Raw genomic sequence first — 144,179 nt, 5'->3', positions numbered from 1 at the left:
TGATTGGACACACGTGTACATTATTAGATACGAACGCACTCTCATAGATACTTGTTTATACGTATTCCTGCATTTCTAGGAATGTGTTTTTTGTGTAGAAAAAACCGATCAAGTCACAACTTTGAATTAAGTACTCGTCTTCGTAATTATAGTCTTTATTTCAATACACATGTGTTCAGATACAAATGATTGATAACAATTACATTGAAATGTCAATTAATAGAACACGTCTGTAAAATAATATGCATTACAGTGTAGACCTCGACACACTAATATCATAGTCCTGTTCGATGTTTTGAGTTATGTGTGACAGACTAATGTTATACACATAACACTATCCTTACAACTCTGGCGCATCATGTCACACAATCTCACAGTATTGTAGATGGCTCCAAGACATTTATGTATCCATACACTCGTAATAGTAGATCGGGCTGGCAACACGACATTAAAAACATACTCCTTCTTTGATGTTTAGGAAGCTCATATGATTAAGACGAAGTCGATGTAATGTGTTTTTACCGTTGTATCTGGAAGTCGATACGTGTCTGAATTGAATTTGTATCAATGACATGTTAAAAATATACTCTTTTAGAGACATAAAAGGATGTCTACAAGTGGCAGATATCATAGAGCACTGTTTTGATAGTTACTTCTGCTCAAATGCTAGAGACATAATGGATGATGTGGAAATATCTCGAGCTTCTCGTGAAATAATTTACCAGTTTCAACTCAAGACCAGAATAATGAGGAGGATGTCATTAACTTGTGTTCCATCAACCAGGATTTTAGGAATAACAACGTCCGATTCAGCTTATTACATTGAGCTTACAATGTCTGAAATCGAGATGTTATATCAGCACATGCAGCGTTAAATAAAACTTAAAGTGAGTGAGTGAGTTGGGTTTAACGTCGCTTTGAACAGTTTTCCAGTTATATCACGGCCTGTCAGCTTAAGTGTGAGCAATGACCGAAGTGATGCAGGTCTCAGACGTTTATCACTTTAGTGAAACCCACGAGCACGGGTATGGTGCTGACAAACCTACACGTAGAAACATAATGGCGACGAACCGGGATTCGTAACCACAATCATAAGTTTGTGACATGCCGAAGGGACATAACTCTGCGCAGCTAATTGCGGCGCCTTAGACAACTGGGCTATTCGTGCCCCTGCAACTGAAAAGCATACAGAAGTAAAAACAAATGTAAGGAGACAAAAACTCTGCCTGATTGTATTGTATTCCAGCATTGCGGGAAAATATTGCAGACAGACCTATCTTATCTCAGGAACTACAGACCCCAAACCGGACAACTCAAAATCAAATGCTAAAGTAGGAGTATAAGGTAAAGCAAGTGTAGTATAAAATAATACCAAACCCATCACACAATCCAAATAGGATGCATTGTCTCGTCTCAAATAGACCAAGTTTCAAGCTATCGTCTTTCTACAGCCATATATAACGTATCAAGAGCTTTAAAGGACTTTACTCAAATAACATGCTGCAATATTGCAAATGAAAAGTGTTAATAGGAAAATAAAGCAATCGCGCTTCCCAATTAGCACTATCCTTGTACTCATGTGCAGTTTGGTATATTTCAAAGAGTTGCAACTCCTCTGTGAATAATAGATCACTATAACCTGAACTAGAAGCAAGGACTACAGTATTCGACGTAATAAGCGCCCGGCTCTAATAAGCGCCCACAGCGTTATTTGCTAATATATTGGCTAGTGAACAATCCCAATTAGCACCTCTTCCGATTGATCAGTGTACACAAGACTTATTTATTCGCGGATAATGCCCACTCGAGAAAGTATGATGAAGTAAACTGGTCCTGAAGGTTTCGGTTTCGGGAGATGTTCAATGAATAGGGATTTCCAGTTATATCAAACATCTTTAGTTACGTTAGTATATTCTAACCTTATGTCACGTTTCTTTCAAAAGACAATTGTTTTGGGTCTAAAATATACCAAAAAGTGGTACCGAATTGGGAAGATAGTATTGCTCAGTGTTACAGTATATGTGTCACATTATCTGTTGCTGAACGAATTCACGAAGTTGGCTGGAAAAAACTCTCCTTAGTGAATGTGAGATTGTACGTAATTATTGTTTACTGTTTAATTTATTATTATGTTATTATATGTTGGTATGTCCGGCTTATAACCATTTACTTGTTAAATATCTTCCAACTTATTATTAATATCAGCAAAATATGTAAAAATTTATTAACTTGTTGAACTCTGTATTTTGCTTGATAAAGTCTTTAAAATAAGAAATATTATGAATGTATTGTGAAAGAAAAATAGAATCATGTTTGTGGCGCCGTATCATTATATTGTCCCATATTTTACACATGTTGTACTGTTGACCTTATGGTCATTTATACGGAATAAATGACTTGACTTGTTATTATCCGCACTGCATTAAAATCATTTTGGTGACTGATGAGTCATATTTGAAAGCTGATCAGTCAGTTTTTGAAAGCTTTAGTGATCCCTTGAATGTTGTAACACGGATGAAACAAGTTTTTAAACACTGATGTTCTTGGTACTTGATTATTTACATGCCGCCGCTGAATATCTGTAATATTGATTTTGTAACTTTAGAATGTTTTAACATAAAATAAAATTTTTAAATGTAGTTGTTTTAGTGACCAACTGTTTTTAATTTTCATACATTGGCTCTATTATCTACTAATCAGGCATCAACCCTCGACTCAGTCAAACTACTCTACTGTGTCACACTCTCTTTGGTAGAACCTCTTGCAGGTCACGTCACATCAGTTTGTATTAGGTCAATTTGTAAGTAAGCGACCATTGGTCGATACCGCCTCATCAAGACGATTGAAACAGGAACGGCAATCACTGCAACACTGACTAAAATTAGCATAACCTGTTACAACTATTTCAATGTGATGTTGCCTTTCCTGCCCGCACCATCTACAGTAGAAACATCTTTAAACCTCTGCTTGATCAGGACCACTTGACCCAATTTCCTCCGGCACACCTTCTTAAGAAAGCTGAATCTTATTCTACTCTGGCTGAAGCTTCTTGGTCAAATTGACTGGAACCCTAGACACGGAATAGCAACATTTAAGACAATCAAATTCCTATATTTCAATATTTCCCCAGACAAATGTTTGTTGTAGTTTTTCATGAAGATAGATCCTCCTACGTTCTTATCGCCGCTTATAACAATTATGGCTTGTGTGATTCTGAATAAGATGTGCTGGGACTGAGTTAGTTTTTAAAATAACGTTGAACTGAAACACACCGAAAAAACACAGTAAACGATTTATGATAGTTACAACACGGATCTTTGAAGAGAGACTTGAAAACCGACAAGCAAACAGCATACTAGAGAGAGAGAGAGAGAGAGAGACGCTAATAGCTGAAAGTTCTCTCCCACCTGAGGACATCCTTTTATGTTTTTTAAAGAGTATATTGTCAACATGTCATCAATACAAATTTGAAATAAAAAAATGTAAACCACTTACGTTAGATTTAATACCTAAAAGCCCGACTTCAAGAGTAAAACTACAGACATTATTAGCATACATGTTTGTGCACTGAGAGTGTCTTATTTACATTTGCAGAATATATATTCTTGATATATTATGGTAGCCTCGTATTGATAGCACACAGCGTTGTGTTTTGCAATAAGAACTCTAGATCTGATCCCAAATGCATCCCTTGTGATGAAAGATTCCCAGTTCCCAAAGAAATTGATCTGAATAAAAAAGTTTGAATGTGTGCTTACACGAAAACCTGGTGTACCCAATGATATTCTAAGGCGCCGCGATTCGCTGTACAGAGTTGCGTCCCTTGGGCACGCCAGAAACCTATGATTGTGGGTTCGAATCCAGGTTCGCCCCGATTATGTTTCTAGGTTTGTCAGCACCATACCCGTGCTCGTGGGTTTCACCGAAGTGGTAAACGTCTGAGACCTGCATCACCTCGGTCTTTCCTCCCACATTAAGCTGACACGCCGTGATATAACTGGAATACTGTTAAAAGCGGCGTTAAACCTAACTCACTCACTCACTCAGTGATCCATATAATTTTCACCGCCATTTTTCCTTTTGAGCTCGGTGGAGTCTGTTTCCCAGGAAGATGGAGATTGTCGTTTTACATTTATCTGATAATCATTCTTTCACAGGCACACGAAATCATTCATATTTCATAGCATGTTATACACATGTGCTTATGATGTAGTCGAAATCGTCCAATGGACTGCTTTAGCAGATATTTCTTACGAGTCTTAAATAGTTTTGTAGAGTATATGTTTATTGTAGTGAGTGAGTTTAGTTTTACACCGCTTTTAGCAATATCACGGCGAGGGACACCAGAAATGGGCTTCACAATTTGTACGCATGTCGAGAATCGAACCCGGGTCTTCGGCGTGACGAACACACGCCTTAACCACTAGGCTCCACGACCGCCGCCGTTTATTGTAGTAAATGAATAAACTGTTTATATAGATGCCTAGATAGTTCTTACTTTGCAATTGATACATTCAGTTTGGTTTCTATTTACTGAACACCGTTACTGTGCATGCTTTTTTGTGAATGTATAAAGTATTTTCGTCACTATTAAGCTGAAATATTTCCGATGTGACGTTATATGTAAACCCATGGCTTGATGCTACACGACAGCTACTATTCCTTCAAAGGATTGCCGATCTTGCTCCAGGGGTAACGACTTTGGTCACGTGCACAAGACGTTGGCCTTCGGCTAGAAGTTCCTTGGTCTTAAACCAGCCCGTAAATTAACTGATTAAGGTAACAAGTAGGATCGGCCAAATTAGTAGTCCGGCCAAATTGATTCCAGTCTTTCAAAATCCGATATGTTTGTCCGCTGACCTTTTGGCGAACACCTGGTGTCATCCCTAATTTCCAATGATTCATTTTCCCTTTACGCCCGCCCAATGAATTGAGTGAAGCGGTACGTAGATCTGAATTACGGAATCACAAACAACAGCCTTCAAAGAAATATGACACTGTATATGCTCAGTATATGATAATACTTCACTCGGACATATGACAGACATTGGAAGCATATAGGCACGGCAACTTGATGAGCTAACATGAGGTTGACACCCAAGAAGAAAACTAAGCAAGCTTTGCAAAGCTTTCGTTTTACACAGCACGTCACCTTTACGACGTCACATAGTACAATTTGACGCTAAATTCTACGCTCTATGTTGTCTCCAAAACTTAAAATACATTCGCTTTGTAGGTTTCTCTCGTGTTTTCTGCACGAAAATGTATTGCCACACATCTTTTAAATATTGTAATAACCGTAGTTATAATATTTCATAACCTCTGATTTGACTGACCAATCGGAATCGAGTAAATTCCAAATGCATGGTAGAATAATGGTCCTGAGTTTTTATTAAATTTAATTCAAACGCATGATATGCTCTAAAAATCGAGTGAGTTTAAACATTAATCACAGTACTTCCAGATTAAGCATATTTGATAATTTTGTGATTATTTTGTAAATCGTAACCATTCTAGTCATATAATCTGAATAAAATGCTTAACGTGTACATTGTCTCCTTGTATACCTGTGGATGGTTTTGAGAAATATAGATTTAGTCAAACAATAGTCCCAATAACAGCCTTACCCGCTGATTGATACAGGTGAAAGAGAGAGTATATTGTCAGTAGGTACATGTACCTCTAAATGTTAATTAACTAATGGACATAACATAATGCAGAGTTGTGATTCCAACAACATTCAAAGGCTAAATGAAGGACAGAAGAACCGAGAGAGAACTTGGCGCTTGTCTTTATCCTATTACGACGTCACACATATTGCGTCACAATAGACGTTGTGACGTTATAATATATGTGTGCGGTTTAGAACTAAACATTACAGGTTCGCTTCAATTTCTTGTGTTATATAAGTACAGTACACTACGTTTATAACGAACTCAAAGGAACCACTAATTTTAGTTCGTAATAACCGTAGTTCGTTATAGGCATATATACAGCATTTATACAACAAATGGTCGGGACTAAAAAATATGTTTGTTATATCGGTCAGTTCGTTATAGGCGTGTTCGTTATAAACGTACTTTACTGTAGTATAATGCAGAGGTACATTCATACAATATTGAAAGGATGTGTGACGATAAATTAAGGACAGAAAAAACAGTGCTTAAGAAAACATACAATTCCATGGACAACAACTTCTTGTTTATGTCCACCGAAACGTCGCTAAATGATATAAACCTGAAGTTGGTATCCATAAGATTGTATGTTTTCTCAGTTCCTCGTACTTATGGAATACCAAACAGTTAACTTGTATCCCAGCCCACGTCACACATTTCGCGACTGTTGCGATGCCACAATACATTTTTGCGGTTTAGAACTAAACCTTGCAGGGTTTCCTTCATGAACTATGCTTATAACGTAGTATGTATCTCTCCTATATGCAGTTTAAGTTCATTGTTGTAGCAAACAAAATCTGGAAGGAGGTCATAAGCGTTACCTTGAAAAACCGACAACTTACAAAACATTATTCATCCATTAGAGTTAGTGAGTGAGTGCGTTGGTTTTAAACAGTGTTTTAGTCATATCTTAGCTTGACGTTGGAGCTCGAAGTGATTCAGATGTGACTTGTACCATATGTTCTCGTGTTGTTGCAGATGAACAATTGACTTGCTTTTACATGTGTTTGTGACGTGTGCCACCGGCGGGGCAGGTTACGCTCACCTGGTATCATTACTGTTTGATAGTAATTCATAAACACAACGACTCTGCTTTATTCAGAGATTTCTATTGGATATGGAAAGGGTTTTATTTATATTAATAAGGCAGCTACCACTGCCCCCCGCTTCCACACACATAAACACATACAGTACTGTGTTTGTCGTTGTCATGTTAAATACGGGGTATGCCATAATTATTTATTGGTCACATATTGTAAAATGTATTTCCTTGCTTGATGAAAAGACGATGTAATTGGCTTCATTGTACAATCTGTGTCTGTAACGGTTAGTACTGTCATAACAGTCGACCCTTCATGCAACCCAGACATATAATAAACTCATTTTGCACTCGGAATTTTCATAACTTAATCCTGTTGAATGTTTCAATAACCATGAAAATCCGATTTATATCTCATTTTGCTCCCTTATAGGGGCATTCTCCAAGTTAACGTCAGTATTGATAAGCAATAACAAGCCCGAACTCTTTTACAACGATGGGCACGTAAATGTTAACTTGATTACCTGAGACGCGACAGCAATTCACCTTACCGGCAACTTCACGTGTACAGAACCTTTCAATATGAATCACTGAAACAAGCACTTCCTCCCCCAGACACTGAATAATATGTCAATGATTCCGATAGGTTATCTATTGCAATGGTCAGCAATGACACCCAAACAGTGGTAGATAATCAAGATAATCGTATTGTTATCCCTATTTCCACAAAATGTCGGAGGTTGTTTCGGGGAGGTTGTTTCGGGGAGGTTGACTGACTGGGGTAACTATCGTAACACGGCCATTCACTACCTTTCTGTGGATTTATCATTCCACTACATTTAGTGTCATTATTGCTAACGCGTTGGTTTTGATAAATCACAGAAGGCAGAAAGAGCTAAGCTCTACAAATATACAACGTCAACGCCAGAGAATAATCAGTCTCGACTATCCGTCGGAACAGATTCCATTTGGCGTATGAGGCAAAATAGAGGTGAACATATATGAACGGATAAGTGAAAATCAGTGATGACAGCTGGTGTTCGCGATAAGGGCAAGTATGTCCGGTAGCACCCGCCTCTCACACAATTTGTTAAAATAAAGTAAGTGTTTGTTTGTTGCCTGATAGTTCAATCCATGTACACAATCCATGTACACAATCCATAAGAACCGTGAAGATCCGGGGTAGAATACTTCTTCAGCAACCCATGCTTGCCGTTAAAAGCGACTAGAGGCGACTAACGGGATCGGGTGGTCAGGCTCGCTGACTTGGTTGATGCATGTCATCGTATCCCAATTGCGTGAGACCAGTGAAGATCCGGGGTAGAATAGGTCTTCAGCAACCCATGCTTGCCGTTAAAAGCGACTATGCTTGTCGTAAGAGGCGACTAACGGGATCGGGTGGTCAGGCTCGCTGACTTGGTCGATGCATGTCATCGATACCAATTGCGTGGATCGATGCTCATGATATTAATCACTGGAATGTCTAGTCCAGACTCGATTATTTACAGACCGCCATCATATAGCTGGAATATTGCTGAGCGCGGCGTTAAACACCAAACAAAAAAACAAAAAAAAACCACAATCCATAAAGATAGTTCAACCCGTGTACGAAGTTTGCTCGCTGATAAGTGGGTTGATTGTAGTTTTAGATACTTTTGAAATCCAGTTGAGCTCTGCAACGTCAATATTCTCTCATATATAAAATAACATCAGCTTCATGTAGATAAATACCAACACTTTGCCTTCAAGGTTCGCTTCTTGAGGGATATCCATGTCTACTTACAGTTTGTTTACGAAGCAGCTGTGCTACACACAGTCATTGCCTGTCATCTCCGCGACTACATTACATTGAGGTAAGAAACAGTGTTTGAGTATATAAAACGACATCCTTTTGTGTGGAAGAGCTACGAACATACATAGCCCTTAGGGATTCAGGCTTCTACACGGTACCCCCATGTACAGACATATAATCAGACCTGTATGATCTCATACTTTGGGTTAAGTGTTACATATAGGTCTGACATAACCGTAAATATTTGGCCACCGTTCTTTGCTCGTGGTTTCAGTTTGACTACACGATTATTACACGCCGATGTGACTATTTATTTGTTTGTTGTTTTACTCAACAATATTCCAGCTATATGACGGCGGTCTGTAAATAATCGAATTTGGACCAGACAGTCCAGGGATTGATCGCATGAGTATCGATCCACGCTATTGGGATACGATGACATGCATCAACTAAGGCAGCGAGCCTGCCGATGTGAGTGAGTGAGTGTGTGAGTAAGTATACTTTCATGGCGCTTTCGGCAACATTCCAGTCAGTCACATAGGGCTTCAGACATGGTGCCCATGTGAAGAATAGAACCCGGGACTTCAGCATGACGGGCGAACTCTTTAACTATTAAGCTACCCCACCGCCTATACATGCCGATGTGATATCCAATGAATAACGTTGTGACTTAAGGGGTACATAACATTCACTCGTTCTTAAATACTTGCGGCAATGCTTTGTGTAGATAATTAAGAATTTGAAATATGTTTATCTTTCGCCCCGATATATGTATGCAAATAAAACACCTTTAAGTTGGCAGGAATCACGGAGGAATGAGTAGTAGATGAGTTGATGCTACTAACAAACTTATGTCGCCGCAATTCGATGTGCAGATTTTGCGCCCCTTGCCAGAAACATGGGGTCTTGCGTTCGAATCCCAGATTCCCCCTGAATATGCGTTTTAGTTTGTCACCACTATAACTGTGCTCTCGCGTTTAGAAGTGGTAGAAGTCTAAGACCCGGATTATTTTGGGCTTTCCTCCTAGATCACGTTGACACGCCATGATATAACGAAAAACTCACTCATTCACTCACTCAAACATTCTTTACACCCATCCAACCACTCAAACAATCAAACACTCCCCCACTCTCTCCCTCAAACACTCATCCACCCACACACTTGGTACTGATGCTTGGACAAGGAAGATGTTTTTTTGCTGTGCGCCTGATCATCTTTCTGTGTTGTCAAAGAAGTAGACGTGTACTATATATAAAGCATTCTTCAAATTCCACTACCGTCCGCGGTCATCAATTATAACCGTAAGCTTAAGAGTTCTCGTGAGTACATTTCGACAATCCTAAAAAATATCAACCGCGAAGCTAACAAGTATTTAACTAAGAAAAGAAGCAAAGCCCCTTATCACTCAACAGCATGTCTTAGAGTCAATGGCACAAAAATAATTTTGTCAAGGACAATGACCCATGATCGATACAACAGTGTTCACGTCAGCCAAATGTTCTGATCAACACTTGCGCTGAGGAAAATTATGATCGCGTCAACCAGAGATTATTCCGATCTACACGTGTATCTACGGATACACCGTACTGTTAGCTTGAACAGAGGATCATGTTGTGTTTAAAACATATTACGATCACAGAGTAAATAGTTACTTTCATGTTTTATTCAACGAATAGAAATGAAAGATTGCCCGCGAATCCATTCACTACGAAGTTGTGTTTGTATCTTCCGCTTCCGCTGATGAAGGCAGGTGTCCTGATGGACAAAGCTAAGGTTATAAGTTGGAATACCCAGTTAAAAAGCCCAATATAGTTCAAACTCATTCGTTACACTCTTCTTAGATGTAGAAACTTGCCCCCAAAGTTCACTGCCTTGTCTTAGCGGTATTTCTTCTTGACATAACATGAAGTATATCTCGTGTGGAAACGAATCCTTGGTTCAACACGGCAAATGGTTCGTGTTTATTATAACGCTGATTAAGACACATGTCGGACACAGTTCGATCTTTCATATGTACTTCAAAGGGAACAGCTATATATTGTCAATGTAGCGCCCTGGCAATACAGAAGAAATAGGGAAGTATCTGTAATTAAGTCTCGAGGGATCACACGGTTTGCGGAAATCAGTTAGACAGCACCACTCAAAATGCTTCGCATTAAGAATATTTATAACTAAGTGACCAACCATTTGATATATTTGGGAGGATTGTCCCGGGATCTTGTTGGACACCAGACATGTTTCGAGCTACAGCTGCAGAACCAGATATATTTTCGATTAAAAGAATGTGCCTAAATTTTTCTTCTTCTTAAATACACCCTGCAACACACTGTATGTAACATAATAATGTTTTCAAGCATTTTAGAGGAAAATATATTTTCTTTACCCCGACCACCCCCGATTATCAAATGGTCGGCACCTAGGTGACATGCGTCCCAATCTGAGGATGGAGCGTCTGTCCATAGACCCGATGGTCGGTGGTTCGAATCCCATCCGTGCCATACCAAAACCACCATCAAAGAAGCACCTGCAACGCATGGAAAGATCAAGTGTAGAAAAGGCCTTCAGCAACCCATGCTTGCCGTAACAGGCGACTATGCTTGTCGTAAGAGGCGACTAACGGTATCTGGTGGTCAGGCTCGCAGATTTGGTGGATGCATGTCATCGTATCCCGATTGCTTTCACTTGTCACCGGATCGTAAACCAGCCTTGTCACGGTCCAGTGCACACAACTGATAATAAGAAACCTGTGAAGCTATCAACACAATGACACATTTTTATTATTTCTTTAGTCTTGTTTACTGACACCCTGGTCTCTGGAGCACAGCTCCGTGACAACAAACACACAGTGATGTATTGCAGACACCGATCTAATGTTTCATTTGTATTGTCATGGTAACCTGTAGGAATTCGACCCGTGAAGATCCGGCGTAGAATGGGCCTTCAGCAACCCATGCTTGCCGTAAAAGGCGACTATGCTTGTCGTAAGAGGCGACTAACGGCATTGGGTGGTCTGGCTCGCTGACTTGGGTAATACATGTCATCGATCCCAATTGCGAGGATCGATGCTCATGACATCAATCACTGGATTGACCGCCGTCATTAAAAAACCAACCAACCAACAGTAGGGATTCAGGGTAAGAATACGTCCTCAACATTATCCGCTTGTCGTAAATATTAAACGTCAACAGCAGAGAATAACGACTATCCACCGAAACAGATCCCATCAGGCGTAAAAGGCAAAATAGCGGTGAAAAGTAAGTTTATATGAATTGATCACTGAAATTCACCGTTGATACCAGATATTTTGAGAACTGACTTTTGAGGATCAGGGGGGCAGACTCAGATAATTGTGTGGCATTGTACTCCGATGGCATAGATCGTTGACCAGACTTTCACTCACTGGCTTGCCTGGTCCAGGTCCAAACTCACTGGAACAGCTGGAACCCTGTGATTGCGGCATTACACAACATTCACTGACTTACGCCATGTCACTGTACCTTATTGAAAAAGGCATTTAGCAATACAGTAAAGTACGGTTATAACGAACTCGAAGGGACTACTTTTTTTAGTTCGTTATAACCGTAGTTCGTTATAAGCATATATACAGCAAACTACAGCAAATAGTCGGGAAAAGTAAGTTCGTTATATCCGTCAGTTCGTTAGTAGCGTGTTCGTTATAACCGTAGTTTACTGTAAATACGTGGTTTACAGTGAACGTGCATAGGCCTCGACCTTCGCTCTGTTCAACATTCATCCTTCTTACACTACAGGGTATTTCTGTTACACGGTGTCTCCGTAGTTATGCAACTATTGTGTCTTCTTCTATTCACACACACGTCTCATCGTATCTAAAGGGAAGACATGGTGATTGATAATGGTTCTTGGAAGTCACTCTGAGTGTTAAGACTGATCACATGCAGTTCTTCAGAAGAATCATTCGCCAACTGTTCCCGGGCCGTTGAACCCAATTTCCTTTGACACACATTCTTAACAAAACTAAATCTTATTATTCAGGATCTTGCTTCCTGAGAAGCGCAAAGTCCTTCAAACATGAAACAACTTGAGCAATATCATTGTGTCTATTTGAAGTCTACACAATGAAAAATGACAGACTTTTTGAATTACCTGGCATAATTAACAACATTGTTTGAAAGCATTAGGAGGGCTTTTGTTTGGAATCTAACTGTTAATATCACTTGGGATATCAGACAAGTTTATATAGCAATCGCGAGTGTCTGAAACAGGCGTATATTATTAATAATTTCCTATTATTTTGGATACATACTGATTTCTTTAACGAATCTCTGCACTTGTACACAGCAGAGACAATTCAAAATAATCTACTTATACTTATAAAAAATCAGTAACTGCGCCGTCGCGTCACTGGATTGTCTGGACCATCACTTGATTGTCTGGTCAACACTCTATGGTTTACAGGCAGGACTGCTACTGTGCGGTGTCGGGCAATATCTCGCGAGATAATCGAAACAGATTATTCCTCTCTTGCGTCGACGTTGTATATATAAATATAGTTTTAAGGAAAGAAGCAATAAAAATACATTTTTGAACCTATTAACATCTGAAAGAACATGCGACATAAAACCGCTTTATGTAAAATATGTTGCGAACTGATATCTGGAAATCTGTGTGATCCACATGACGTAAATAATGTGTGAAATTGTGATAAACTGTATTTGAGCCACATGCAAGGCGTACCAATAATATAACATACTCTTTCACATCTCACATACATGTACACATGCACTTCTATCTTTAGATCATAATACAATATTTTCTTTTGTTGGTTCTTTTGACTTAGTTCAGAAACATTGATTTGTTTACCAACACCCTCCCCTTTTATGAGGACAAGGTTTGATTAACACGACTTTTATGTACACATTTGTATGGAAATCAATTATACCATTGTATGTTCCCAAGGAAGAATCCACAAGAAGGTAGCTCAATGGAACGGTATCAACAACGCTTGTGGTTCAAGTTCAACACGCTGTAGACGTGTTTGTCAAGGTAATGCGACCAGTGCACAGAGTTATGAATATTTCATGTACATGTAGACTTCTAGACACATTACAACAGGAAATAAACCAATTACTTGTTCGTAATGTCACATGGATGGTATCAACTGTCATTGCATCAAAGCATGGCTTAGTTTATTGGCGCAGGGCTGACAACCCTAACTAACACGTATACATAGTGCCGGTCGAGGATCTCTATGGCTATTAACAGGTTGTTGCTCTTAATGTAACGTGATGCACATGTACTCTACACAACGATGTAGAATTGTATTTGTATTATAATATTTAAAGACCTTGTGTCAGTTTAGCCAACACTGTCTACATAACCCCCTGAATTGAGATCATCTATGTCATTACAAGAGGGTTTGTCAAGTAACTATGCATAATTACATGCAAGAAGACCTTCATGAAGGTTCATGAAGAACTTGCTCTGTGTCCGAGTCGTAAGAATATCTGTTTTGACAGAGACATGGCTTATAACTGTTCATCCTGATGAAGACTAACTTGTCTGTTTGAAGAAGCACGTGCCACTGAGATTAGCAGAGATTTCGTATGATTATGAAAAGGGTTTTGTCGCTTTTTTGTACTGAAAGCAGAATTGAAAGGATGTCTTGGTAAACAATAACGTGAATAAACGAGACTCGACAAACGAAAGACATGACGATTTCATTATCAAACACGTATATGTTCCCCCAAGAAAGATTGGTCGACACACGTGTATGGTGGGACAAGTAGAGGCTAAAGCTCTGTACTACTTTGCTTACATTTAGGCAGATTTGTGACATCATACACACTCTCGTTGGTGTCAAAAAAGTGGTAAATGTCAACTAGGGGGCGTTACGTTTTCCTCCCAGTCTAGGCTCTAACATTGTCATAAAACTGAAATATTGTTCAAAGCATAAAAAACCAATGTCACTCATTATGTGTATGTTTACGTGTATGTGTTCTTGATGCTAAAGATGTAGTCGAATGTCACTCGTTATATGTATGTTTACGTGTATGTGTTCTTGATGCTAAAGATGGAGACGGAATCGTACAATGGACTCTGCGTTTACATAATGTAAAAGGTTGTGTTTTTTATTTATTTGTATGTACATATATGTATTATGTATATATACGTATATGTGTCATTGTCTTGTACACAAATATGCGTCGTTTATCTTGTTAACGTATATGCGTCGTTGCCATAATTGTGTCGTTTCGTTCTCATACGTAATTTTGATCTATGTCGTTTGTCATAAATGTGTAAAAGTGTCGATTAAATGCATATGTACGTGTACATATATCGTTTCGCTGGCTGTAAATATGTTTCACATTTCAGCCAATGTCATGATACATTCAATAAAGACAGATCTGATGCGATTGTTTGTGTTGTAACGTTATGCGTATTTAACACAATGAACAGTTGATGTGGCACATTTACATCTGTTAAGAAAAGAATGTATTTTGTTCTTGGTACATAATTACATTTTGTGCAATAAACAAGTAAATGGAATGCATCTTCAAATAAAGTAAAAGTGGAATGTCATCAGTTATTGACGTGTACACTTGGCGTTTTAGTTGTGTGGCGAAATTAAGATTTGCATAGAATCCTGAGCCGAGATTTATCATGGGAAACGTACTCTACATTTGTCATCCACTGAATTGGTTATTTTGATACCAGAACCACCAAGAGCTCTCGCATGTCATTTTTGAAGATCTGAGAACAGTTATTTGCTTAAAATCATGTACACAGTGAGTGAACCACTTTGTTTCCCCATGCATCATCTTGCGAATGCCAAATTTGAATAACGAAAAAAATTATATTAAAGACATAATAAGATAAGACAGACTATCGAATGCTGATGATGCTGAAATGTATAACTCACTATAAAACGAAGCAGTCCCTCACGTGATTGATGGGTAAACTTCATGTTATTCTCCTTTCTTTGGAGGCAAATTAAGCAGGAATAAAACATTCACTTGAACCAGCTGTCACACTCGAGTTTTCAGAACGTTCACTCGCCCGTAGGCATCCTTTTCCGGATGTGGTGTTGACAAAAAATGGCATGTTAGCATCTTCATCTGCCTAATAGGTTAAAAAATAATCTAAATGCATCATTTAAAAAAATACCTCAACGACAGCGATTGACTAAAACTAAAGGGTTAGTTTCAACAGTAGCTTCATAGATTAGGAGTACTTTACAATCATTACACATAATTTGTTATTTGCATTAGACAACACATTTGAATAGAATCCAATGTTTACTTTTGAAATATATCAGCACAGTGTTAGTTATTCTAAGCCTGTGGTTATATTTTTAGGTTCTTTATTCAAGTGTATTGTAGGCCATAGGCCCATGATACAAACGGAAAATGTACAATGGAAGTTCCAGGATCACATTTATGTATTTTACAATGATTGTCTAAGTAACATGGCTTTAACAATAAACAGAGATAGACTTTGTACAGTTGCTCGATGGACAGATGGCATCAGAATGTTGAACTTTTACCTTGTTGGAAATTCTAATATTTTTTGGTATAAACTCTGCCCTCAAGATCTGTAAACATTTGCATATTGGAATAAGATGGCACTCATCTTCAACATAATTGTATTTACATGCTTTGCGAACTCGTTCCACTATAGGTTCCATTTTGTGTCTACCAGATTCGATTCGAAGATAACGGGAACTACAGCGATCTGGCCAGAGCATGTCTAAATTTCTCTTATGCTATATAATACATGTATACATGTACACGCGCTATGTGTTACTTTCGTATTTCGGCCACATAAGCTGGCAGTATCATAGAGTTTATTCAGCCGTACATCTTCTTGCATCTGTATGCGTCGTCCTGGTCGATGTCCGACTTCTCCAATGTATTATTATGTCCCGCGTTTAACATCAAATCAGCTACATCACACCGAGTTACCTCAATGAGAGGAAAACGTAAATGGACGCTGATAGTAGATGTTTTTCACTTTGAATATATAACTGAAATACTGTTCAAAGCGGTGTTAGACCAAACACACTCCCAATTCCATATGGTCCACGTATAGTCACACTGCAAGGAAAACTGTGGGAAGCACGTGTTGGGAGGGGGAGCCACATTACATCTGTTCGTGGCCGGAAGTTGCTGGTTTGTTAACGTTGTGTTTTTGTTTTTGTACAGATTAACGTACGGTACCACACTAGTCCAGCTATATGACGTCGGTCTGTAAAAAGTCGAATCTGGACCAGACAATCCAGTGATTGACATCATGAGCATCGATCCACGCAATCGGGATGCGATGACATGTTTCAACCAAGTTAGCGAGCCTGACCACCCGACCACGTTAGTCGCCTCTTACGACCTGCAAGGGTTGCTGAAGATCAATTTTAACACGGGTCTGATAACGTTGTGAAGCTCAAAGTGAGCTATTTTCGTTCTGCAGTATGTCGTTTTGAAATCAAATCAATCAGTTCACATGGTTTGATCAGAGACGTCTAGAATAAATCACAGTCCCGGACTTGGAAGATCGTATAATGTTTAATGGGGTCAACTGTACCTGAACCTCCTCCTTCACTCACGACACATGAAGCCGATTGATCATGATTTGTTCACCTGTTTCGCGACCACCTGTAGTGGTAAGCTTATCGATATACTTTGTGAGTGTATCTTTTTGAATTTCATTATTTAAGAGATTTAGCAGAGATGTTTTATAATCATGAAATGAGTTTTGTCGCTGATATTTAGATGTTGTTGTCTTTGATACCCCCAAACACTCATGTGTCTTGCACATATGCGAAACAGAAAACCAGCGTACTCCATTAAATCGATGAGGTATCAAATTACAACAACAACAATGATGATGATGATGATGATGATGATAATAATAATGATAATAATAATAATAATAATAATAATAATAATAATAATAAAACCCCGACAAACCCATTTCCAAATCCAATACAAATCTCTGCATAAAGAAGAATCGATTGTACGATTCCTACTGTATCATGAGCATGATTACAATGACATTCCCCGATTTGATGCCTTTGTACAGATCGTTGCTGATTCTCCCTTTCTGAGATTAAGGAGGCCCATTGGTAAAAACCTTGGCGTGTCACGTCGAAGAATCGAGTTTGATTTCCCCCAGGGTCGCAGTTTATGGAACCATTGTCTGTGTATCCCGTTGTGATATTGGAATATTCCTAAACGCAGCGTAAACTGAACTTAATTACCAAACATGAAAAAAGAAACATGGCAGTGCACATGGCAGTTCAATGGATACATGTTCGACATTTGTCTGAAAAAGTGAGTGAGTGAGTATGGTTGTACGCCGCTTTTGGCAATATTTGTGGAATATCACGGCGGGGGAGACCGGAAATGCGTTTCACACATTTTACCCATCTGGGGATTCGAACCCTGGTCTTCGGCGTGACGCGCGAACGCTTTTACCACTAGGTTACCCCGCCGCCCTTTTTCTGAAATAAATGTATATGAATGAAAGCAACAATATCATTTCAGTAATAAAAAGAAATCCAGAATCGTGATGCCATTGCATGTTCACCTGAAAAAACAAACTTGTAAGATTTACTAAGTCCTTGAATGTTGCAAACCTGATCAGAAAATTTAGCAACAGTCGTATGACACTGTATGAAATCTTCGTAGAAAGGGCATGCTCGATTGTACCTGAACAGTTGTGAAATGTAAACATCAAATTAAAGCTGTGGCTGCTGGAATATTGCTCGACATAGAGGGAAAGTTGAATACTTGTTGTATATATGCTGTATATATGCTTAGAACGATCTACGGTTATAACGAACTAAAATAAGTGGTCCCTTTGAGTTCGTTATAACCGTAGTTTACTGTATTGGAAATTTGAAGTCATCCCTCTTGTCATACAGTCTTGCCGATAGTTTGTGTTACATAAATCTTCGGGGGCACGGGTGGCCCAGTCGTCTAAGGCGCCGCGATTCGCTGTGTAGAGTTGCGTCCCTTGGGCACGCCAGAAACCTATGATTGTGGTTTCGAATCCCGGTTCGCCCCGATTATGTTTCTAGGTTTGTCAGCACCATACCTGTGCTCGTGGGTTTCACCGAAGTGGTAAACGTCTGAGACCTGCATCACTTCGGGCTTTCCTCCCACATTAAGCTGACACGCCGCGATATAACTGGAATACTGTTAAAAGCGGCGTTAAACCCAACTCACCCACCCACCCACATAAATCTTCATGCATCGATCTGAATGTGATACAGATAAGGCGGTCTAACTGCTTTGTTTTATGTCTCCCCAAGGCGGGTAAATCAATGGAAGCGAATTGGCTATTTGGCCAAAGTGTATAAGTCAGGATATAGTTTTCGAGTTTAATCACTTTGTCGCAACAGGGTCTGACACACATATTGTTCGTGGGCTCTTCTCGGGTAGTAAAGTAATACCCGAAAAAAAACATAATATAGAATTCCAATGACAAGAATTTTGTGGAGTAATATCGAGATACTTACACCTCTCTGAAATGAACACATTTTACAGAAAAAAACAGTTGTTAAATTATCGTTATGATATAATAAAAAGGAGCCCAGAGACTTTCTTCATTTTCAGATACTGCAGTAATCTAGACTTAACAAATATATTAGTCTTGCATGGGCTGTATTGGATATATTTGCTTCAGGGTCTGTATGACAGACTATATCGAGGCATAGAATTCAAGATTCAACCATGTCCCCCTATGCCCCGTATCCTTGATATGAGCAAAGCGTCAGTGAACAAAACTATACATACACTTTAACACTACTTTCTATTAGACAATCAAGCAATGCTGTTTCGAGATCCCATAATGTTGTTTTCATCACAATGTCCCACGGATGGACATCCTGAACCATCCCTAAGGACAGGCTAGGAAAGTCCGATGAAGAAACATCCGCCTGCACTGTGTCGAGTTTCGCACGTACACCAGAGATGCCTGCAGCAAAGACATGTTGTTGAATTGAGCCCGTTAAATTGTGTGTCGTCGCACTTCCATGGCATACTTCCAGGATTTTGTCCCTTTTATATACTAACTATGTGTTGAGGAAACAAGTGATTATTATCATGTCTGTAAGATCAGTATTTACAGTGTCAGATTTACGGATCAGTGCCATTGATAATACGTCTGCAGACAACGGTGTTATAGTCATCAGTCATAGCGAAGCAAGTAGTCTGAGAAGACCGCCGCATTAATCATAACGTAAAACGTGCTTGTATAGCCTGAGACTACACTGGCCAACACAGCACCGACGATTCAGGGAGCACATGTTCCAGTGCTGCTATGAGCCTGATATTGTTACCCAGTGAAAGAAGACAGTTTAGAGAGGCGTTAAGCCCATCTCACTCACTCATTATCCACTAGTAAAGCTTACAAATTATATTTGATATCGAATAAAACATATATCTTATCCTGCCTAACCTCATCACGTAACGATAAATTCAGAACGAAAGAGACCCTTACTGAACCTAGGCGAATGACGACCTCATGCCGACAAAAGAAACTTACACAAACAGTGAATCTAAATTGAAAACACAGACTGTTTATCTTCTAAACCATAATACCACAGTGTTACAGACGTGTCATTTTTGTTTGCTTCTTTCGGTCTTTGTTGTTTAACGCTGCATTTAGCAATATTCCAGATGTATGACAGCAGTCTGTGAATAATCGTGTCTGGACCAAACAAACCTATTATTGATATGACAAGCAAAGATCCAAGTCATTGGGGTACGTTGGTGTACGCTATCGACCAAGTCATCGGGCCTGATCACAAGATTCATTTAATCGCCCAGTAGGCATCTTCGAGGCAAGGGAGTTAACTGACTATAAAAGTCCAGTTTTAACCCTTGCTGAATTACGTTGGAATTTCTGGGCTCGATCGTAGCGTCACCATTTGCTATTACGAGTTATGTCCCTCCTATTGGCCAATTAGATTCCACCTCTCCTGTCACATGCAATTGCTTTACACAAAATGGTGGCGCACAGTCAAAACCAACTGATCGATAGTCAACATCTGTATTGTAATCAAATGGGCCTTACCTCGCGAAGTGCATCAAATCACTTGAGCACCTTGATTAAAACATGAAAAGATTTGCAAAATATCTGTCGAGGCCCAGTTGGCGGTACACATGTTTTGCCCATCCATCAGTCGACAGAAATCTGTACGTTGAAATCCATGATGTTTAGGAACCGGATGTCTAGTTCGTTACGCGATTTTGATTGGACTATGCATAGACTTGTTAACCCAGCCCAACTCTGGAATTCCAGCCTCGTTCGGCAAAGGTGGAAACTGGACTTTTATAGTCAGTTAACTTCCTTGCCTCGGGAAGATGCCCAGTACGACACTCGTGGATTGCCTTGGGCACATTGTAACCCGGATTCCCAATGAGGAACATTGGAAGTACAAGCAGACTTCGAAACACATTAAAACAGGAAACCAATTCCTTTCGCATGTACGGCACAGGAAGGTCTGCACTAACAAGGCATCAGGAGTGGTTTATCTCTTCAGTGTGAAGTTGTCAGTTTTATAAAGCATTAACTGTTTCATAGAGTTAGTTTCTCGGTTATCTTCGTTCATTACCTCATGACCGTTCTGAGTATAAGGGTCTGTAGCCGATGAACCACAACAGTGTTGTAAGAAGACTGGTATTTGTACATCATTAGTCTGTTCCTCAGTTGTCGCAGCGTTAAACAAGGACATATTGATGTGTGAGTATCCCTCGGCACAGGGATGTGTGTTATAAGTGTCTGAGTATTGTTCAGTGCCCATTTGTACAGTAGTCATATATATCAAAGCGTGTATTCTTTATGTGGGAGGAAATCACGAACTGATGCAGGTTTGAGACGATTACCTGTTTTGGTTTTGGAGAGTATGTCTCCAGCAACGTGTGAGTGTCCAACTGGGCGACTAAATGGCTAAGCCCATTGATTAGGCAGACAGCGGGTCAACGTACCCGAATGGCTTGGATCGTTGCTTATAGTATCAATAATTGGTTTGTTTGTTCCAGACACGATTGTTCACAGGCCGCCGTCATATAGCTGGATGGTCAGACTCGCTGACTTGGTTGAAGCATGTCATCGATCCCAATTGGTGGATCGATGCTCATTTTGGCAATCACTTGTTTGGTCCAGACCCGATTACTTACAGACCGCCGTCATATAACTGGAATATTGCTAAGTGCAGCGTTAAAAAACAAAGACGGAAAGAAGCAAATAAAGATGACATGTTTCTAACAAAACTTAAGTATAATGTTACGTTGATTTAGAAGATAAACCGTCTGTGTTTTCAAATTAGATGCACACTATTTTAGTAAGTTTCTTTTGAACATCTCTGCGTGAGGCATCGACGTTGGCGGTATAAGGCTTAGCAGAACACTATACCTTTAATTCGATATTCATTGTATAATTTCGAATTCTAAGCTTAACTAGTGGATAATGAGAGAGTGAAGTGAGTTTAACGCCTATCTGAACTGTCTTCTTTGTCAGTGTAACAAAATAAGGTTTATAGCAGCACTGGAACATGTGGTCATTTTCAGACTACTTCCTTCTCTATAACCGATAACGAGAAGAAAGTTGCCTGCAGACGTATAATCAATAGCACTGATCCGTAAATCTGACACTGTAAATACTGATCCGACAGATATGATTATAATTTCCTGTTTACTTTATACATAGTAAGTATTACCATATAATAACACAAAATCATTTCCATAATCCGAACAATCCCGTTGTACGATTCCGAAAGTGTTTCTGAATGCTATCAAATAGTGATGATACCAGGTGTTCGCAAAAAGGTGAGTGTATCCTGCCTCACCAGTGGAATGCTTTATTCTAAAAAAATAACTTGTTGCCTCAGCAGGAGAATATGAGAAAAGAGTTGAGTTGGCTTCAAAGAGAGAAGAGTGTCTTATTCTGATTTAACATGTTTTGAGTTGAATGAACACAAATATTCTTCGAAGGAGTGGGAACTGTCACCAACTGACTTTCAATCCAGATGCCGTTACATGTAGCCGAAGTCATGATCATCATTACATATCCGAAGCCTTGACAATGAGAGTAGTGTCACTGAGATTTCTAACGTGTAGCAGAACACCAAGCAATGTTTAAGAGCCGGAATAATACCCAATAAAATATATTGCAGACACATCCAACTCATGGCCTTCAACAAGGAAACAATTATAGTTCTAAACTTCTTGTAGAAAAACTGCAGACCACACGTTACAAACGCCATAAACTCTCTTCTGAGTAAATCTGTAATCGATTTACCGAGCCTCCTACAGGAGCCATGCTAAACACCTGCACAGACATAAATACAGAACGATGAGAACGATAACAGCCTGCATAATAGCAAAGATGATGCAAGAGGGCTTGTAAATGAAACGTAAACATGTGTCAGAGTAAAAAATATCGACTTTCATGAAACACAAATTTGATGCGTAACACAGTCTCATATAAGCCTGTTTCAAACACTGGTATTCTGCCTTGAGGGCTTACTCCCCAAAACAAACTGTGATATCGCAATCTAGCACTGTCTCAAGTGAATCGATAGATCTAACATATCTACGTGCTGACTCTATGGATCCCATAGCCTTCAAATTAATACTAACACAACACTTAATATACAATATTTGAAGGACTTCGTGCTTCATTGTCAAGAGTCCTGGTCAACTTGACAAGGGACAACAGCCCCAAGAAAAGATTTGATTGCCTTAAGAATTTGTGCCATAGGAAATTGGCTCTAAAGTTCCAGCGTCCGTTTGCAAATGTTTCTTCTGAAGCAAGATCATAGCAAGATTCATTGTTTCTTATCATCAGTCTTGACAGTCAGAGAGTCTTCCAAGGGTATGGTTCATGACCCTCCAGATACAGGAGGCGACTGTGAACATCAACTGAGTCCCTGTGGAGAGAAAGTCCTAGATTCTAACACTGGTGACAAGTTATGCTAATTTCGTCAGTGTGCACTGATTGCCGGTCCTGTTACAACCTTCTTAATAAATGCGATCGATATGTTTTGGTCAGGTTCGCTTTCGTACAAATTGACCTAGTCCAAAGTGTTGTGCTTTGCCCTGTCCGAGGTCCTTAGATTGATTCTTGAGGATCGTGTGTCCCCGGGGTCATTATTTCACATAGGGTTCAGTATGTTCTACACAGCCCAGTGTTGGAGACAGAGATGTAGACAGATAGGAACTATTTAGCTGTGCCATTTGAAGTGTTGATAAGAAGGTGTGTGAGAACAACGTACACTGTATTGAGTATACTGTTCGACAGGCGTTAATAAACATTTTAATTTTCAGGAAAATGGATAAATTATGAGAAGTCTGATCAAGTTTAAAGTTATGATATTGGTGGAACGTTTTAAGTTTCAAAAGCCTTTTTATCATGCAAGAGTAGTGGAGCGATAAACAGTTTTTAACATATGGTTGATGTACATCAATCAGTGTACTGAGCCATAATATGAAGATATTTCATGTAGATTTGAACCGTTGCCATTTAACAACTAAAGACGGATAAATCCACCAAAGTTTGTCTTGAAATCTAGCCGTTAAGACCCGGGGTAGAATAAGTCTTCAGCAACCCACGCTTACCATAAGAGGCGACTATTTGTTTCGTAAGAGGCGACTAACGGGATCGGGTGGTCAGGCTCGCTGACTTGGTTGATTCCTGTCATTGTAACCCAGTTGCATGGATCGATGCTCATGATGTCAATCACTGAACTGTGGTGTCCAGACTCGATTATTTACGGACCGCCGTAATATAGCTGGAATATTGCTGAGTGAGGCGTTAAAGAACAAACAAGCAAACACATTGTCATGAAATCATCGACGGGACAGAGGTAAAACGACAGGACAGAGATAAAGACAGAGGTAAAATACTTTCTCCGAAACGACAGTCTTTATTGTTTCCCAATTAACAATAATATTAATATTCACCAAAGCTAAAATACAACCTTGTAGTTTTTATCTTGAAATATTTAATGATTTTGCGAAGTGGGTGAAGTAATCACATACATGATGCTGTGTAATGGAACAGTTACAACACATACCATTTGAACAATTTCTGTTTATGTATTTCATAATGAGTATATCACTTTGTAAACAAAAACAAACGTGTTTCGTCAGGAGACAAATACAGGATACAATGATTCAAATGGCTCTTTACAGCAATATACAGATAGCAATGCTTTATTATTTTCAGGGATATATTTTGATGGTATTACGTCCTTGCGGGAAGATCGTATTTATTAAAATCAGATGTTGATTTTTGATTCACTTAACCAATCGTATATATAATCTAAGACACATCTGCACCCTCTGACCCAGCTATACTGTTTTCATTCTTCTTTTAGTGTCCTAAATTGCCTCCTTTGTGTATGTATGGTATGATGTTTGTATAGAATCGTGCATATTTGTCACGCCTCTTATCTTTGACTCTGTGATGCAGAGTTCCATAGCCATATGTATTTTTTAAAATATACTGATGACTGTCAAGTGTCGGTGAACGCCTAAAACCCACATCACTTCTGGCATTTCCCTCCCACATGAAGCTGACACGCTGTGATATGACACAGAAACTATGATATCCAAATCTATGGGAAGCCTAACTTGCAACTGAACAATTGACGGACTATTTGATCAGTAACAATGCCATTGAAACCAGGGCCCCCTCCACAAAGCGAACGTAGCGCTACGACATGTTAAGCATGGAAGTTACGATCATTTTAGCGCTACGGTCGTTTTCTTGAATGGAACCCACGGGGGTGCCATCTCTGATATTATCAAGTGTGTGTTGTACAAATTGGCAATTTTCTCCTTTTCGAGCGGCTCTGTACGTTAAGGTTGGAAGCAAGGTGACATGGTCTACATTAAGTGATACAATATACTTTTTGTCTATGACAAGAGTAAGGTTTCTGCTATTCTCACGCGAAACGTCCTTGCGATTTTCATGATTTTTGAAATAACAGAAATACGACGCTTAACTCCATATATAGACAATCACGACAATATTTTGAATTCGGACGCCCGAATCCAAGAAAAAACACAAACCTTGTTCACAAAAACAATTATCTATTTCTAGCATAAGATGCTAAAACTAACGAACCCAGTTGTGACCGACTTGTAGAATAAAGCGATATTAGTGCAAAGATGATCGTAACTTCCATACTTTAGCAGAAGCCTACGACAATCCCAGCGCTTAGATACCTTTGTGGAACGGCCCTGTACCCTGTCGGCCTTTTTTCACACTGTTGGCGCTCTCGAGTTTTTCATTAGATCGCTGTCACCACAAACTAAAGATACACTGTATATCCACAACGTTCGCATGTTTCGTATATCTAGTAATTATTTATAAAGCGAATCTCATGTTGGCAAAACCGACGAAAAGCTACTTATATTTCATCACGTGTTTATCAGAGTACATAGATGTGTACATTTCAGACCTGTCAAAATGGACAACGCCGGAGGCTGTGATATGCATGTCTGATAACACCGTTCTGTATTATTTTAGTATTAATCTGACATTGAAAATGTCTACTGCATGAATTCATGGCGAGTCAGTGTTGTTTAAGGGAGTCGTATAAAAAAGTCAACTTGCCAAATTAACCAATTGGATGTCGGTAGAGTGAAATTGACGCGATATGAGTGCCAAGCTGTGTCTATCAATCAACAACCATTCAGTCATGCAATCGTCTCCAAATGTCTGTGAGCTATCATGATTATTTAATCTGTCGTAGAATTACCTCTATCATGAAATTCAAGTGTGCTGTGATAAATATGAAACTATCATATATTTCATTATCTGTGTAAGACAAACCATAGCTATATTGTTATGTAACAATCACACTTTCATCTTCACACAGGCTGGTACTGAGACAGAACGTGTTTGTTACATCACCGCCCAGGAGATACACACTCCAAGCTTTATGTTATATTTAATCTTACGTATCTGAACCTTTGGCCTTATGTAAGCTGAACCTTTGTCAACAAAGACGATAATAATCTTTATTGCACACATTTTTGTTTTGCTTCTCCTCATAAACAAAATGTGTTTTCAGAACTTTGGATTCACTTTTGCAAACTAACGCCTGTTTTCCACGATCTATTGTATACTACTCAAAAGACCCGATTCTTACATATTACTGTTTTTTTTTAAGATTAAAACCATGCAACAATGTAATTATTGGGATAGGCAGTTTCTGTTTTTGGAAGGCCTGAAGAATAATTTGTTTTCACGAATTTTCAGGAACAAATCCTATGCGCCCCGCACCTCTTCCTCCCCAGAATGTCCCTCAGTGGCGATTTCCTACGAGTATGGAAATGTTGTTATTTCCAGCTGTTTGTAGAATACTACAGACAAGTACCTTCATCTTATCACATTTGAGGCTGTTATTGAGTATTCGACATTTTTATCCATATCACGTGTCATATTTAGAATAAATGTCACAAAATGAAGTATATTGATTAGCGTTATTACCCTTTAAAAGATATTTAAAAAGACCTTTAGTCAAGTTCATCTCCAAGATCTGTTCTCAACATTAAGAAAACAACATGAATGCCAACGCATATCCAGTGTAGTCAAATCAATACATCATGTCCCGATAGCAAACATACAATATTAATACCATATGACAAACTTCCATGTATACGAGAAGCTGAAATGGATATACTAAGAATAAACAATCCACGATGTCTACAATGTTAAAGAAAGTCATCGATTCATACCAAAAGACTGCAGACCTAAGACAACACGTGGGTGAGGTCTGAGAAAACATGTGACATGTTCGACTTCCTCATCGATAACATAAAAAGAAAATATTGGGGTAAGATATATAAGCAAGAAGTAGTCATCCCACATGGGTACCAATTGATCTCCTCTTCTTGATAATCTGTTCCTTTGTGCAAATGAACCGCAATTGCTGCTCGGGTTAGTGCAGTCAAAACAAAGGGAATTTGGCCAAAAAGTATAATTGAAGCTTCTGGTATATCCCTGATCTGATATCGTTCAATAGCCATCAAACAGCCACCCGTCCACTGAATTACCAATCTGAACTAGAAATATAAGAGACAAGAAAGACCGCCTGTTCTGTTTTTCATAAATAGGCCTATGCATACAGAGTCAGTGTGACAAAAAAATTCTCTACAAAACTGTATGAGTATAGGGAAGACTTCAACTTTCCAATCATCAACATTGCCTTTATGTGGAGCAATATTCCAGCAGCCTTGGCTTGGTGAATACATTTCACAACTTCTGAGCTCATCTTTTCGCGAACACCCGTTACCATTACTGTTTGATAGTGATTCTTCAACACACGCTCATGATAAAGTATGAATCGTACATTCGATTCTGACAATTCTCATAAATATGGAAAAGGTTCGGTTGCTTTTAATTAAAAGTACGTCAAGGGGATAAAACGTGGACTGGTTGGCTCGGAGTCAGTATACAATGTGTGAGTGAGGTCTCCTGTTGAAGCTGCGGAATGGTATCTCAGTGCCCGCTCCCCCCCCCCCCCCCCCCACACACACACACACACTCACACACACACACTCCGCTGTGTAAGTGCGATGATCTTGAACGCGGCGTTAAGCCCCTTTTCACCTTACCCACCTTGATTCGCTTATCCTTTTTCAATACGCCTTGGTTTCGCCAGTAAAAATCAGACCAGCTTCGAGCCTATCTCCCCAATACTGCTCCTCTCATGCCCCGTGTGTACTGACTGGTATATCGATCCAAAACAGAGCGAAACAATGCTTTTATTAACAGAGCCTAATGTGTGTGGAATGATCTACAAACCTGAACACAGGTAACAAACAGATATCGAGCCCTTGATGAACATCAGTCACTGAAGTTGACATGAGCGTCAGGAAGTCATTCCACTGACAGTTGCCCTCCTTCTGAACTTTATTCCTTAAAGGGTGTCCTCATCCTTCAGGTGAAATCGCGGGACCATCTTTGATTGGTCGTCGACTCGTTCACATGGGTTTCCCCGCACTGTTCCCTAGTCACGTGACCAGGTCACCGTCAGCCGCAAGTACTGACAGTAGTTTTAATAAGGGCGTCACGTTCTTTGCATATTGATAACCGGCGCGCAGCTCTCTCGCTGATCAGCTGTTACGGCTTGGTGGTAAATGGAATCTCTAACGCGGCTTCAGTGATAGAGCCCTCTTGTGAGAGCTGGCTGGCCCTCGCTGGGCTACTACAGACATGGGAAATAATCAGTCCATCTCCTGCCTGGTGGACCGACCTCAAGCTCAGCTCAGCACCTACCTGACTCCCAAACAAATCAAACTGGTTCAAGATTCCTGGGATGAAATCAAAGATGACTTACCCACGCTTGGAGTTACCATATTTCTTAAGTGAGTATTTACATTTTTTACAACAAGAATTACAGGTGCTAGAAGTACAAGCACTTATTATAGATTTCCACCTGAGCGTTACATGTGAGCTGGTGTGGATTGCAAATTAACACTGTGTTTTCATCCAGTTAATGTACCTTTAATTAGGGTATTGTTACAAAGAGTATGGTTGAGAGGTGCTTGACAGTGTTCTGTCCCTTGATGTGGTGTCCGAGTAAATGTGCTCACAATTCGGAAACTGTTTTTTATTATTTAAAAGAAAGACACTTTAAAAATCACAATATATCAAATCTATAGTATGAAGTTAATACATTATTTGAAATTTACACTTACGGCATATTTTCCTAACCCATGCCATGGTACGATAAGTAGGTTTTAGTATCAGCTAGTGTGATAGCCTAGTAGACTGTGTGTTCACTCTGCAGAAACGCCGGTTCACCTCCACACAAATTTGCACCCCTGCCTCCATTCAAGTAATAGGTTTTATTTTTAAGACTCTCGCAAAACACAAACCAGCCAATAAAGCACTGCATAAGCGGGGCACTTAGTATATGACGTTCAACCTTCGAGAGTAACTGGTACTTATTGTCGTAAGTGAGTGAGTGAAAAGGCTTTTAACCCGATTTTTCCAATGTCAGCTTTATCACGACAGGGACACAATAAACGGGATTCCCTCATGGTATCCAGTAATACCAATTTCCACTAGGTGAAGATGATTCAATTGCACATGCACATTAAATAGTCAGTATTGTGCAATGAAATCTGCTTTTAGGCGAGATTTCGAATGTATAGAAAGGGTTTTGTCGCTTTTATTTTATTTTCACATCGAGATTCAAATTTGACCAAAGAAAACCAGAGAAAAATTCTTTTCAAACCGTTTCTGAAAATAGGACACAATTAATAATCAATTGATGATAATTATGTCCGTCGGTGTCAACGTTTCTACCGGGACAACCACGTGCACGACACCAGATAACGAGATAGTGCGAACAACCAAGCGAGCTGATCAGCGAGTTTATTGACCTAATGATCATCCAGAATGTTTGCCGACATTGGCAGTAATGTTAGCTGAACGGGTGAAGAAAGCAATTAAGTCATACGTAGTTGCCAGTCTGATCGGTGGTTAAACTGTTGTATAATGTCATGGGGTTTAATCGCATAAATCTAGGTTTATTGTAAGTCCTGATTCTGTTGTCAGTGTCATGTATTTATTCAGTGTCTGTTGTAGTCGATATTTGTCTCACATAGATGTCACACAGAGGTTCCTTTTTCGGAGTTCCTCTTGAGACGTGTCAGGTTTATAAAAACTAGGCTGTGTGGGGATGCTAGGTAGCCCCGTTGTTACGGTGTTGGTTCATTACGATGAAGTTTCAGGTTTGATTCCCAGATGGATATAAAGAAATAACTGAAAGGTGAGGCCGTGATATAGCTGGAATATTGTTAAAATCTGCCCAAATCCCATATCATTTATACCCTTGACGCGTCGGATATGTTAAAAAGGCACCTTTTCAGATCTTAATTAGAGACACATGTCATAAAAAAGATTTAACTGGAATAGACTGGAATCGTGTTTGTCATCCGAAATTTAAAGATTACCTCAATGTCATTTGGCAATTTGTCATCATAAAAACTTATATTTTTCTCTGTTAACTTATCATCTGCTGCCCATTATTTTCTTACTGTCTATATTGCGTGTGCACACATGCCTGCTAGATTAGTTTCTGAGTGCTCCTCCTTGGCCATTGACGACTCAACCATTAAGTAACATGTCTACTTGATGTGTAGAAATGAAGACACCGACAACACTTGTCTTTATCGTTAATCATGTATTTTGTAATATGGCTTTTATTGAATACGCTCATTTAGACAAGGATATTATATTAACTTGAGTGTCTTACATAATGCATAATTCTATGAATACTTGATTTATGTTTTGATGCGCTGGTAAGTGTACCATATAATTATTTAACACAGACTTAAAACATCCCACGACAAACTGATATCCGAATTATGATTGGATCGTAGAGTAGTTGTGATTGGGCAGTAGATCGTGTACAAATACATCTTCTCAGAGATCATACTTGTACATGAAAGGAGGAATATTAGTCAACCAAAAGCGTAATTGAAACACGGAACCAGTTAGGCAAGTCCTTGAAGTTGAAGATGAGACTTGGTGTCGTCTCTATAGCTCTACTTGAGACTGATTGCTTTACGCTTTATATCAAGTGGCCCGCTCAATCACTTCCGGTTATCAGGTGCGGCATGATGGGAGTTTTGCAGGGAGCCCTGGTCGAGAATCTTAACTGAAATTTACAATAGAATAGGTGGAATGCAATAAACTTGAGAGATCAAACTGACTCAGTTGGAGACTAGGAGTGACATTGAGAGATACGCTCGGAACGTGCAATTGGCAATTTGACATTGTAGATTTACGTCTTGATCATCAGACAGTCTGTTGCGATTAGATCACGATTTACAGCTCCCCATTTGGACATTTTACACAAACCCTGGCATGCCAATGAGAGACGAAGCTGCCGATTCAACACTGAAACGTAGATAACTACCTTATGTAATTTTGAAGACATTATCCAATCTAATTTTCATTTCACAGGATGTCAGAATGTAAACTTTGAATAGAAAGCTAAACAATGGCTGTAGAAAACTTAAATGGGAGGGTGCATTCAGTATATGTTTGTAGTTTCAAGTTTAATGGTAGAGCCTGTGGTTCTTTAACAGGAGATTAATATTATTATTATGTATATCTCTTAATTGTATATATAATTTTATATTTACTTATAACAACGACTAAACAGGAATAAAAAATAGGAAATATTAATGAATAGAATTAACCAATCTCTACTATGCTCTATGAGAGTTAAATATATAATTGACCTGTTTATAATTACAAGATAAATAAACAGAACAGAGAGGAACGTATTTCACCAGAGAGGCTTGGTATCTTATACAATCGACTAACTGCCCGTGATTCAGGAGAACTAACCTATTTGTTCAAAATAACAGGGTCCGTATTGTCAAGGTCCTACTATACAAGTATATATGAAGATGAAGATGTATTGGTTTGAATGGGACAAACGTCTTCATCATTTCTAACAACGTTTCAGAGCCACTTCATACCCTCCTTCAGGTAAGATGACGGCCATTAAAAGTGTGTCACGTCGTTTGGTTCTACCAACTTCTAAATGCCAGTCTGTTGTATGTTGACGGAAACGTCAGACTTTCAAGTTGGTCGTGCCCAAAGGCATCTTATCCTAGTCTCACCAACAAAGACGTGTAAAGCTCCTTATTTGATTAAGTGCAATTAGGTTTTCTTTCGGTCCAAACAATTTCAGGATACCAGGGCCAAGTGACCACTGACCATCCACTATATGGCCACTGTACATAGCCGTTATAAACACGATGCAGCCATTGGGCATGTCTTCGGAAATCCATGTTTCCATCGTACATTTACCAAGCTTCAAAAACACGTAGTGGCACTGCACAAACAATAGATAAAATGGTATTAAACGCATCTACCATTAGGAGTCAAATGTAATTTAAAGTATGTCGAATGTCGGATCCTATTTACACAAAGCTTAGCCGTAAGCTGCATAGACTAAGCTGGATCAGACATGTGTTAAAGGCACACTACAGCTCACGTGTTTGGGATTAAGGAGACTTACACATCTTGGGGCTCATTGAAGCTGAGTCAAAACAAAGCCCTGGCTTTTAGATAATACTGAGCTGTCAGGGTACATTATGATCTAGGTGTGGCTATCTGAAGACGTGTGTGATCTCTTATATGTTAAAATCAGGTCTTCAAGTGTGAGTTGTTTTTTTCAACGATGATTAATTTTTAATGTGAATGTACATCTGCATTCAAATATTATACACAGTAACATTAATGCATCTGATTAAATTCAAGACATAACTAATTTGACCACTTCCACCTGACTGTGATCGTTGGTCTGCCAGGGGAAAAGCCGTGATCAAACCTTGACAATTCGAAACGTCAACGCCAGAGAACAATTATCTGCCGAAACAGCTTCCACTGGGCGTAAAAGGCAAAGTAGTTGTGAAATTTGTATGAATAGATCAGTGATGACACCAGGTGTTCGAGAAAAGGGTAGGCATGCGTTACCTTGATCTTTTAACATAACCTGACCTACCGCGGTAGAACACAATTGTCGTTGCAATCCAACCCGTTCATTGTAAACTGCTGCGGTGCGTAAACATCTTGGAAATATATCATCAACTCATATAAAGGCTTGTGTTTTGGGTTGATGCAGAAAAATAAAACTCTTCAGGTCCTCCCGTTCCTCCTGTTTTCAGGGGACACAGTCTTAGCACTGTAATTCGCTGTGCATAGTTGTGTCCCCTAGCCAAGCCAGCCAGAAACCTATGTCCCTATGATCGTGGTTTCGACTCCAGTTCGCCCAAGGTTCCTAGGTTTGTCAGCAACATACCCGTTCTCATTGGTTTCACTGAAGTCGTAAACGTCTAAGACCTGCATCACTGAGGGCTTTACTCTCTCATCAAACAGAAATACTGTTCAAGGCGGCGTTAAACCAAACTCGCGCTCATTGTGTAATGCACCGCTCTAGGAAGACGTGCCAACTCACTCACTCTCTCTAGTTAACAGCAACAGTCGCTCCGCTGGCAACCTCAAAGGAAAAAGACCGCCTCCGTGGTCCAGTGTTAGAGTGTCCGCCTAGAGAGCGGAAGGTCCGGGGTTCGATCCCCGATCGCGTCATACCAAAAGACGTTAAAAGATGGTACTTGTTGTTACTCTGTCTGGCGCTCTGCATTAAGGGGCTAAAACAAGGACTGGTCGGCTCGGAGTCAGTATACTGTGTCTGAGTGGGGTATTCATGTTAAAACTGCGGCATGGTATCTCAGTGAGCTAGTACAAGCAGCCACACACACATACGTGCATGCACGTCGCTATATAAGTGCAATAATCTTGGACGCGACGTTAAACTCCATTTCACCTCACCTAAAAGGAAAATGACATATTCAGGGCGTGTTACCTTATTTGCTGCACAATTAATGTCGAACTACAATCCTGTGTTAGTCGTGGTATAGCTACATACTGAACATAATACATTTGGAATATAGTACTCATTTGGTGATATGGTTTCAACAAAACTACCACTGCCACACACATTTCTCTGATTTTTGTGTTCACAATAAATCCACGATTTCTTTTAAAAGTATGCTGTATCTGCGTGTAGGATACGTACAATTATACTTACGTTAACGTAAACATTGCAGTAAACATTGTTAAGACCCAGAGAATAAGCTTTTCCAACGGTTTGTACAGGGAAGTAAACATACTCGTAACACTTGAAACAAAACTTTACCGATAAAGATCGAATTACATTTTTTTACGCAGATTGGCGCGGAAAAGCATAAGTACAAATAATGCGTTCAGGTACATTTGGTTTCAAATCATCTGGTTTTTTATCATTATATATCCTGGTATAGGGGATACACAAAAGGAAGATAAGACGCTTGATTGTTACTGTAGTTTCACGACGCCAACTGAGTAGACAGTAGACTATTCTTCTGGATTTGATTCAACACTTGGACACATGTCCATGATCTTCCACAGAGTCATTTAGTTAGCACAGGCACGCGTTGGAACAATGCTGTTTTGTGAAACGTTCAATAAGCATCAATACAGTATGTAAAATTGCCAATGCCCCTCCGTGGTTCGAAGCCCATTGGCATCTTCTGGATTCACCTTGTTAAACAGTTCATGTGCACTTAGACTTAAAATCAATCTCCGCAATAAAATATGTTTAAATCAAATCAGTGAGAGCACATTTGACACTGTTTGTTATTTGTTGCTTCTGTATTCCAACAACACACACCCCCGTGAAAATGTGGTCTTAACAACCAATGCTTGCAATGTAATAACGGCGGGTGGTCAGGCTCGCTGACTTACGCAGATCGCTCATTATTGATATAACTGGGTTGTCTTGTCCAGACTAGATTATTTACAGACCACCATCATATAGCTCGAATATTGCAAAGTGCAGCGTGAAACAGCAAACAAACAAAAACAAACAAACAAACAAAAAGCAGGCGAATGGCAATACATCAAGGGGCTGAGCAGGACGACGCCTTACACTGCACTTCCAGACTTTCTACTCTAGTGTATATTTGCAAAAGTACTACCATAAAAACAAGTGGAAACTAATTATGGAAAGGATTTTGCTGATAGCTACAAGAACGTTAACGATAAGGAGGACCACCTTCGAAGGTGGACACTTTGCAACAGCCAATCTGCACTTTAACACATTCGTTATTCTTGTGGTGCCTGTGTTTGAATAAATGACCAAGGACAGAAAGCGCGTTTTGTGTAGTTTCCTCGCTTACCCATTAACATACGTCGTTTGAAATCCATGAGTATTTTAGAAGAATAATAGTTTCGGGATATTAATATTATAATTTAATTGAAAGGACGAAATGAAAATGCACTTTAGTAATGACATTAATTGAACAAGAAACAGATTTTGGATTTCTTATGTCAACATATTGCGGCTCAGAATAGTTTGGGTTACATGCTTACTGAAAGCTCTCATCAGTGTTTCATTAGTAGTCGAGAAGCCCTCATTTGATGCCATCAATACCATCACAATAGCAAGTTTGCCTGAAGAAATGTCTTATATTAAGATTTAAAGTGTTGACAAGAAAGGAAATATAATTAAATAAAAAACAAACCAAGAACAAACATATCCAAAGTGTAAATGTTCGAATTATCCTGAATCTCGTAATAGCAATATTCATATATTCCTGACGTTGTTTGAATAGATCAAAGAGTTGAATGTTTCGATCGTAGCCAGTTTTGCGGATAGAAACGTTATCTTACAGTTGTCAGGTGAATAAATCATTTGGAATCCATATGGAAACCACAACATGGCCGAAGGGACAACTGTAAGACACTTATACATCGGTGGCTATTATCATGATTCAACTGAAAAGACATGACGCTCAAAAATGATTTATGGATTTGTTTTATTAGTTTGATTTATGGTTTTTAGTAAAACTATTAGATTTTAATGAGATAGAATATCAGTGGATGTATTTTTGTATTTATACATTATAATACACGAAATGTATGTAGTACACGAAAATGAACAATTTGTGGTAGTTTATAATATCTTTTAATCCAGTAAAGTTAGTTACTCGGTAAACACATGACTGTATTAGCGTACCGCATAATTATTCCTATTCGATGGATCTTTTAGTAAAAAGAAGAAGTAATTGTTACAAGTTAGCTTGAATGACAAGCGACGTACAACTGGTTCAAAACAACATTAATGCTGAGTTTAATTTACATCAAAGTAAGTTCCACAGCTTTTGAAGCCGCTGACTTCAAATTGCTTTCAGTTCAGTTCATCGTCACATATGTTTTATGATTAATTACATCTCCAGTTTTACAGGAGGATTCTTACTGCACATTGATCGTTTTCTTTACGCAACAATTCATTTCCATTTCATATTTCTCCAATCTAATGCCAAACATGTCTCAAGTATTCATTCATGGAAATAAGTGTTTCATGTCACTCAAAACTTAGAGAGACCCATTTTACACTTCAATCTTCAGAAGTTCAGGACAATTTTGTCAAACCTGAAAGGAAACGGCATCTGAAGTTTACCAAGAAAACACTACACGAAATGTTGGATATGCTCATCTAGGTGGACGTTGGGGATGTGACATTTAGGCAAGGGGAAGGCATCCCAATGGCCACCAATTATGGTCCCCTTCTTGCTGAACTGTTTGTTTCTGCATATTAACGGAACTGCTGCTCCGAATTCAGCCCAGAAGTTTACTTTAAGCTTCAGGTATATCGATGATCTTATATCGTCAAATAACGGCCCTGAAGCCATATTCCTTTCACTGATTTACCAACTTCAATCGCTTATCTATTTCATATCAAGATACACGCATAAAGATTCAGAGTGACACAACACTATCCACAAGACTGTATAACAAGAGGGATGACTTCAACTTTCAGATAGTCTACACTCTCTTTATGTCGAACAAATTCGAGCAGCTCCAGGCTTTTGATGTCTACATTTCACAACTTTTGAAGTACAATCGAGCAGCATCTCTCTACGAAGATTTCAACGACAGTCATGCGACTCTTTCTCAAAAGTTGTTTGATCCAGTTACAATACTCAACGTTTCACTGCAGACACGTGGAGGTCAATTCCCAATTTGGCTTATCAGTGACAAAAATGAAATTACCTAGTTTGACTTACAAGCAGAGACATACATATCTTCATAGTGGGGATGTCAACGCCAAGACAGGGACACTGTTTGATCATATTGATAATGATACATCGCCGAGGTTTTAGGTGACAAAAATATCTCAACTCTGTCCGATAGTATCAAAACTGAAATAGTATCAGGTATATTCTGATCTCAGATACCATAGGTTGACTTCAGAAGCGAATTGATGTTCTAGAGAAGTATTGTAATGATTTTGATTTAGACATCAATTTGCATAAAGTTAAGGTGGTTGTGTTTAAGAAAGGTGGAGTGCTGTAAAGAAAAGAAATTCGGCTTTAAAGGTCCAAGTTGGTGTATGTATCGAATTTGGGCGTTACTTTTACGAGAAGTGTGCTCTGGTCTAGTCATTTCTCTATTGCTGGTTTACAAGAGTAAAAGGCAATGTTTGGAATTTTAAAGTCATTGATACAATTACATCCTCTTCGACATGACTTATAATTTAAAATATTTATTTGGAAATAGTTCCAATTTTGCTCTATTGTTCTAAGTCTGGGGTCAATACCAGAATTATGAAAAAGAAACCAAACATACAATGGCACGAAAGCGCTTTCTCGGTGTCTATTCGTTAACAGCCAACAACATGGTTGGAGGTGAATGTGGACGTTATCTTTTATATCTTTATGCCAACAACAGAGTTGTTGGTTATTGGTCCAAAGAAATGTTCTTCAGGCAGAAAGTTATGGTAAAATTAATTGGGTCTCAAAATGTAAATCTTTATTGTTCAGCTTGGATGTTAGCTCTGTTTGGGAATAGAAGTGTATAAGTCATCTTCAATCGTATTTGTCAGAATTTATGTCGCGTCCGAAATTTAGTTATGAACAGGATTGGCATAGTTTATTGAAAAAGCGTAGTAAATCTTTATCCATTCCCTATTCAAGGTATCGTTTGGTACAGAGTGGTATCTCAGCTGTGTGACAGTCAATAAATTTAGTGGCACTTACTTGGGTTAGATGTTTTTCGCTTAAGCTATGTGTTGAAACTGGGAGATACGCTAATATCCCACATAACAGAAGATTATATTGTGTTTGTAAAGTGGCGCATGTGGAGGAGGAGTATCACTTTCTGTTAGTCTGCCCCGGTTATAACAAGGTACGGGTGGATTACTTACCAAGGAAATATCAGACCAAACAAAATTTAATATCAATATGTCTACTGATTGTAAATTAATTAAACGTCTAGCTATCTATATCGATCAAGCAATGTGATTTCGTAGTACATTATTGTCAGAACAGTAAGATCTGTGTACATCACGCCAATACTAATACAAATGAAACCATGGGCCGATGGCAAACAAACTGAATAGAAGTGAATTTCCTATTTTGACTTGAACCATATGTTCCCGTGTTTGCGCAGGTGAACACTTGATCTGCCTTTGCATGTGTTTGTGACAGGTGCCACGGATGGGTCAAGATCAACTGACCTATTGCGAACTCCTGGTACCATCAATATTTCATAGAGATTCATAAACATATGTTTATGATATATCTTATGAAATGTTTTAATGGCTTTATGTTTAAGTTGGTTGGTTGGTTGGTTTGTTGTTTAATGCCGCACTCAGAAATATTCCAGCTATATGGCGGCGGTCTGTAAATATCGAGTCTGGACCAGACAATCCAGTGATTGATATCATGAGCATCGATCCACGCAATTGGGATCGATGACATTCATCAACCAAGTCAGCGAGCCTGATCACCTGATCCCCTTAGTCGCATTTTACGACAAGCATAGTCGCCTTTTACGGCATGTATGGGTTGCTGCAGAGCTATTCTACCCCGGAATCTTCACGGGTCCTTTATATCTAAGAGTGACTGAGCGAGTAAACGATGTTTAACGCCTTACTCAGCAATATTCCGGCTCTATCACCACGGCCTGTAAATAATCGAGACAACCCGGTGGCTGATGCTATGAGCAACGACCAATGACGTCGGGGAACGAAGACACCCAATCAACAAAGCCACCGATCCTGCCATAAATCTGTTTCAATCACTTGTTAAGACAATTATAGAATGGTGGGGACAAATTAAATTCCGGAATCCCGGAGAGCCTGTCAAAAGAACATTCCATAACGGCACTCTTTTCACAACGGCATGGTCACCATAGATCACAGGTTTAAACAGGGTGAAAAGGATTAATGCCTTGGTTCGTCACACCGAAATACTGGGCTCGATCCGCAACAAAGTCACCACGCGAGAAGCCTATTCCTGGAGACACCTTCATTTCTATTGCTGGAATATTACTTTAAGCGTCCTGTACTATAATTATTTTGCAAACATGTATGACAATAACCGCTGCTAGCTTACGACGCCCAGGCGTTGATTCGCTTTGCAGAATGTGTTCCTTGGGCGTGTCAAAGTCACCAACACCAGCATCACGTCAGGCATCCCTCCAGCATCACCTTTAAACTCACCCATTCCATCAATCACCTCTTCATCTATATTACTGATGCGATGCTGATACCTTTACTTCGGTATGGAAATGATGAGAATCAGCATCGCCTACTCCAGTAGGTTATCTTAGTATACAGATTGCTTTACAGCTTTAAGCTAGGCTACGATACAAGACGTCTTACAAGAAACATGGAATCAGCAGCATACATATTTCAGTTACATCCCAGATCTACACTGTCAGGTTCGTGCACTTCACCCAAACACATGTTGTATGGCGTGGTCTCAGAATCTCGTATCACCATTATCATAAATTGTTTATTCGGCATTTACAGAAGGTCACTGCAGTGCGATTACATCAGAAAGCAGCATGAATGGTGGCTTCATTGGGGGGAACAGTTACGTCTTCTGTACTTGTGACTTGGTTGTCCAAACGTATGTTTATCATCAGTTGTCATTTCCCTCTCCTTTCAACGCGGTGGAGACACCCGCCTATTTCGAAACATTCCTAAATTGATGGCAGGCATATTTCGGTTCGTTCTGCGCCGCTTTGCATTTCTAGGCGTTAGGGTAGCGTTGTGGCTCCTCGCGCCATAGGCCCCTGTTCTGTTAACGTTCCCACTAGGTGTCATATTTCCTCTCTCTCTCTCTCGGGGGCACGGGTGGCCCAGTCGTCTAAGGCGCCGCGATTAGCTGTGCAGAGTTGCGTCCCTTGGGGACGCCAGAAACCTATGATTGTGGGTTCGAATCCCGGTTCGCCCCGATTATGTTTCTAGGTTTGTCAGCACCATACCCGTGCTCATGGGTTTCATCGAAGTGGTAAACGTCTGAGACCTGCATATCACTTCGGGCTTTTTTCCCACATTAAGCTGACACGCCGCGATATAACTAGAATACTGTTAAAAGCGGCGTTAAACCCAACTCACACACACACACACACACTCTCTCTCTCTCTCTCTCTCTCTCTCTCTCTCTCTCTCTCTCCCATATATACGTATCCCCCGATGACAAATTCAACCTTTGTACAGACATATGTACTATGTGAATTTGAATCTCTATACGATTTACATCATCACGGAGATGAGTCATAACAGTTTTATTGCTGACACGAGAAGTGGATCAAGGTTTACAGAAGCCAAAACTTGTATCATATTGCGTATATGGTAAAAATGAAAATAATGATGCCGGTAAAAGGTAACGCACTTACTTCTTCTGCTTTATATCCATTTTGTTGCTATCATCGGGTAAGATTACAAGGCTGAATATCTATGTCATATAGATAAGGCGTCAGATTTTGTTTACGAGTAGATACTTAAAGCACTTACAAACCATATATTATTTGAATATGTTGTCCATAAACGACTTAAAGACCCAATGTAAAAGTCTTTGAGGAAAAGATAACACAATTTCCCCCGAATACAACGACGAGCAATATGACGTCAGGTTGATTAGGGTGATGTTAATAATGAGTTATTAAAACCTTCGTATTTTATGAACATGACGTAATTATCAATTTAAAATGAGAATTATCGAAATATATTCCTATTTATTCTCATACATGACGTTGTTTTGGCGTACAACAAACCTTGTTCGAAATATAACCCAATCACCTCCCTCGACAACCTCATTCCGTACGGCTGAACGGAGTGTCTTTGCGGTCATCGCTTTAGACTGCAGTTGGATTCCCACTGAATCAAGGCAAATTACACTTGTATTAATGGTCTTAACGTGATGTGTCTTACACACATGAGATGAGATGCTCCCATTGTCGTGTTTATTAGCGACGGATGTAACAGACGTAGTACTCTGATATGTGACTCTTCTGCCACGTCAGACACCTCATTGTGTTAGAAGTACAACACTAATGAAGGTCATACGTCCATTGTTCGTCAATGGTGACTTATAAGTGTTCATATAAGCGTTCCTAATGAAGTAATAGCTGTTGAAAACGTCCTTCAGTTGGGATCGCATACATGTAATCAAAGTAAAGTGAAGATAATGGGTAAGGGAAATTTTGCATCTGGTTCTACGTACCAAGTATACTTACGACCTATATATATATATATATATATATATATATATATATATATATATATATATATATATATATATATATATATAATCTGTATCATTGGCAAATCATCCCCTGTCATTCTTGCTGTGCCACTCTTGCTGTGCCTCTTTGGCTGTGCCTCCCTGTCTGTGCCACTCTGGCTGTGCTACTCTGTCTGTGCCTCTCTGGCTGTGCCTCTCTGGCTGTGCTACTCTGGCTGTGCCTCTCTGGCTGTGCTACTCTGTCTGTGCCACTCTGGCTGTGCCTCTCTGGCTGTGCCTCGCTGGCTGTGCCACTTTGGCTGTGACTCCCTGTCTGAGCCTCTCTGGCTGTGCTACTCTGGCTGTGCTACTCTGGCTGTGCCTCTCTGGCTGTGCTACTCTGGCTGTGCCACTCTGGCTGTGCCTCTCTGGCTGTGCCTCTCTGGCTGTGCTACTCTGGCTGTGCCACTCTTGCTGTGCCACTCTGGCTGTGCTGGGCTCAGTTACACAAAATGATCACCAACCATACCTTCATATTGGTCTCCCTACATTCATAGTTCTACTTATCAGTAGTATATAAAGACGGTGCTGCTCTGTATGCAGTAGTTACTAAATACCATATGGTTTAGCATGTTTTTCGCGGACATCTTGTGTCATCGCAATTTGAAAGTGATTCACAAACACATGCTTATGATAGAGTCGGAACTGTACAATAAACTCTGCCTTCTGCAAAGATTTCTTCTTCTAATAGAAAGGTGGCTTTTATTCCACAACGTATTTGAATATCATTATGACATATGGCATAATGTATTTCAACGTAAATTTAGAACCAAGAATTATTACTTTCTTTGCAATAATGACAGGTGATAGGATAAGAGTTTCTGAGTAAGTTTTGCGCCATGTTTTTAGCAATGCATAATCAATATGATGGCGGGGGACACCAGAAATAGGCTACACACATTGTAAGGAGAATCGAACCCGGACCTTCGGTGTGATGAGCGAACACTTGTGCCGCACGATACCCAACGCCCGATGAGATAGATAAATATATACCATACAACAAACGTATGCTTAAGAGTGGGTGATTGTGCATACCAGTTCGGATACCAGATTCCGTCCATTACATCATCTCAGATCAAAACATCCAATAATAGGATAGTCTTACCTGTATCTCCAATCATTTAAACTTCAAACAAAACGGAAGTAACAAATTCAGAAAAACTAACAGTAACTAATGAATCATTGTAACGAATTAATTACAACACCAGGTATTTGCTCAACGGATGGGCACGTCATACCGCTAATAACACCTATTGCCAGCTTAGATCAAGACGAAGGCGGTTCATATGTGAAAGTGAGACTTTGTCTGATAAGAGTGAATACACTTATCTCTATCTGCTAGATAGACAGACTTAATAAAAATGTGATCTAGCAGACATACATTGTAGCGAGGGACTAGTCCCTCTTTAATCCATTCATCTCGAAACTCTAAAGTTAACCCATTACCATTTAACTTGGAGATACCAGAACCCCGTTCTTCCAGTTTAATTCAACATGCAGTGTTCATGTCAATTAATATTCTGTATAAGAATCCTAGGTCATTAAACACGCTCTCCAAATCTTCGCAGTTCGTGCGATCTGATTATAAGGCACATTGGCAGGGGGAATCAAATACCACGTGTCAACTCCAACGTGAGAGAAGATGTTTCATTCGTGGAATTGTCATTAAACAGACTTGGTTTTAAATTATCATGTCGTGGATCGTCAGTACACACAGCGCTGTAACAATAAATCTGTATCCTCTGTATATTCAGGCGCTGTTATTCACAGGGTGGTCTTACAGAATTACTAAGATAACAGCTTCTAAAACCAACATGTATATAATCATTGGCTATTAAGATACCAAAGTTTGACGATGAAAAATTGACTTCGTGCGTGGTCCTGTCAGTGTTATGGTTTAGATGATGATTACTAGAGACCGATGAATCTATGAGTAGTCAGATGCATTATATCAACCCCATCCACACATCGAGAGCCGTCACCATGTACCTCTTTAGATGTAAGGTCACTTACACTTAACATAACGCTGTTGGGGAACTGGTTAAAATGGAACTCGTTTTTATAAAACAAACAGTAATCAGTTGGCTTGAGAATTTGACACTTGAACCTATTTCACCTTCCCTTTCAAAATGGACGCGCCTGGACCCGCAAACCTTGTGTTTTAATCCCAGATCAATCCCGATGTTTATCCTTAGATTGTCAGCACTACATCCGTGCTCATGGGTTCCTCCCAAATGGCAATGTTTACGACATGCGCCACTTTAGCCTTTCATCTCTCATAAAACTGATATGCATTTAGTATAACTAAACGTGCTTGAATCAATATTAGCCCTTGCCATCTTTCTTTGTTTATCAGTGTCAAACCCGTGTTCGTGGGTTTCACATCGGGCATTCCAAACTGAGCTTAACGCCGTGATATCACTAAAATACTATTGAAGCGGCGCACTACAAAACATACTCACTGATATAGCTAAAGCGTAATTAAATCCAAATCCACTCGCTTTTTTTAAAACTGCAAATAGGAACTATTTTCTTACATGTCATTTTGCTGTACAACATACGAGGGCACAACATGTGTACGAAGGCAAGGCATTCTTGAGCTGCTGTTGTATAATTTGAATAACTATTGAACATTATCCGGCTGCTTGGCCCTGTAGTACTTGTGATTCATTTACAATTAAAGCTACTTTATCGTACCACCACTTCACGCAAATCGAAGGTCATATCGAGCGTCATCTATCTGTGGAAACCAACACCTACACGTCGCAGCTGATGTTGTGTTCCATGATGGATAAAATAGTAATTTGTGTCTGGTGAACAGCAGCTCAGTTTATTGAAATCTCTACAAGACGTGAGTGTCAAAAGTAATTTACGTCAATAAAGTAAGTTATGCCAATTGTGTGAGTGCCGGATTCTTCTGAAATGGCAGGATATGGGTATCCTTTACACGACGACCTGGTGTCATCACTTATCAGTGATCCATTCATGTAAGTTTCACTGTTACTTTGCCTTTTACGCCCAATGGAATCTGTTTCGGCGGATCATCGAGACTGGTTATTCTCTGGCGTTTTCGTTTTACAGTCTCCAGACTGTAGCATCAGAGCGGCTTTGGAGTATCGCCTGTGCTTATTCTTTACCTTCATTTTCCTATCAATTCTACCTGTATTTGTGTCCTAGGACTTCCACTGAACAATAACATACATTGACTGTTCATGAAGAGTGTGAGGAAATAGCCTATCGGCAAAAGGCAAGGCAATCTAAGTCCCACTTCGTTCAGTATGTTAGACACACCATAGATGCATGGAATATATTGCATGCGCTAACTTGTCGATAACATTCAATTTCATAGTACAAATTACGATACGTGTGAGAAAAGCTTACTTCGCGTCCGATTAAGAAATGTCATGATCCCTGGGGGATCTGCTACACGTACGTTGTGGAATTCAATTTGGAAATGGAAAGTTAATTTTGGAAACCTTTCACGTATATCAAGACACGTGTTTTTCACTCAGCATTGGCTTGCCAATAGGAGGATTGAATTTCTATGACTTTCATTTTAAGGGACTTGGAGTTTAAAAAGACAAAAGCTGAAAAATAATGTTAAGCAGCAGCAATGACCTATTTCTCAAACTTTAATTCAGTCATTAACAAAAGAGCACTTCCTTTGTAGTAAATTTCAACTTAACCATAATCCGACATGAATGTAACCTTTTAGAGAAATGATGATTTTGGAGATTTAATATCAGATTTAATCTCAAATCTATACTTAATATTGCCGTATGGTAATGTCGTTACGGTTTTAAGATAAACTTCCGTTTGATTGAAATTCATCATTGTACGCATCTTAAACATGCAGATGTTGGGCATTGTGGTTATTTTGTGCTTCTTTTAATCCCAGGTAACTGTGAAGGATTACTTGAATGTAATCACTTCTTTGTACTGCTTCATTCAACGAAATAATAACGGCACTTGGGCCAACATTTCCAAAGGATGTCCTTCTATCTGTAGTTATAAGATGCGTCTAACTGTAGTGTGATAATGACCCACTGGTACACATTATGGTCGGGTATGTCGAACGTTTGTTTTATACCCACTTTATCGAATCCTGGTTTGTCTGCATCGCGAATGAGTAGACACTGCGCAATTTGATTACACCAACGTATAGACCCATTCCTTTGCTCCATATGTCAGCGAATGATGCTGAATTCATGGACAAGGATCAACATTGGTCCTCCTCCTCCCAAATCAGCGGGCACAGGTGGTCCAGCCATCTAAGTCACCGCAATTCTCTGTGTAGACCTGCCTCCTTAGGCGTGCCAGAAACCATATTGAATGATTGTGGGTTCGACTCACGGTTCGTCTTGATTATGTTCAAGTTAGTCAGCACCATACCCGAGCTCATGGGTTTCCCAAAGTGGTATTCAATATCAGCTGTCTGCTCCAGAACAGGTATATTTCCTGTGCATATGTGCATATCTGTATGACACTAACCCCTTGCACAGCGCATGTGTATACCAACATACATATAACATGTCCCATTTTAATTCTGGAAACCCAAAAGTCCAGAAACTCTACCGTCTTTTCCCAGTCTCGGTCAAAGGTATTTACAAAAATAAGCATGCTGTTTTCATGGGAACATACTGAGGAAGAAAAAATGAAAAAAAAGAGTTCAAAAACTCAATATTTACACCATCTCGGCGAAGTTTGGCCCATGGGCCTGCCCATGGACGAGAATATTTTCCTCTACTCAAAACTCTATGTTTTTGTTTCGCAAATATTTAACTTGTATTCCATCAAGTATCATACACAAAATTTAACTCATTTTAACTTAATTCAACGATTTTATACCGATATTGAAATAGTTCGCCCATGGGCGAAAATATTTTCCAATACACAAAACTTATGTGTTTGTTTCGCAAATATATTTTAATGCATTCCTTCACGTATCATGACACAAAATTTAACTCATTTTAACTTAATTCAACGATTTTTTACCGATATTGAAATAGTTCGCCCATGGGCGAGAATATTTTCCAATGCACAAAACTTATGTGTTTGTTTCGCAAATATATTTTAATGCATTCCTTCACGTATCATGACACAAAATTGAACTCATTTAAACTTAATTCAACGATTTTATAGCGATATTGAAATAGTTCGCCCATGGGCGAGAAAAAGGCTTGGCCCATGGGCGAGAGTATTTTCCTTTACTCAAAACTTATGTGTTTGTTTCGCAAATATATTTTAATGCATTCCTTCACGTATCATGACACAAAATTGAACTCATTTAAACTTAATTCAACGATTTTATAGCGATATTGAAATAGTTCGCCCATAGGCGAGAAAAAGGCTTGGCCCATGCGCGAGAATATTTTCCTTTACTCAAAACTCATGTTTTTGTTTCGCAAATATTTAACTAATCTACATATATTTATAAGTGTAAGAGGGAAACCGTGCAATGTTGCGTCCCGTGGGTACGCCAGAAGCCTTTGATTGTGGGTTCGAACTTCGGTTCGCCCCGAATATGTTTCTCAGCACCTTATCCGTGCTCGTGGATTTCACCAAAGTAGAAAACGCCCAAGACACTTCGGGTTTTCCACCCAGATTCAGCCGACACGCCGTCATATAATTATAATACTGTTCAAAGCGGAGTTAAACCCAACTCAACCACTCACTCACTCATAAATTTGGTCCAGGTGACAGTATATGCTGTGCAGGATTGTTTCCTTTTGTCTTGCTAATATAATGTTCTGAATGAACTCTCTCTGTTGGTCATTTCTTGTGTCCGATTTGGTATTTCTTAAGCTACCGAAAGACAGATGACTTTTTAAATCAGCCATCTATTTACCTAATCTAGTAGTTCTCACTGATGAGTGGGTTTGTGATGCGATGACATTAAGCGGTTTGAACCTAGTGTGTTCAAATAACCTTTTAATGCCGCTGCATCGTTAATGTCCAATGATCTCGGCTGTAATCTGAGAGGTAATCATACTTAATTACAGTCATCGATAGATGACGACACAATTACTTCACGTACGAGCGGGCTCGTTATCTGAGCACTCCGTTCTTTGTACAATGGCTTTGGATCCCGTGACACCTACGTTACACGTTACAAGAGGTATAGATATTAGATAGACGAAATGACTTCTTGTCGCCAAGTGTCCATTTCTGCCTTGTGAACCCTTTAGTTCTCAATACTATTATCAAACGCTATACTATTATCAAACGGCCAAGGGGTCATTCTAGCATTAGGACAACTGACTGTAGATTCATGAATTTCATTTTATTTTTTAGGAGTGAACTGTCGATTGGTTACTCTGATGTTTGTACCATGACACTTTAGTATTTACAAAATGAATTCCCATCAGTGCAGTACTGCCCAGTGACTTGTTCATTGACTCTTTCATATTTGTGTTAGGCAACGACGTCTAATGATTTGTTAGGTTCTTGCTCCTTGACATATTAATATTTGTGTCCGAACAACGACGCGTTGTGACTTTTCAGGTGCTTGTTCCTTGTATAGTGTATCCGCTATTCTGACTATTGTTTTGTTTCTTTGGTGTTTTTGGAGGAACACAAAGATCCGGGGTAGAATAGGTCTTCAGCAACCCATGCTTGTCGTATAAGGCGACTAACTGGGTCGGGTGGTCAGGCTCACTGACTTGGTTGATGCATGTCATCGACCCCAATTGCGTGGATCGATGCTCATGTTGTCAATCACTGGATTGTCTGGTCCAGACTCGATTATTAACAGACCGCCGTCATATAGCTGGAATATTGCTGAGTGCGGCGTTAAACAGCAAGCAAACAAACACACAAACCGTTTCCCTCATACTGTTTCACAGAACTACACTGTGTGTATAAATGTATGTTTTTATACATTTACGTCTACAATGCACATTAGCTACTGTCTACAATGTGAAAGCGACAAAACCCTTCCCATGGTCATACACAAACTCTGCTAAAAGCAGAGTCGATTGTGCGATTCCGACTCTATCATGAGGATGTGTTTAGGAGCCACTATCAAGTATTGATGACACCAGGTGTTCGCAAAAAATTGAGCGTATGTTAGCCACATATTGTATGTGGACACTTTACGATCTCACCATAATACTTCCGTTAAACTCTGGTGCACCCCGCCGTGATATTGCTGGATTATTGCTTAAAGCGGCGTAAAACCATACTCACTTACTTCCGTTGAACCTATACAATCGTATCTACCTCTGTGCAATACATATATTGATATATCCTAACCCATCTATCTAGTGTTGTGAATAATAACATCCAACAGCTCTTTAACTCACAGTCTCTACCAATGTACACCAAAGCTTGTAATATTCTTTCCAATGACCTTTTCACGCTGTTTCTGTGTCTCCGCACCCCGGGCATCTAGCTACTGTAGGAGACCATTGCGTCATTCATTCGCAGCTGGATTACATCGCCCCAAGGCTAATCCCTGGACTTGCTCAATCGTTTTGATACCGCTGTTCGAATGAGTAATTTAGGGCTGCTGGTTGTCCAAATGGTTACCGTATTGTTGGAACGGTTCAACTAATGATGTATCAACCGGCAATTCTTGAAAAACATAGTAACTGTGGTTTGGGTATTTGAACCATATGACCCCCTTACATTGAGCAGTTAAAGTCAAGCAACGTAATGAGACGAGGTTTGCGTCTGAAAAAGTCGTGTTGAGCTCACAGCAACTGCTTTGGGAACCAAGAGTGTTCATCACTTTCTGTTCGGGAGATGTTTTTCCCCTTTTCCCTCGAGCTCAATAAGGAATAGTTTGTCTGCTGTTTCCTCAGTGAAATGAAACTGAATAATTGAATTCGGTGGTCAAAACCACTACACAACAACATAATTACAGTTTGTCTTTTATTTGGCACGATATGTGGAATGTTTATAATGGAGTAATAAAGATATCACTTTATTTTTAAGATATCTTTTTTCCATAAATATTTTTGATGAAACTGGAGGATATGTTAAAGTATGTAGAATCTTCTAAAACGGGTTTATCAGGTCAGTGAAACGATATCAAATTTATCAAAAACCAAACGGTTATTTGGCTATTCCTCCTCCTGAACTACACCCTCCGTGAATCTTTCCAGAGAATGCCGAGATCGATCGAATAGCGAATTACGTATCACAGAATTGTAAACTGCTGTTGAAACGACTTAATATCTGATGATTTTCTTTAAATTGTTGCCAAATCCCATTGTGATGACCATTAAACTTGCCCGCTGCATGTTTCTCGCTATTACTGAAGTTCAACATAAAGAAAGAATGCTCGTTACAACAACTCACTATACTTGTAGCCATTGGTTTAATGTCTTCCCTTCAAGTGCAATCTAGCACTACAGTTTAAGATAAACCAGACTCTGGCCCATACGATCTTCTTCCACGTGGTTACATAAATTGCAATAATCGGAACATCTATCCAATTTGGCCAATTTGAAACCCAAATAACACAAAATGAGAAGTCGGTAAAAGCATTTATTGACGAAGCACCTAATGTCCAAATTCACATTCACTTTCCAGAAGAAAAAATGCTCTTAAGATAATGTGTTCTGTCATACATGCACACAGCTGTACATGGATTGCTGCCCTTCGAATCCAGCAGGGCAGAACGTAGTTATGGTCAAAACCCCTGTTAAGTGCTGCATGTATGTGAAGCAACTCTTCCTCAAAGTGCCAAATATTGTCGTAACAAGCAACAATCAGGCGGGCGTCTCTCTTCCCATCGTTCTCGGACCGCTAGAATCAATATGAGCGTCCACGTTAGGATCATTGCCCTCCTACGATTCTGTCAGCTGAGAGCGATTAATACTTGGAAGATATCGTGGAATCCGAGCTGTGATGTTTAGTTTGGGACGTGAAAACTTTATCGAAAGGTGTATGAACTGTCTGAACAGTTGTGTAATAACAGGGCCAACATGTTGCCTCGTCCATACATGTATTAGTAGGGGGGTTTCTGTGTCCTTTTTACAAAGAAATGACTTTATTAAACCGTTTTTACTGGAACAGTTATCACGTTACAAGTAAGTTTTGATCGGTGTAACGTATAACTGATATTTTTATGTGTATGGTTTTCATTTTTATAACATTTATGTGGAATATGCTTCTGATATATTTTAAATATGGCCGAAATATAATTGTTGATATGTCTTTATATCACAGGAACATCAATAACTCGTTTGAAGGTGAAACCTCAACGGTAGATGTCAGTACGGTAGTTACACCATTCAATCCCTTGCCCATAACGCATAGGCGCCAGACAATACATCGCCATGTACTATAAATCAGATGTGTCATCGAAATAACATCGGGTTATCCCTAATTCGAAACAAGTGGAGTCCGCCTAAAAGCAATCAGCCAATAAGACAGTACATCGTTATTTACTATAAATCAGATGTGTCATCGAAATAACAGCGGGTTATCCCTAATTCGAAACAAGTGGAGTCTGCCTAAAAGCAATCCGCCAATAAGGATTCTCTCGGGTACAGAAACGATATATCGGTTATTGCTATTTTGACTTGAACAGATATATACCTTCCTTACCCGTCAACACAACGCAGTTCACCGAGATTCGCTGTGCAGAGTTGCGTCCCATGACCACGGCAGAAACCTATGATTGTGGGTTCGAATCCCGGTTCGCCCCGATTATGTTTCTAGGTTTGTCAGCACCGTGCTCGTGGGTTTCACCGATGTGGTAAACGTCTGAGACCTGCATCACTTCGGGCTTTCCTCACACATTAAGCTGACAAGCCGTGATATAACTGGAATACTGTTAAAAGCGGCGTTAAACCCAACTCACTCGCTCACTCACACAACAATGTTGACTAAAGGCTGTTACCGGTACAAAGAGGGACGTGCATTATAAACGATGATGAGAGATTCAGTATATTTGAAGTTACACGTTAACCCATTATATTAGATGATATAAAGATGACATAATCTATATTTAACTATTGCGTAATATAACACAGTAAATTGTTCCCCGAACCGTTATTTATGTTAAGAGCAATGTCATCTTCTTGATACGGACATTTAAAATCACTTAAAAACTTTCACGTTCCCCTCTCCTCTTGCATCGTTTAATCCATTGACACTTAAAAGGAACATTAACGGTAGCCAAAGATAGGTTTTGCTTCCAGTTATACGACAATTCCCGAGAGTGTCTTCATTTATCGTTAACCTTCCGCATATAAGGTTTCAGGTTCAGCCCTGAAAAAGTTGTTCAAACACGAAGCTTTCCCCTTCGATCATGTGCCGCACCAGACGGTCACAGCCCAATTTCCTAAATCGACCCATAATTGTCACAAGTATTTCGCAAAGCCAAGAGTTCACAAGAAAGCAATGAGTCCCGCTGGGCTTGTGGACGAACATAATCTCCTATTTTAAGTTCACAAAACCTAAGGTTGTTGTAATAACATCTGGCGGAGTTAAAAAGAGAAACTACACATGTTACGGCTTCAGTTGAGTTGACAAGATTCATAAAAACGTCGTATTAAAACTATTGACACATCGCTGGAATAATGGGAGCATTCGTCCATGAAAATTGCTTCCAAGATTAACCACAGACGAGGATTGATCAGCTGTTTCCGGCAAGGGAAGAACTTACAGATTACAGGCCCATCAAGACGTCTGAACGACGGTGTGATCACGTTTAGCTGTTATGCAATCATCAGAATTGATCAAGGGACACGGGTGGCCCAGTCGGCTAAGGCGCCACGATTAGCTGTGCACAGTTTCGTCCCTTGGGTACGCCAGAAACCTATGGTTGTGGGTTCGAATCCCGGTTCGCCCCGATTATGTTTCCAGGTTTGTCAGCACCATACTCGTGCTAGTTGGTTTCACCGGAGTGCTAAACGACTGAGACCCGCATCACTTCGGGTTTTCCTCCCACATTAAGATGACACGCCGTGATATAACTGGAATACCGTTAAAAGCCGCGTTAAACTCACTCATTCAGAATTGATCATGTTCTAAAGGTAACTTTGTAATTCCTATGACTGGGTCTGAAAATAATGGATGATATAATGACAACGAACAAATTATTTAAATACTTATAGTTTATTTCAAAAATAGAAGGAATAGATATTGAATGGAAAATATAGTCTGGGCGTTCGAACCATATGTTCCTCTTTCACTGAGTAGTTAGAAATCAATATGAGAGTGCTCGCAGCAACTGCCTTGGGAACCTGCAGACATCACTTGCTGCTCGAGAGATGTTTTCCCCTTTCCCCAGAGTTTGTCTTCTGTTTCCTCAGTGAAATAAAACTAATAATCCTAGCCTCTACCGAAAAGTGATTACACATACTTTTTTATGGAAATTGTTTGAGTGGCGGGTGCTACCGGTTGGACATGTCATTCTTTTCGCGAACACCTGATTCTATCACTGATTTTCACTGAGCCATTCATATAATTGTCGCTGTATTTTTGCCTTTTACGCTGGAATCTGTTTCATCGGATAATCGAGACCGCATGGGTATTCTGTGGCATTGGCGATCTATATTTACTTTAACTGGGTCGATGTTTCTGCTGGTGGACTGAAGTGCATAAACTCAGTAGCATTTATCAATTATGCTGAGTCAGCTACAAAAGAAATGGTTGGGTCGAGACATTCAAACTGTTTTGCCAAACGAACATATTTCTTAAGGGTTTTTTAACTTATAAGCAGCAGCGTCTTTGTACTTGTTCAAAGTTAACGTATTACAAAATGAACATACCATTTTTTATAAAATCAGGAAATGTGTTACCATGTGACTGGATTTCACTTAATTGGTTTTTACAGACCGCCGTCGCATGGCAGGAGTACTGCTGTGTGGTGTCAAGCCCCCAACACGTTTTGTAATGAGTGGGGGCAGGACATGCTTACCCGTTTCTCGAACTCCGGGTTTTATTACTGATGACCAGTGATAACCAACTTCTAAATGCCACTGTTGTATATCCACATAGCGACCTCCCTTGTTCATGATACCAATTTCTAAATACCACTTTGTATCCATAGAACTATCTCCCTTGTTCATCATATCAACTTCGAAAAGCCATTTGACAATGTTATCAGTGACATGTTTGAAACTGAGACTTTGCGTGTAATTTGGGTATATTTTGCAAGATTAGTCTATACCGTAAAATGTAAACTAACGTTCAAAAACTGTTATGTTTGAACAAATTGAATGAAAGGATTTAACGGAAATATTAACATTGCTTAGTTCCCCTTTAAATAGTCGAGGTAGTCATCGAGTTCTCATTCAGAAGGCTGCGTAATTCCTAAACGAGGATCGTGCTATTCTAAGTGTAACTACGATTTCCTTCACATGACTCCTAACTGGAAGTTATATATCAATCAATCATTTATTTCCAGTACATATAGGCCACAGGCCTTTGTGTACAAAGGTTGAGTACAGACAAGTTTTAAATATTCAGTTTCGCTTTTCTTACTTCATTTGCATAATATAGATATTTTGATAGATTTGTAATAATGTATGCATCTGGTGATGACAGAAGCATAATAAATTTATGAACGTTAGGATGACAATAGAACTTTGCTTTGAGACATGGTTGCCGTAACTTGACATACGATGGACAAATAAGCAGGAAGTGGTACTCGGTTTCAACACAAAGTTTGCATCTTCTTAAATTTCTTGGGATTTTAAAATGACGCCATTTCTCAATTTCAAAAGTATGACAACTCAGTCTGAATCTCGTGAGGGTTGTTTTCACATTTTGCAAATTTAAGAATGCCAAATAAGGTTCACATATAACATAAGTTTTAAAACAAACATAATATGACATTTTTGAACTTGCAAGAAGTTCGCTATGCCAGATCTGCTGAAATTTGTCTTTCAAACGTTTTTTAAACATATGAAAAAAAACCTTTCGGTTTCCATACATTTGGAACCTCCATAAATCTCCGAACCCAAGTTTACAAAGATAACTCCTTAATTAGTTACCCAATTGAAACGACCATGTTCATGATACAGGTACAACATATTGTAGCACTTTCTTGGTAAACGGAAATCTGGCATCTTTAGTATCACCCCGGGAGTATCAAACATCTGCAAATAGATGTATAAGGATGTGGATAATGTCTGGATGGAGCTGTACACCAAACGGACACTCCTCTTCCATCTCAAGAACTATTTCATTTATAAAGAACTGGAACAAGTACTAAGTACGGGCTAAGTACACAGCCTTTCCTGACACCCAAAGGGCAATCGAATGCCTCAGACCCACGATTTTTGGACCTTACACTTGCCTTAACGTCCTTGTAGATTGACTGCAACATTCTACCCATTTTTATACTTAATCCCCGTTTATAAAGCAAACTCCAAAGAAAGTAACGGTGTATAGAATCGAATGCCCCAGAGAAGCCAATAAAAGCGACGTAAAACTTACCCCCTTTCCGTGAAAGGAATCGCTGTACAAGAGCATTAAGGACAAAACAGTTATGTGCAGTGGAATACCTGTCTGGCATTCAGAAATAACACAAAACTAATCTCTTGCATAGAAATGAAGTGAATACTCTGCTAAGGTCACTCAGAAGGCTTATGGCTCGATAGTTATCTGGAACCGTTGCGTCATCTTTCTTATTTAATGGAATGATAATTCCTAATGATTAATTTTCAGGAAAACACCATTTTCATACATACTATTGAATATAATTTCCAAGTAAGGAGAAATAACATCTGATGAGTGTTTTAGGTATTCGCTTATGATATGGTCAACTCCAGCTGATTTATTGTTCATTAAGGCACGAATACTGTCTGTGCTTTCTGATCTTGTTATAGGACAGTCAAGAATCTGTCAATTCATGAGATTCGCATATCAAGATGATCAATATTTGTGTATAATGTTTAGAAATATTCAGCCCACTCTCCCGCGGAGATAAGATTATGATGATGTTGACACCCGGACAAACGTTTGACAATGTCCTAAAACATTTGGAGTCACCAGTTGAGTTCATCAGTTCTACTCTATTACGCTGTTGATACTGCCCCCTTTGTCCTTCACAAGGCCCTGTACTCATTGCGTACCTTGTTGTACTTGGCTAGATGTTCGGTGCTTTGAGGAACCCGAGAAGTGTTTAGTGCATGACAGCGTTCGTGTTTTTTAGTAAGACATTCTTTGTCATACCATGTGGAGTCACTATGCCTTTTACGTCTACTCTCACTTTTGAACTCACAATCGGCAGACAGAATAGCATATGTCAGTAGAGTCACTGCAGTAGATGCATCTGAGAGTGAACATAAAGCTACACGTTCTAGCATTTCAGTGATACATGGCGATGATATATTCATCATGAATGTCTCACGAAGTTTATCAGTCCATGTGTACTTATAGTGTAAACGACTATCCTCAGGTTAGAACGCATCTCCCTTATGACGAATGCTCACACGGGTTGGTAAATGATCACTTTCTGAGCGGGACATAATGTCAAAGTCTGCGATATGTTGAAATATATCTGTTGATGCTAACGCGTAGTCTATGACGTTGCATCCCAAATGTCCTATGAAAGTGAAGTCGCCGAAGTCTACCCCAACCTTTCCATTGATAATATGGATGTCCAGAAGTGAGCACATTTCCAGGAGAGATCCACCGAACGTATTCACCTTCTGGTCGCTAGATATTCGTGGCATATAAAACTTGGTTAAAAGGTTGGTATAATGTTCATCCCCATAGTGAATAATATCATCTCCGACATAGTCTTGTTTTGTGCCAGTTCTGCTGTTTAAATCCCCGAACAATAAAATAGAAACATCTGGATACTTTTCCAAAACACTAAGTAATAAGTTCAAAAGTAAGTCTACACCATTGCGACTGTCTTTGTCATCATACCATGACGAGCCTTCTGGCTGAATATAACTAAAAACACATAAGACATTAATTCCTTGTCAAACAACACGGAAAGTGCATTATCCCCAACCTTAACATCAAGAATGTACTTCACTAATTGAGTTTTAACTACAACTAGTATTGCCCCCGATTTCTGACGCCCATGTTTCATATATCTCATGGTTGTCCTTAAGTTTATTTAGTAACCTCCAATATTCCAGGAGAGAAATCTTTAGGTGTTTGGTAAACCATCGCGGTCACAGCCTTGGCCACACCCCTATCTTATGAGGGGTGTGGCGTAGTACACGGTCTTGGTCCCGATCCCTAGGGGTCTCTGTAGGCGGTGGTGATTGTCTGTTTTCTGTCGTCTGCGCAGTTGGTGACATATCATCCACCATCACTTTGCCACCTTTGAAGTAACCTCGCTTGTTATCAGCACGTAGGGCCCGTATAATAACTGGAAATCCACCATCACTTTGCCACCTTTGAAGTAACCTCGCTTGTTATCAGCACGTAGGGCCCGTATAATAACTGGAAGTTACAATATTGGTATCATGTACAGAAAGGGTATTCCAATGTGACATACTAAGCTCCTATGTTACTTTTCGTCTTCGCTCTGGTTTTCTTGATGTGACGAAGGCATGTGCATGCATCTTTATATCGTCATCATTTCGTACAACTTTCACCACTGTTTCAGACTGATTATTCTCTTGCGATGAGTTTTGAATGTTTACAGTGAAACCTCAGTGGTCTGGACCCCCGTTAGTACGAACAATTACTGTTAAGAACCCCCATGCAGATTCAGGGGAAATTCAAAGTGATTCAATTCTGATTTTACGCCCTAAATAGTTGATCATATCGACAAACACCAGGTGAAGCACTGGTGCAACCAAGGTAAGATACGAATGTATATAAATGAGTCACAGCCTAACATATTATCCTTGCCTCGAAGGTAATATGAAACATCAACGCCAGAGAATAACCAGTCTCGATTATCCGACAAAACATATTCCACTTGGCATCAAAGGCAAAACAGCGGTGACAGTAATACTGCCCTATCCGTAGCACCCGCCACTCAAACAATTTGCACAAAAAAGTGAATGGTTCTTCCCTAATGCCACACATGCCCGTACTAATGTCATGCGACTGCAGCCTGTAAACAATCAAATGATCGAGGACCAAGAACGATAAGTGACACGATAGCGCATTTACTGATGTTGTTGAAACTAAAAACGACATCTTAATTTTAGATACGTCGGCTGGGACACAGCTGTTTCTTACCATTCTGTAGATTCCGTTATTTTGATACAATCTTAATTAAGTATTCATAGGCTTAAACTACTCAGGAAATAGGAAATGGACAAAGTAGGTGGTGGACTCACTTAAACCTGACGCAGTGTTCTAGTTCCATTGATGCAGAAGGGCCGAAAGTACAATGAAGTGGTTCCGTTTCTTTAGACTGATCTGATGTCTAACATAGTTTAACGTGTTAACGTTCAACCACGTTAAGAGCCCACTCAATTTCATGAACTTGTTAATTTAGAGCCAAAGAACAGAAATCGATTGCATGTTTTGTGGGCAAGGACGTAAATGAAGTTTAATGGTTGGTTGCCTAAGGTGGTCATGTACAACTCTGTTTGTGCAATGTACAACACACTGCTGGCAGGCATATCGGATCCATCACCCCTTTCCCATACAGATAACCCTATTCATCAAGAGGTAGATTACATTCCCTGTGAAATAGATTTTTTCTTCAGAGATAACTGCAAGTATCCCCACCTTATGGGCTAGTGTTGCTTTGATGTTATTTATTTGAAGTTGGCATTTTCACTCGTAATGATAGCCCCAAACAAAGGCAAGTCTTAAAAATGTCACATCGTCTGGGATATTAGTATTAGTCTATAAAAGTAATGAGATCCTAAACCAGCAAGAGCGACCATAAACCCTCTAATCTTCTAAAGGCTTTCATCCGTAGACGATAATTAATCTTATCATTTACGTTTTTCTTTTCAGAGACTCATTAAAAGTCACATGAAATTAAACGTATTATCAGGGAAATCTAAATAGAACTAATGTTCGCGTGCACGATCAAAGATGAATGTGAAACTGATTGGTTGGCTTTTTGATTATTATTTTTTTTACATTGAAATTAATTTATTCATTTATGACAACATAAGAGAGGAATGTAGGGACGGGTGGTTTACAGTAAAATTGTATGATCAAAAACGCATGAGACATATTTAACGTCAAAGAAGAGAATAACACGATTCCCCTTGCTGGACGCCATGATAGGATACCAGGGTCTTAATGTCTTCCTGCCCAAAACATGAGACCAGGAATGTCACCACCTGCTTGTGGGCGGCTTGTGTGTCATTATGCCATGGTGGCGGGGATGAAGTCTGGATGCTATCAACTAAAGGTTTGCCTGAATCAGGCCCAATTTGGCTCAAGGTGATATAGCCGGAAAGCAGCTGAAAAACACACATCTATCAATCTGACTCACTCGCCCACTCGCCCGCCCAAATCCCACATTCACACACTCACTCGTTTGATCACCTGAGATCGCATGTGATTGTGATTGCTGACACGATGCGATAGAAACGTCGTCTTCACTGAGATTGTTGGTATATTTTAGCTGGGATTTTGCATCTAGGTTAGATATATTTTCAACTGCAGCTACAAAACCAGGTGTTATTTTATTAAGACTGTGAAGGTAATTATTTTTTCACACGCCACCCCCCCCCCCCCCCCCAACACACACCCCCTCCCACCCCACCGTCATTCATTTTCCAAAAGGAACTCACGAAGTGACCTACGCCCTTGACATTTTTCGATGGTTCATCAATGTCTGCTCAGTGCAAAATCAGTTACAGATATATCATGACGTGTCAGGGGGCAAGCCCAAAGTAAGCACGTCATATACTTTAAACTTTTGGTAACTTCGAAGAACGGGGCTAGTGAAGGGTTCGCACCCACGACCAGCCGAGGAACATCACTGTAGATCTCCAAAATGCGTTGAAGCGCATTAGACAGATAGGCTATACGTCCCCCTCTTGCATGGTATTTATTGTAACAACGATCGTAAAATAAAGTAGGAAATTCAGTCACCTATCCTATAAGTATGGCAGGACTATATTAGCGCTGGAATGAAATATCATCGCAATGGAGGCATTATCACTGTGAAACATATGGTTCATGATCCTGTGTCAGCTCTGCCTTTTGATCATACATACCCTGTGTCATTGATATCTTTATTGTGCCATTGATATCTATTTTGTGTCATTCGTCAAAGATATATTAAAATATTTATAGCCCCCGATAAGATATGAATATCACGAAGACAGTTCTCGTCCTGATTCAAATCATGGCCCATATCTCATGCATGACACATAAGCAAATACATAGACCAGCGCTGTGGTGATGGAACTGGTGTGACCGTGACAGATCTATAGGTTGTATTTTGTACAGCCATGTATGTGGAACCAAAATACAAGACACACATATGATGTAGCTAGATTTTGATATGGCAAGAATACAATGTAAATTCATAACACTGTAAATATTGATTGGAGAAGTTTCATTGGCTCAGAATCCCTCCTTGCGGTTTCTGTGCAACAGCTCAACGGAAAAAACACAGCGCGTCTCAAGTACATGCACGGTGGGTTAAGACGTCTCTGATATCTGAATAACTTCAATTTAATAATAATTTACTGTCAGTGTATATCATCACTCTAATTTGATTTCTTTATCACTGAGCACTTAAATTTAAGTGCATGCGTCTCAATGAGCTCATAGATTAAGCCATCAGGATGATATTTTGTTTTACCGTTTCACAAGACAAATTTGTTTCCGGATCATTTATGTCATATCCTAAGTCAAAAGAAGGCGTTTCTTGAAAGCACATTATTGATTTCCAGAACATGCTGTTTGCATTTATAAAGACATATTATTCACATTTTACACGCATTTATGATTTATACTAAAGCACTAACTAGAACACACAATTATTTGATCAGTTGAGGGAGGGTAATTTCCTTCATGTGAAAGGATTATTTTTATTCTTGGTTCTTATCGTTCTCTTATCTTGACACAGGAGATTATTACATTCGAGTTGTGTCATTATTAATTTCCTATCGCTAACGTCTGCTTGAAATCAATTACACAGTTCATTTGAGTTTGTCTAGAAAGTAATTGTTCATACGTCTCCGTAACTGATGGCTATTAAGACTGATGATAGGAAAATGTAGTTAAGACATTCTTAAATTAAGATTTAATATCAAGGAATAGAAATTCTTTGCCTTCATCTTAAAGAATTAGCGTTAACAGATCAGAACGTTCTAACTTAAAAATTCATTTGACAAATACGTTTATTTGTATTTCTTAATTCATATCAGAAAATATTTGCCAGAAAGCACACGCTACTCTCGTTTTAAAAGTATTTAAGGGACGTTTCGTGTGTGAAATGCTTTTCTTATACGGTAATATATGGTCGAATAATGTGCACTGAGGACCACTGAGGATGAATAAAGAATCAAAATGAACATTTGATTAAAATGATACCATCTTGTCTACTTTTGAGAGAATGGGGATTTAGCGTATCAGTGTGTTCGTCACACACAGTGATAGACTTTGAATCCTAAGAGGAAAAATGTGTGAACTCCAATCTTGTTTCTAGCTCCTCAAGATAGACATGAGACTTTGTTCATCCAGTAGTGACTGGATACCCAGTAGGATGAGATACTTATGTGACTGAAAAACTTCTATCACCTCATATGGCAGTCTGGCAGTTGTATACTCCACAGGGAGCTGAGAATACGATGTCCAATGCCGTTGAAGGCAACGCAATTCAAACTACATCTACTCAGTAATTTGTTTCAGCTATCTTTTTGACGAGTAATAAACATACACCATATCAACGGCGTGGTACATGACTGAATTGATTATACTCTTGCTGGCATAGACTGACATAGACTGAAAAAAACCTATTGCTGTGGCCCCAAACAGGAAAGCAGGTATGCATCTACTTGGTATAGAAGACTATGGAGAATATGTGCGCGTGCTTGTACGTGTAAGTGTTGAAATATTTAACCGATTTCACGTGATATAGCGGGAAAAGATACAACAATCTGGCAACGTTAATTTAATGACATCAATAAAAAATGATTAAGTGAGTTCGTGGTTGCAATGGATGAATCAAGTTTATTAAGCACTAATCACGCACATTCTACACCCACTAACAGCGTGAAAGAATTCTTAAGGAATATCACAACGCTTTATCTCCAGCATTAAAAATGGAGAATAATCAAATTCCCCGAAGAACAGAGTAGCTCAGCTCTTAAATACCGCAAACGCGTTAGGACAGGTTTGAGAATATTATACATGCCTAAAGTCCACATGGTTAATCATTGTGAAAACGTGCTCAAGGATTCTACGAGCGTCTCTGTATCATGTCCTTCCAACAGAGGACGAGCGACCAGCTGGCGAACGGTAATTTATCAATGATTTGTTAATGGGGTCATTTACGCAAGAAAGACATAAAACACGACAGATAAGCATGCAATGTGACTAACAGCGTAATTGGAATGCATGCCTCGTGGTCTACCGAGGAATATCTCATCTCCAGCTGCAGATTAAGATGTCTATTATAGAATATCCGAATCCGAGTCCGTATTTGTTCTTTATAGATGAATCCGCGTGTGTTTGACTGGAACCAGAGTATAATAATTAGTGTTTAATATTCAATTGTAACATCATAAGAAGATATATGAAAAGTTCTGTGGATGGTGTGTGCTTTAGAAACCATCAGCATTCCAGAACCTAACAAGTTCATTTGTATATGTAGAAAGTATTCCCGGAGCTATTTCGAAAAAGTCCGTCAGTAGTTCGATATAAACAGTCTATTTTCATATCGAATCGATAATAAACTTTAAGGTTTAAAGTTTATATTATTCTGTAATGTAATTTCAACTTCGGTAAGGCATTTGCATCAGAAATGGGTTGCGAACAGTGGCATGAATATTCAAAGCAAAAACAAATGCAAGGTATACACGAGTAGGCGATAACATGAACGATTTCTGTCAAAAAGTTTACATTTCTTTTATATCGGTGATTTACGAAGTAAAGGGCGTGTATATCCATAGAGTGATATTGACAAGACAATACCTTATCTAGATATATCTCGTCATGAGCCATCTTATTATTAGGACGCCAATGTTGTCGAAAGGTTCATGGTGCTTACATCTGAAAAATGTATTTCATATATAATGGTCCAACTGTGTCCATTAATGTATACTCAAAATAAAACATTATGGGGGGAGAAGGCGCATATCACTGTCTATCGTGGGCACGCACCCTATTTTCAACATTACCATCTTGTAAATCACATCTAGCTCTTGGCAATAAGTACACAATGCGTATTTTTGTGTGTTGTATGTGAAGGAGGGTATCAAATGTATTTCTACCTAATTTCAACCAAATTCTACATGAGATATATTACTCTGTTTGTGCCTACTTTAATTATTGCCTTCTTTTTGTAAACGAGGGCACGGGTGGTCCAGTCGTCTAAGGCGCCGCATTTCGCTGTGCAAAGTTGCGTTACTTGGGTACGCCAGAAGCCTATGATCATGGGTTCGAATCCCGGTTCGATTATGGTTCTAGGTTTGTCAGCACCATACCCGTGCTCCTAGGTTTCACCTTAATGGGACCTGGGACCTGCATCACTTCGGGCTTTCCTCCCACTAAGCTGACAGGCCGTGATATAACTAGAATACTGTTCAAAGCGGCTTTAAACCCAACACATGGTGACATGGTTATTTCATTTTCAGTGCGTCTTGTAGACAATACATACCTGGTTCGATCCTCATGAAGATTATCATCGATCCCCGCATCAATTCTTAAAGTGTACATACAGCGAGATGCTCGTTATTCAAACTCAGCGAACTCAATTCGCCTGCATCCTTAAAGGTCGACCGACACAGCAGCAATGCAGACTACCAAAGAGGTCTTGTAAAGTTGAAAATATCTTGAACATATCTTTGTAGTAATGATGTTACAGGTAGGAGAGGTATTCAAAAAAGCGCTGTCTTGTTTACCGATCCCAATTTTCAGTTGAAATAAAAATATGTTTAAACCATGATGTTACATTGATATTGACGATGTTAGAAGAATTAGGTTTTGCACGAATAGTTTAGAACCCTAAAACTTCATGATGTAATGGTCGACATTGGTTAAAGTCCCGTGATTTCCACGATTACAGTGCAGTCCTTGGAGTGTAACTGATTACTAATGACATCCAGTGGTTTTGATTCAACAGAGATGAAATGTACACGCAGCATGTTTCCCTATATGCTACTGACGTATCGTATGAACCATCGTGATGCAATGGTGGGAACTGCATTAAAACTTTATGAGACAATTTTACTGGTCCTAATCTTGATTATTTTATTAAAACGTAAAACGCCTCCTGGACATTCATGCTTGTCCCTCTGTCAAATGAAAAGAAATATAATCTAAACAAATGGAAGCCACAAATTCACAGGAACTGCATTCATGAAAATGGCACTTCAACGATCTGTCAAATAGACGTCGTTCCTTTTGCCATAGAATGCGATATTTTCACAATCAGTTTTGCGTCTTGGATGTTCAAATTACAGACAGTCAACAGATAACAAACGCCATCCAATGCCCACCACATCCTTTGGCAGTGGTTTGGAAGGCGTCGACGACTAACACCATAGCTATTGGAATTAGTTCATAACCGCTTTGTCTGCTTCGTATGGTTCTTATAATTGAAATGGGCATGAATGCCTCTTTTCACTCGTGGCACGAGTGCCTGGCAAACCATACATTCCATATCAAAGAACTGTGAAATAGCTTTCCATTGTGAACTTTTTTCAGGAAATGAAATTGGATGATAAATCAAACTCCATCGCTTGTGGAGTCGGGAAGGTAAGATTGTTGTCTTCCAGACCTCCCTAGACAGCATATTTCCTTCCATTATTTTCCCACTCCCAGCCTGTGACTGTTACGTTATTTTGAAGACACCAAAGGAACTGGTATGTTAGTCATATGAATCTGACCGTGTTATGTGTAATGCAACTCGACAAGTATGATAGAGAATTAGCCAATCTTGTTTCTTTTGGGAATATCGGTATATTGAATACACAAACACATTTCACATTTATTGTTTTGGTGGTGTGATTTGTCAAACAAATAATCTGTATAAGATGATCAAGCATAATTTGGCAAGCATTGTTGTTAACGGTAAGATGAGTTGAAGTAAAATGGGTTCGAGAGTATTTCACTTACATTGCGACTGTGTATGTGTGTGCGTCTGGGTGCTGGGTCCAGACTATATAATGCTAGCAGTTTAACATTGATACCCCACTCAGACACAGTGTACTGACTCCGAGCCGACCAGTCCGTGTTTTATCCTCTTGATGCCGAGCGCCAGGCAGGGTTACGACAAGTACCATTTATTATTTGCATGACGCGGCCGGGGAAGGGACAACCGGCCTTCCGGACTTCGGTTAGACGCTCTGTCTATTTGATCTTGATTGTTAGAACTTTATGATAGTAGAAATTGATACACTTAGTGATCAAAGCTGTAGAAAATGGTTACAACTATAAAGAGTAATGTTTTAAAGGTATCTCATGTGTTACAGTAACCTCGTAAACGTTTGATTGGGATTTTCAACTCTATTTTCACACTTTTTACGATCTACTGTGAAGTCAAAGGTCAACGTCTAGGTCAAGGTTCTCTTTACTCCCATGTCAAAGGTCAACGTATAGGTCAAGGTTCTCTTTACTCCCATGTCAAAGGTCAACGTCTAGGTCAAAGGAATCAATTAATGAAGTACTGGCACGTAACGCGATGTACAACTCGATACGAAAAGTTCTGAACTTTGATTGGTTGACTGACTTACGGCGTTGCGCAGTGCATTAATAACGATTCAATGCTATTTAAAGACGAGTTTACCGTTCGGTGCGTCGTTCAGTCTATTTCGACTGGTATATTTCAGCAATACGATACATTCATTTGACAACATTAATTGTGATGTATGGAGTTCAGTTATCTGTCTGCAAGTTGTTAATTCTGATGCATGTGGCTGAATGAAATGAATACAACGTTAAGAGATAATGGATATGATAAAACACCACTTCTTGTACGTATGCATGCACATTGTATTATTTTATCATCTAACCCTAAGGGATTCTTGGTTAGGATAGGAAACACAAAAACCTATGCTTCAAATACGAGTCGGTTAAATGGACCAGGTTGTCTGGGGTGAAGATTTGATCGATTGCATGTCATCGTCCCTCGATGGTGATACTATTGCTCATATTATCAATCACTGGTTAACTAGTCCAGACTCGCGAGGTGCCAGGCTGTCGCCATGTCGCTGGTATATTGCTTAGTATGGCGTTAAACAACAAAACAAACATATTGTCATATGACGACGTATCACATAACGACAAAAGTCTCAGCCACTCAATGCGGTCGACTGATTTATTATCAGGGCTTACAAGGAAGTGAGAAATATTTATGATGCAAGCATAAAATTCCCTTTATGTCTTGTACCGGAAATGGGTTAGAGCGCTTCATTTAGAAAACGGAGCCATTTTCAGACATATTTGACACATCCAATCTGATCATATCACGGCTCTGTCTTGGATTCTTCTAGAAAGATTAACGTTAAGAAGACACAAGAATTATGGTTCGTATCGACCAGGAAGCGGATATTGCTTAGTATTGAGGCACGAGGAAAGCTTGTCTGATTTTGACAGAACAAATCATTGGACATTGCGATGGCATCTGGCAGGCTAGTCTCTGATGTATCAATGATGATGTAATTCATCGTGTTACAATGCGGCGTGCGTGTTATGAGCTGACGTTATAATGTGAAGGGCATGGCATTGTTGACTACTCCAGTCGAATACTGGTATATGTAGATCAAACTGGAATTCCTCGTTTCCAAGCACAAACTTTATACAGTGAATGAGCGAACGATGCTTACCGTATTGTGCTCTTATATAAGGACATGTGCTCGCGAAACTCACGGGCACGGGTAGACATGCCAAGCATTAGCATCAATGATAACTGGGAATCGAAACAACAATGATCTTAGGATTCTGATTTTCCCAAGGGACGCAACTCCGCTCAGTTAAGTGTGGAACCTTAGCAAATGTTTTGCGACCGCTGCCCCCATTTGGCAAGAAAAAGGTTGGCGATTGGTCATGCAAAACTAAATACTTAGAATTACGATCAATAGGTAAGATGCACACGAACAGACATTATTCCTCTCGTTCATAGTAAAATTATGACTTGACGTCTCCATAGTCTGCACATAATTCCAATACAAAGATAATTTAAAATACCAGACACTGGACTCACCAGACAGAGACATCTTAGAGACGTTAAATACCCAGATGGAGCTAGCCTTCCACTAACAGGAATCATAACCTTTTCATGAACAGAACGTGGGATTTTCAGATAAGAATGGATATTTTTCAACATTACTATCAAAATGCCAGTTTTAATGAGTGTCTGAAAAAGTTTTAATGAGTGTCTGCTTGTTTGACCTGATGAACTCGTAATTCGAATGCTGACTGTGTCGGCTGCTTGTTTAACATCAACGCGATGTTTTCAGCAATAATAGAAACATAATAAATTCTTCATATCAGTAGTTTTAATAAATAAAAAGAAGGAACTTTTATCATTTTCCGGCAAATAGTATGGTTGTTGTTGTAAAAAGTAGAAAGTCCAGCCATTATGAACTATAAGAGGGTGTCACTGTACAATCATCACTGGACCTCATCAACTGATATGATTGGTGTTGTAAATACATGCGACAAAACCTACCCTTTCCATAATCATAACGCGCCATTGCATGCTGAGAGTTAAACATCAATACAATTCTTGAATTTCCAGGGCTCCGATCGAAATATGCCTTTGTTCACCCAGCAGTGAATGGGTACCCGGTAAAATGAAATGATAATGTGACTGTTACCCTTCTAGCCTCTCAGAGGTAGCTTGGTTTTATACTCCCCGGAGAGCTGAGAATGATAATCGAGTGCACACTGATCCATTGATCGGAGTGATAATGTAGTGCTTTGAGCATGCTTGAGGGTGTGGATTCGGAGCATTATGAATGTGCATATTATTATAACGTCAAACAGACATTCGTAAATTCACTGTTATAGACAAATTGGTATCTTCACAACAGAAGCAGTAAACAAATTCAAAATAAACAGATGTAGAAGCCACGTATTCTCATGGATAGAAGCATTTGTTCTTGGGTAATACAGACCATCAGTGCAAGGCCTCTTCAACGAAGCGAGCTCAGCATTTTAACTCCCATACTAAGTCATTGATATATGACAGACAGAGTGGGTTAGTACTATAAAAATCGGCATAAGTCCTGTGGAAAGATTTATGTCACTCTGAATCTTTATGCATACATCTAAATATGAAAAAGATGAGGCAGCTTCACTGGTCTCGTTTATTACAGTTTTTGGTGGGTAATTCAGTTGCAGGGAATGGGCTGTTTGACCAAAAGCTTTCGAAAATATCGACATTTTCAAGACTCGCGAGGTTCCACAATCAGAAGTGAAAATCCATATATTTGTGTCACATGTAGAATAGCAAAGTTAAACCACAGTTCACATAGTTGAGCGGAAACGCCACGATGCACGATTCCCCATAAGGCCCTCGATGACATTAAACGCGAGAGTCACGCGACATAACCTCCACTGTTCCGGAGTCGTAACCAGGCTGAGGAGAATGTTATATCGACCCTTGATAATGCAAACATCAGTTCTAAATTATTTATAATGCTTTAAATGTATACTACACCCTTTCTTGTTGCACAACTTCATGTTTGATTGTGTAAATCTTGCAATACGTCCGAAAATGACCTCTGGTCAAAGCCAAAATAACGCGAAAATATCGAGTTACAATCAGATTTCCGTTTTTATGAAGAAATACTGGGATAGATAATCATTAAATAGCCCGTGTAACCCGTCAACACTTCAATTTGTTTTCTTCGATTCCCTCTGGGTGAGGGATCTTGACATATAGAGAGGTCACATGTTCAATAACGTTTATCACTGATCGAGAAACTTTCCGATTCCGATAATGTCTACGATTGTGCGTGTTTTCACATAGAGATTACATACATTTTGGTTTTATTGAAATCACAATAAACAACAACATACAATGGAATGAGGATGTCTCTTCCCTTTGTTATTATGATGCCATCGGTTAAAGCCTCGTTATAAGCCTTACAACTTATCATGAATTGTACACTCAACCTTAGTCACAATGACAATTTTACTTTAAAAAAGTTTCTGAGGAGTGTATCGTATTATATCAAGTTATATTAGAGTTCTTGAATCATATAAAATATAATACAATATGATTTATATTCAAGATACTGGGGGGCACGGGTGGCCCAGTCGTCTAAGGCGCCGCGATTCGCTGTGCAGAGTTGCGTCCCTTGGGCACGCCAGAAACCTATGATTGTGGTTTCGAATCCCGGTTCGCCTCAATTTTGTTTCTAGGTTTGTCAGCACCATACCCGTGCTCGTGGGTTTCACCGAAGTGGTAAATGTCTGAGACCTACATCACTTCGGGCTTTCCTCCCACATTAAGCTGACACGCCGCGATATAACTGGAATAATGTTAAAAGCAGCGTTAAACCCAACTCACTCACTCACTCACTCAAGATACTGGTATTCCTTGCCGTTTCTATCCTTCGATTGATGTACCATGTGACGTTATTGAACGATAAATTATTGCCATAAGAGTGTCATAGTTCTGAAATCACTATAATTTACCCATAATTATAGTGGTCATATTTCATTTTTGAAATATGACCACTATAATTATGGGTTAATTATAGTGATTTTAGAACTATGACAAGAGGAATACACTTGAAGGAGATATATATATATATTATATACAATTACGATGTTTTAATTATATATTGCATCCATGAAGAAGGCATTTAATCAAATATACTGAAACATAACTCCGGAATACCTTTAAATACAAAATATCAATCTCATCTTTATAATTACTTTTCTATATTCTTGGATGAAAGGAAACTGAAGTTGTCATGTAACGCTCTTATACGCCAATTGTCTCAGACATAATAACTGTGTAAATAGATATTAATGCTTTATCGGATGGTGTCATGTTTTCACTTTCATTCAAGAGGATGTTTAATTTTGTGTAAACTACTTAGAGAAAGGCCGCGTGTTCATTATTAGAATGAAGGGGTTGAATAAGTCTAAAATGTCCGTCTACAATACAAAGGATGTTGGTCATTAAATCAGTGAGGTTCAACATCAAAGCCAATCTGTTTCGATAGAAGATGAAAATGACAAAGATTAAGCATTCCCGTTGTCACTGGACCTCCACTAAGATGAATATGAATATGAACATGATTTTAATAGCACATGTAGTTTAAAATAATATAATTGAATATAAGTATCGTTGTATTTAAGACAGCGATATACTGAAAAACACTATTTTGTGCATTACTATGAATAATTGAAGATAACTTGGGCTCTTATTCATTGAGACACATTTCCTCAATATCAGAACATATCGATCACTCAAACTGAAGACTAATAAAGTAGAATTCGTATCAATTGCAGTGAGTAGAATCGTTGCACCTACGTGTATTAATGTCAGCATACAATTACAGTCATGCCGTCGAGTTCGGAATAGTAACATATCGTGAGTAATCTAGCATTATTTTACGCCCCAAATAGCAATAGTCTTGCCATATCACGAAAGGGGACCAGAAATAAGCTTCACAAAGAATACTCATGGGGAAATCGAACCCGGGCATTCAGTGCGACGAGTGCTTTAACTAACCAACCGCCCCCTTTAAGAAGTAGAAGAAGAAAAAGAAGAAGTGGGTTAGCGCTTTAAAATCGGCATTAGACCGGACTAGTAAAAGCTGACACGCACGCACACACACACGTACGTGTATGTTGCTATATGAGTGCAATAATCTTGAACCCGACGTTGAAAACCATTTCACGTCACCTCATTTTTCTGCTGGCATTATTGAATCAACGTAAGATAAGGATTTTGTTGATGACTCCAAAGGACAGTATTCATCAAACACTTCTTTGTTTCCACAAGTGATAACTAATTATAAATAATTATTTTTCTTTGTAAGCGTTGCTATATTGTGGTTCTTACATTATTTAGAGCAAGTGCAATATCTGTTTGACAGAAAAAAACAACAACAACGAATAATGCCAACAACAACTTATTCAACCATCCCTTCAGATAATCCCCAAAGAATTCGAATTTATTGTCTTGGTGGAATGGAGAAAAACTCAAACTCATTTCCAAACCTATAAATTTGTCAAATTGAAAAAATGCAGTGTAACGCGTTCGTTTTCAAAAGAAGCCTGCAAATTGAAACCAGAGGGTTATCTATTAATTGAAACGGAATATCAGCAGTTGATTTCCTGCAGCGGGAATACCTGAAAAGTTGGGAATATGGCTTGTCGCGATGTTCATGCCTCGAGAGGGATTATGGCATGCGGCTTATAGCTGTTTTTTACCGACTGACTGAATACATATGTTTTATGAACATATATTTGAGGAAGAAGTTTTGATCATTGCTGTTCTTGTTCTCACTACATTAGTGTGTATCAACCTCGACGTTAGAGTGAATTTCTAATATCATCAAATCTTTTAATCGTCGTGTTTCGGAACATTATCTGATTTGGTACTGAAGAAACATGTCTGTAACGGCCTAACCTTAGAAATACAAATTAACTTTCTGTAGCTTTATGGCTGACTTACATATTTTTTAAAATTCTCTATTTATGATAATTGCATTTATATCAGTCATAAACTGGATAAGATAATATCAAATAGAGTATTAAGATAAAGCGTTCTACTGCATTATGTCGTCCTTGAGACCTAAGAAGCAAATGTACACATATCGAATGCGATGATTGTACATTTATGTGTAGACATATTAATGAGAGGAAAGGTCAACCTGACTAAGATCGTAGATGTTCACTAAACTGCTGGGTAAAAGAAAGCATATACTTGACAATTAGTTTCGACCGAAAAACCGTTATTAATGCGGTACTGATCTGCAACAATCACCGAAACACTGCAAACCTAAGATCCCAAATACAACTATGATACCCGTATCACACCCGTGAAGATCCGGGCTAGAATAGTCTTCAGCAACCCATGCTTGCCGTAAAAGGCGAACATGCTTGTCGTAAGAGGCGACTGACGGGATCGGGTGGTCAGGCTCGCTGACTTGGTTGATGCATGTCATCGTATCCCAATTGCGTGGATCGATGTTCATGACATCAATCACTGGATTGTGTGGTCCAGACTCGATTACTTACAAACCGCCGCCATATCGCCGGAATATTGCTGAGTGCGGCGTTAAACAAGAAACAAAGAAAGAAAGATACCCGTATCAAATACATCACAATCGAATAACAAGTTCTTGTTTGTTTAATTCTTAGCCACAAACAAACATGGGTTTATACTTTCATTTGCCCGGCAGTTTCTTTTGATGACACCAACGAGCTTCCTTGTAATGCATCTCGTTAACCGATTACTATCATTATATTAGTATACGAATTGTAATACTCTTACATGACCAGGACGTCCTGTGTGTTCTGCTATCCGATTGGCTGCTGTTAATGACAGGTGGTTGTTATAAACCCAGACATGGTTTGGCAGTGATGTCTTATGAATATGGAAAGGGTTTTTCCGCTTTTATTTATTGAAGTGGGAAACAGAGATCGAGGGTAAAATGGGAACTTCATCTGCTCCGTTGGTATTCCCGCTTTTGATCGGATATGTGTGGCTGTTGTAGAAATTATTGCTCCTGATTGTCTGAACAGCCTGTTTTGACGTGTAAGGAAGTGGTTTCACTCAAACATTCGATCAATTTGATCATGGATAATACACGGATTACGGATTATCTCCCCTTCGTGAATGTATGTGGCATAACTGTATTCTGATAGAAAATCATTCGCATTCTTGAATAAGGCTTATATTCTGAGTGACTGTGTCTGTTGACATGAAATGTTGTGAAGCAACATATCTGGTGAATATCCCTATGGCATTGACTAATGCTTGATCCACTGACAGATTCCGTGTGACTGTCTGGTAGTCGCGTCTAGCTGTCATGTGAGACAGAAGAGTGTAATCAATAATTATTGAAGTTGCGAGAGCGTTAATGATATATGCAATATAAGCATCAAGTTTACAGGCCTAGTACGCAAAGCATCCGGAACAACGGTGTACTGGTTATTTAGTGATTGTGTATCAAAGTACACAACACCATCAAAGCCACATTATATGGACCTCAGTGTAGGCTTAACGAAGGGCAGCCATGATAGGGATCGAACCAGGTCTGCCTGACAAACGTACGCACGCCCACTTGGCTAACTTACCAATACATGTTATGTCGTATGATCGATACACACATGGGAATAAATAACTACATCAATTTCTGGAGCATAGTGTTCTGCAATGTATAGTGTTTGAGCGGTGGGTGCTACAGGTAGGGCAGGACATGCATACCCTTTTCGCTAAATTCTTGGGCCATCACTAATTATCAGCATCCATTGATATTATTTGCTTGTTTGCCTCCTACGCCCAATTGAATCTGTTTTGTCAGATAATCGAGACTGGTTATTCTCAGGCGTTGACGTTATAATTATAATATATATAAAAATATATGGAAATGAACATGGTTCCGGCCTCAAAACTTTCGACCAGTTATAACGGGTTTGTAATTACGTTTGTGTTTTGAGTGTATTATGAAGGTGTAACGGAATATACCTCTACATACCACATTTATTAGACATATCACAGACAGTTGAACCAGGTGCAGGTATACAACGACAGAGAAGACAGTATTAACGTTATCTCCATACTTGAGTGTGGACACCACAACCGTGCAGAGATCTGTCTGGGCTTATATCCCATAAGAGACGATGTTCGTTAGGATGAACACTGCTTCACAACGACCCTATGATGAGGGACCATAAGGGGATATCAGTATAGATTTTCTGTCATGGAGGCTATGTCTTGTCTGTAGAATGCTTGACCATGCTGCAGACAAGAGTTGGAGCAACAAAGTGTGTTAAGAGTCTCTCATGGTCAGCTCGTCGACATAACAGTATTGTTAGCGCTGTTAAGAAAACCGCGAATGCATTTAATCAGCACTTGGTGGACATTTGACCTATATTGTATAACTTCTTTTTGAACTTAAGAACTTATCCGTGAAATCGTCGGAATGATACTGATACGAAATATACGGAACAATGAAGTTGTGAAATAAAAGCGACTAAATTATATCATAATCTTTAATGAATGATTTCCATTGCCACAACAAATCACTTTGTCCATTGTGCGATTCCGTTTCTGTCATTAGTATGTGTCCATGAAATCACCATCAAATAGCAATGATACCAGGTGTTCGCGAAAAGACAAGCGTATCCTGCCCCACCGATGGCACACGTCACAAACACATGCACAGGCAAGTCAATTGTTCACAGGAACATATGGAACAAGTCAAAATAGAGAATTACGTCATATTTGTCACTGATGCGGTAAACATTTGGAAATTTCCTCCAGTCATCTACCATTAAGTTTTTTGAAAGTTGTGCTGAAATCTTGAATGATCAAACAACTTTTGAGCAAAAGTCATATGACGTCTTCATGGAAAGAGCAAATCGATTGTACCTCAAAAGTTGTGAACTGTAGACACAAAAGGCTGGAGCGACTGGAATATTGCTCGACATAAAGGGGAAAGTTGACTTTGGAATTATGAAATCATCCCTCTTGTCTTACAGTCTTTTGTGGAGTTTCTTATCACTCTGAATCTTATGAAATATGAAAAAGATGAAACAGAAAAACATTTCAGAAGTTAACATTCTGTTGGCGCAAACCTTCAAACACCATTAGCTAATACATGCAGCATATCCTCTTCTTCATTTGGCTTAAGTGGTATTATCAAAGAATGATTTTTAAAGTAAATTTCGGAACGGAAGAAAGTTTAAGATTGAGTTTCTGAAAATATGATCATTGTGTTTTTAATAATCCTAGTTTCCATAATTGATGTTTCAGAAATTTACTCAATGTATTACTGTCGGAATGTCATTTTCGAAAATAAGGCTATTAATTTGAAAATAATTTTTCATAAACGTATTCACTACTTTTTCAAAAAAAAGTTTAAAAGTTAGCGAACTTTCCTGACTAATCCTACTTTACAGGCTGACTGTGGAAAGATTTCAGATTTATGATTAGCAGTTTGACCGGAAATGCACGACGCAGCTGGCGGAAACGTACGAGGGCGACTGCCCGCTACATGTCTTCATCAGTACCATAAATATCATGATCAATACGCACACCAATTTATCAATTTCAAATTCTCGTCTCAACGTGTCCGTTTTGAAAGGCATTACGCTTCATACGGCCTGTATGAACCATGGTCGCACGTCGAAGTGATGCCAATATGCCAAAGTCTCAATCAATTACACTATTCACGATTGTCAATTTCAAGACGCTGTCTGCACTATTTTTTGTCTAGGGCTGGAAATCCTCTATGACCTTTCCTGTCTCGAGACTTAGACAATTCAATCATGCGACGGATCTCAATCATTTGCAGGAATTTACCTCCCGATTAAGTCTCTTTGCTTGATTTCATGGACCATCAATGCCTATGAGCTAGGACAGATTGGTCCTGCAATCGCTTAACCTGCCTTGTTGGCGATACGTCTTAGATAATGTCTGCAGGTCCTCCGCTTGTTGACAGTAAGTGCTATACGATCGTCTTTGATTTGGAATGTATAACACTATCTTTTTTGCAGGCAATACTTCGACACCATGTAAGGTAGGCTTCGTAGGATATCCTATGGAATATAATGATCGATTAATTTGTCAATTCTGCATTTATTGATATTAATCGTTAACCATTTTATGTTCGACCCCCCCCCCCCTTCCCAAGGAAACAAAAACAACAAGCACCAGCACAATTATTCATTTTATCAATCATACATAAATTGACAAGAAGCATCAGGATGTCATCAATGCGCCTGTATGGATGTTAGATTAAGTCGGAAATTGCTTCATGCTGTTCCACGTAATTTCAAGAACCATTACCTTTGCGTAAAGGAGGCGAATGAAATTATCAGGTAAGAGCAACACGTGGTTATATGGGTAAAGTTTCCGCGTCAGCGAACACTTGTCTCTTGCAACAAAAAGGATCAAAGACGAAACGATTCCCTTCACGGTTGACGCTCCATGATCAATTGCGCATGTCCTGCCAACATTTGCCTCTTCAAACGGTTGTGTTTTGTGAGACTATTTCAAGACATGCTGATGGTTATTTTACACGTCTTTGATCACTGTCGAATAATTGATATTGACACTACACATGGACATGGATTTTCCTCCCACGACAAAACAGTAGGATTTATTTAGGATAAGGGCTCATATCTTGAGACTCTTATCAAGTGCCGGGGGCAATCCACATATCAGCTCCACATATCCTCACAAGTAATTGTGATATCGTTACCCACGGAGAGTGCTCACTGCTATGGTTCCTGAGAATTCTTGTATACCAATACTCATGTCCATTTCAATGTACATGCCCAATTGAAGATGATCAAATGTGTTTTTTTGTTATCTTGAATTCACTGTACAGATTTAAGGGCCTGGTTGTGAAGTGTTCTTTCATATGTGTCACACACTCTTGCTTCTTCAATTATAGATTCTGATTTAAAAAAAAAGTCTCTTCGTTCATTAGAAGTTTCTAAAAGAAATGAAAGCGCGTTATTGTTATAACCTGTCTTCTCGATGGTGACAGTCTGGCCTCAGACTTCATTTTTACCTTCTTACACACCACATAAGCGTCTTTTTGCTCGTTGCTGAGATTCCGCAATATACGCATTGCCAATATTCAAGCAATGCTTTTAATGAGTCTGCACCAAACCATACAGTGATTGGTATTATGAACTTCATCTCAGGTCGTCGTGGTCCGATGACACACAATTAACCAAGTCATGGAGCCTTACCACCCGATTCTCTTACAGAAAGCAAAGTTTCTAGGGGAACAGTTCCATACCGTGATCCCCACGGGACCATCAGTGTGTGACCTTTTTTCAATACATAGCAACGGGAGTGACCATTATTTCCAGGTGGCCAACACAGTATGTGTTGTATTGCTGCTGTTGGATAGTAAAATGACCATCCGTTTCATGAACACATGGTATCATCATTAAAAATGAAAGCTTCGTAAGAGTAGGATTCTTTGTCTTTTCATGCAACAAGTGTTGGAATCCTTTATATGGAAAGGTACATCTGATCATAAATTTGAGATAAGGCAAGTCCGTAGGATCACTACGACATTGATGGCATCTGTTTTACATTAATGGGTCAACGAAACCTGCGTTGATAGATATTGATGATAAAATATACATCACCATTTCCAATTATCGTAACGGTGAACCTGTAGGTTCTTTGTTTGATTCGGTTCGCTATTTTTTGGTTGCAGATACGAATAAGAATACCTATGAGGCCACGGCGTTTTTATCTTACATTGTATTATTACTTTTTTTTTGACATTACGATCAATCATATGGTCACATCGTACGTCAACCAAGCCTCGTGAGATATAGGGTATTTACAACCACTTTTACGGTCTCAATCCATGATATCTTTTTAAGAGTTTCTCCTTTGGATTTCACATTGTGAACTTTGGTGCCTTCGACATGGAAGGTCATTATTATTATTATTATTATTATTATGATGATGATGATGATGATGATGATGATGATGATGTACTTTGTTACATTACACAGTTGTATAGCTGTGAATACTGGAAGGGTGTATCTGGGATGAAGGTCAATTCTTTCTGGCAGGGCGTGAATTAAGCGTAAATTGTATTACTTCTCGAGTGAATGAATGCATATTGTGCAGGCAACATTCCAACTACTTGACGGGACATGAAATGAGAATTGAGTCGGTCCATCCCGATTATGTTCAAAGTTTGTCAGCAACATACTCGTGCTCGTGGGTTTCGTCGAGATGGTAAACGTGTGAGACCTGCATCACTTCGGGCTTTCCTCCCACATGCCGTGATACAACTGGAATACTGTTGAAAGGGGCGTTAAGACCAACTCACTCACTCGATAATCGAATCAGGCTCAGGCAAACTTGTTGTTGAACCACGATCAGCGTCCCAAGGCTTCTGGGTACGAAGACATACAATCAGTCAAATCACCAAGTGTCTGGCCACACAATCCCCGTTGAAGTCAGGCCGTGCTGCATGCATAAGGTCCTGGGGACTTCTGCCACGGACTGGGGACACGGGTGGCCCAGTCGTCTAAGGCGCTGCGATTCGCTGTGCAGAGTTGCGTCCCTTGGGCACGCCTGAAATCTATGATAGTGGATTTGAATCCCGGTTCGCCCCGATTGTTTCTTGTCAGCACCATATCCGTGCTCGTGGGTTTCACCAGTGGAAAACGTCTGAGACCCGGAATACTGTTAAAAAGGCGTTAGATATCTAGATATCTAGATATTCGTGGCGTCGCATCTTCAAAAGGCCAGCATGTCATGTATATCATACACGTGTGCTGCTTTGAATACAATTAGAACATATGCACATCGCCTCATTAAAATACATCTTGTTCCCTGGTGGCTTGTATCCCATGATTAATCTAACATCATTACCAGATGTACACGCAATGCCTTTGAAGACATTCATCTACAGACGGAAGTCTGTCTGCAACTTGAAACGTACAGTCGGATCCGTACTGTCATGTTTGTCGATGAGCAGCTGTGGCGTCGCCACCATCACGACGAGCAAATTAATCGTTTAATCCTTCCATGGCCAACTCAATAGATAACAATGGTAATTCAGACATATCCACACCTCGCCTTAGAGGCAGTGACGAGGTGAAGGTCATATGGGTCCCAGAGGACGGGCGCTTGACGGTTGTGTCCCACATGATTTAATCCGACTTCCAGCTGGGCAGATGATGAACTGTGGTGGAAATTGGGGGAGACGGAATGATAAGCTCAGATCCCAGAGAATTATGCAATAACGGAAGCTGGGTTGGATGCAGATTGGAATATCAGCATTTGGCATCAGAGACCAGACTCTTGGAACTCATCGCAAGAAGTAATTTATTTCATTGGTATGATAAAAGTGGCTCTTCTGTTTGTGGCCAAGTGGTTTGTGTAATTATCTACAACACTGTGACAACCTGATAAGAACCTTGATTGCAATTGCGTCCCAAACAACCTTGTGACATTGGTTGATTGACACCGAGTCCTCTATATTCCCATAGATTTCTTTGGCTGTTTTAACAAACTTAGAGACCCGTGAGTAGGTCTTCAGCAACTGATGCTTCCCGTAAAAGGCAACCAACGAGATCGGGTGATCTGGTGGTCAGGCTCGCTGACTAGATGCATGTCATCGTATCCCAATTGCATGGATCGATGCTCATGGTGTCAATCAGTGGATTGTCAGGTCCAGACTCGATTATTTACAGACCACCGTCATATAGCTGGAATATTGCTGATTGCTGCGTTAAACAACAATCAAACAAACAAACAAAACAAACAAACCATGAACTGGTACCACAACATGTGTAAGTTTATTCAGATGTTGTGACATATTGGTAACCTAACCACTTCTTTGTGATTTTTTGATAGACAATAACATTTTTATTTTGTGAGGCCTGACGACGTGGAAAGATTTCACTCTACCACATGTGAAGAAGATGCACAATGGCCTTACTCACATAACAGCTACAATTGTGAATATAATCAAACTTAGACCTTGTTGCACCCGCAACTAAATAAGAACGAAAACGGGACCTGTCATGCTAAAACGCCCAACAAACACGTTCAGTGGGTAGAGCGTCGCTTGTTTCGATCCCCGCTCGCGTCATACAAAAAGACGTTAAAAGATGGTAATTGTCGTTACCCTTCCTGTCGCTCGGCATTAAGGGGATACACTTCGCTATGTATTGTAATAACCTTGAACGCGTTGTTAAACGCCATTTTGTCTAACCTCGTGTGGGGGTAGGCTTCAATTTATGTATGATCACTGGTCAGTCTTTACATGACAATTCAGCATTTCTTGCCAACAGGTTGTCAGTCATCACACTACATGTGTCTCTCTCTCGGGTCTGACTCTTAGTTCTTGAAAATGAAAAATATCGTCTTATATCACCCTCACTGTAATACAACGTAACAGCGACTATTCCGGTCAGGTTACATTTCGCGTATTTCCGTCTGCAGTGTACGGTACACTTAAGATCCCATCTCCCTCACAAAGACTCTCTGGCCAGGCCTAATTCGCAACTGGGAAATCGTCTTTCTACTAATTCCCTGCTTTGTTACGACTGTCGCCCTCGCGCCGAACACGCCGGTGCACTTTACCGTCGCCACAATCAGCAGACAACAACGTGGGTCAGTGGAAATTAGTGTTTACCAAAATATCGGACACTGGCATGACCTTCAACAGACATGTGTCTCTTGGCTTCATCCTTCTGTTTTAAAGGTCATCCTTCGAGGACAGGGTGTCGCTTAATGAATCAAAATTGGGCTAAATTTGTTAGCAGAAAATCAATCCCCCTGTACTTTTTTATTAGACCTGACCTTTCAGGACACGGTGCTTCAGTTTACGACATCTTCTGCTCTGGTGGGTTGTTGACGTGAGTGTCACTTACTGCGGCAGATGGGAGCAGAATTATCACCTGCGATTGTGTCGTGATATGCATTCTGATACATTATCAACAACTGACATCATTACTGGTGAGTTGATGCGGCTCAGCGGCTGTTGCAGAGGCAGGGAAGTTGTGTTCCATGCTCTGTTGTCCACATCCAGTCTAGGTCAAGAGGTTGTCTGAAACCAAAACATTTCCCTTTCTGTGTGTACCTTTAATATCTATATTCCGTACTCTCCAGGGCCCAGAGATCAGTTAAACAAAGAGATCGTAGCTGAACGAAGTCTATGTCCAAGTATAGGAGTTACGACACCCTTAATTCTGAAACGGGAGTAAGATACATATATAACTAAAATCGACAAAACCATTTTCATAATCAGAACTAAACGCAGATTCGATTGTAGACAATATCATAATCATATGTTGTGGAGTGGAGTGGACAAACAAAATCATTACAGTTTTCAAAAAGAGCTCAGTCACTTTTTTCAGACATTACCTTTGGCGCACCGTAAAATAAAATAGCTGTGAGTGTCGAAATCTGATTCGTATGATATTATTATTTATCCCATTGTTAAAAGGTTACTTCCCCCGCGGACAAGATCATCATATTAACTTAAGTCTCACATTTGGACACCGGCAAAGATTTGAAGTTCACTTGGTGCAAAGGGCTTGCCATACATGCCAGGTTTCTCCTCGTTCCTTGATACTAAATCGATAATGTAAAATTTATTGAGTGTAAAGACAAGAGGAATTACAGCTACTGATGGTTAATGCGATCAAAATGGTCTTAGATGTGAGCTACTCTCCACTTTACCAAGTTCAATATTTTATAAACATTTTTACAAGATATAAAAAATGCAAATTCCGTGGCCATTTTGGATTGCAGGAAATATCAGTTGTCAATGTAGGAGAATAGCCAGTCTAGATTATCCATCTAAACGGATTCTATTTAGCGTAAATGGCAAAATAGCTCTGGAAATCATATGAATGGACCACTGAAAATACGTGAGGACACCAGGTGTTCGCGAAAAGGATGAGCATGTCCTGCCCTACCGGTAGCACCCGTCATTTGGTAAAAAACGTACTATTATTTAACACAGGCTACATGTTTGACATGGCGTCAAACATTGCCATCTTAATTCACCTTTCCTTTGTGATGAACATTATACATGTATGCGGGTGTAACAAAACTTTAGTCATGAAATTTGATTATGCAACTGGTTCGTATTTTTAACACCATTCTGAATTTGAACGTCATATTGATGACATGACGGCTGTGTAAATGACGCCGTGATCATGCACATACTGCCTAATGCAATGCAGTAACTAATACAGTGTAAAATAGTATCATTGTCTTGCGTACACGTGCACTACACTTTAAAACTTCGCAATAAAGGGCATAATATAGGTATCACTCAAAAAAATTGTTATCAAATCAACGGGAATGTGAGTTGGGTTTAGCGCCGCTTTAACAGTGTTCCAGTTATATCACGGCGTGTCAGCTTAATGTGGGAGGAAAGCCCGAAGTGATGCAGGTCTTAGACGTTTACCACTTCGGTAAAACCCACGAGCACGGGTATGGTGCTGACAAACCTAGAAACATAATCGGGTCGAACCAGGATTCAAACCCACAATCATAAGTTTCTGGCGTGCCCAAGGGACGTGCACAGCGAATCGCGGCGCCTTAGACGACTGGGCCACCCGTGCCCCAAAATCAACAGGAACGTGCAAGTCAAGAAGCATGAAAGCACAGTTTTATTTCAATGGCAATAGTGCTCCGTTGGTCTCAGACATAACGAGTTAACAGGTACAATGAGAGCAACATGCCTCTCTTATGAATGACAAAGTGACAAGACTAGAAGTATTCCCCACTTATGAGGGCATCAAAGCATTGCTAGTTTGAGCTGACTACAATTTGGGCAATCTAAAACATTTCTACGTGACTTTGTCATAGAACTGGTATCTTTTGTGTCTAACCTTTTCCGAGCTGTGATTTCATCAGCGAAAAGCAACTCCTTGTAGGAACTATTTTTTGTTCTTAATAAGCTCGGAAAATGTACTTTTTGTGGGATTAGGTCGTGCTTAACAATGATTGAATTCAATTCCATAAATCCTTCCACTTGGCTCCGTGACAACTTGGAGAAAATTATCCTTGCTCATTTATTGCCAAGTTAAACTCGCACGTTCCTCTCTCTCAGTTGTGGTGTGATTGAATACGATTATCAGACAAACGAGAAGTGGTATTTTGATGCTATTTTCAGTTGCGATTGTCTGACCATTTCACGAAAAACAAGATGATCTTGATCATGAGCTAATCATATTTTGATATATATCTAAAAGGTTAACAAAGAATAACAGTAACGTTCTCATGAAACTGATAAAAACCCAATGAAAATATATAGAAGAACCATGACGGCAACAATGAAATCCTGATAACAAACCGGTTCTATGCGCTATCGTTTCACTGGATTGTTTGGTCAATCATGTGATTGTCTAGTCAAAACTCTATTGTTTTTAGGCCGCCGTCGTATAATAGTACTGCGGCATCAGGCAACAAACAAACACTTATATATATGCACAATGTGTGAGTGGCGCGTGCTTCCGGTAGGGCAGGACATGTTTAACCTTCTCGCGAACACCTGGTGCCATCACTCATTTTCAGTGATTCATTCATATATTGTTCACCTCCCTTTTGCCTTTAACTACCAATGGAATCTGTTTCGAGGGATTATCCAGACATTCTGGCGTTGAAGTCATACGTTTACTGCATATCTGTTAACACATATTCTGATACATCTTGAGATGAGTACTTCATCTAATAAATGAACCCCGCCCCCTTAAATGACCTATTATTGTCTATGATCATTACAGCCATATCATAGTTGCTTGTGAAGAACCAAGTTTGCAACGCATAAACCAGAATCTTTAAAAAAAAGTAATTGCCGTCGGGGTAAAAAGACACAGAGCCTACCAGAACACTGCATCCACCTTATCCCCATTTGCCATGAGGTACTAGGGCCGATTCTCCCACAGGTACAAAAGTAACAGGAAGGACAATCACAGTTCATTGATAAACCTAGAGTAATGAATATAATCTCAAGTGATCAGAATCCCAAGTAACTGATTTTGGGGTCGATAAGGCCTTCTGCGTGTTTACATTACCGGAGGACCGAGCCAGTTATCCATAAAGACGGTCCGGATCTTTAACATAGCTTCCAAAGCTAACTTTTCATCGCTTAAGATGGACAGCTCGATGAAAATGGCTTATTGAACAAACTGGCTCATTTAACTTTGAGCAAACACAAGAAGAGTATCAAGTTGTGTACAGAAGGGACAATCACAGCTCCATTTAACTAATTGTAAACAGAGGACGTCTCGGTCAGACACTTCTTCAAAGGGCCGTGAGTAGATGTCTACAGAGACACATTGTCTCAGTGCCAGTCAGCTCTGCGTTGTGTTCGGGCACAACAACGTCGTTTAATGATTTACACCAAGTCTCTAATGGTTATTTTGTTAAACGTGATTAAGACGGAGAAGTATACCTGAAATCTCTAGTGGGTATATGGTCACAGGTATAAATGTATCTTAGAGATTTACCTCAAGTCTCTACTGGTTATGTATTTAGCTGTTCGTAGTTTGAGGTTCAGATTGATGACCGACCCTTGTATTTGTATGGCTAATGTATGTTAAATGTTTAATTCCCTTGGGTTTTTGGTTACATTTTTGGTGGTAACAATATATCTACTTCTATCTGTGTTGTATAAAATATGTTCTACAAGTGCTCTATGCCACATAATTATGGTTTTAGTATTCATGTTTGTTGAAATGCTAATCCGTAACAATGGATAAAGGTTTGTTCACAAACACACTTAAATACCTTGCATGTCCGCTTTGGGTCAAATATTCCCAGATTCGAGGGCTTCAACGTTGACGTCCGCGCCGTACCTGTAAAAGCTGCGAGGCGCTAGAAGATTATCAGCCACATTACCATCTCATCCGGTCGGGTACCCATTCAATGATGGATGAATAGAGGCATATATCGAATATATCGAGTATATATACTTTCCTAAGGAGAGAGCCCATGTCCTTTAGTGTGGGGCAAGTTGCACAGTCACCCAACCAACTACTCTCCGCAACCAAAGTAGTTTAACTTCTTCTGATTTGTGCACTGCGCACAGGAGCACGTGCCACCACACGGTAGACCATTGTGACGTAAATAAACAGTCTGTCAAATTATAAGGCCTTGGCGTTAAACATCTCGTTTCTACAAGGACCAGTTGACTGACGTTTCACTGTCAGGCCTTGCTTGACTTAATATTGTTTAAAAGTGTTTATTGACCCGTTTTAACCTATAAGGGAAAAAGACAGGAATTGTGGTTGAGAAATAGATCGATCAAGGGACGTATATTAACGTCGGTAAATGTCCGCAAGGGGGAGTAACCTCGAATACTTTGATTTGATGATTATTATTTCAAAGACATGGGTTGCTGAAGACATATTCTACCCCGGAATCTTCACGGCTCAGCTCGGACACTGATTGATGTTGAGGAAGATGGTTATAGTACTTGGGATTTAGAATCTCACCTTCTCACCTGTTTTGTTTGTTTGTTGTTTAACGCCGCACTCAACAATATTCTAGCTATATGACGGCGGTCTGTAAATAATCGAGGCTAGACCGACAATCCAGTGATTGACATCACGAGCATCGATCTACGCAATTGGGATACAAGGACATGCATCAACCATGTCAGCCAGCCTGACCGACTGACCCGCTAGCTGCCTCTTACGACACGCATAGTCCCCTTTTACGGCAAGCATGGGTTGTTAAGACCTATTCTCTACCCGGATCTTCACGGGTCACTTTTCTCGTGTCAACTACACATATTCTGTATGCACCTTTTGATTCATTTATTAAGCGATGCTATTTAAGTACACGAAAGAGGGTAAATTGTAAGCTTTGATATATATAACATCAAAACGTCAAAGCCTTTAAAACACCATGAGTAAGTATGGTTTTACGCCTGTTTCAGCAATATTCTAGCATTGCAGGGGACAACAGACATAAGCTTCACAGATTGTACCCATTTTGGAAGTCGAACTCGAAATCCGCCTTAAAAACTTAGCATTTTTCAAACATATGTCACTGTCGCAAGAACAGAAACAAATAAAAGCAACGAATTCGGAGGAACCGGGTGGTCGCGGTACAGATGTTCTGTCTTACCGGTACCGCCCGCCGATGCCCAAGTCCACCACTGTCCAGAAAGCGGTTACTCTCAGTTAATTTGACGACATCATAAAAGTGAGGTTAAATTTTCCTGTGATTCCATAGCACTGGTGAAACAAAAGTAGCGAAAGACCAGCAAGAAGTCGGAACGAAGTTGCACATTGTTGGTACCCATGAAGTCATCCAAGCATTATCACTGCAAACGCCCTGAAAAGATAATGAACACTCCACGTGCTTAACTCAGGAAGGAAACTTGAGATGGATATTTCCCAGGACCCCGGCTGTCATGTTCAAAGTCAAATTTCGTCAAAATAAACCAATTTGTTTCAGAGATCGATGTATGCTATGGCGTCAGGCATCATATTTGTTTTACCTTTCATGTTGTAATTTTCGAACCAGCACGATGCGTCGTGTGTTTGAGACAGCATGAAAAGATCTCGTTCGCTGTAATGGCAAGTTTCGTCACTCACATTCAAGCAACCGGCGACAATTAGACCAATTGGCCTTTTGTATCCTTCTGTTTGTTTCTCTACAACGTACTTTGACATTCTGTCGTCTGCTCCTACAGCCCTTTCACTGTCTCGGTGAATAGCTCAACCTCTCGTTCCAGTGTTTAAATTCTCATCCCACATCGGTTCCACTCATTAGGAATGTCGTCATCTGCAACGTCTGTTTCTTTAACAGTTGTGAGCATAGTTGTTTGTTCAGTTTACATCTAAACAAGAACGTCAGGTCTGGCTATAGGACACGATGTACTTCAATATGTCGTCACCGATGAAATCGTGCCCAATTGACATTCCCTTTGTAAAGAGCGGCGACCAAGAAAGCATTCATGCTATCAAATCAGTTTGGATGATATAGAAATTATTACACGAGTTCGTGTATCATAATGATCTGACGACACCTTTTGTTTGTTTGGTGTTGAACGCCGCACTCAACAAGATACCCTCTATATGGCGGCGGTCTGTAAATAGTCGAGTCTGGTCAAGACAATTCATGCTTGCCGTAAAAGGCGACTATGCATGCTTGTCGAGTCATTGACATCATGCGGATCGCTCTACGCAGCGCAGTTGGGATAAGATGACTTGCATCAAACAAGTCAGCGAGCCTAACCACCTGATCCCGTTAGTCGCCTCTTATGACAAGCATAGTCGTCTCTTACGGCAAGCGTGGGTTGCTGAAGACCTATCCTCTACCCGCATCTTTACGGGTCTAACGACACCGATTTCAAGAAAAATGTAAATGTGTGTTCTTTGCAATTTCCTGAAATAATGTCAACAATCCTTCGTCAATTCAGTATGATAAGATGTAGTATTTATGGATCTCTTCGTTTTAAAGCATATCTCAATAATCCATCGCAAGATTACGTAATCGAGATCATGAAAAGCTGTGAAAATCCGGAAATAGGATCAACGAGCTCCGAAGGGGCGAGTTAATTCTACTTTCTGAATCAACAGATTCTAATGATTTTATCTTGACTTAAACCGTGTTATGGGTGATGTAATGTTTCTCTATAATTTTGCATATTGACCTGTATTTGCGTCAGGTTTACTTGTTTAAAATGGACGTTCAGACTGGCGAGTGATTTCCAGGCTCAAAGTAAACTGCAAGTATAAGAGTGTGACGTCATCATAATGGTTTAATACGGAAGGAGCCGATCCTATTTTACATGAAAGTGTTCATTTCATATTCTTTACTGTTATTGTATCAAACTCGGGTTGATATTTGATAAAAAAGATATCTCCAACACCTGGTGCCATCGATGAAGAGAATTTAATGTTGTCACTTTGAATTTAGCAGGACTGAAAAAGTATCATACCATTTTCAATCGTGTTTCTGCCTTCAGCGCTTAACAATTGATAGCTGGGTTGTTAATTGCAAAAAAATCGTATTTCATTGTGGCTCAAACCGGATACCGTACTTTCCAGCCGGGAATTGTGTCTTCATTAAGGTTGTTGAGATTGCCAACTGTTACACCTGCAGCTGCTGCCAAGTACACGTGGCTAATGATATTTATTCTCCTATAAAATAGATAACTATTATCTCACATAAAAAAATGGAAACTCCTACATTACATGTTACATTCGTAAACGCCTATTAGATTTCTATGACTACATTTTTTCTAATTCGTTTTTTTTTACAATCCGCTCCGCGAGGATTTCAGTGGAGATCCTCGAAACCAAAGCTTTATCGTCAACACTGCCAATGTCGGAGTTGAGGAACAGCTTAACGTTATCTTAGCAGGACATAATAAACTCCAGTTAAGCAATGTAATGTGTCTGAAGAAGACTGTCAAGGGAAGGATACTCTTTGTATACGATGGGCAAGATGCCCAATGAGTTTTGGTACTTGCTGCAACCATTATGCAGTAAGGTACCCCTGTCGACTGAAGCTTCGACTTCAATGTAAACTAAAGGTAATGTTACCCGGAGGATGTGACTTAAAATGGTTGTTTTCGATTGTTGTTATTCCCACTTGTGCTACTATTTAGCTGTGGGATAAACTAAATGGGGACCAATGGTTCCCTTGATAGAAATCAACTCCGACGCTCAGTGTTATGCGCGACGACACTACTCCACGGACAATTCATCAGGGGGGTAATACTGTTATATTTGTTTACGTTTATGTGTTTACTGAACATATAATAAAGGTAATATATTGAAGACTAAATCGCAAAGAAAAAGTACACTCTTCAAAAAAAGAAACGCACATGTAGTATGTAGTTTATTAAACCTGGCTACACAAAAATCCGGTATATAAATCGGATATATGTTGTTGGAAAATGTTGGTGGCCTGATATTCGACAAACGGTGCGTCAAAACGCAGCCATCGTCGATTTGGAATGTTTTAAACGGCATTGTTTTCACACTTGTTAAAAAATGTCATGGGGGGGGAAACAGTAAAGCAAAATGCACGTGCAAGACTAGTTATGGCATTCGTAACTCGTGGTAGTAGCTATATAAAGGCAAGTTCGAAAATGCCGAGAATGCCCAGCGCTGCCGGTCGGAAAATCACCATAGGACGTATCTAAAGAGGGGAATCGCAGTCTTCTGTTGCACGCTATTTCAACGTCCACCACAGCACCATTTGCCGCCTTTGGGACCGATACACACAGTTCAATTCCACAGCAGACAGTCCGAGAACCGGCCGACCACAAGTTACCACCCCTGCACAGGATCGCAACATTCGACTGTTCCAATTACGTCATCACAATGCCACAGCTACGGAGACTGCAGGACGCATCCCTGGTTTGAGGAGGATATCGGACCAGACTGTCAGGAACCAACTTCGCGAGGCTGTAATCCGACCCAGAAGACCAGTTATCGTCCCTGTTTTGCAACAGATCCATCGACAGCGACGCTTGCGATGCCTTTGTTCAACGACATCATGTGACTATCTAGCTGAAAGATTTCATATTTGTATCTATGATATTAAAGTAAATTTATCGACTTTATTAGGTACAATAAATGTACTAATAATCTACCTGTGCGTTTCTTATTTTGAACAGTGTATAGTAAAAAAAGTACCATCACGGAATCCAGTCAAGTTTCAGATGGTGCTAGAGCCGAGGCAAAGGCGTAAAAGGAGATTTTAATAGTAATGATATTGATGCTCTTTAGAAAGACTACAAATGACAAACTCCAAATTGTATCCCATAGGAAAAAAACCTTCGATTTGTGCATCGCTGCACGTCTCTGGGGGAAATCGTGTTATTCAGCTGATTTAAACTATCTTCGGGAGATTCCAAGTCGATTTTCATTTGACAGCCCGGATACTCGTTTTAGAGAGGAGGACTTGGTGATTGAGGCAGCGGCTTACTTCCTAATTTCCTGAGTTTGAGAAAGATTTCATGCTGTCGCCGTACCTCGATGACAGAAGCATGGTGTCATCCATATACACGACAGGCCAATCTCTGGAGGGTACTGTCGTGATTAGGGAAGAGCATTGGAACTGTGGTAGCTCTGATTAGTGTACTATAACTGATGATTCGTGCTTTTCATCCTGTCGTTAAGGATTAACTAAAAGTGTGTTACCGTCTATTAGCGGAAGCACATACATCACATTTCCAGTCGACGTATTTTCAGAAGCACATCATGAGGTGACATTATTCTGTGTTACGTTGTACATAGCATTACTGAATTTCAAGTGGATTTCTGTTGTGAGAAATAAGCAATTATTGTGAACTGTCAGCTATCATTACTCATTATTATATTATTACATTGATTACAGATGTTAAAGAAAACTGGCGCGGTCGAGTAGACTAGTGGTTAAAGCGTTCGGTCGTCACGCCCAAGACCCGAGTTCCATTCCCGACATTGGTACAATGAGTGAAGTCCATTTCTGTTGTCCCCCGCAGAGATATTGCCGAAATTTTGCAAAGAGCGACGTAAAACCATACTCAGTCACTAATGACAACTACCAGTCCTAAATTTCAAACAAGCCAGAAGGCCTAATTAAGGGCAGTGTTATTTGATAAACAAATATTGCTGTTCAGGTTTCTTTGACCTAAGTTTATTATTTGGGAATTTTGGCATAGCTTACATTCATGTCTATTGCAAGTTGCCTCCATGCGGTGCCTTTGGGGCAGGGTTTAATTGCCGAGTGGGGCGTGGCACCCCAAATCTCCGTGGGTCAATGTTCATGTGCCGTTGTTCATGTTGTTTGAACGGCTTCGTTTTCAACTGCAGAGATACAAGTAAAATTATAAAATTTCCATTTGGATCGTTTGATCATTGACAAGAAAACCTCGAGACAAAGAGAAATTTAATCCTGATTTCGATGAATGTATTCATAGCTGAAAATAAATAATTTTATTTAATAATTTTCAGCCCCGTGAAGATCCGGGGTAGATAGAATAGGTCTTCAGGAACCTATGCTTGCCGTAAAAGGCCACTAAGCTTGTCGTAAGAGACGACTAACGGGATCGGGTGGTCAAGCTCCCTGACTTGGTTGATGCATGTCATCGTATCCCAATTACGTGGATCGGTGCTCATGATGTAAATCACTGGATTGTCTAGTCTAGACTCGTTTATTTTCAGACCGCTGTCATAAAGCTGTAATATTGCTGAGTGCGGCGCTAAACAAACAAACAAACAAACAAAGATTCTTTCAATTCAAATTCAGAGAAAATTCAGAACGCTGTAAATATAAATATGCCATTGCCACTTGATGCACATGTATGATCTGTTCATGTTTCAGATTCTTTGAGACCGAGCCAGATATGAAATCGTTGTTCCCCAAAATCGTCCGGATGAACGAGGCGAACCAGCTGGAGTGGGATATGGACAGAGAGATGCTGCAGAAGCACGCTGTGACGGTGATGGAGGGACTCGGCGCTGCAGTCGAGAGTCTGGAGGACTCGGACTTCCTCAACAGCGTCCTTATATCGATAGGGCAGACCCACGTCAAGAGGAGCGTCAAACCCCAGATGTTGAAGGTAGTGGTATAATAATAATAATAATAATAATAATAATAATAATAATAATAATAATAATTTACCACCGTCTTCGCAATGCTTGTGGTTTTGAGCGACTTACGGGATCGGTCAGTCAGACTTGGTTGATGCTTATCATCGATCCCAATTGAGTGGATCGATGCTAATGATATCAATCACTGGATTGTCTGGTCCAGACTCGATTATTTACAGACCGCCGTCATATAGCTGGAATATTGCTGAGTATTAAACAACAAAATAACAAACCAACCAGCCAACTTGTGCTTTTGACGCAGAGGTCGTTCCATGGTACTACCCAGAATATGTTGAGGGCGTCATGGAAATAGATAAATACAAAATTCCTTGGAATAGTCCCGTATACAGCCTCAGACGTATCCAGGCCAACAAACCCGATCTTGTCCTTTTGAAATAATTTGTATTATTGAATTTTCTGTCACTTTTGACACAAATGTGATTGACAAGATTCAGGAAAAACATGGCAAATATGCAGAGCTCGCTTTCGAAATCTCTCGCTTGCATCCGTAGTACCAAGTTGTCCGACTCTCCATTGGTCTCGGTGCCTGAGGTGGTTTAGTACCTCCCAATCTGTTCACTGACATTGGGAGAGTACCCGGGTTTGCTACCAGGAATAGAGCCCTTCTTACAATCTGGGTAACGCAGAAGGCTGCACTGTTGGGGAGTTTTCACATTCTCCGAAAAGTTCTGGGTGGGTTCGACTAGGCAGCGCTTCCTGGGAGAAGTCCCATTCGCTGTCTGTCCTGTATGTAGACGGGGCAAGGGCCCTGGGCAGATGATGAGCCTAGCCAGCTTGACTGTGCCAGGATCACCCAAACCCACTTAGCTGCATTTATTTATTTTAATCTATATATAATAATAATGATGATAATCAATTTGTAAGGCGCTTTTTATTGCAGGGGTGGTGGGGTAGCCTAGTTGTTAAAGCGTTTTCTCGTTACGTCGATGGCCAGCGTTCAACATGAGTACATATGTATGTGTGTCCCCCACCGTGATATTCCTGAAATATTGCAAAAGCGGCGTGAAACCCAACCCAACTCAACTCACATCAACACGTGATTACTAATAACTTAAATGGGCAGAGATTTTAGGTTGTATGAACATAAACGCACATATATTTTTATATCAATGTCAGTAAAGTAATAATGATAATAATAATGATCATCATCATCATCATCATAATAATAATAATAATAATAATAATAATAATATATTATCTTTGAAAAGATATCCAAGTACATTGTTTATGAAGTCCCAATACAGTGTATATGAAGATCCGTGAAGATACGCGGTAGAATAGGTTTTCAGCAACCCATGCTTGCCGTAAAAGGCGACTATGCTTGTCGTAAGAGTCGACCAACGGGATCGGGTAGTCAGGCTCGGTGGTTGATCCCAATTGCGTGGATCGATGTTCATGATATCAATCACTGGATTGTTTGGTCCAGGCTTGATTATTTACCGACCGCCGTCATATAGCTGGAATATTGCTGAGTGCGGCGTTAAACAACAAGCCAAACCAAACCAATCCAAACGTATGAGAGTTCGAGCTAAGCTTCTCAGCAGAAGAAAACCCATAGAAATGCAACAGAATCATTCTTAATTACAGACTTCATATGGGTAATTGAATATGGATTACTGTTAAAGGATTGCAAATGTTCCCCAAAAGTTTATTTTTAGTGTTGAAATAATCCACTTAAAGGTCGGGAGCGTTGTTGTTATGCTTGCATGTCCGAAATGCAAGGCCTAGCACTGCCTTTAAGCTATCACTTGTCAAACAAGAACTACTTTTAATACATAAGGTAGTGGCTATTTGTGACTCGTACCGTATGTTCCCCTCTTCTTTCGGGTGAACACTTGATTTGCCTTTGCATGTGTTTATGATAGGAGGCACGATACGCTGACCTGATATCACCATTTGACAGTGATACATAAGCACATTTAGGACTCGTACAATGGACCCTACTCTTGGTTGAGATTATGGAAATGTTTTTGTCGCTTTACTCTATCTATTTCACGTATCGCATTTCATGTGCCATTTCTGTCCCCAGTTGTGAAAATTGATTGCGTAGCTTAGTTGTAATCGTTTGATACAGCCCCTTTGCGTGGTGTCTTTTTTATCCTTCGCCTAGACAATATCATTATTCCCATGTGTGAAACAGAGACACTGTTTCTTGTTCATTACTGGAATCAGTTACTTCTAGATTCTACCATTCAACTTTTACGATTGAGTACAGTCATTTGAAACATCTGTTTTAATGATTCGGTCCATGGAAAGGAAAGGTGCCGCCTCACATGCTGGGACTATATAATGTGAAAATGAAGCGAGAATAAAATGTGAATGAAGTGTGAATAACGAACAAGCTACATGTATCTTAATACTTTATGATCACGCAAGCTGGGCAACTCACATCAACTATATCTGGTGTGCAGCTGGTTGAAGGCTGATTCTTTACACTGATGAGATATTTAGAATTACAGGACGAGCTAAACTACAGACTACAAGACCCTGTAATGCATTTTAGACTTCATCAAAGCAAAATCTGTCTGCTACGAATGTAACCTGTCTGAATTAAGTCGTCCCCTTTTATTAAGGAGAGTCAATCAGTGTCCGTTTATATGTTCATCTTCCTAACTATACGCAAAAAGTTTTTGATTCATAATCATGCGTTAACTCATGACACAGTTGCCGTTCAGACGCCTGATTGCAAAAAGGTTCTTCTTTAAAGGGTTCAGTTATGACATTGAAGAGATAAAAGTTGGAAATAAGATCAAAACATCCTATTCCGCTGATTTTGTCAAAATGATTTCCTTGATGAAATCTGTGTAATCTTGGTAATCCTTTTCAAGAACATGTAAAATACAAAGAAAAACGTATTCAGCTGTTTCTCATATAATAGGATTGACATTTGTAATCTGACATTGAAGATATAAGCAGACTAGGCATCTGTCTTCTATATGGCATTAAACGCGAATTGACAATCCCTTGATATTGCCTCTCGAAGGTTCTTCACAATTTTAGCCATGGTAGGCTATTGAAGTAACGTAAACATCAAAGTAAGTTTGCAATACAAAGCCCTATCTCCTTAACAAGGATAGAATGTTAGACATTACTCTTCTGATAACTCTTGAACCAGGTGTCAAAAACTGTTATTCATCTCATTCCAGCGAAGAGTTGCAATCGTTAATGTCATTATCATAATTTGTTGGTGGGTTGTTTGTTTTACGCCGCACTCAGCAATATTCCAGCTATATGACGGCGGTCTGTAAATAATCGAGTCTGGACCAGACAATCCAATGATTGATATCATGAGCATCGATCCACGCAATTGGGATAGATGACATGCATCAACTAAATCACCGAGCCTGTCCACCCGATCCCGTTAGTCTCTTATGACAAGCATGGGTTGCTGAAGACCTATTCATCCACGGATCTTCACGGATTATTTTGGACTGGTATCAGTGGTACTACATTTCCTAGTTTCATTGTAGTTTTAAACAGTGTAACTTTCCACCAGAGGCGTGTAAGCGTAATCAGATGAAAAGGGAATACATTGATACATAACAGAAAAAAGCTGATTTACTGACTTAGATTTTAACATTGTGGTAGGTATGCAGCATTAGTTTTCAGAAACAGCTTTTTGTTTGCATTGTCTACAATGTCCTATTTTACTCAATCCATCGATCACTTGACAAAATGTTAGGCACCGTGACGCATAACTTGTCATACTTCTGTTGATACCTAAATACTGAAACACACACCTTGAATATACACGTATGTGATTTTCGTGATAGATAAAATAATATGCCTTCACGCATCACTAATGCATACGGGCGGTCGGGTAACCTAGTGGTTAAAGCGTTCGCTCGTCACGCCGAAGACCCGGGTTCGATTCCCGACATGGGTACAATGTGTGAAGCCCATTTCTGGTGTTCCCTGCCGTGATATTGCTGGGATATTGCTAAAAGCGGCGTAAAACCATACTGTCTCACTCACTCACTAATGCATACAATTTGTTTGAACAAAACATGACTGGGACACAAGTTACACATCTCTGTACTTAAAATTCCAGAAAGGATGTCCATTCCTCAGACAATCCGATAGTGATGACAGCACGGTCCGTTTTGCTCCTGCCCCAAGCTACTTAATTTCAGAAGCAATGTGATACAATTAAACCCCCAAGCTATAGTGGGACACAGAAGGGACTGGACAGGCAGCATATCCCGGTCGGACATTGACATCCACATATTTCTTAATAACCAGCTGGAAGGTCACATTCACTTCAGAATATATATCTCCCATGGGCACCAGCATATTTAGGATATACATTGTACAGCTTACCGCGTATTTATAATGCCATGTACTGGAAATTATCAATGCAAAGCTCATGAAACTGTAGCATTCTACACAAGAAGAAAAAAACGCGTTAAGATGTACATTACACACAACAAACACTTCTATCCGTTGACAGGCAGACAGACATTACTAATTCACGAATTTACTTCTTGGAGGGTTTATGGCTTCACAAACAAGTAAAGCATGAAGTTAATCTTCTATATAATTTCTATTATATACTTCACAGCGAAGATGCAGTTTTAAATCATATGGTACATCTTTACATCCGACAATGTTAGTCATAAACTTACATTTTTCCACATCCTTTGAAAGGCTACTTATATTCTGATATTATGGAAGGCTTCTGTTTGTTTGTTGTTTAACGCCGCACTCAGCAATATTCCAGCTATATGACGGTGGTCTGTAAGTAATCGAGTCTGGACCAGACAATCCAGTGATTGACATCATGAGCATCGATCCACGCAATTGGGATCAATGACATGCATCAACCAAGTCAGCAAGCCTGACCACTCGATCCCGTTTGTCGCCTTTTAGGACAAGCATAGTCGCCTTTTACGGCAAGCATGGGTTGCTGAAGACCTACACGGGTCTACACATATATCTATGATCACCACTTTCAGTGACAAAATCCCTTTGGTTCAAGGAACGAAGTTTACCAATAAGATTGTCGTGTGGGATAGTGGTTAGAAAATCAAACGTTTTGACGTAGCTGAACTTCGTTCTTATCTGCAATTACAATGATTCAAACAAAAGCTTTGAGCTTTTGAGAATCCATATGGTATTAATATCACTTGTCTCAAATACATTGTGTGAATATAAAGAAAAGCCTACCTTGAACGTATTAAGTCTTATGGTTAATCATTGAGGCAGAGATTTGGTGGTACATTTGCTGCACCCTGCAATATATCTCCCTTTGTACGGATTTGTATGGAGCTTTAGAATCCAGCAGAAAAAGGGAATGTACATGTTGTTTTTAGGTATTAAGAGTCAAGTAAAAAGTAAGGATAGTCGGTTTTGTCAGATTTCTTCCTCGGTTATGTAATGGATTTATATGTGGCATTATTTGATATGTCACTTATACCAAGTCCTTTGATCAAACATATAAACCACCCTGCCTAAGGATGTTAAAATCTTGCGAGGATATTTAGGACTAAAATGACACAGAAAATTACTACAGCGCCATGAAAATTACATATAAGGGAAGTCGCATGGAGGAAGAAATTGTATCCGGATACCTTCCGGAAACGCTACAGATCCCCTCTGGTTCCTTTAACTGACTTTAAGTATTTTTGGTTAATTTCACGTTTCATTTAACAAAATGCAATACCATTTTTAAGGTATCCTGAAGGTTTCCGGACACTTATCCCTCTGGATACCACATAAGAAGGTATCCCGAAGGTGGCCGGTTTTTTTTCAGAAGACAAAAACTCGACGTTATATGCCGTGACATTGAGCTTAGTGCTCAAATCACAAAGTCTACTTTCGTAGGAATTCGAAATAATTTTTTTTATGTTACCTTTGGTTAGTCTCTTTTTCAAATCGTCGCTGTCATGCTTTAAGCAGACAATTGTCATGGATCTGATAAATCTTTTGGGAAATCATTATATATTCTTTTACGTGATACAGGATGGCAACCATGGCCATATTCCTTTTAGATAAACGTCAAATGAGTTTCTCAGATAAGTTCTTCTTACACACAATGTTATTTAAAAACAGTGGCGTACCTTCAAGAATTGTTTTGCAACTGTCATCTGCATACCTTTCTTGTAACTTCAAAGCATAATATCCGGATAAAATTTAGTAATCCTGGAAAAGTAAATAAAGGCAATCCTTTATCACGTTAGTGTTTAGTTATGTTGTTGTCGAAGGATTTTAAAAGGTCTTTTGAGTGGAGTAATTGAGTTTAGAAAAGTGTACCCAACGCCGAAAAGGTTTGACATTTGCACGCACATAGGAATCAATTATGCCTTTTAGCTATGATCAGGACCCAGAGAGATCTTTTTAATTTTTATTAGAATTATGTTTAGTGCGAGATTAATTTTGAAAAGTACTTCCTTCATAAGTATATTACCTTCAATGTGTTTAACCTGTCAATGCTTAAAATCATGAAAGGTGATCATGTTAATATCAGCATTTATATTCATCTATGCTCGTTGACGTTGCAAATAAACATTGATCTCTGGATCTTTAATCTTAACGATAATACAGATAATACTTCTCCATTTCATCTAAGTTATCGTGATTATTGCCATCAAGAACCTTACTTCAAAACATAGAATTAGCGAGTCCTTGCGTACCGTAAAAACAACAGTTTCTATTGACATTACATTAGGTGAAATAATGAATTATTGTTGTCGAATAACTATATTCCATTCTCAGTAATATAATTATTAAACACATCAAGTTGTTTGGATAGTCAATTTTATGTACAGCTTTTGAAATTAAGTACAGCCATGTTTTGACACTTAGACGAACGTGATTGTTGGAAAGCAATTATTAAACATTATCCTTACGTATGCAATGGTCATTTGTCAAGTCAACGAAGTATGATTTATAAGGAAACGTAATTTTTAAAAATCATTTTCGCGTCTTGATCTTTTTTATTCTGTTTATGTGCAAAGAAAACAAATGACACCAATTGCCATGTCCCTTTTTCACCAAAATAACACTGTGATTTATCAAGTTGGCAGTTTTCCGCAGAATAATAATAGCTAGTCATCGATCTTCTGCCGGTCATATCCGATAATAACTATACTTTGGCGACTGATTAATGACGCTATGTCCAAAGCCCGTAAAAATGACATCATTATCAGTCATGCCTGAAGAGTTTTCTTCATAATTATTTTATCAGAAGAAATGATAAGGTTGCTCTAATGTACTTTTGTGTACGTTCTCGAATCATTCCAATTAGAATGTAAACTAGGCGTTGATGGATTTGCAATTTTTATGAGATTTCCGGAATGAAATTTCTATGCGCTAACTGTATTATGAAAAACAAACAAATTTGGTTGCTCTAATTTACCTTCGCTTACATATTTATTACATTATTCCATCTAATCCCCGTGGGGATACCTGGTAGAATGGACCCTAGTGTCCAATTTGTGAGTGGAGAGAGAGAGACAGAGAGAGAGACAGAGAGAGAGGAGAGATCGAGAGAGAGAGATCCGTTTTCTTCACGAGAGTTCAAGAACGCTCTTGACATCATTAATGCCCCGTGCTTTGCATACCATTGCCTGAGGCATAGGTTGTTCCTCCACTCTAGCGCAGAGTAAACTGCTGTGGTCGTCACTCGTCGTCACTCGTCTTAAATCATTTGATATTTCATGAGTGGTCTAACGAAAGAAAATCAATTTCAAACTGGCGTGTATGTCATAATAAGTGCAATATTCAACAGCGTCCTCACAAATCGGCATATCCTCAAGTCTCCCATGTACAATACACAGATATTCCTTTTAATGTAATCGCCTGCATTATGTTTGAAGATGTGTCGACATGAGATATCTCACAAAATGAGCCTTCTCTTCTGAAGCACCAACAGATTCGCCAAGGACGTTCACTCTAGAAGCCCTGTAATACTGCACTTCACCATGAGGGGAAGCCGAGCGTTTATGCTGAAACTAATCAACGATAGAAATGCCCTCCCAGGAAAATTAGTTGTTCCTCTAACTTCATCTCATTCTAAATTAGCCGTCATCCACGCTTCGAGGAGACGGTCAGATTGCGGCAAAATTATGCAGTAATAACAAGACCGACAGAGACTGTGGTCAGCTCGGGTCATTGGGAGATATATTAGATTGCTATCAATTTGCTCTTTGCTTAGTCTTCTGTAAAATCAATAATATGGAGTCATCACTTTTGACCACCTATGTTTGTGACCTTTTGATTCTGGGAGGTGTGCACTCAATGTCATGTTCGAGTTTATCTTTGAATCGTTTTATTACTTACCCGTGAAGATTACCCTGGTTAGATTTGGTCTTCAGCAACCAATGCTTGTCGTAAGATGCGACTAACAGGATCAGGTGGTCAGGTTCGCTGACTTGGTTGATGCATTTACCGGGCACACTGACATACGATGTGGAAGATCTAGTACATTAAGATAATGTGTATGTGTAATGTGTATGAAAAATGATAGTTTCAACAACATTGTGTCAGTTTGTGTATACTTTGTATTGCATTCAACTGTTTTTGATAAAGGTGTGGATAATTGTAATAGGTGAGCGCGTTAATTTAAATTGCTGTTATTGGTTTCGGTTTAAAAAGAAATTTGTCATGTTTTACAGCAGTTAGAATGGCGTCTCATGAACCTTAGTGAAATGCGGTTATAGGCATCATGACATCAACTATTGCATGCTGGGATCCAATACATATTTCAATAGAAAAGAAACCGAATACACTTTACAACTACCACTTTCATGCCAGTGACCCAGATGCACTACTGTATCATACGGTCTCAGTCGGAGATAGAATACATACAACAACCAGTCTCGATTATCCTTTGGGCGTAAAAGGGGAAAAAAACAGAGGTGAAAACCACATGAATGGATCACTGAAAATAAGTAATGGCACCAGGTGTCAGTATTATTTAGTATTATTCTGATAGACAATGGTGAGTTATGGTTAATCCACGATAGACTACGAATGAGAACTAACTTTTACACGTACAGATAGACTAAACTATAGAACATTTATGGAAGTTTCTTGTCGGAAGAGTGAGTGAGTGAGTGAGTATGGTTTTACGCCGCTTTTAGCAATATTCCAGCAATATCACGGCGGGGGACACCAGAAATGGGCTTCACACATTGTATCCATGTCGGGAATCGAACCCGGGTCTTCGGCGTGACGAGCGAACGCTTTAACCACTAGGCTACCCGACCGCCCCTCTTGTTGGAAGAAACGTATGTGCCAAATGTACTTTCACAATTAAATCACCTGTCTTAGAACTTAATACCATACACTGTCTCACGTCTTAATGCGTTTTCCCCCACGGTGCTACCCCCAGTATTAGAACAGACGCCTTTTTATCCAAATACGTTTACATCTAAATGTGTTAACTTCAGTGCAAATATTTTCGGTGGAGACAAACAAGATCCTCCCAGAAAAAGTCTCGCATTGATCTTAAGTCTTCAGCTTATTTTCCAACCTTCCCTCTGCCACAAGCACAGTCTAACAAGGGTATTTATATCCATTCTAGTCAGTCTTGAGGATAATATTATCTCTCTTCCGAGTTTTCGTAAGTGTCTCTGGCGGCTGTTTCTGAGGGAGTTAGTGTTGAAACACCAAAGGACGAATAGGGCATGACGTTGGAAATAAAAGTACCTCCTTTTCTTCCAAGGTGTAAATAACCTTCGCAGTGTCGAAATTACCCCCTCAGTCACAGCGCTGCCGCTAGGGGGCGTTTGTATTAGAATGGATGGTGGTATGACGCTGATGATATTAAAGATTGAACAATAATATTTATCAGACAGGGTTTGCTTTGCGCAAGACTAAAGCAATCTTGTAGCCTAATACTGTTTTCTTGTATTTTTCGGTGTTTGTCTTCTTGCCTTCCATATGAGTCTCAATGATAAAGATCGTGTTTGAGAACTAATAGCATTCTGTTATTGGGCTTTCTAACGTTGATACAGGCAGTATCGTTGCTGCCCCATCCTGAAACACAATATCTGCTAACCGTGAGCTATGCGATAGAAAATAGACTGCATTTCAAGAATAATATTTTCATTCTATGTAGCTAGATAAATAAGCTTCGTGTGGGTGACGAAGGGGCAAGAAGTAGTCCTCAAACGTCGTTACAAACAATAAAGAAGTTCTTACTAATTAAACGTTTCATGTATGTGGTATGTTAGTATGTCAGTTTATGGACTGTTCCAAAGATACAGTGATATTTGTGCTCAAAACCGTGCATGCACGTTTTTCAAAGGTCTAGCATGGTTAAATTGATAATATGCTTGTGGTAAACGATCGTATCAAGTTTATCTGATGAACTATTAAAGTGTTATAGTTTTACCTTGCCATCAGTAGCACGATACATCGAAACGTTGAATATTTTTTAAATACATGCAGATCTCATAACTAGCGCTAACACTTTTACTGTTTGTATGTCTAACATTGTTTGTTTGTTGTACTCAGCAATATTCCAGGTATAGGATAGTTACGATGACAGTAACACTCGGGTCTGGATAAGACAATACACTGATTGAAATTATGACCAACGATCCACGCCGTCAGGGTACGATGACATGAAATCAACCAAATCACCGCGACTGACCACTCATCGACCGGTACAGGTTACTACCCCGGAATCACTGTCCCGGGACCTGTAAAGATCCGGGGTAGAACAGGTCTTCAGCAACCCATGCTTGCCGTGAAAGGCGACTATGCTTGTCGTAAGAGGCGACTAACGGGATCGGGTGCTGACTTGGTTGATGTATGTCATCGATCCTCATGGTGTCAATCACTGGATTGTCTGGTCCAGACTCGATCGATTATTTTGACCGCCGTCATATAGCTGGAATATTGCTGAGTGCGGCGTTAAACAACAAACCAACCACCCACAACAACAAACAAACAAACAAACCCAGCCCCGGAAGATCTTCAAGAGTGATAAGTTAACTAACTGGTTTAACAGAATGGGGAAAACATTTTCTTTAGAATTGTGACCATGGGCTATATACATAATACCTACTCGAGACAAAGATCAGTTGCTTACATCATTTTTTCAATCGCGACAGATAATAGATAAAAGCGAGATAAAGTAGTTCGATAATCAAAAGAAATCCCGCTAAATATCGATTGTACGATTCCTACTATATGATGAGCATTGTGTTTATGAATCACTATCAAATAGTGATGATACCAGGTGTACGCGAAAGGGTGAACGTACCCTGCCCCACCGGCGCAATCCGTCACAAACACATGCAAAGTCAAACCAATTGTTCACCTAAAATGCTAGGAAACGTATGGCACTAGTCAAAATATGAAACTGCACCGAACATCATTTTTTTCACTGATGCTTCAAATTTGGAAGCATGTCCACCGTACAATCTTTTGAAGCTTTGCTGATACAGTGAATTTTGAAATTGATTTTTAAAGTAAATTTAGGATTTAGGAAGGGTAGAAAGTTTAAGATGTGTATGTTTATGTATTTGATGGTAGACACTAAAGAGCTGCTGGAATATTGCTAGACATAAAGTAGAAGTTGATTATTGGAAAGTTGAAGTTATCCCTCTCGTCGTACACTTGTGTGGAGAGTTTTTGTCACTCTGAATCGTTATGCTTCGATCTTAATCTAACATCAATATTTGTTTTGCAGAGGCTGTGGCCTTCCCTCAACCATGGTCTAGGGGTGGTGCTAGCTGACAAATACACGAAGGAAGTGTCGGAAGCGTGGAGGAAGGTGTACATCTACATCAGTGTCCAAATGAAGAGAGGCATGGAGAATCCTGACAGGGACTTCAATGAAGACATGTCGGTGTCATGACGACTTGTCAATGTTGGTGTTCACAGCAATGATTGGTGGGGACCACCAAGAAGCACACACTGTCACATACTGCACATGTCAGTTGTCCATTTCATTTAAGGATTACAACCATAATGTAATTCCTATGTCACATTGTGCCAAAATACATGACGTTCACTCGTGGCAAGTTGTCCAGGTATGTCGGTTTTACACGGCTGCATATAATATAACGTTTGCCCCACACTCGGGGCAAGGTATGGTATTTTACACAAGTTTTAGTATTGTACACAGGTCATGACGTACATCTGTGGCAAGATATAATTAATAAATCACTGTATACTACACAGAACATGTACTGTCGTGGCAAGTTGCCTAGTTTTATGTTATTTATTATTGCACAGAATAAAGAACCTGCCCTACATTGATTGGATTGCCTAAATAAGAATGTTTAAAGGTTTCATTTTGCCAAAATCCTGACAAAAACGCTGGTCGAGTGGCTTTGATTTGACAACATTGTAAAGATTCAAACAAAATGCGTTGCGAGAATGGGTTTTTATGAGCTTGGATTTTCACAGAGAAGGACCTACACAGTAGGCATATTGCCAATATAGCACAGAAGGACCCTACACTTATGGGAGGTTGTCTAGGTGCGGATGTCTAAATGTTTTTTAACGAGAGAAATGGTGTACAAGTGGATTAGGCATTGTCTACTGAATTGTAATTTTCACCGACGTACACACATGTCAAGTTGCCTATTTAAGCATGTCGTTTTTTGTATATATGATTTTTAGTCGCGTTTTACGCCGGGGTAGTATGACAATTCACCCCCCTGGATAAAAGATGTGCACATGGCCGTATGTTATACACTATACATTATGTCAAAAACTTTGAATATGTAAGTATATCTACATGATTTCAATTTACACAGCAAAGGTGATAGTTACCTAATCTCTGTGAGCATTCAAATAAGTCGAAAGCATAATGTAATTTAATAAATTCCATGGAGTACTGACACATGGACAAGACACACGTTTTCCGAACTTTTTTTCTCAACTCGGTGTGACGATTGGAGATTAAATCCTACAGAACGAATACCAATATCATTGATATGCCCACCGTCCTATTAGATCCAGGTGATAATGCATCGACAAAAGGTGATTACAATATATACTTCATCATATACGTTTTTTAAACTTATTTATTTTACAATGGGGATGAAATACACATGATGCTATTTAATGAATCAATGTGTGTGTATCTTTTTGTGACATTTGTTGAGAAACGAGTGCTTTTAACAACAACATATGATCTTATGTCAGCATAATCTCATACTGTTTTGGGTTCCTTTACTGATTTATTTGACAATATAAATTGTTTGCTTTTCATTCCATATACCAAATATTTGCCCTAATAGATTTTTGTCAATCGGTGGTATTAAGCCCAGACAATGTTTTTGTCCTGCTGTAGACTTTTGAAAATATTTCTTTCATTTTCTCAGTTTGTGTCACGCCGATGTCTTGAAATGTAATATATACGAAACAGAAGAAAAAATCTTCTTTGATTCCTGGCAATACATTTACTAAATAATATCTTTTCAAGTTATTCTTATTACTTGATGGTCATCAATCATGTCATAATCAATATTCGTCACATTCCTTAGCACACGCACAAATAATGCTAACATGCCTTTTCAGAATATGACTACGTTCAAGTCAATTCAATTCTTTATTGTATGAAAGGCCACAGGCCCATGTACAATGGTCTTACGTAACATATTTTATAAGATACAAAGCCAAGGTAACAACGCATGATGTATGTACAAAGCCAATTGATGTTGTATTAGAGTATCCTTGCAGGGCTCTAATGAAGACAATCTTATAGCATTAAGTGAGATAAAGCCCATTGCAGTTTCTCAGATTTTCGTATATAGGGCAAATAAACACAAAATGGTATTCATATTCGACAACAATTCCACCGAAAGGAATTAACCTTAGGGATTTCTCAATAGATGAAAATCTTCCTGTGTTAATTTTTGATCGTTCAGAAACGGACGTGTTGGAATGCTTAAACGTTTCTTTTTTACAGGATTCCTGCACTTGAACATGTACACAGCAGAAGCATTTCAACGTTAACATATCGTGTTTAGTTTTAACAAATTCAGTAAACGCGCTATCTGTTTCTGGATTGTCTAATCACTTTCACTTGAAGTCTGCTCAAGACTCGTTTTCAGTTTTAACAAAATCAGTAATTCCCTAACGTGTCACTGGATTGTCTGGTCAAGACTCGTCGCAGTTATGACCACCGTCGTATGGTAGAACTACTTTGTGGGCGTTCGGCAACAAACAATCACTTATTTTCTTATGCCAATTGTGTAAGTGGCAGGTGCTACCAGTAGAGCAGGACATGCCTAACCTTTTAGCAAACACATGGTGTCATCACTGATTTTCAATGTCACCTGTATTTAGTCTTTTGCGCCGAATGGAATCTGTTTCGGCAGATAATGGAGACTGATATTCTCTGTTTAACGTCTTACAAAAAAATCTAGGATATGGAAATAAGTAAATCAATACTATCTGAATCAATTAAGTTCCTAACCAACTATCTTTATACCTGTCTGCACTCATCCCACTTTGTATTGTCGACACGGCCATACATTTGTAACTACGATTTATGTAGACTCTATGCTAAGCATTTAATGATTTCATTGTATGTATTCTACATTCGTTAAATGTGTTTATTTGTCCACGTTTGTGACGTGAATTTGTTTGTACGCATATGTACAATGCCCTCTGTTACTACACTATATCCACATTGTTATTTGAACATGTATACATACTGTTGTGTTAACATGTCTATGTTTATTGTTGATTCAACCATTTACGGTGCTTAGTTTTTCACAAGGGATCACAGTCTGCTTGGTGTAAATACATATTGATATATAACCATAGTGAATGTTAGCCAGTCTCCTAAGTCCAGTCTAAAACACAGAATGTACAGACATGGTTCATCACAAAATGACATTGTTTTACTACAGTTACTACGTGTATATTTGCAGTATTGAATATGTTAGTTAAGTGGCTGTGGAAAACGCACTGTAACTCACGGAAGTATATATTATATGTAGTCTGTCTGCTCTTATAACATCAGAGATAAAAGAAATGAAAATAGCTAACTTTTATTTTGTTTTCTGTTCAAATGTTATGAATCAATGCTGAAAATGAGATTTTGTTCTGATTTACTTTAGTAAAGTAGGTGAGTGATTGAGTGAGTTGGGTTTAACGCCTCTTGGAAGAGTAAAGAAGGTCTGAGATGAGTGAAAGTGTTATCTCCCAGAGGCTAAAAGCATGTTTGTCGTTTGCCAATATTTATTTTGGTTCTAAGAAACGCAGAAAACAAATTTGTCATTTGCCAATATTTGTCCAAGTTCTGAAACAAACCAAAAAACATGTAAAAAACTACAAACCATATTGAACATGCCGTCATGCAGCTGTATTTCAGTGTTACACTGTAATATCGATTGATGATCTGGTGACGTAATTTTGACGTGATTTTCCAAAGAAGTAATCACTTTCCATATATATTAGGCGTTCCGTTATGTGTAACTAGAAACAGTAATATCTGATAACTGACATCATTCACATCAATGGTGATGATGTCACCGACAGCTGTCATTTGACTTGCAATACATCCTACTTTATACATGTACATTTGTACACGAGATGATGCATATTCTGAGATCGAATGACGATGTGGAAAGATGTTCTTCTATCACATGTCGGGTACTTGTAACCGGGAAACGAAATTATTCTTCGTGGTGTCACCGGAGAAAAATGTCCTCCTCCTCGGTTAGTAGGACGTCTCACAATAACTGCTAGCTGAGGGGGTCAGCACACAGAAAAACATCAATTCTGGTATGGTATGAATTGCTGAAGACTAATACTTTCATTCTGATATTCACGGGGCTAATTCGTAATGTGTTTGAGAGCCGTTCCACTTGTGGCGACGTTTTAGGAGCACATTAGATAAAGTTGATATTTTTCAATCCAATATCATATCACTAAGAAGCTTCAAATAACAACGGATCATCATACCGAGTTGTGGATTTGAAATGTCTGTAACAAGGATTGTGTGATAACATGATAACATGCCACACACACTATCTAATGTGGCGCAATGCGAACTTTTCATAGGTGTTAGACGTTGTACAGGCCGTGCCTGTTCGAGTTTATCTTTCCTGATGAAGAGATTGCCCTTTACCCACACCATCGTTAGCTTTTCGTAAGATGAATAAAGCAAATATGTTACGATAAACATACTTAATTAACAGTAAAGACAAGATATTGTATGGATGACAGCTTCTTTATTCTGTTTTGACGCGACGTTTCGGTATAGATCTTTATATTAATGTGAAGATATGAAATGTCTGTGGCGAGTATAATGTTGGACTCAACTTCGATCTGAAAGCCAGTGAGTTATTATAATTTGCTTAACACCGCAACTGCAATCTTGCAGCTCTTCGCGGCGATTTAGCCTGCAGGAGACCAACCCATGTTTTACCGTGATGCGACTAACCCGCCATGCCAGCTGAATGTATTATACCGGCTAAGTGTTTCCTGGACAGCATTTTTTTTAAATGTGTGGTTTAACACCGGTGTGATAGGGTACCTTTTGGCGAACATCTTGCATCACCACTATTTGATAGTGGATCATATACACATGCGCATGGTATAGTCGATTCGTACAATGAACTCAGGCGACTATGCCTGTAAGAGGCGACTAACGGGATCGGGTGGTCAGGCTCGTTGACTTGTTGATGCATGTCATCGATCCCACTTGCGTGGATCGATGCTCATGATGTCAATCACTGGATTGTCTGGTCCAGACTAGATTAGTTACAGACCGCCGTCATTAGCTAGAATATTGCTGAGTGCGGCGTTAAACAACAAACAAACAAACGAATACAATGAACTCTGCCTTTATCAAGGATGTCGTATGATTTGGGAAGGAGTTGTGTTACTGTTATTCACATTCCACGAAGAATTATCCTCCATTTTTCTCCAGACGAGGAATTACAGTGTACATGGTATTACCCATCCGGACTATCTGTTATTCTGACAATTCTACAGGGTTGAGGTTGGACTACTCCTTGAATATCACCTAATACAAACGTATACAGCCACTTAGTTTAATGAGAATACAGAATGTCTTCATCCTCAAATACACTAAAACATATTGAAGCGACTAACGGGATCGGGTGGTCAGGCTCGCTGACTTGGTTGATGCATGACATCGATCCCAATTGCGTAGATCGATGTTCATGATGTCAACCACTGGATTGTCTGGTCCTGATTCGATTATTTACAGACCGCCGTCATATAGCTGGAATATTGCTGAGTGCGGCGTTAAACAACAAACCAACCAACAACCTGATTAAACATATATACATTACAACACCCATCGTATGCTAAACAATGACTTTTAAGTGCACTAGGTGGCTTAAAACCTTTGGTATTTCAGTGACATCATGGCGTATATATTTTAAATGTTGGAAAGACCTGAGTCAAGGTGGTGTTCGTATCGTGTAAAACAGAAGAGTACAGGCATGTATCCGACAAAGTGAATCTGGATGAATCTAGGATTCGAATCCATGATCATTGAATCTTTGTGCGAATAAGATGAAGGAACCCTAATGATCTAAGTTGGACACATAGGAATCTGAGCCATCCTGGCCTCCAATTTACATTTAGAACTGAAGGAGGTTAACTAAATTAATAGAAGTATGACAGGACAAAATCGGACACAGAATAATGATAATGACAGTGTCCTTCTCTATGTTCAGGGGCATATTGATCGAAGACAAATCAACTGTGTTCAACACACATCGCCCTGCTCAGTATGAAAACAATCTTCCTTTCACCAAACAGAAATCACGGTAATGATTCAAAGGGACCCCCAGTGCACAGAAACGTGCACAGTAAAATAGACATGCAATAAACACAGATTTATTTCAAGTTATCACTGTGTACATGTCCATTTGGAGGGGTGGTTGCTTCCAACTCACAGTGTCTCACAGCCTTTATAGCGCGCCATCACTTCTGAGTCCTTCTTCAATGTAGATTAATCGGGCAGGAAGGTTTCCGGTTACAAAGTAATTGCCCAGAGATTAACCGTAATCGATGAGTAATGCTGAGTGGTAAAAATCACGAAGCGTTTACATGAAGTTCAATTTCGGAAGTGACTTCTTAATCCTAAATATATCCCATAGCCCGAGGACATCTGGCCACCAAGCTTCCTGCAGTGATCTAGTTTGCTAGTTACTTGAACCATTCATTAGGAAGCGATACTTTGATCTTTACGCACTCTGGATACCTAAAATCATACATATGCACGCTGAGATGCCGGGCAAGGGTAGCATACAATCATGTTTGTTGGTGACCAAAAATGAAACAAAAAAGAAATGATTATTCGATTGTGATATACTAGACGCAGTAATCATAGTTGCGTTTTGAACCTAACGTTTGTAGTGCTTCGACTAGTGTTTTAATTCTAGTGACGTTTTGAAAACGTTTGTAATTTTTTTGTCACATCCAATTTTCAAGTGTATTATTTCTGTTGGTCGTCAGTTTGCCTTTGTACATGGTGTTTACTCAGAACCTCTATTGCACTTGTTGCACAACCATATTTCTGTATATTGATCAATATGCTCTTAAGTTGTTTTTTGTTTGCATTCCTGGATGAACATATAATTTAACAGATAATTGTAAAGAATTAAATAGATAGAAACGTTTTTTTAAAAGTGACGAAAGGTCTTGTGAAAACGGGACGTTTCTCGTTGTTCAGAGAAAGGAGATAAAATGAAGCGAAATAATCTTCACGATCGTCCTGGGCGCCACTGAAAATAAGGTTTTGACCATACATACAACATTTCTTGACTCTAGCTCCAAATCAATGTCCATAACGCCTTATCGCCAAATATCCCCTATTAAAGAGCAGGCGAGGTCGGGGAATCGTTATTCGCCTATGGTAGATACGCGAACCAATTTTGGTTAGTAGCAATTGTTGTAATATGTACTACTGAGGCGCCCTGCTGTCAGGAGCTTGCAGACAAATACCCTCCAGTCTTCAGCATGGAAACTGAATTCCACTCTGCTTGTTCAAACTATTGAGTAAGTTCACGCTTCCAATGATGGCAATGGGAACGGTGCCATCGACTTGTGCACCGATTGGCGAGACATTCTTGGATGATATTTTCCTCGGCTTTTTCTCGCCATAAATGTTGGTCTATACCCAACCAATGAGACCAAATGAAGACTCCTTTTAGTCTATAACTATAACACATTGTGTTTGATCAGCAATCCAGTTCGTGTATTTATGTATAAGTGCATTTAGAGTTTGTTCTAATGGATCAATGGATGTTATAGAGTGGTCATAAATAGAGTGATAGGTCAATGTCTCTACAATACAATGTCTAGGGCTGGGGAGGAATGTTATGTCGTGACGGAACAGCAATGAGAATTCGGCATTGTGGAAATGCATTGAGGATTAACGAAAGGAAAGTTGCCACTGTTAGTATATCACATATATAGTGTATGTTTAGCAGTGCTATTATCTGTGATAATCACGTGCTGAAGTAGTCTCAGAAAGAAGACCGATAGACAGACATCTTCCAAACATGAATCATCAACGTAAGGGAATATTCAGTGTCAATTATCTGGCGAAACATTGCATTGGGCGTAGAAGGCAAAATAGTGTTTGCGAATGGGGTAAGAATGGCCTACTCTACCAGTAACACTCGCCACTCACACAATTTGTATTAAAAAGTAAGTGTTTGTTGTCCAACAGCACAGCAGCACTCCCGTCACATGACTGCCACCGGCAATCAATAGAGAAATATGGTAAATATATCAGATCTTTATACAATATCTACATTACCTCAAAATTTAATACATTAACAATAAGATCCCGCCTTCCTCGACCACGTAATGACCACAACGTTTCTGTGATAGTGGATGTAAAAGTAATCAAATCGTTCACACACACAGCGTGAGAAATTACATTAACATGAATATCTTAAGAAATTACCACACAGTACAATGTTAGCTCTAGAAGAAATGATTAGACGGAATATAATCTATCAATGCACACACACGCGTGTTAGTCATCCATGTGCGGCGAGGTTACCTCTATCTGACACTTATAATGACGTCATCAAGCAAGGTCGGACATATGTGTATGAGCACCAAGCAGTGCTCTTCATCTGCCTATCCTCCGAAAGTGCTTACGTGCATGGCAATGGCATAATTGCTTTAATGTCGCGTTAAGTCCAAATCAATGTTCGTGTCAAGGGTGATTTGCCAATAAAACCGGCCACAATAATTCAGATGCTTAGACAGATTTATTTACCTAAACTGGCGTTACTGTGAATATCGTATCGATTCTAAATGTCGTAAATCACGGTTTATTTACATTAAAGTCACGTGGTGGCGCTTCGATATAACCGATGGTTGTAGAGTGGTTATCGTTGGGATAATTACCATCTAGTTAAAAGTTACTTTGTCAATAAAGGCTTACAACGCTCTTAATTTCACATATGTAATTTCGTTTTTGGAAATGTCGTACGCATTGTATACATACATGTCTGGATTATTGATATTTATGTTAAGACAGAGTCTGAAAATAGACATGTCAGCAGGCTCTTCTCTATCAAAACAACAAATTACTTTGATGCTGAACTTGTTCGATTTGTTAAAACGTTTTCATAAGTAGGTATTGAATTAAAGAAAATGCCCTCGTCATGATTAGTTTACGATTCTGACAAGAGCTTGTGTATGCAGAGTTCGCGGTAATCTTAACACTGCTTGATGTAGACTCAAAATGAAGATTATCTCTCTCGCGGATTTTATTCTATGACTCAGACAATTATGGGTTTTCGATAATATCCGCGGACAGTTATACTATTTCTGTCGACACTTGCAATTGGAAGGAGCGGAATGGATCAAATAGTGCGGGAGAAGGGATTTCGTCTATACACACAGCCAGTTCTTCTGGACCGTCAGCGTTAAAATGCCGCGGGCGTACTCGGTCGTCATAAAGGAGTACGGCAAGGTGCAAACCTACTCTCGTTGTTTATTGACACAAAAAGCTGTCATGCAACTATCTGTCAGTTGTAGCCTTTGCAGTCTTCTCTCTTGAATTTCTGAAGAAACAGATATGTCCTGGGGAGAGACATCTTCTCCAGAATCAAAGAGACCACTTGAAACCTTATCGGGTTCTGACAACGATTTTTGCTACCTTTTGCCAAGCTTTGTGTGTGTCTCATTGAAATCTCACGTTGTCCATCTCCTGCAGACACAATGATGCAACGATAGGAAGACCTATTACACATTCTATCAGCGAGATGGGTTGATGAAAGAAGGTTATAGACCTCTGGCGGGGCTTTGAATGTTACAAACGGAGATCATTGGGATGAACGTTGCAGAAAAACCTTCTTAGCGACGAAACGTAGTACAAAGGTTCTTTGTACGAGGTTAAATGATCCGAAAGAAAGGAAATGTAGGGGCTGCCTTAAAACGAGACGGAATCGTCAGTATTGCGTTATCTGGAGAAGACGTTTCAACGTTGGCGGTGTTTGGGGACATCCATGTCGTTTTGCAAAACATACATAGACAGACAATGAGAGCCCCTCTCAGATTTAAATTTGTGTGTGTAGAAGACAAAACAGCCAGCAAAACATCTAAAGATTCATATTGCCGTCGCGTGACCTCAATAGTTCGTCTGTTCAAGAGCATCAGGTGTTTTTGAGGTGTAACAAGAGTAAACATGAGTAAGTGAGTGAGGGACACATCCTTTCCCTGAATCCTCAAAGGGGGTTATAACATAAGATATATAGCAGGCGGTGCTTAATCATCAAATATATCAAAAACACGCTTTATTATGAATGGTTGTCGTCATTAATTTCGTATTAGATCCATTAAAGCACAAATTGTAACACATTGTCTACTCGTTGGACTAGTTACCATGATTATACGCAGTCAACACAAATATTTCCTTAATGGTAAATGACAAGTTGAGGACGTAAGTGAGTGAGTGAGTTGGGTTTAACGCCGCTTTTAACAGTATTACAGTTATATCACGGCGTGTTAGCTTAATGTGGGAGGAAAGCCCGAAGTGATGCAGGTCTCAGACGTTTACCACTTCGATGAAACCCACGAGCACGGGTATCGTGCTGACAAATCTAGAAACATATTTGGGGCAAACCGGAATTCGAACCCACAACTCTGCACAGCGAATCGCGGCGCCTTAGACGACTGGGCCACCCGTGCCCCCTGGGGACCTAAGTAGCCAAATTATCAGGGTAAATGCTAAATAGCCAATTTTCCATGACACGGACAAGGTCAACGACGCTTCTTAAAGAATCCTATGCATCATGATTGATGTCTTAAAGTACACACATAGATGTAATAACTCTGTCTTTGATGTCAGGCGTTGAAGACACTTCATCATAATCAAGAAGGAACTTTTACCGATACAAAGACAACGTGTCTGATCTTTGTGATGACATCAGACGAAGCTACAACCTTTTATAACTTGATGACCCAGGAAATCTACATTTTGTGTGCCCAATACAAAACACATAAAGATAAAGTTGAATGTTATATATGTTTCCTGTCACAGAAGCCGAGGTTATTTCGATTTTTATTTTTCATTAGAGTACTAACTGTCTTTATCCCCATCCATCGAAACATGGCGACAACGGTCCTTCCGTTCGATGTGTATATTTAAGTGGTTCGTACACTGGGTCTAACCCAGACATGACGTTGGTGTCAGAGACGTCATATCTTATCATCATGAGCCTTGTCAATGTCTCGAGACCAAAGATACTTTCAGGACGTTCGAAATATAATTTTTAAACAATTATTTAGGCAACACAAATTTGATTAATCATGATGAATATTACTTAAGGTCTGTTGGTATATATCTATCATCATACACAAAACATAGATTATGTCTTTTAATATGTGCTTAAAGCCTGGTGACCTATAGCTTACTGTCAACTGACCGATCAGGTAAGGCCCCGCCTACGTTGAACGTTTACTGATCGTATGAAAATTGGAATTTAAATACTACTATTAAAATTATTTGATAAGAAAACCGATATACCTCATACCGTTATGAAAATAGAACACACTCACTTATCAAATTGTGTACTTATGTTTAATTAACTTTAAATGATGCTAAACGAACATGCTTCAGTTAATTGGCAACACTGAATACTATTCGTATATCCTTCGGTACACGCCTTAAACATACAGAATATCCCAATCAAACACGAGTAGTATACAGGAGTCGTCCATACCTATAGTATCAAAATGATTGCGTCACTAAACGTCTTGGCGTTTTTGAAAAATCTAGCTGACATTTCCTTTTTCAGAAGACCAACTTACTGGACATGTAATTCTGCTAAGTCCCCACAGACTAGACCAATTCCATTGTGTAGTAAATCAGAGTACAGGCCACAGACAGCTTCATAAGGACATCGATACGTTATACTAGCAGCATTATAGTTGCAAAATTGTATTTTCACCTTATAGTTATTTATTTAAATATATGTAAATCGGATGTTACAGAAAATGTTATTTGTAACTGTACGAGACAGGGACTTAATTAGATTTGTCTGACGCTATGAAACCCTACACACTTGGACAAATTAGATCTGCCTTGCATCCAGCTCGCGGCTCAAAGGAGAGGATAGTCCTGGTCATTAGAGGTAGTCGTTAGGTTAATATTATCCGATCCGAATATGCTGTTTGGACGTGTTCGCTTCCGGCACACAGATCGCTAATCAACACCAGATAGTGAGAGAAAAATATTCACGGGTTGGACTATGCTCTGAGGGCATGGGTGAATTATGTTATCGACGCAAGGTCAAACTGTATGGAGTGACCGCTACACGCCCTGTAAACAGATGTGGTCACTCGGCTGACAGAGCAGAACAGAGCTGCATTCTCATACCGTTATCAGAGTGATACAGATATATATATCATATGACACTACTACGAAACCACACATAATACATAATATAGATATGGAGCATACACGATCAAGACCAGCGGATGTGTGAAGATAATTGTTTTCATCCTGGATATCCCATCTAGGCCTATTTTGGAAGCTGAACAACTTGACTAAAATTTTGCTTGAAACATATCAATATGTTTAAAATCCCGGTTCCCATTGTATGTCACTGATCAGACCTATCAATAGTATACATGTTCAAATTCGACGTTTGCATATTACATTGGCGCTAGAGATTGACTCGGCTGCCAGTGTAGTACATATGTTTTGCTCTAATGATAAGCTAATATACAACATTCAGAATATGATGGCTTGGATAAAAGCAAAATAAACAATAGCCAATCCCTTGGGGTATCCATACTGGTATCTCAGTAATATTGTTAAGGGAAAAAACTACAATGCGAAATATTGCTACAAGACTACAGATCCAAGAGGTAAATGAGTGAGTGAGTATGGTTTTACGCCGCTTTTAGCAATATTCCAGCAATATCGCGGCGGGGGACACCAGAAATGGGCTTTACACATTGTACCCATGTCGGGAATGGAACCCAGGTCTTCGGCGTGACGAGCGATCGCTTTAACCACAAGGCTACCCGACCGCCCCCCAAGAGGTGAAGTGAACTAGGGTTTAACGTCCCAGTCAAGTTAAGTACTTTCTGTCGACGTGTGTGTGTGTGTGTGTGTGTGTGTGTGTGTGTGTTTTATCACAGTTGTGATACAATTATGTGATTACGTATTGCAAAAATTGTGTGTGTGTGTGTGTGTGTGTGTGTGTGTGTGGCTGCTTGTACTAGTCCGGACTAAGGCCGGTGTTACACTGCTAGCCCACTGAGATACCATACCACAGTTTAACTTGGACTCCCAGCCGACCAGTCCTTGTTTGTACATCGTTAATGCCGTGCGCCTCGTATGGAAACAAAAAGTACCATCTTTTGACATCATTTGGTAGGACGCGGCCGGGAATCGAACCACCGACCTTCCGCTCTATTCTGCCGCGCTATTCACTAGACTACGACGGTGGTCGACAGATTAAAAAATCTACGTCCACGAGTCACAGTACGGTGGGTACGATGATGACACCAAGTGTTCGCGAATGCGTAAGCAGTCGTATTTAATTGGACGATTTCTCCCGCATCCTTGTGTTTTAATGTGTCCATGTGTATTCTCCGATTTATCCAGATACATTGGCAAACACTTCTGAAGAGTACCCATGCCCGGGATTATGTTTTGCCGGAACAGATTCCATTTGGCGGAATGGGCCAAACAATGACGGAAACAATATGAACGGATCACTGAAAATCATGTATTCGCGCAAAAGGGTAAGCATGTCCTGCTCCAACGGTATAACCCGCGCCAATCACACAATTTGCATAAAAAGTAAGTACTTGTTTGTTGCCCAACGCCATGTTTCAACGCACACTTCAAGTCCATTAACCAAACGTAATATCAGCTGAGAGATAAGTACACATGGCGTTCCATATGCCCCATGCAATTGACCTGAGAGCTGAACGATATCTCAAAATACATGTAAGAGTACCTCGATCAGCCCGTTAGGAGGTGTCTCTTATACCCATGGAGGCTAGATATGGGTTCGATTGCTGTCTTAGTAGATTGTTTCGTAACGTTTTGTTGTCAAATGTAAATAACACAGAGATTCCATTTTCTTTTACACACCATCAGTGTCGAAAATGAAGTCGGGTAAATTAATCCTCAAACGATATCCCTCCCCAAGTCAATAAAGTAGACAGATAAAAGATGGGTTTAATCACAAACAGTGATTGTTTTTATTACGTTTCGACCAGTGATAGTTCGAAAAAACTATTTCAGAGATAGCTCAGTCCGTCTTTTACCCATCAAAAGAATCTAACGGCGACGATTTGTTTCAGTCAAGGGCAAGCAATTTACTCGAGAACGCTTTCATTTCCTTTAAGGTAATAAAGCGTATTTCAAAATTGACGATAGGACCTAAAAGAAGTGAGGGTTCAAAAAGATTTATTTTATTACATAGTAAATCACTCCGCTTCTAAGAGAGCCTGAAGTAATTTTAACCGTGTTTGACTCTATCTGGTATTTTTTTAACCAAGGAGTGGTGCTTGTGGAAAGGTTTCAGACAGTAGATTTAGTCGGGATATCTGTGAGATGGAATAGTAATGGTTTCTCAGTGTGTGCTTTAGCAGCTCAGTGTGAAATATATACGCTTGAAATATAGTTTGAAACCATTTGAGTCCGGACGGCCGTTTATTATCAAACTGTCAAACGAATGGAAGAGTGTACCTCGGACTGATTGGTTCAAAAACATAACTTTCCTTTTTTGTCGGGCAATATTCCAACAGCCGCAGTCTTCAGTGTTTCCTTTTGCAAAAGGTTTTTAGAAACAATCGGGAATGCTCTTCCACGAAGATTCAAAGAGCGTCATACGACTCTTTCTCAAAAGTTGTTTGGTCAGGGTAACATTGGTTGGTTGGTTTGTTGTTTTACGCCGCACTCAGCAATATCCCAGCTATATGACGGCCGTCTGTAAATAATCGAGTCTGGACCAGACAATTTAGTGATTAATATCATGAGCATCGATCCACGCAATTGGGATCGATGACATGCATCAACCAAGTCATCGAGCCTGACCACCCGATCCCGTTAGTCGCCTTTTACGACAAGCATAGTCACCTTTTACGGCAAGCATGGGTTGCTGAAGACCTATTCTTCCCCTGAATCATCACGGGTCGCCAGCGTAACAATCAAGGACGTTGTAATTTAAAACTTACAAAACGTTGTATGGAGGACATTTCCAAAAGTTACGCATCAGTGCCAGAAATGATGTCTGACACCCTGTTTCGGCTTTAACCATATATTCCCCAGACGGGTATAATGTGTGTTGCGCATTTCTGGTGTCCCCCATCGTCATATTGCTAAAAGTATTGCTACAAGTAGCGTAAAACCATGCGCACTCTCTCCTATGATTATGAAAATGTTTGTCGTTTTTATTTTTAGGATAATATTCTGAACTTTTCACCGCGTATGAATACTTGCAACGATCAGTATTAACTGATGATAAAAACGCCGCATCCATTAAATATAATTGCACTTGAATAATATTCATAGTTCAGTCAGATGAGTTTTCCGTGCATGCTAGCAACTGTAACCAGGCAGGCTCTGTTATCGTAGAGACATATGACGTCATCCACTGTCTCCCGTGTCCATTTCAAAGCTTAGACACCGGTGTTTCGTGGATTAATTTGTACACAAAACTGCATGAATGCCGGTCATCTTGGGTGACCCCAAGGAGGTGTAATCGTACTATCTTCACAACTATTGCCGGTACATTTAAACCTGGTTTTGATAGACTATTACTTTGGAAGTTCAACGTGCGGGTCGTTTACAACTGGAATTGGATGGATGTTATCCTTAATATATATTTTCCAAAGAAAAATTGAGTTAACCCAGGTATAAGAACTACAACTGAATTTGTCCGGATTACCAAGGTGAACTGTAATGTTATCATTTTGTTCAACTTATACATCAATATTGTTTTCATTATCATCTTTATCCTCATTTGTAATCATGCTTCACCACGGCTCAAGAAATGTTATCAGAAAACAAAAATGAACGAAAATCGATATGAAAAAACAATATTTTTCAGTACTTCGCTTAGCTTTAGAAACTGAATAAAATAATCCATTTTCAAGAGAGGTATATGACAAAATCCCTACAACAAATCTAATTCAGCTTGAATTGTCTTCCAAAGTGTCTCCACGTGTGTAAACTCGGAAACAAGATAACGAGCTTCCTCGCTCCCATTTCAGCCTACAAGCGGCAACAATGCAGGGATGATTCAGTGAGGAAAAAGAATTTCATCACACGCGTTCGATAGATTTCAACTTCAGGTTGATGGACAGCTGAAATCTACACGCATCAAAGGATTTCCTCGACGCTTTCTCACTGACTAGTATCGATGCCTCAAATCCCTGCGATTTTGAAACTGATTCTATCAAACTAGAAAGATTGAAATGGAAATATAGTCTAAGGGTCACGTTAGAGGGCATGAATTGCAGTGGATGCGCTAATATGCCTTGAATTCAAATCTGAACAAGGTCTTGACAGTGAGCACATGAGATTAGCGTGCTGCACGCAAAGAAATCTTAATCGTTGGATGTACGAACGGGAACACGATGGGTGGAGTGTTTCGTTAGTGGAAATTCGCATATGTCCATCACAGGACGTGTGCAAAAAGAGGGCGGGTTGTTGGAATATTTTCAACTGTTTGAAGTTTTTACGTATTTATTACGACAAGCATGGGTTGCTGATCATGAAGTCCTCTTCTACCCCGGATCTTCAAGGGTCTCTAAGACCAGAAAGCAGAATCCGTATCCCCAATATTTGGACAGGCTATATCAACATTAAACAGTGAGTGAGTGAGTTTGAGTTTAACACTGCTTTGAAGACTTTTTCAATAAGTCATGAGTTAGTGCCTGTTATTGAGTCCTAGCGTCAGGAAAGCACCATGAAAACGGTTGGTTGGTTGGTTGGTTCGTTGTTTAACGCCACACTCGGCAATATTCCAGCTGTATGACGGCGGTCTGTAAAATATTCGAGTCTGGACCAGACAATCCAGTGATTGGCATCATGATCATCGATCCACGCAATTGGGATCGATGAAATGTCAACCAAGTCAGCGAGACTGACCACCCGATCCCCTTAGTCGCCTTTTACGGCAAGTATAGGTTGCTGAAGACCTATTTTATCCAAGAATATTCCCGGGTTGGGAGGGGGTCGGGGATATTACAGAGCATTTTAACGGGGGCTTACAATCAACTCAAGTGTTGTACGATGTATTTCACATTGGAACATCATATTTTGTAATAATGACATCATTTACTGAAATACTGTTCAAAGCAACGATAAACCCAACTATCCCACCCACTCCAAAATATGAGAACATATTAAGAGACGCTGGATTAATCTAGCGATGGATTAACCAGATGGCTGCCATTCAACTTCCCCAGCAACGACAATGGTCCATCCAGAAGAGAGGAGATTTATCGTCAAATTCGTGGACATGAATACCATTGCAGTGATGGATTAAACTGTCCATATCACATTGGACATGCTGGGCGTCTGCGGACGACACAAACCTATTAAGACATAATGACTTTATCGTTGTATTCAATATTCAAGGTTATATTACCTTTCTGCAACACTGACTGAATTTACGCTAAACGGAAACGGGAAAACATAATTTTGTTCTGTAAGATATTTAACATCATGTGAACATCTCTGTTTGGACAATGTGATCATTGTGAAGGGAGCTGAAATAGGTTAAATTTTGACCTTTTGTTAATGGCAGTTCTGCTAATTTGAAATAAGGATAAGAATATTATCCTTCCAAGTATACGGCATATCAAAGTGCTGTGTATAAAAACTGTACTTACAACCAGGTCAATTAGGGACGGTGACCGTTTCTAGATTTTCTGCTCAAATAGTTATGAGGAGCGAAGTTAGCACGGGTTCACGACGTCGTTCTAAGTAGTCACTGAGCCTTCCCAAGGGATGCTGTGGTTTTCTCGTAGCGCTTTAATTAAAGCAAATCCTTATGAATATAGCTACTTTAACACATCTGTGACGTCACGCCATTGTTGGAGAGTTGGTTGTCAATTATTCATGCCTGCAATTTCTTGAATGCAGAGTTATGGACACTTGTAATTAACGGAACTGCTTTTTGTTTCAACACTGAAAGAATGATTATTAGTTTTATGAGAAACGTGTCGCCTTCAGCGCAAGGATGGGCGGATCTTGCGTAACAAGATCTGGGATATTTTTCAAATAATCCCCCCCCAAAAAAAAAACAAAAAAAAAGAAAAAGAAAAAAAAGGAAAGAAGTTTATATAAAAAAATGTTATATCCTTAAGACAGCATGGGGACTTAGGGTCGTATTGAAAATACCCAGATACATTTGTTGAAATAGGCCATAACACGAGTTTCTAGTAAGCAGTCACAGAGGTAGTACCAAAGGGTCTAAAAAATGTATTTGGAATTTGAGGACATGTTTTGGGGACACATGGGTCAACTTAAATGTATGCGTGTGGACTTTTTTACTCCATGTTCCATTCACCCTCCCCCATCCCATCACCCAAACCATCGCGGCCAACCCCCACCCCAAAGCCCCGGCCTGCCTTTGTCTGTATTCAAATTACTCCCCGCGGCCGGGGTCTGCTCTGACCACTGATAACTTTTGTTAAGTTTTGATAGGTTTTGTTGTTTTTCAATGATGCTGTTGAATACACATTCCCAGCGCTTTCCACTTCAAGTGACTTTTGTCATTATTTTGGTAGTCTTGATTTATTTCAGTGATACCGTCCAATGCACTTTTCCAAGCGCTTTCCACTGCTAACTTCAAATGACAATTGTCATTATTTTGGTAGTTTTGATTTATTTCAGTGATACCGTCGAATACACATTTCCAAGCGCTTTCCACTACTAACTTCAAATGACAATTGTCATTATTTTGGTAGTCTTGATTTATTTCAGTGATACCGTCGAATGCACATTTCCAAGCGCTTTCCACTGCTAACTTCAAATGACAATTGTCATTATTTTGGTAGTCTTGATTTATTTCAGTGATACCGTCGAATGCACATTTCCAAGCGCTTTCCACTGCTAACTTCAAATGACAATTGTCATTATTTTGGTAGTCTTGATTTATTTCAGTGATACCGTCGAATGCACATTTCCAAGTGCTTTCCACTGGCAACAACAAACAAACACTAAATTTTTCATGCCAATTTCATGAGTGGCGGGTGCTACAGGTAGGGTAGGACATGCTTACTCTTTACGCGAACACCTGGTGTCATCGCTGATTTTCAGTGATCCATTCACATAAATTTCACCCTATATCGCCATGTTTGAACGCTCGATTTCATGGTCTCAAGTGAAATGTTGTTAACTTCTATCGGGTAAGGCGATCTGTCATTGACACCAGATCGTAGTGTGACAGTGCTACTGATTAATATTGTATGATCTATTAGAGTTTCAGGAAACTTATTGTAATAAGTCAGCAGTAATTATTGTTTTTACAACATCTGCTTTAGTTTACAAATATATATTAATATATTGGTGCAATCAACGCAGTCAATCAGTAAAAAAAATAAATCACCTGAAATGAATCAATCACTTGTCCTACAACACATGCATTGGTGTTCAAACAGATGAAACGTAGAAGTGTATTCTTCTCTTCCAGTGTGTATAAAAGTTACTAACCTGGACCTACAATTTTGCACGTACCGTTACTTGAACCTCTGGGTAAGACAATGGCAGTAGATAAGTTCAGCTAAAGCCTGTTGAAAAGTACTAAACTGTGGGTATTATTGATTTAGCTAAGGTACTTAATACAGTTACTAAATACGTATTGGGATTATATTGAAAAAAAGTACATTATATCAGAAAATGCTTGAAAATAATAATTATGCTTTAGGCTGTGGAAAAGAAAGGACTATGCTTGTCTTATACCTTTTTAAACCAATCAGACTGAGGTACACTCCCAGCAGGCACGCAACGTTGGATCACCGTTTAAAATTGGTTGCGTTTAGGTTGTGACGTTGATCAACCAAAACGAAACGTTGTATCAACGTTAAATCTTAAACGTTGAGCCATGGTTGTGATACTGACGTCACAACAACGTTGAATTTAAGACGTACGTACATCATTTCAATTTGACGTACGCCTATTCGAAAATCGACAAATCACCATACTTTTCCACTCCGTTTCACCTGTTTAAACACTGCGTTGAAACCCAAGCATGATCAGTTAGGCTGCATATTCAAATTTGAACAAGCCAGGTATATTAAATTATATATGTGTATTTTTATATATATACGTGCACATATGTAAAGAAATTCACAAAATAATTACACAACACGGATGATTCCCCGACGTGTTTCAGTGTTATCTTCAGGGAAAAGTTGAAAAAAAAAAGTTGAAAAGGGTTTAACCTGAAAAAATAAATATCTTGACGCGTGGACTTGAACTCGGTACTTGCAGCTGATGATAGTTGGATATTTAGCGTCAGCGAGGACAGGAAGTGGATTTGCGACTGCGCAGAAAATTCAAAACTTGGCGGATACTCGATCGAGAAGGTAAGTTCAAGTAACATTTGACATTCTTTGCATGTTTGTTTCCATTCTTATGTTGAAAATGAGTTGTAGTTCAATGGTCATTTAGTTATGACACGTAGATCCGTAAAGTTGCATTTTCGCACACACCTTTGACGAACAGATTATAAATAGCAAGTTGACGACGCGCATAGGGAGCCGGGAACCAGCTTAGCTACAACATGGCTCAGTCGGCACGCGCGAATATATGAATTGACTTTTACTGACGTGTAGTTAATTGTTTTTATATCCGTATATGTTTGAGTTAAGTTACTGAAAAATACCAGATCTACATGGGCCTAGTTGTTGAAATGTGGACCCGATGCACGGAGCGGGTGTAACCATGTTAATCGCCATTATCGAATTTCTGTGTTACGGTATTTCAGTGTAAATCTTCAATCAGTATGTTGCATGAAGTAGATTTTCAATGTTTAATGCCTTGCTTTGAATGCAATATACCGGACACCTACCATTTTTCGGTAAGGTAAGTGCACGAGCTCATTCCTTACTAATGGTTTCCAATTTTTTCAGACGCCATTTTCTGTGGCCTCGCTAAAATGACATGGGTTTCGCGCCATTTGTGCACGAGCTCATTCCTCAGTGACGGTTTCTAAGTTCGTTAGACGACATTTATTTCGCCTTGCTAAATTAACAGGGGGCCCAACACACAACGACTTGAATTAACTTCTTTCGTAAGTAAATGTTTAAATAGTATTACCAATGTACATACAAAATACAACGTGTCTGTTGAAATGTCACTCCGACGGATGTCACTAATGAGGTCGGTGCACGCCATCATTTACCTTCTATTTTTGGGTACCTTTTCTGTGTTGATGTCCAAATTTCGACTTCATGAATCGCCTAGATGTTCAATTTCAAAGTTAAATCATATTAAACCATAGAAATGCAAGCGGGGTAATATTTCTGTTTTTTTTTACTTTATCGCCCTATTTTTTCAAGTATTGATGCTGTCACGTGCCGCTTCGTTAGTAGCATCGAACAAAACATGGCGGATAGGTGTCCGGGGTGTAATGCACGTGTAACGTCAAATTAATAACTTGCCATCTCTACAAGAAGAAATTATGAAACTGTTCCATTAGACATTATGAATTATTACAGTGCCAATACTTAGGTCTTAATAAATTGGGTGGGTTGTCAGATTTGGTTGATTGGCTGTCAATGTGGAAACTATTTGATATTCGGTATTTGACTCAAATTATGTTGCAATTAATGTTACTAGATTATACAGATATATCCTCCGATAGTTTTGAACATTATTATTCCGATGAGTATTTTAAAATATTAGCAATAGTGTCCAAAATTAATGCAAAATTATGTTCATTGTTGACTTTAGGACAATTAATTGCAAGGTCAATTATAGATCGTTTAGGATGCATGTCTACCACCATCAGCTGTTCATTTCATTGGCATGCAGGTCTTAAGACATGAAATAGCGACTGTTGTAAATGGTGTTTCAGTTTGTTGGCAAAAAAGGTAAATTATTTACATTCCAACAGAAGTAAAGATATAATTTACCAATAGGTATTATCATTTCCAGTTTGTTCTGTTAGCACCTTAAATGTGATTTATTTTTGTTTTAATTAAGTTGCTTGATTGTTTAATTATACCTTTTCAGAAATGTTGTCAAGGCAACTTTGATGTTAAAACCATGCGCCTACAGACATACTCGCTCAGATTAACTTATCATAATTAGGGTATTTATGGCTTTGCAATTTGCTTTAAATATTGTGCTACTTTCTGAGTTACACTAAAGGAATCTATACCTGTTACATTCTATGTCTACAACAAACTATCTTTTATTGTGATGTATTTATTTCTTTTTCACAGGATTCCAGAGAAGGGTTCTCTTTCTTTTGACGGAAATTAGGAACATAATGAAACAGAATCAAGACTCCGTGGCAGACACAGTATCAGTAAGCTCTATTGAGCAACTCAATACACTGGATGAGTTGGATACTCTCGAGGGGAGACTGAGAGAGGATGAATATCAGGCCAGCTTGGTAAGTCAAGTTGAAGTTATGGTACTGTTATTACATTGTAGGATTAGAATGTTGTTTGTTATGAATTGCTTGGAAACAAAAGTAAACAGTAACATGCCATAAGTTTTGGTTGAATTAATATACTTATATAATGATTTTCATACCACATATAAAGTTCAAATGTTCTTTTTACAGAAAATTACTTAAGAAGGATTGGTGGGGCGAATGCCGATGACCACGTGGAAAAGGATATGCTAAGGTAAAATAGAATGAAATTGGTGAAAGGTTACAGTAGCTCAGTAGGTAGAACTCAGGTCCATGGATCCGTATAGACTGGTACAAGTAGTGGTAGGGATCAAGTTTTTGGAGTTTTGAAAATGTGGTAAGGTATATACTTTTATTGCCTCATTGTAAGATAAGTGGAATGTTTATAATATTAAGGAAGTGGTGTTTTTCCACACACAAATCATTAATCAGTTGGTCAATGATTATACATGTACATCAAGAACATCGATCCATACTTTGAATTTGCATCCTCAGATATGTTACTGGATATTTTTTCAGAATGATGACAAACTCGCCCATGTCCAAAATGAACATGAAGGGGAAGAAAACCAAGACTGCGTTTCATGTACTACTTTGTGTGTGTTGATAAAAAGTAATTATAATAATATTTTTTATATAGAGATATGAGAGAAATTAAACCATCACTCATATAAAGCGATCTGTATACATAACACCTTTTGTTCAAACTAAAATCATATCTTTGTGTTTGCTACCACTACACACATATATATATATATATATATATATATATATATATATATATATATATATATCTGAGGATACTGTGTACACATGAAATGAAATCTAAAAGGAAATGTATCTGTGATACTATTTCATTCAGTGAGTAAGCTTAGGGGATATTCATAATTAAGATTCTTTTATATATAATAACACAATATCTGTCGTTTTAGTTTTAATGTTATACACACAAGTTTTGAATAACTTAATAATAGTATTAAATTGCATGTTAATATTATTTCAGATTCAGTCCTCCTGACCTTTCCAAAGACAATGGAAACGGAACTTCAGGATATGATCAGTCGATTTCTTAAGTATGCCCCTGGCAGAACGTGGGGGAGATGGAAGGCCTAAGCACTAGGACCTCTTTGCCACCCAGAAAAAAGAAGAGCTTATGTTGTATATATTTGAAATTAAGTTGTTTTTTTTAATTATCTTTGAATACAATTTTTGAAAACAATGTATCTTTGTTGTTCATTCATCATCAGCATCAGATATAAGTATTTAACAATGTCATTCAAAGAATAGGCACGTGAAGATCGGGGGTAGAATAGGCCTTCAGCAACCCATGCTTGTCATAAAAGGCGACTAAAGGGATCGGGTGGTCAGGCTCGCTGACTAAGTTGATGCATGTCATCGGTCCGAACTGCGTGGATCGATGCTTATGTTGTCAATCACTGGATTGTCTGTTCCAGATTCGATTATTTACAAACCGCCATCATATAGCTGGAAACCCAAACCATTCAAAGGAAGGGAATTACACAATGGGCAGCTGGTGAGTTATCACTGCTGAGGCCATCTCATACCAATCAGTGACCTTGGCATTGATATTGAGTGGCATTTCTGGTTAGGGGTCAGCAGTCGTATTAATTTCCAGATTTACAGTATTAGTTTTTTTCCACACTTCTTTGAGGTTAGTGAAATTGGTTAACACCCTAATTAAGCTAGCTATAGCTCAGCTTATTTATTGTTTAACTAAAACATAATGGTTCGTTTTTTGGTGTGTATTATGACCGTCTAGAATATTTCACTGATCTCAAATATCAGGGAGGCCACCACTTCTTGAGCTGATGCTGTACTGAAAAAACCCCACTTTTTCAAGGTTTACAAGGGGTCGTCTGATACATCAACTGTGATACAACGTTGAAGCTACGTTGAAATAACGTTGACATCTGACGTTGAAACAACGTTGACATCTGACGTTGAAACAACGTTGAAGTGTCAACGTCAGTTCAATTTTCATATGAAACCAATTTGCAACGTTGTTTCAACGTTGAAGAGTGACGTTGTTTCAACGTTGTTTCAACGTTGTAATGCCTGCTGGCGCTCTTCCATTCGTTTGTTTGTTTGTTGTTTAACGCCGCACTCACCAATATTCCAGCTATATGACGGCGGTCTGTAAATAATCGAGTTCGGACGAGACAATCCAGTAATTGACATCATGAGCATTGATACACGCAATTGGTATACAATGACATGCATCAAACCAAGTCAGCGAGACTGACCACCCGATCCCCTTAGTCGCCTCTTACGACACGCACAGTCGCCATTTTACGGAAGGCGTGGGTTGCTGAAGACATATTCTAACCCGGATCTTCACGGGTCTTATGATTATTTGGGCGGTGGGGTAGCTCCATGGGTAAAGCTCGTCACGTCCTGGATTCGATTACCCACATTTGTATAATGAGTGAAGCCAGTTTCTGGTGTCCCCAGCTGTGATATTGCTGGACTATTGCTAAAAGAGGCGTAAAACTTCATTCACTCACTATTTCCCCATAGCTGGTGTCCCTCAAGCAAAATGTGCATTTTGACTTATGATAAAAATATAGCATCCATTAAATATAATTTCCAAATAAATAATATTTATAGTTCAGTTAGATGAGTTTTCTATGCATGCTAGCAATTGCAACCAGGCAGGCGCTGTTATCGTGGAGTCATATGACCTCGTCCATTGTATCATTTCTCCATTTCAACGATTAGACATTGAATCCTCGTAGATTAACCTGTACGCTGTACCGTATGAATGCCGGTCATCTCGGGTGACGCCAATCAGAATATCTTCACAACTATTGCCGGTACATTTAACCCTAGTTTTGACAAGACTATTATTTTTTCAATTTCAACGTGCGGGAAGTGGAACTGGAAGTGGTTTGAATATTTTCTTATATATTTTCATAACATAAATTTAGTTATCCCAGGTATAATAACTACAACTGAATTTGTCCGGATTACCAAGGTGAACTGTAATGTTATCATTTTGTTACACTTCATCAGCAATATTGTTTTCATTATCACCATCATCATCATCCTCATTTGTAATCATGCTTCACCTCGGCCGAAAAATGTTATCAGAAAACAAAAATAATCGAAAATCAATATGAAAAAAAAACCCCAGTATTATTCAGTGCATCGCATAGCTTTAGAAATTGAATAAAATAATCCATTTTCAAGAAAAATATATGACAAAATCCCTACAACAAATCTAATTCAGCTTGAATTGTCTTCCAAATTGTCTCCATGTGTGCAAACTCGGAAACAAGATAACGAGCTTCCTCGCTCCCATGTCAGCCTACAAGCGGCAACAATGCAGGGATGATTCAGTGAGGAAAAAGAATTTCATCACACGCTTTCGATAGATTTCAACTTCGGGTTGATGGACAGCTGAAATCTACACGCATCAAAGGATTTCCTCGACGCTTTCTCACTGACTAGTATCGATGCCTCGAATCCCTGCGATTTTGAAACTGATTCTATCAAACTAGAGAGATTGAAATGGAAATATAGTCTAAGGGTTACGTTAGAGGTCACGAATTGCAGTGGATGCTCTAATATGCCTTGAATTCAAATCTGAATAAGGTCTTGAGAGTGAGCACATGAGATTAGCGTGCTGCACGCAAAGAAATCTTAATCGTTGGATGTACGAACGGGAACCCGATGGGTGGAGTGTTTCGTTAGTAGAAATTTGCATATGTCCATCACAGGACGTGTGCAAAAAGAGGGCGGGTTGTTGGAATATTTTCAACTGTTTGAAGTTATTACTTATTTGTGTAGGTTGTTGGAAGGTGTGTATCACGAAGATATGTTGTATGTAAGAACGTTTCAATATTTGGGCAGGTCGTGAGTGAGAGATTTTTGTTTGTCGTTGCTTTGAAACATATTTCAGTTATATATTGGTCTTTAGGCTAAAGTGATGCACGACCAGCGGATCCACCCCGAATAAGGGTTTTTTGTTTGTTGTTTAACGCCAGACTCGGCAATATTCCAGATTTATGACGGTGGTCTGTAAATACTCGAGTCTGTACCAGGCAATCCAGAGACTGACATCATGAGCATCGATCATAATTATGATACAATGATATGCATGAACCAAGTCAGCAAGTCTGACCACCCGATCCCGTTAGTCGCTTCTTACGACACGGTCTGTAAATAATCGAATCTGGACCAGAGAATCCAGTGATTAATATCATGAGCACCGATCCACGCAATTGGGATCGATGACATGCATCAACCAAATAAGCGGGCCTAACAACCCGATCCCGTAAGTCGCCTTTTACGGCAAGCATGGGTTGCTGAAAACATGTTCTACCCTGGAACTTCCCGGGTCTTATGAACAAGGGATATAGTTCTATAATACACAACTTCTTTATTACATCGAATGCGACCTTTCGTTGGAGATTACAAACAAGCTTGATACAGGTAGTAGTATCTACACCAAAACGTCGCATTCATTGTATATCCATAGAACTCTCTCCCTTGTTCATCATACCAATTTCTGTAAAACAACATGTTTGAGTCACAAGATCAGGCGGGTGTAATACAAACTAGTACCGGGTGGACGTAATCAGATTCTAGTATTCTGCCACTCTTCCTGAATGTCTGGAGAGGGCTTGGGGGCGCCAGCACCTATGGCTGCTTCTGAGAAGACGTCGATCATGGGTGTCACAATCATATTCGTGTGGGGACAGATGATGACGTCGACGGTACATTCTGGCTCTACAATCGTCTCGTCTCAGCAAGACTCGTTGGTAAACAGTTCTGTTCAGCTTTGGCCTTACACGATGGTTATTACACCATAGGAGCCGTTCATCACGATAACTTTGAGACAGGATGTTACGTCTTGCAGGTCGACGTGCGAAGATTATGTACTCTCTCAGACGATTATTGACGGTGGGGTCAGATATGCGTTTCAATCCTGGGATCTGATTTACATTCACTGTGGCTGGTGCGAACCAATCCGGCAGATGTTGGGGCCTATGTACAGATCTTGTGCAGGGATGGCAACTCGCAGTCTTCCTTATGTCATGTATCCACAGCCAGTTGATGGCTGCCCTTCAAATATTCATGACCCAAGCAACTTCCTGCTGGGAAGCATCTGCCTCAAGACGACCGATTAACACTGGCCGAGTGTTAAACATGACATTTCCCTGCTGTCTGTTGGAGCTAAATTTGACTGCTGACAAGACACATAACCTTTCCGTTTCTTACCGCATCTCAGGTACTGAGTGCATGGAGACAACGCGGTCTTCGTGATGCACATGGACTCAAACATTGACCACCTTGTCATTAGCCATGGTCTCTTGGGGTGTTTTTTTTGCTGACATGTGTTTGTGTTTGTTGGTTTATGCTTTAGAAAGAGTTACAATGCATATCTGTATCTTGTGTTGGTACATATGCAATACTGAAATATTGCTATTTTCTGATGTAACGTTTACTGTTTTGAGGAGGATAATTCATACTTTGAAAAGAAGAATGTATTATTTGTTTTGCTTTACACGAAGGCTATCCAAATATTGATAATATTCTTTTATTATGTCACAACATATTAATGTAACAAATAACAGTATGATCATGACGAAAGTACAATATATTTACCAGCACATAAATATACGGAGCGAAATAACATCTTATTCTTGAACATTATTTTAAAAGTAACGCTGAAAAAGCATATGTTTATAGATTGTAAGACCTGTTCTAGAAATATTAGAAATTTCCACTCTGTCACAGGTTCCTTCGCATTTCGACCTGATACATGCACGATTCGAGTGTTTGTTAACATTCCTCTTGTCAATACATTAGCGCCTAGCCTTCCATTTTATTTCGTGCTTGGTATTGAACACTACAACCAGCTGTCAAGAGCCATCAAGTTTGTCTCAATCAGCGTGATAACCAACATGGTATTTTGATTACAAAGTTTCGATCGCCATGTTTTTGTTTATTAGCTCTAAGATGTGCTGCCCATGTGATCTACTGAAGCATAATGAGAGGGATTAAAAAAGGCTAATCTACGGAATATGTTTGTTAAATGAGCACAAAGTTTTAAGACGGGTTGATTAATGAGCTCATGATTAATTTCATCTGAATGCTTTAATCTCCGTTCAGATACAAATGGAATTTCCATTAAAACGAAAAAGGATGACTTGTTGTAGGACTTCTGTCGATTGGACTAACTCATAGGAATAAATTGGAAACAATAACTATTGTCCTTACGATGGAGCTTGTGACTAGAAATATTTCTTCTGACATGTACTGTTGATATGAAAGGTTAAAATCTCAAGGACGTATCAAAAACATGTTTAAACCATTTGGTGGGAATAATTTACAAACACATTCAGTTTGTGATATAATGTATGAGGCATTTACATAGCATTTTAACGGGGGTACAGTGAACTCAAGGGTTGTACGATGTTTTTCACATTGTAACATCATATATTATAATAATGACATCATTAAACTAGACTTAATGGCATCGCGGAATATTGTCTTCCAGAGTGGCAGAGGTAGGTCCATTGGGCTTGCAAGATCCGCCGATCATGGGTTCTAATCCCAATTTCGTACTTATTATTATCTCATGTTTTTCACCATCATCGTATTCGTGGGTTTCACCAAGTGGTAAACGTGCATCACTACGGGCTTTCGACACTCATCAAGCTGACACGCCGTCATAACTGAAATACTTTTTAAAGCGACGATATGCCAAACTATCTCACTCACCCCAAACTATGAGAACACATTAAGAGAGGCTTGATTAATCTAGCGGTGGCTTTACCAGATGGCTGCCATTCAACGTCCCCAACAACGACAATGGTCCATCCAGGAGAGAGGAGATTTATCGTTAAATTCGTGGACATGAATACCATTGCAGTGATGGATTAAACTGTCCATACCACATTGGACATGCTGGGCGTCTGCGGACGACACAAACCTATTAAGACATAATGACTTCATCGTTGTTTTCAATATTCAAGGTTATATTACCTTTCTGCAACACTGATTGAATTTACGCTAAACGAAAACTCGAAAACATAATTGTGTTCTGTAAGATATTTAACATCATGTGAACATCGCTGTTTGGACAATGTGATCATTGTGAAGGGAGCTGAAATAGGTTAAATTTTGACCTTTTGTTAATGGCAGTTCTGCTAATTTGAAATAAAGATAAGTATATCCTTCCAAGTATACGGTATATCAAAGTGGGGTATATAAAAACTGTGATTACAACCAGGTCGTGACCGTTTCTAGATTTTCTGCTCAAATAGTTATGAGGAGCGAAGTTAGCACGGGTTCACGATGTCGTTCTAAGTAGTCACTGAGCCTTCCCAAGAGATGCTGTGGCTTTCCCGTAGAGCTTTAATTAAAGCAAAGCCTTATGAATATAGCTACTTTAACACATCTGTGACGTCACGCTATTGTTCGAGAGTTGGTTGTCAATTATCCATGCCTGCATTTTCTTGAATGCAGAGTTATGGACACTTGTAATTAACGGAACTGCTTTTTGTTTCAACACTGAAAGAATGATTATTAGTTTCATGAGAAATTTCAGCGCAAGGATAGGTGGAGCTTGCGTAACAAGATCTGGGATATGTTTCAAATAACACCCCACACCCCTCCCCCACACCCCCCCAAAAAAGAAAAAAGAAAAGAAGTTTATATAAAATGTTGTTATATCCTTAAGACAGCATGGGGTTTGTCGAATTTGGGTCGTATTGAAAATACCCAGATGAATCAGTTGACATGGTCCGGGACACGTGTTTCTGGTAAACAGTCACAGAGGTAATACCATGAGGATCTCAAAAATGCATTTGGAATTTGAAGTAAGGTTTTGTGGACACCTGGGTCAAATTTAATATATGCGTGTGGACATTTTTTACTCTATGTCCCATTTAACCTCCCCCATCCCCCCCACCCCCGCCACTGTATTTATATTACTGCCCAGGGTCTGCTTTTCCACTGATAACTCCAAATGGCTATTATGTGATTATTGTGGGTGAGTATGAGTTTTTGAATGTATTTCAGTGATACTGTCGAATGCACATTTACAAGTACTTTCCATATATCTTTAACACGAGGTATGATTTTCAAATGGGGTCACGTGACTAGCCCAAAATGCATTATGGTCGGAAGTTACTTTTGAACCTGGTTTGGACGTGCAGAGGCAATATCAATGACTGTTCACATTCCGTGTCACTGCAGGAGTACTGCTGTGCGGTGCGTGGTAACAAACACACACTTACTTTTTAATGCAAATTTGTATGAGTTGCCGGTGCTGCAGGCAGGACAGGAGATGCTTACTCTTTACGCGAACACCTGGTGTCATCATTTTCAGTAATCCGTTCACATTAATTTCACCGCTTTTTTGCCATGATTGAACGCTCGATACCTTTGTCTGAAGTGAAGTGTTGCAAAGTTCTATCGCGTAAGGTGATTAGTCACCGATATCAGAACGTAATATGGCAGTTATATTGATTATTATTTCATAATATGATGTATTATACTTTCAGGAAACTTTCTGTGATACGTCAGCAGTAATTATTGTTTTTACATCTGCTTTACTTTAGAAATATTAAACTTTGTGGTGCAATCAACGCCGAAAATCAGTTAAAATATTTACACCAGATACGAATCACCTGTCTTATAACAGAAAGTGCACGTGCATAGGTGTTCAAACAGATTAGTTTATGCTTCTCTGCTAGTGTGTATCAAAGTTACTTACCTGGAACTACAATTTTGGACGTACTTAAGTGTTCAACTGACCTGAACCTCTCGATTAGACAATGGTACAATGACAGACGCACAAGGGTAAAGCCATGCAACGATTGTTGAAAAGTACCGAACTGTGGGTATTATTGACTCAGCAAGATTATTGCACTTATATAGCGACATGCATGCACGTGTGTGTGTGGCTGCTTGTACTAGTCCGGACTGATTTATAGTGCTAGCCCACTGAGATACCATGCCGCAGTTTAACATGAATATCCCATTCGGACACAGTATACTGACTCCGAGTCGACCAGTCCTTGTTTTACCCCTTTAATGCCGAGCGCCAGACAGGGTAACAACAAGTACCATCTTTTAACGACTTTTGGTATGACGCGGCCGGGTAGCGAACCCCGGACCTTCCGCTCTCCGGGCAGACGCTCTACCACTAAACCACGGAGGCGGTCTTCAGCTTAAGTACTTAATGCAGTTACTAAATACGTTTTGGGATTATTGAAAATACAGAAATACATTGTATCTGAAAATGCTTGAAAAAATTAAATATGCTTTAGGCTGTAAAAAAATAGAAATTGTCTGCCACCAAAAATACATTGATGCAACATATAAAAAAATAATTACGCTCACAGTTACGACCGACAGGTAATTAAACCTCCAAGACCATATAATGAATCACTGCCTCAGGTGCAGAGAAACGACACAATCCCCAGAGGCGATGAGAAAAAATGTAGATGTTTGTATGTTTGCAGTTTGTAAAATTCGATAACAAAATCTGTACATGTTTCTAATAATAATAATAAGCGCTATATCAAGTTGGCCCAGACTCAGTTTTTCAAGGAGAAGCTTTAAGCTATCTGAACGACTACTGCATCGAATGCATGATTGTGCAGTGTGTTGAGAGGATCAGCATTCCTGCAGAGTCCTTTGCTAGGATGAAGTCGTCTGGCCTGAAAAGTAAAACAGAAGGCTTTCTGTTTGCTGCTCAGGACCATTAACTTCCAACTCGAAACCGTCAGTGTGTGATTTGGCATCAAAATGTAAATATGAAAATTAATGTAGATTATGTTATGAATTTAATGAGACTGTCCAACACATTGTCAGTGGATGCCCAGCTTTGGCACAAACACAGTATCTTAAACGACATGATGGTGTAGCTCGGTCGTTTTATTACCGTCTTCGCCATGCTTGTGGTTTTGACACAGAGGTCCATCCATGGTACGACCCGGAATATGTAGAGGCCGTCTTGGAAAATGATCAATGCAAAATTCTTTGGAATAGGCCCATTTACAGCCTCAGACGTATCCAGGCCAACAAACCCGATCTTTTTAAGAAATCCAATGAAATCATTTATATAATTGAATATTCTGTCCCCTTTGACAGTAATGTGATTGACAAGATTGAGGAAAAACATGGCAAATATGCGGACCTCGCTTTCGACATGTCACGCTTGCATCCCAAGTACCAAGTACCTACTCCCTATTGTTCTCGGTGCCTTAGGTTTGGTACCTCCCAATCTGTTGACTGACATTGGGAGAGTACCCGGGTTTGCTACCAGGAATACAGCCCTTCTGACAGTCTGTGTAATGCAGTAGGCTGCAGTTTTGGGGAGTCTTCGCATTCTCCGAAAAGTTTTTGGTGGTTTTGACTATGCAGCGCTTCCTGGGAGAAGTCCCATTCGCTGTCTGGGCTGCGTGTAGAGGGGTCAAGAGCCCTGAGCTGATGGTGAGCCTAACCAGCCGGACTGTGCCAGGATCACCCAAACTCTCTTTGCTGCATTTTTCATTTTAATCAGTAGATAATCTGACTATTGCTCTTTTTTCTCAGTATAAATACTAATAAATGTTACTCATTTAATAATGAGTCCAGGTAAGCTTGTTTAAATAAAAACAAAAATAAAAGATTGAATGAGCAAATGAATAAATGAACTTTATTCTGTTCTGTGGCGATTAAGTGACTTTGATCACAGTGTGAACATTATTGTACACAACGTAAGAAGTGTTGCAATGCCTGCAGTAGATAAGGTTAGATGGTCTGGTAATGTTAACATCTCTGTTCATGTTGTCCCTGTTTTCGCTGGTCTATCTCCCTGTCCCATGTGCAGATTGAGTCACCGTTGTCTGCTATCGATTAGATCTAAATGTGTAATCTACTGGGCTGATACGCTGTGGGGAACAGGCCCCATGCACCTCGCACGTGTCGACTGAAGACCTGATGGTTGAAGTGTGTGACTTAGTTGTCCACTGGCTTGCCGGGCAGGCTGCTGGAATAACTCCGTGGCACCGCCACCGCCTCCTTGATCATGTGGTAGAGGTCGGGGGTTCGATCCCTGCCGGCGGCTTCATACCAAAAGACGTTAGAAGATGGTGCTTGTTGTTATTCTGCCTTGTGCTTGGCATTAAGGAGGTAAAACAAGGACTGATCGGTTCGGGGTCTCAGTATACCGTGTCTGAGTGGCGCATCTATGTTAAACTGTGGCATGCTATCTCAGTGGGCTAGCGCTATATAATCGGCATTAGTCGAAAAACGCAAAAAACAACAACAATGCATCCTAATGCATGCAGTTAACTTTTAAACATTACCCGTATTCTGCATTTGATTGCCAAACAAACATGTGTATATTTACAAATGCTCTGTAAGTAGAGCCCTGTCGATGGGGCTCATTGGTAATATTCTCAATGTATAACTTTCACATCAACTGCTTAAAACGACAAATATCCAACCCCTAAGGTATTGTTAATACAATAATACATAACTATTGACTTTGTTATTATTTATTATTTTGTTATGTTTCAATGATCGTGCCTGAAGAAAGATACATTTTCTTGTTATATACTCTTCATGGTCAACTGTTTCATATTGTTCTTAAACGCAAAATTCAACAGATATAATGCATGTATGCAAGTCAATGCAATACCAATACCAATGAGGCTGATTTGTTTTTAAAGATCATGAATAGAATTATTTTACAAAACTATGCCCAATAATGCTCTCATTACCGGACAAGTAAGATAGCAATTTATGTAAATCTGAGAGTTTGGTTAAGAAGGAATTTAAGCAACAAAGAAAAAAACCAACATAACACACACGTGGTTCTTCATCAATTACACGCATGACGTTAAATATCTCTTGTCTTGCATTGCTGTAGCTGCTGACCATTGGTCTCAGGTAAATTCCTGTTTTGTCTGCAACAACTCAACGTGTAATATTTCACAGCCTGTGCATTTTCAGAGAAGGATTCTAGAAATGTACCTGGTCTTTAACTTTGGTCACTTTTAATTTTTCAAAACAAGTTTGACTTTCAATTCTTATGCCATCTTCAAGCTTGCATATTCGCATGGTGGTCAATACCGTTATAACCTTTTCAGAAAATTCCAAGATGTGAGGAGGAGAGTAGCATTTGCAACATTTTGATCATGATGCTTTGAAGAGATGTACGTATCGAAGTACCAGTGTGTATTGACAGTCATATACACGTTCAGTTTTCTGAAAAGCTCGTTTTCTTAGAAGAGGTTAAATATAGTGTTGGGATTCGTCAGACGAAAATGAAAGTGACTTGTTTATCACAGAAAGATGTATTACGTTGGTGTCAAGAACACGCCTGCTGCATCCATCGGCCAGAAGAGGAGACTGTAAGGAGCGACGGATGACAGACACACAGGCCATGATATGACCCATCTTCCCGAGGCAAGAGAGTTAACTGACTACAAAAGTCCAGTTTCCACCATTTCCGAACTAGGCCGGTATTATGGAGTTAGATTTTGGCTGGACTAACGAGTCTATGCATAGTCCAATCAAAATCGCGCACCGAAATCGAAATCCGGTTCGTAAACTGTCGTGCAGATTTCGGTAGATTGCAGGATTTGCAAAGCATGTGCACCGCCAACTCGTTGTCAGCAGATATTTTCCAAATCTTTTCATGATTTGATGCATTTCGCGTAGTTAGACCCGTTTTATCACAATATAGATCTTGATTATCGATCAGATCGTCCTGACCTGGCGCCACCATTTTGTGTGAAGCAAACGGAAGTGATACAAGAGGTGGCATATGATTGGTCCAAAGGAGAGGCTTAGAAGGGACATAATTGGTAAAAGCCACTAGTGGCGCTACGATCGGACCAGTAATTCCAGCCTAGTTCGGCAAGGGTGGAACCTGGGCTTTTAAAGTCAGTTAACTCTCTTGCCTCGGGAAGGTGGATATGACCTCACTTTCCGTCCGGCTGAACTACACATAAATGTGTCCGACGGTGTATTAAAATGGTCAAGAACTGACCGCAGAAACATATAAAAATTGAATCTCGGGACATCAACTCGGGGCATTCAAATAATCTCCTGTACTTTCAGAAGTTAAAAAATCCAGTAATTGTACATAAATTCTACACGAACATATAGAAGTGGTCCAATATGGAAACCTCATTCACTGCAGAGACTAGATTGTACGGCTGGCGGATTACTGAGCGTTAGGGAGGAAGCATTTGATTTTCGAGGAGTGGGGGTATTTTCACGAGTGGCGTGTCATGTTCTCTCATCGAGGGACAATGGAAACGAGATGTTTTCTAGACTCTTGTCTCACAAAAGTTACATCCCCGTCAATTATCTCCCTTATTTGACATATTTCACGTGAAATATCACGTTTCTCTCTTCTCATGACGGTCGAAAGGAGATATTTTCACGAGTTGCTACGCAATGAAAATATTAGTTTTCTAAACTTAAGAAAACTCAGTCTTTCACACTCAAGTATATAATGAAGTTCTTTATTTATATTTATATAAGAAGTAAATAAAGCTCCTGCTTATGCTGGACAAAGTAATTGAGCTCCTAAACTTGGTAAAAAAAACGCTGATCTCAAACCACTCCCCTTGAAAACAAAATGGCTGCTCCCTTAGATTAGTGGATATTCTACCTGAGGCAGTTTTGAAGAGAGTAATTAGAATGAAGTGCACGTTAAGAACATTGTAAAACATGCTTATACAGTGAGTCTTTGAAAATCGTCATGTGATCTTCATGAGGTAGGATATACTGCAGATTGAGCGGTATTTGTTTGGTTCTCAAAAGGAGATTAGCCTGTAAGTTTGTTTTTTTACTGACCGGATCATATGTGTCTATTCAACATGAGACACCAGGCACCATCTGGCTGTGCCATTACTCAATTGGTTTCCTGTAACTCTGATTGAAATGACGACTCAAGCTGACATTACAGTAATGGCATTTTTAAATTTAAAAGATAATACATGCTGCAGTACGCACAGTCGAACAACGTGAACGAGCCTTGGGTATGGTACAGATGGGATCCACCCACGCCCATATTGCACGAACCTTCGGTTCCTCCCGTGTTGCCGTTACCAACTTGATACAACGTTACAGACAGACAGGACGGACCGCTGGAAAGGCCAAGAACAGGCCTAGGCAGACCCAGGGTGACCACGCCCCATGATGACCGGTACTTGCGTACCTTGCACCTCCGAAATCGCTTCCTGACAGTGATGTCATCGACGACAGTGAAATGTGAAAAACACGTGCACCACGGACACCTGCAAATGCACGTGCGGGTAAGGGTATAAAACGATTGCAACGGCAAGTCAGACATCCACAGTGATAAAAAAACACAAAAGAAATGCCACGACGCACACTCGAACAACGTGAACGAGCCTTGGGTATGGTACAGATGGGATCCACCCACGCCCATATTGCACGAACCTTCGGTTCCTCCCGTGTTGCCGTTACCAACCTGATACAACGTTACAGACAGACAGGACGGACCGCTGGCAGGCCAAGAATAGGCCGACCCAGGGTGACCACGCCCCATGATGACCGGTACTTGCGTACCTTGCACCTCCGAAATCGCTTCCTGACAGTGACGTCATCGACGACAAATGCCTTAGCTATAGGTCACAGGGTTAGTCGACAGACAGTGGCCAGGAGAATCAGGGCTCATGGAATCAGGGCTTTTAGACCATACAGAGGACAGCTATTGACAGCGCAACACCGTCGTCTGCGATTGAGATGGGCCCGGACTGTACGACGTTGGCAACGACGTGACTGGCAGAGGGTTGTCTTCACTGACGAAAGTCGATTCTGTATGTTGAGGGCTGACAACGACCACACTCTACAGCCAACCGGCAAGAACTGATCTTGGCCCTCCAAGAAGAATGGCGTCAAATCCCACGTGACCTCATCAGACGACTGACTTTTTCTGTGTGTCGAAGAGTTTTTGCGTGTATTGAGGCATTTGGTGGTCACACACGCTACTAATGACTTGTTATTGAACGTGAGCGATTGTTTATGTACTTTCGGGGGCTCTGACGTCATTCTCGGTCGCGGTATGATTGTCATTTTCAGTGTTGATTATGTTGATATATTGATCCTCTAAATACACTTTACTTCATGCATGTATGTTTTGTTGTTTTTGAGCAAGAGTGATTTCAAACTCTGGTAAAGTTTCTTTTGGACGTCAGTTTATGTCAAATTGTCACTGTCGAATGTCTCGAAACAGGCCTCAGTTGTTAAATTCGGAATAGGGTTTGAGACTGGCAGGAATTTACAGTTTACAGATGGTTATCCTATCCGCACTTGGCAAGTGGTCGGGTTGTAAAAGGTTGGAATCGCCGTTGTGTATAGGCACAGTCGGCCTTCTGGAACCTGTCGCATCCCGAAACTCCAATTTACACTCACTCTAATCAGCAGAGACCACCTCGACATTCTACCAGCGCTTCGATCACTTGCTGCCACTGGAAATCACTATAAAGAAGCTTACAATGCTATCTACAGCTGCATCACAGTACATTGCCCACGTTAAAGACAAGGGTTATGTCTCGTACGTATGAGCCACATCATCTGACTGCAACGATATTCATTCTCAATAAGACAATTTTAGTCTACAGCTCTTATGTCCAAGACGATGGGAGCCAGTTTCGAGAATAAAATTGTACGAGGGATTACAGATTATATGTCCCAATGGATCATTGGTGAATTGGTGAATAAACTTTACCATACATGAGGGGCAAACAGCCGACAAATAGCCGAAGTGATGCATGTCTCCGACGTTTACCACTTCACGTATTCAAAAGTAGTACTAAATCGTATAGCCAGAGTCGTGTTTTGTCTGCAAACTGTAGAGACACGTGAGCAAAATATATAATGGGCAGCATTGTCGTCCCAATAGGTGTCATGTACTTTGAAACAATCGTCTTCTGTCAAAAAGCCCTACTGGGTGACATTCAGCTTTCAAATCAAGGCTAAAACCCGCTCCGCTTATCGTGTCAGGTGTAGCATGAGTGAGTGAGTGAGTGAGGGAGGGAGTGAAAGAGTGAGTGAATGAGTGAGATATCAAACAAACTCGTTCTCCAAGAACATCCCCAGTCTGATTCCTACCTACCAAACATTGATGATATTACATAGAGGCTGAAAATATCACAAATTTAAGATTAATATTCAGAATGGTTCAGAATTTATCAATAATTAATGGTAACAATCATATATATTTGGCATGATTAAAAAATGAATACGGTTGTCCTCAGTGAGTGAGTGAGTGAGTGGGTGAGTGAGTGAGTCATCAACAAACGCGTTCTCCAAGAACATCCCCAGCCTGATTCCACCAACCAAACACTAATGATATTACATAGTGACTGAGTGAGTGAGTGAGCTTAATGCCGATTTGAACAATATTCAAAGTACTGACAAACCTAAAAACATAAACATGGCGAACCGGGACACGAACCCACGATCACAGGTTTCTGGCCTGCCTGCGCGTTGACGACCTGTTCTCCCGTGGCCTCGTGACATGTTGTAGGCACCGATACCCACTTGGTGGCGATTATGCTTCATCTATATTCATTCTGATTTTAAAGCGAATGTTGTCTTGCAACGATGACACACACTGCGACATCAAATCAGTTTAGAATTGGTCTTCAGCAAGAGGTGCCTAACAGAATAGGGTTAGTTGATGCATCGGCCTCGTATCCCAAATAAGTAGATCGATGCTCATGATGTCCCTTACTGGAGTGTTCCGTTATTTACTGACCGCCATCATATAGCTGGTATTTGCTCAGTGCGGCGTAAAACAACAAACAAACAAATCGAAAGCAAAGGATGATATCTTCATCATTAGCGACAAAGACTTGCTGAATCCTTAAAAACAAAATGAAACAGTGGGCGTGAATCAACGTGAGACAAAAGTTTGTATTTCTCGAAGAGCATTACTGAAAAACGTTCCTGGATATCGGGTTATGTGGTTAATACCTATCGGCACTTTTATTTAGCGTCACTTATACTGCTGAATATAACGCAATGAACGAACCTAGTGTTAAGACGTTAAGCGTAACGTAATAAATCAGCGAACAAGCTCATTCGAATCAGACGGAAATCAAAAGGTACATCCTGGCAGTGTCAGTAATACTCTGGTGTGTAGTTTAACACCTTTAGTGCTCCCGTTCCCAGGCCCAAGGGATCGATGTCAATTTCACCAGCGTCCTCTGGCCTCCTCGGATATTAATCACATGGACTGATCATGGTCAGAGGGAACAATGGCATTGATCTGGGAGTCAGACCAGTTCTGGCCAGCGAGACGACCCACAGGTGCGCTGTAGCGGGATACACTGTATATGTGTCTCTTGATGAGGTTACCCCATTGACTTATTTGTAACAGTAGTTGAAGTTGAAGGCATTATACGAAAAAAAACTAGGCCATGTATTGATAGCAGAGTCTTATTCAGATCGTTCAGATTTCTAGCGGTCGGCCAGCGACTCCAATCAGTGTATTAATCGGAAGGCTTTGTGCTGGTTGGACATGAGGGGGTGGGATGTGAGTGAGTGAGTTAGCTTTTGGTTTTATGCCGCGTTTACTACTCCATCAATAGTTCAGTAGGGTTCCAGCTCCTATATCTCAAAGCGGTTTTAGTGCTGAGGCGATCGTACTTCAATAGTAGGTGAGTTCTCAACAGTAGAATCGCAATATCAAGCTGAATGTCACTTTATGTGTGTATCTTGACCAATTACTTCGTGACGTTCCAAGAGAAACGAACATCATTACTTCGAAGACGACGGGGAGAAACCTGGCTGGTCTGATGTGTGGTCGTACCACGAGGACTTGGCTTCCTGAATCACTGGATTACTCAGATTCGATAGAATACTTTAAGCAGCTACGGGAACCATACGTAACTTACCTTATCTCCCCCACTGACGAAACACACGAACCAAACATCAATGAGTGAGTTAATTGTTCTTCATGTCGGTTTGAAAAGTATTTCAATTATATCACGGCGTGTCAGCTTTGATGTGGGAGGGAAGCCCGAAGTGCCGCATGTCCCAGACCTAGAATCATAATCCTTGTAACCCGGAGTGTCTGGCATGCACAGAAAATTACGGCGCTTTAGACGACTGAAGGGGGCACGGATGGCCCCGTCCTCCAGGGCGCCGCAATTTGCTGTGCGTCCCATGAACACGCCAGAAACTTATGATTGTGGTATCAATCCCGGTTCGCCCCGATTATGTTTCCAGGTTTGTCAGCACCATACCCGTGCAAGTAGGTTGCACCGAAATGGTAAACGTCGGAGACCTACATCCCTTCTTTCTTCCCACGTTATGCCGAGACACCGTGATATGACTGAAATATTTGTCATAGCTCACTCACACACTATCGTCCAGTGGTTGATCAGGAACAGGCCAAACATAATGATTATCCAATGCTATAAAAATACGATAATTAAATGAAGCTCAGGTACCGATTTGGAATATGCGTTCCATTAGCATAATATATTAACAGTCACGTGTTCTCCATATCGGTTGAAGGTCACAAACGGACCAGAGTTGTCTAAAGGGGCGTCTCTTGAGAACGCCAGAAACCTGTGATTGCGCGTTCGAATCCTGATTCGCACCGATTATGGTTCTGGGTTTGTCAACATCCTTCCCAGTGGTAAACGTCAGAGACGTGCGTCACATCGGGCTTTCCTCCCACTTTAAGCTGACACGCCAGGATGCAACTGGTATACTGTTAAAAGCGGCGTTACACCAAACTCATCCACTCACAATGAAGTGGTAAAAGTTTAAGACCTGCAATTTTCGAGTTTTCCTCACACATCAAGCTGACACGTCGTGATATAACTGGAATACTGTTCAAAGCGGCGATAAACCCAACTCACTCACGAGACGACTGGGCCACCCATGCACCAAACTTCAACAGTAAGATCTCAGATGACTTGATGCCTTGATATCAGTTTTGACTATACTGTAACCTTTATGTTTTCTTTGTACTCTACCTCGAACACGAGTGTTTCAGTGGCTGTGAAGAGCTCGTTAAACTTGAATCCATGATTCCACTCAAAATGTTCGGTCATATCAGAACGGACACCTGAGATGACGTGAAATTGGGTTTAACGCCGCGTCCAAGATTATTGCACTTATATAGCGACGTGCCTGCACGTGTGTGT

General features: G+C 39.7%; 1 protein-coding gene across 1 annotated transcript; it reads left to right on the top strand.

The window, feature by feature from the left end:
• The first annotated feature begins 28,585 nt into the window (after window positions 1–28,585).
• On the top strand, window positions 28,586–105,890 carry LOC139442474 (neuroglobin-like). The gene is made up of 3 exons (XM_071223282.1): window positions 28,586–28,873; window positions 90,669–90,906; window positions 102,603–105,890. Exons 1-3 carry the CDS (start codon window positions 28,722–28,724, stop codon window positions 102,768–102,770), a joined length of 558 nt encoding a protein of 185 aa, XP_071079383.1. The 5' UTR covers window positions 28,586–28,721; the 3' UTR covers window positions 102,771–105,890.
• The last annotated feature ends 38,289 nt before the right edge of the window (window positions 105,891–144,179 follow it).

The sequence above is a fragment of the Haliotis cracherodii genome, unplaced genomic scaffold (genome assembly GCF_022045235.1).
Source record: "Haliotis cracherodii isolate W230 unplaced genomic scaffold, xgHalCrac1.p SCAF_5, whole genome shotgun sequence".
In the NCBI taxonomy this organism is placed as follows: Eukaryota; Metazoa; Mollusca; class Gastropoda; order Lepetellida; family Haliotidae; genus Haliotis; species Haliotis cracherodii.
This window is presented reverse-complemented; position numbering and strand designations above follow the sequence as displayed.

Excerpts from the sequence above, each read along its gene's own strand:
- LOC139442474 (XM_071223282.1), top strand. The coding sequence starts at position 28,722 with ATGGGAAATAATCAGTCCATCTCCTGCCTGGTGGACCGACCTCAAGCT. Across the intron at positions 28,874-90,668 it reads GGAGTTACCATATTTCTTAA|ATTCTTTGAGACCGAGCCAG; the intron begins GTGAGTATTTAC and ends TTCATGTTTCAG. Across the intron at positions 90,907-102,602 it reads TCAAACCCCAGATGTTGAAG|AGGCTGTGGCCTTCCCTCAA; the intron begins GTAGTGGTATAA and ends TTTGTTTTGCAG.